This window comes from Muntiacus reevesi, chromosome 13 (genome assembly GCF_963930625.1).
Source record: "Muntiacus reevesi chromosome 13, mMunRee1.1, whole genome shotgun sequence".
NCBI classification, from domain to species: Eukaryota; Metazoa; Chordata; class Mammalia; order Artiodactyla; family Cervidae; genus Muntiacus; species Muntiacus reevesi.
In genome coordinates this window covers 59,877,692-60,021,870 of record NC_089261.1, presented here as the reverse complement: position 1 = coordinate 60,021,870, position 144,179 = coordinate 59,877,692, and the positions used below count along the sequence as shown (strand labels likewise).

The 144,179-nt window shown below is 40.1% G+C and overlaps 2 protein-coding genes and 1 pseudogene across 2 annotated transcripts; 1 reads left to right on the top strand and 2 right to left on the bottom strand.

Moving 5' to 3' along the window:
* The first annotated feature begins 36,329 nt into the window (after positions 1-36,329).
* Positions 36,330-68,242, top strand: PRMT9 (protein arginine methyltransferase 9). The gene is made up of 12 exons (XM_065904879.1): positions 36,330-36,691; positions 39,277-39,425; positions 41,408-41,644; positions 42,162-42,329; positions 45,055-45,157; positions 46,135-46,241; positions 51,862-52,054; positions 54,537-54,720; positions 57,205-57,922; positions 63,645-63,798; positions 66,682-66,804; positions 67,094-68,242. The coding sequence occupies exons 1-12, from the start codon at positions 36,503-36,505 to the stop codon at positions 67,307-67,309; spliced, it is 2,541 nt and encodes an 846-aa protein (XP_065760951.1). The 5' UTR covers positions 36,330-36,502; the 3' UTR covers positions 67,310-68,242.
* Positions 68,243-68,817: 575 nt separating this feature from the next.
* TMEM184C (transmembrane protein 184C) lies at positions 68,818-97,143 on the bottom strand. The gene is made up of 10 exons (XM_065904880.1): positions 96,449-97,143; positions 88,983-89,113; positions 88,815-88,851; positions 88,074-88,279; positions 76,318-76,392; positions 74,503-74,596; positions 71,822-71,934; positions 70,468-70,567; positions 69,790-69,961; positions 68,818-69,567 (listed from the first exon to the last, which is right to left on the bottom strand). The coding sequence occupies exons 1-10, from the start codon at positions 96,665-96,667 to the stop codon at positions 69,302-69,304; spliced, it is 1,413 nt and encodes a 470-aa protein (XP_065760952.1). The 5' UTR covers positions 96,668-97,143; the 3' UTR covers positions 68,818-69,301.
* Positions 97,144-114,236: 17,093 nt separating this feature from the next.
* On the bottom strand, positions 114,237-114,920 carry LOC136145724 (ubiquitin-conjugating enzyme E2 D3 pseudogene; annotated as a pseudogene).
* Positions 114,921-144,179: the final 29,259 nt, after the last annotated feature.

The window sequence follows — 144,179 nt, the reverse complement described above, 5'->3', positions numbered from 1 at the left end:
CTGCAAGCCACATGGAGTGGCCAAAAGGAAAAAAAAAAAAATCAGGTTGTATCTTTCCCCTGCTTAAAATTCTTCAGTAGGTCCCCTCCCATACAGAACACAATAACAACTTTTCAAAAACTATATATATATTCCTGCACATACATATTCATTTTTTAAAAAGCTGTAAAAATATGCATCAAATTGTTGCCAGTGGTTATCTTAGGGTGGTAATATTACATGTGATTACTTAAAACTATTTGCCTTTAAAAAAAAAAAAACTATTTGCCTTTTGACCCAACAATATTACTCTTAGTAATTTATCTATAGGAAATAATAGGATATGCCCAAAGATATATGTTCAAGAATGCTAGTCACAACAATATTTATACTAGGATTGGAAGTAGTTTAAGTGGTTAACAATAGGAAAGTACAGTTGACCTTGACTAGTTATGGGGTTAGGGTTGCTGACCCTCCTTGCAGTAGAAAATCTGAATAAAACTTAATGTTGACCCTCCTCTCACGTGGCTCCTCAACATCCACGGTTCCTCTGTATCCACAGTTCAGTATCCTCAGATTCAGCCAACAGCGGATCAGGTAGTACTGTGGTCGTTACTGGTTGAAAAATTCTGCATATAAGTGAACCTGCACCATTCAAATCTGTGTTAGTCAAGGCTCAAGTGTCGCCTAATCAATTACATTATAGCAAATGATGGACTAGCTGGCATGGTGGACCTTACTTTTAGATTTTTAGATTTATTTATTACTTATTTGGCTGTGTCAGGTCTCAGGAGAGGCACATGGGGTCTCTGCTGCGTCATGCGGGCTCTTTCACTGCAGGATCTTTCGCTGTGGCACGCAGGCTCAGTAGTCGAGGTGTGACCTCAGTTAGTTGCTCCACAGCATGTGGGATCTGAGCCGACCAGGGATCAAAGCTCCATCGCTTACATTTCAAGGTGGGCTTTTAACCTCAGGATCATCAGGAAATCTCTGACCATAATTTTTTTTTTTAATTAGTAACACACTATTAATGATAAAAGATTATGAACCAACAATACAGTTTGAGATTAACTTTGCAAATTAAAAAATGTATATGAAAAGAGAGAAAGAGACAGTAAGGATATGCACCAAAATATCAGAGGGAGTCATCCATAGGAAACAGACACAGGTGGTGGCTGTGATCTAGAGCTACACAGCCATGGAAGGCCTGCTACTTCTATTAACAAACCTGCTTCGAATTCACAAACTCAGAGCAAACGTGCAAATTCTAATCAGCACTTCCTGCAGATTCTACTGTATCAGCTTAAGCAACCGTCTCTTTTATAGCGTCTAGATGCATTCATAAAGTATATCACATAAATAAGAAGATATTTAAATCTGAATTTATGGTAACAAAAATGATTCTTATACTGCATAGTTAGCAAGTAGAAAAGATAAATTAGGAATAAAAGCAATAATAAAAAGGAATTTAGGCCTTTTAAGTCTTGCCAGATTAGAACAGGTTAAGCTTTTTTTATTTTGCAATGACTGATAAGAGTTTCCTAAGCTTCTTATCAGTTTTTAACCTGTTTGAAAAAAGTAGTTACAAGTGCAGGAAATAAGATGCTTGGCAGGCTCGGTGACTAATATCCAGTTTCTAATTTACAGTTTGATTTTTAAACGTTGAGCTTAAAAGTTAGCTCTTAGAATTTTACGTTTCATGTGTTTCTTGTTACTTATGGAATGAAGTGATCAAAGGAAAAGAAATTCTACATTCATAACTGCATTTCTTTTCTATTCAGCCTCAGAGATCTTTACCCAAGGACACATTGATACGATTCAGAAGTTTAAGAAGTCATCTCTCTTTCTTCTTTACATAACTGAAGCATAGGTACTATTCAAGTTACCAACTCATTTTCATTGAAAAGTAAAACAAACAAGTGAAAAGCAGAATACGAAGTTCCTAAGTAGTAGAAGAAACCACAAGGCGATCAGAAATGACCCGAAAGCCAAGCTTGCAATTTTTTTCATGAATTAAGTAATAAGGTCAACCACAAAAGGTGTCAGGTATGCAATAAAATAGGCTGACTTCAGCACATTCCTTTGTTTTATCACTTGGTTTTGACATTAAGGCAGGAGACTGCCCTTAAAAACCCACATGTTGAATACTGAGAACATGACATTTCACCAGACTTTGTTGCAAAACTAGAATTGTGTGAGAACATTGCCACTTTGTTCTTTTGGAACATGAAGCAGAATTTACCAAACAAAGGTCTGCATGAAAGGCAGGAAGATCTGATTATGTGCTTATGAGCTTAAGGTTTTCTTCTTCTTTTTTATTTTTTTCATCTGGCATTCTTTGAGAACAAACTAAAATTCTCTTGTTTTCTGGAGAGAAAGAGAGAGGTAGAAATTACCTAATGTAGAATGTGAGCTTCTACCAGTATCAGAACAAGGAAATCAACTCCATGCTTGGCTGGAGTGAATGGTGCAGTAGGCTAAGTGCCTGTTTTGTTCATCTGCAGAGGTGTGTTGAGTCTGTATACCACATCTGTGGTTTTTGCTGTTATTTAGTCACTCAGTCATGGCCGACTCTTTGCGACCCCATGGACCCACCAGGGTCCTCTGTCCATGGGATTTCCCAGGCAAGAGTGCTAGAGTGGGTTGCTATTGCCTTCTCCAGGGGATCTTCCCAACCCAGGGATTGAACCCACGTTTGCTGCATTGCTGGTGGATTCTTTAATGCTGAGCCATCAGGATGTATCTAGCAAATAAAAAAATCAAAATGGTAATGACATTAATAAAAAACCTCTCTAAGAGTGTGAACAAAGAGAAAACCATTTGCTTCTAGATATTTAGTCAAATCTAAGGTGGTATTTCTCTCCCTGAATTTACTATGGTTCTCAATTTGGAATTACAATGCTTTGGAGGGTGTTACAAGAAAACTATCCTAAAGTCTAAGTTGCTTGTTTTCTTCATGACAGTTAATTTTATTTATTTTTAAAATTTAAAGGGTATTTATTTATTTGATTTACCCGTGCCAAGTGTTTTGTTCTGACATTTGAACTCTTAGTTGTGGCATGTGGGTTCTAATTCCCTGACCAGGGATTGAACCTAGACACTGGAAGCTCAGAGTCTTAGCCACTGGACCACCAGGGAAGTCCCAACACTTAATTTTAAAATTAAGCTTTGCACAAAACACAGAATAAATATTTCACTGATTAAAAATGAACAAATTCCAGCTCAAGTATCTCATCCATTGATAATGGCAAAATTAAAAGATCTGCACCCTCTGTGTAGGTAGGGGCTACTTCAGTGATATTTACAATCACAGAGGAGTAAAAGGAGCACTTGTTTGCCAATATACAGTCATCAACGCCACACAAATAACTAACCCTAAACAGACTGAGTAACTCTTATTTGGCCCCTAGATGCATCCTGAAATTAAAAAGGCTTGCTATTGTCAAGTCCCTAAGTTGGGTCTGACTCATCCCATGGACTGCAGCACTAGGCTCCTCTGTCCTCCACTACCTCCTGGAATTTGCTCAAATTCATGTTCACTGGTGCATGGACTTGAATGGATAGAATCAATGATGCTCTCTAACCATCTCATCCTCTGCCACTCCCTTCTCCTTTTGCCCTCAGTCTTTCCCAGCATCCCCTTTTCCAATAAGTACGCTCATCGCATCAGGTGGCCAAAGTATTGGAGCTTCACCTGCAGCATCAGTCCTTTCAATGAACACCCAGGACTGATTTCCTTTAGGATGGACTGGTTTGTGCTCTGTGCAGTCCAAGGGACTCTCAAGAGTCTTCTCCAGCACCACAATTCTAAAGCATCAATTCTTCAGTGTTCAGCCTTCTTTATGATCCAACTCTCACATCTGTACAGGACTACTGGAAAAACCATAGCTTTGACTATATGGACCTTTGTCGGCAAAGTGATGTTTCTACCTTTAATACAATGTCTAGGTTTGTCATAGCTTTCCTTCCAAGGAGCACTATAGCAGCAGCATTTTTTAGGATTTTAAATAGCTCAGCTGGAATTCCATCACCTTCACTAGCTTTGATCATAGTAAATGATTCCTAATGCCAACTTGACTTCACACCCTAGGATGTCCGGCTCTAGGTAAGTGACCACATCATTGTGGTTATCCAGGTCATTAAGACATTTTTGTACAGTTCTTTGGTGTATTCTTCTCACCTCTTCTTAATCTTCTTTGCTTCTGTTAGGCCCTTGGCGTTTCTGTCCTTTACTGTGCCCATCTTTGCATGAAATGTTTCCTTGATATCTCCAGTTTTCTTGACGAGATCACTAGTTTTTCTCATTCTGTTGTTTTCCTCAGTATCTTTGCATTGTTCATTTAAGAAGGCCTTCTTATCTCTCCTTGCTAGTCTCTGGAATATTCATTAATGTATTGAAAATAAATTTCTTGCAGGGGGCGCGCTTCACGGGCATGTCAGTGGTTATGGCTCTGCACTTCCACTGCAAGCGGTATGGGTTCCATTCCTGGTTGGGGAATTAAGATCCCGCATGCTACACTGACAATGGTTTTGACTAAAGTGATATTTCTACTTTTAATACAATGTCTAGGTTTGTCATAGCTTTCCTTCCAAGGAGCAGAGAAAGAATTTCTTGGACTTTGTCCTTATTACTGAACTTAGTTGCTGAGTCCCCTTTCCACTTAAAAGCCTGAAACTTAACCTTTTGTGTGAACTTTGCAATTTACAGATTAAACTCAGTCAATCCAGGGCTTCTCCCCCTCTCCATTTTCCTTCTCTTTTCCAGGGATTTTACATGTTGTTCTGGCCTCAGAGGCCCCGGGCCAGGATCTGCTGAGCTGGGTGACTCCTGGTCTGGTTGCCAGCTCCCGTGCTCTGGTTGCCAGCTCCCGTGCTCTGCTGCCCCACGTCTCCATCCACCTCTGCCAAGTTTGCCCTGGCACACGGCCCCTTCCTTTCTGCCATCCCGCTCTCAACCACTCCTGGGTGCTTTGGGGAGCTCAGGAAACTGCTGGATGCTACTGTCCTGCAGGGTGTGGGGAAATGTCTTAGTCATCCACGGAGGCCTGCTAGAAGCAAGCTAAGAATCCTCTCTACCCTCAAGTCCTTCTGTATTCCTGCAGGGAATTTCTCGTCTGCTCAGTTGACTGAGCAGAGTGGACACAGGGTACAATCTTTCCTTAGGCCCCTAAGTATAAGTGTTAGTTGCTTCATGTTGTGCCCCCATGGACTGTAGCCCATCAGGCTCCTCTGTCCATGGGGATTCTTCAGGAAAGAATGCTGGGTTGACATTTCCTTCTCCAGGGGATCTTCCTGACCGAGGGACTGAACCTGGGACTCCTGCCTTGCAGGCAGATTCTTTACCATCTGGGCCACCAGGAAAGCCCCTTAGGCACCTATCAGCATCTAAATTCTAGTCACCTACCCTCAGAGTTTCTTCTTTTTGTTTCCTTTCCATAGCCAGCTTCATACTGCCTGTTTGGTTTTATGATGTAAACGTCCTGGGTCCTCCCAAGTGTTTATTCATTTAGAACTCAAAAAAAAAAAAAAAGTTTCCTCTTTCAAGAAACCTGCCCTATAAGAAAAGCCTACTATTTCAGCTTTGATGTGGAAATCCTATTCGGAATCTTAGTTGTTCTCTTCGTTCTGGGCTCTGCGCACTCATTCTAGAGTGATGACTGCTATTGATTAACTAAAGCGGGAAACGGTAATCAGGGGTGATAGGAGCCCCCTAGTGGGTATCTGGAAACGTGCAGGACATTTTTAGTGGTCACAGAGATTGAGGGATTTGGTGGGTGAGGGTAGGGATGGTAAATATCCTGCAATTGCAGGGCAATGCCATGCAAAATACTAATAGTTCCCTGCTGAAAAATGCCAAAAACATTCTTTGGGGGCTTTTCCAGTCTCTGGCCCCATCTCTCTTACTATACAGGACTGCTCCAGGGCCCTCTGCGAGAGCCTGGCTCCTTTCCTGCCCACAGTTCATGGACTAGCTTGAGTCCTCAGGTAGCCTTTGCATCTCTCCGACATGAGCTGTCTTGGGGAAGGGCAAGATGCTGGATCAGGAGGTGCATTTAGCTATTCCACCCTTTAATTTCCTGTTCCTCTTCCACCCATGTAGTGCTTTGAGTTTTTGCCACTGAACTTGCTTGACCAGTCTCCTACATGTAAAATTTACCAAAGTTCTTCTCTTGCTTCTCATCCCCACTCCTATTATTGCTATGTGCAAGAGAAAATGTGAAACAGCCTATATTTTTGTCTTGTCACTAACCATGATTTTGGGCCAGTCTTTTAACTCCATAGTCAGCTTAGTTTTCTCATTTGTAAAAATGAAAGCATGAGGCTAAATGATCTCTAGCGGCACGTCAGCTCTGTGCTTCTATGGGAAAAAAAAATAGCATTTGTTCTGCATTTCAGACACACTTTACATTTCTTTCTTGACAAAGGTCCTTTAGTTTCTTTCGTTCATAATTTAGAAATAAGTGGACTCTTCAGAGGAAATGGCAATAATGAAACTAGATTACCATATCATTTTGTGGCAAGTGTTGGTTAATTATTGAGCTATATATAGTAAAATATATACATATATTTTGTTATTCTGTTTTTCACAAAGGATCAATCTCTCATCTCTCCTTGCATACATTCAGAAAATATTTATAATCATTTATTGTGTGTCAGGCGTTATTCTAGATACAACAGTGTTGAAAACATAACAGTGAACAAAATAAACTCAATGTTCTCACAGAACTAACATTCTAGATCATCAGTTCTCAAAGTGTGGGGCCTGAAAAATATCTAAGAGTATCCAAAAGGTCAAAACATTTTATTAATAATACTAAAGCATTATTTGACTTTTTCAGTTTGTTCACATTTGCACTGATGGTACCAAAAAAATGGTGGGTTAAATTAAGTGCCTTAGCATGAATCAAGGTTGTGGTGCCAATTGCTAGAAGTTACTGTATTCTCCCCCACTGCACACTTAAAAGAAAAAAAAAAAAAAAAAAAGCCAGTTTCCTTTAAGCAGTCATTTACAGAGCAATACAAATTATTAACTTTTATATACAATGGTTGTCTTGAGGAAGTCACATGTGATTATTTGAATTGTATGCTAAACTAGTCAATTTTTTAAAATGAAATCTCATCTTTCCTTGAAAGAATAGCTGGAAGATGAACTATGACTTTCTAGACTTGAAAACAGGCAGACTTTTTTTTTGGAAATGAGCCAAGTAATTCTGATACTTTCAGGAAAATAACTTGCAGTATTTGTTGCCAATGATAAAATTTCAAACTTTCAAGCAAAAAATAGAATTTTGAAAAAATCTGTATCTACCACTGTTAGTTTCATAGCTTCCCAAAACACAAAAATTCTGATGAGATTGGTGGCAATATTAGCAAATGTGATTTTTCAATGTTGTGTTATGAAGTGTGCCAACATTTGGAAGATCTACATAGCTCAGTGAGCTATCTTCCAAATGACCAATGCATGATGCTACAAAATCATGCATATATTAAAGATCCATTAAAGTTGCGAGACAGACATGAAATTTTAATGTAACAGTATGAAAAGAACTTTTCAACATGTTTCAAATGTTCCAGCAACATGGTACTTCAGGCCTGGTTTTCTTTCAGAAAATAAATTTAGTAGTTCTCAGTCAAATAAGCAAACATATCTCCAATTCTCAGTTCAGTTCAGTTCAGTTCAGTCGCTCAGTCGTGTCTGACTCTTTGTGACCCCATGAATCACGGCACACCAGGCCTCCCTGTCCATCACCAACTCCCGTAGTTTACTCAAACTCATGTCCATCGAGTCGGTGATGCCATCCAGCCATCTCATCCTCTGTTGTCCCCTTCTCCTCCTGCCCCCAATCCCTCCCAGCATCAGGGTCTTTTCCAATGAGTCAACTCTTTACATGAGGTGGCCAAAGTACTGGAGTTTCAGCTTTAGCATCAGTGCTTCCAATGAACACCCAGGACTGATCTCCTTTAGGATGGACTGGTTGGATCTCCCTGTAGTCCAAGGAACTCTCAAGAGTCTTCACCAACACCACAGTTCAAAAGCATCAATTCTTCAACACTCAGCTTTCTTCACAGTCCAACTCTCATGTCCATACATGATCACTAGTAAAACCACAGCCTTGACTAGATGGACCTTTGTTGGCAAAGTAATGTCTCTGCTTTTTAATATGCTATCTAGGTTGGTCATAACTTTCCTTCCAAGGAGTAAGCATCTTTTAATTTCATGGCTGCAGTCACCATCTGCAGTGATTTTGGAGCCCAGAAAAATAAAGTCTGACACTGCTTCCACTGTTTTTCCCATCTATTTCCCATGAAGTGATGGGACCAGATGCCATGATCTTAGTTTCCTGAATGTTGAGCTTTAAGCCATTTTTTTCAATCTCCTCTTTCACTTTCATCAAGAGGCTTTTCAGTTCCTCTTCACTTTCTGCCATAAGGGTGGTGTCATCTGCATATCTGAGGTTATTGATATTTCTCCCGGCAATCTTGATTCCAGCTTGTGCTTCTTCAAGCCCAGCGTTTCTCATGATGTACTCTGCATATAAGTTAAATAAGCAGGGTGACAATATACAGCCTTGATATACTCCTTTTCCTATTTGGAACCAGTCTGGTGGTCCATGTCCAGTTCTAACTGTTGCTTCCTGACCTGCATATAGGTTTCTCAAGAGGTGGGTCAGGTACTCTGGTATTCCCATCTCTTTCAGAATTTCCCACAGTTTATTGTGATCCATATAGTCACAGGCTTTGGCATAGTCAATAAAGCAGAAATGGGCTGGAATCCCTTAGAAGAAATGGAGTAGCCATCATAGTCAACAGAAGAGTCCGAAATGCAATACTTGGATGCAATCTCAAAAATGACAGAATGATCTCTGTTGGTTTCCAAGGCAAACCATTCAATATCATGGTAATCCAAGCCTATGCCCCAACCAGTAATGCTGAAGAAGCTGAAGTTGAACAGTTCTATGAAGACCTATAAGACCTTTTTAGAACTAACACCCAAAAAAGATGTCCTTTTCATTATAGGGGACTGGAATGCAAAAGTAGGAAGTCAAGAAACACCTGGAGTAACAGGCAAATTTGGCCTTGGAGTACAGAATGAAGCAGGGCAAAGGCTAATAGAGTTTTGCCAAGAGAATGCACTGGTCATAGCAAATACCCTCTTCCAACAACACAAGAGAAGACTGTACACATGGACCTCACCAGACGGTTAACACCGAAATCAGATTGATTATAGTCTTTGCAGCCAAAGATGGAGAAGCTCTATACAGTCAGCAAAAACAAGACCGGGAGCTGACTGTGGCTCAGATAATGAACTCCTTATTGCCAAATTCAGACTGAAATTGAAGAAAGTAGGGAAAACCACTAGACCATTTAGGTATGACCTAAATCAAATCCCTTACAACTATACAGTGGAAGTGAGAAATAGATTTAAGGGATTAGATCTGATAGACAGAGAGCCTGATGAACTATGGATGGAGGTTCGTGACATTGTGCAGGAGACAGGGATCAAGACCATCCCCACGGAAAAGAAAAGCAAAAAGGTAAAATGGCTGTCTGAGGAGGCCTTCCAAATAGCTGTGAAAAGAAGAGAAGCGAAAAGCAAAGGAGAAAAGGAAAGATACTCTCATTTGAATGCAGAGTTCCACCGAATATCGAGGAGAGATAAGAAAGCCTTCCTCAGTGATCAGTGCAAAGAAATAGAGGAAAACAACAGAATGGGAAGGACTAGAGATCTCTTCAAGAAAATTAGAGATACCAAGGGAAAATTTCAGACAAAGATGGGCTCGATAAAGGACAGAAATGGTAGGGACCTAACAGAAGCAGAAGATATTAAGAAGAGGTGGCAAAAATACACAGAAGGACTGTACAAAAAAGATCTCCACAACCCAGAAAATCACGATGGTGTGATCACTCACCTAGAGCCAGACATCCTGGAATGTGAAGTCAGGTGGGCCTTAGAAAGCATCACTACGAACAAAGCTAGTGGAGGTGATGGAATTCCAGTTGAGCTATTTCAAATCCTGAAAGATGATGCTGTGAAAGTGCTGCACTCAATATGCCAGCAAATTTGGAAAGCTCAGTAGTGGCCACAGAACTGGAAAAAGTCAGTTTTCATTCCAATCCCAAAGAAAGGCAATGCCAAAGAATGCTCAAATTACCACACAATTGCACTCATCTCACACGCTAGTAAAGTAATGCTTAAAATTCTCCAAGCCAGGCTTCAGCAATACGTGAACCGTGAACTTCCAGATGTTCAAGCTGGTTTTAGAAAAGGCAGAGGAACCAGAGATCAAATTGCCAACATCCGCTGGATCATTGAAAAAGCAAGAGAGTTCCAGAAAAACATCCCCAATTGTAGTGGTTGGTAATTATAAAATTTTTAGTGAATATGAATACTAAGGTTTGTGTTGTGAGAAGTGAAGTGTTTCCTCTATTTTAAAATGTATTTGGTTAAGTGAAATTTAGTAAGCTTGTGCTCACCTGCATTTTTTTTGGAATGTAGAATATTAAGAAGCAATGTCCTAAGTGACATAGAGACTGGAGAGGAGTAAAGCATCAACTGCAGACTTTCTTCAAATACTTAGAAATGTAGTACTGGATGAAGCACAAGCTGGAATCAAGATTGCTGGCAGAAATATCAACAACCTCAAATATACAGATGATACCAACTTAATGGCAGTAAGTAAAGAGGAACTAAAGAGCCTCTTGGTGAAGGTTGAAAGAGGAGGGTGACAAAGCTGGCTTAAAACTCAACATTCAAAAACTAAGATCATGGCATTCAGTCCCATCACTTCAGAGCAAATAGAAGAGGAAAAAGTGGACATAGAGGCAGATTTTATTTTCTTGGACTCCAAAATCACTGTGAATTGTGACTGTAGCCATGAAATTATAAGACATTTGCTCCCTGGGAGGAAAGCTATGACAAATGTAGACAGTATATTAAAAAGTAGACATCACCTTGCAAACAAAGGTCAAAGCTATGATTTTTCCAGGCTTCCCTGGTGACTCAGATGGTAAAGAATCCACCTGCAGTACAGGAGACCAGGGTCGATCCCTGGTCAGGAAGATCCACCTGAAGGGAATGGCTACCCACTCCAGTATTCTTGCCTGGAGAATGCCATGGACAGAGGAGCCTGGTGGGCTACAGTCCATGGGATAGTAAAGAGTTGGACACAGCTGAGTGACTAACACTTTCACTTTCATGTATTATCCAGTAGTCATGTACAGATGTGAGTGTGGACCATAAAGAAGGTTGAACACTGAAGAATTAGATGCTTTTGAACTGTGGTGCTGGAGAAGACTCTTGAGAGTCTCTTGGACTGTAAGGAGATCAAATCAGTCAATCCTAAGGAAAATCAACCCTGAATATTCATTGGAAGGACTGATGCAAAGTGCCAACTCATTGGAAAAGACCCTGACGTTGATTGAGAGCAGGTGAGAAGGGGGCAACAGAGGGTGAGATGGCTGGACAACACCACCGACTCAATAGGAATGAACCTAAGCAAACTCCGGGAGGTAGTGAAGGACAGGGAAGCCTGGCGTGCTGCAGTCCAAAGAGTCAGACAGAGCTTAGCGATGGAACAGCAACAACTTGTATAACTGTGGTGAGCCAGTGAGAGCGGCCTGGCTGTCTGGAAACAAAAAAATCATTGCTCTTTTTACATTTGTTCACTGAACTTATCAAAAGCATTGAGCAGAAAACACAGACATAGGTGATTCATTCTTCCAGTGTTCCTTCTCAGTGCTCTTTTTATAATACAGATGTGGTCATGTTTGGTTTCTCATTGTCTGACACTGGACAGTCCAGAATGTTAATCATATGGAGAATTCCTGATGTACATAATATACCCATAGTCCTGGATACATAATATATATTATATATGTGTAAATTTTATTTTTGAATCTTCTAGAACAAAATAGTCAAAACTTTTCTCGGAATAAACAGTCAAAACATGAAAATTGTATTTTCAAGTATACAAATGGTGTGTTTATAATTGCTGAATTTTTGGAAATACTTTATAGAATACATACTTGTCTTTCTCGTCTCTTTAAGCTTTGACGTTTTTATCAAAGAGCCTGTCTGCGGGACCTCCTTGGTGTTCCAGTGATGAAGATTCTGTGTTCCCAGTGCAGGGGGCTCAGGTTCAATCCTGGTCAGGAAACTAGATCCCACATGTTAGTAACTAAGATCTGGCACAGTCAAATAAGTAAATAAATAAAAACACATATAAAAAAGCCTGTTTGTGGCTTACATTTGAGATTTTGAAAGCAGTTTTTAACCCTAAGACTTGGTTTCATGTGTTCCTTCTCAAACTAAGCACCAAAGTGTTAGCTGCTCATCATGGCAACCTACTCCCATATTCCTGCCTGGAGAATCCCATGGACAGAGGAGCCTAGCAGGCTAGAGTCCCTAGAGTCGCACAGAGTCGGACACGATGGAAGCCACGCACGTACATGCACATCCAGCTCTTTGTGACCCTGTGGACTGTAGTCCATCAGGCTCCTCTGTCCATGGGATTCTACAGGCAAGAATACCAGACTGGGTTGCCATTCCCTTCTCCAGCGGTTCCCGACCTAGGTATTGAACCCAGGTCTCCTGCATTGCTGGCAGATTCTTCATCATGTGAGCAACCACGGAAGACTAAAAAGGAAGGCAAAACTAGGCTTTCTTCATCAACTATACCAATAAAAAATGTTATGGGGAAGAAAATTTCTTTAGAGCTTTGCTTGGCAGAATTTTCCTTTCCTCCTGCATAGACCTTACTTAACTCTCTTGTGACATTTGTAAGTTTTTTGATACAGAAGAATTATTTGTGTAAGTTCTTGATGAATAAAATAAATGTGTATGATTATTGAGATGATGACTGTTGTTTCTGACAGATATTTATTATAGTAATCCAGATATAACTATTTCTAGTTACCTCAAATTACATAGGATGCTTATTTCTAAAGTGATAATGGTTCTAGCCAGATGATTTTTTTTTTTAAGTTCATTGATCTACTTTCAAACTTCATGCTGTAACTAGTCTTTAAGGAACTATTCCTTGTTGAATACTGTTTCAAAGAAAAATATCTTCAAATATACAAAAATGTTATTACTTTTCACTTTTATAGCAACATATTTATGTCAGACTGGGTTTTCTTTATAAAGCTCTACTAAAGCAACATATTGCATTCATAAAATAGGAAGATATGAGAACGTTTGATTAAGTTAGATGTTAATGAGACTTGAAAATGTGAAACAGGGGCTTCCTTGGCAGTCCAGTGGTTAAACTCTGCCCTTCTACCGTAGGGGGTGTGGGTTTGATCCTTGGTGGGGGAACTGAGATCCTGCATGCTTCACAGAAGCCAAAAGTTAGAAAAAAAAAGTAACACAATGCCACTTTTTGCAATTTTTTAAAAAAATACAATTATTTTTCATAAAAGTATGTTATATATGGTGATATTTAATGAATTTACCATTGTTATCTTAAATGCATTAATAAGTAACAGCATTCAATCCTGTATACATATATATATATGTGTATATATATATATGTATATATAATCTGATTTCTTTGGTTTCAACCACTTTACTAAAAATTTTATTATGGAATATAAATACTACTCTTTACACTTGAAAATATTTACTATTTTTTAGAAGCAAAATGGACATGATGGGTTATCAAACAAAGCTGTATACTTTCTTTTTTATTTTTACTTTTTAAAAAATTATTTTTTTAATTGGCGGATAATTGCTTTACAGTACTGTGTTGGTTTCTGCCACATACCAGTGTGAAACAGCCATTGGTATATGTCTGTCCCCTCCTCTTGAACCTCCCTCCCACTTTCCACCTCACCCCACCCCATAGGTTGTTTTTTTAACCATCTCTATCAGAGGGACAATTGTTATAGCTCTGTTTATATATATTTATATTGTTTTTAATGTTTTTCTAAATTATTATTTGTATACCATATTCATACTCAAAGGTAAATTGATAGTTCATACATTTGAACATCCAATAAAAATTTCAGATTCATATATACTAATATATTTATTATATGCCATTGGAGAAGGAAATGCCAACCCACTCTAGTGTTCTTGCCTGGGAAATTCATGGACAGAGGAGCCTGGAGGGCAGCAGTCCATGGGGTCACAAAAGAGTTGGACACGACTCAGGGACTAAACAACAAAAAACAAATATGCCATAGAGAAAGACAAACACTGGCTAATATATGGTTCTCCTTACTATATTTCCACTTGCTGGAAAGAACAGTTTGGAGTCTCTACTCCTCCATGCTGTCAGTGTCATCAAACATATGGCTTGAAACCAAACATTTTGGACTAAGAAGGAAACTTTTGAAACCAGATTTAGACCTAATTGATTGCTCTGTCTTTTTCTTCTCTTCTTCTTTTACCAAAAAGCTAGATAAACTATCCCATGAAGTTGTATCCCATCCCCTGGTCTTTCTCTCTATTCCTTGGGATAGCACTTAAGTGCTCTCATTATTTTTCACTGGGATAAAAACCACTCTAGAATGAGCTCACCCTACACCACTAAATCATACAACTAAAACAACTCAAAAGGGAAAAAAAACACTAAAATAACATAAAAAAATGATCACTTTCTATGTACAAGCTGCTTTATATATAGCATTGTTAACCTCACAGGAACACACAAGGCAGGATTTATTATATCATCCATTTGTCAGATGAGGAAAGTGTTAGTTGCTTGGTCATGTCTGACTCTTTGAGACCCCGCAGACTACAGCCCACCAGGCTCCTCTGTCCATGAAAATCTCCGGGCAAGAATACTGGAGTGGGTTGCCATTCCCTTCTCCAGGGAATCTGGAAACCAAGTTTCAAAATTCTGCTTGAGTTCAGATTACTAATACGTGGTAGACCTGGAATTCAAGCCTAGGACTTCTGTACCCTCAGAGGTAATAAATGTGAACAGGACTAGAAATCAAGTCCCCTGCTCTTTCCGTTACACTGTGTACTTCACAGGTGACTGACGTTACTGCAAGTAATAATAACAGTTACAATGTCAACAGAGTAAAGAGGCAACCACACAGTGGTTTGCAAATATCCACAAAGTAATTTACTAAGATCTTATTAGGATTGCATTGACTTTATAGATTAATGTTGAGTCTTTATAGATCAATGTTTGCAAAAGAAATATTGTGCAAGCCATATATCAGGTAAGGGATTAATACTCATAATATATAAAGAACTCCTAAAACTCATCAAAAAATCCCCCCAAACAATCTGATACAATAATCAGCAAAGGACTTGAATAGATATTTCTTCAAAGAAGATAAATAAATGACCAATAAGCACATTTTAAAAAGATCAACAACATTAATCATTAGGGAAATGCAAATTAAAACTAAAATGAGATACCATTTCCCACCCAATAGAACAGTTACTATCAAAAAACTAGAAAATAAAAAGTGTTGGGAAGGATTTGGAGAGATTGGAACTCTTGGGTGCTGTTGGTGACAAAGTAAAGTGGTACAGCTGCTGTGGAAAACGGTATGGTAGTTCCCCCCAAAATTAAAAATAGGATTACCATATGATCCAGCAATTCCATTTCTGGCTATGTACACAGAAGAATTGCAAGTAGGGTCTCAAAGAGATGTTTTGTATCCATTTTCATAGCAGCATTATTCAAAACAGCTAAAACATGAAAGAAACCCAAGTGTCCAGTAATGGATGAATACATTCTATGTGAAATATACATACAATAGAATATTATTCAGCCCTAACAGGGAAGAAAATTCTGACATATCTTACAACATGGATGAATCTGGATGACATTATGCTAAAGACACACACACACAAATACAAATACTGTATGATTCTACCTCCATGAGGTACTTAGAGCAGTCAAACTCAGAAGCAGAGAGAGAACAGTGGTTGCCAGCAGCTGAGGGGAGAGTGGAACTGGGAGATACAGGGTTTAAAGAAGAAATAGAACTTTTTTTGTTCACTGATGACATGATTGTTTATACAGAAGATCTGAAATAATTGCAAAAAACATCTTTCTGGGACTAATAAGCAATTGTAGTAAAGCCGCAGGACATAAGGTTAACAGACAGAAGTGTATATGTACCAATAATGAACAAGTGGAATTTAACATTTATAAAAATAGCACATACATTAGCATCCCTCTAAAATGAAATACTTAGGTATAAATCTAACAAAATATGTGCAACATCTAGTTAAAAAAGCTACAAATCTTTGATGAAAGAACTCAAAGACCTAAATACATGGAGAGATATTCTGTATACATGGACAGGAAGACTCAACATTGATCTATAGAGTCAATGCAATCCTCATCAGATCTCAGTAAGTTACTTTGTGGGCATCAACAATTGATTATAAATGCACACAGAGGCCATCCATGGTGGCCCGGTGGATGAGACTCCTCCTGCCAGTGCAGGGGATCTCTGCTGCAGGAAGATTCTACGTGCTGCAGGGCTGCTAAGACCTGTGGGCAGCACTCCGCCTGTGTGCCCAGAGCCTGTGCTCTGCAACAAGAGAAGCCACCGCAATGAGAAGCCGTGCACCACCGCTGCAGAGCAGCCCCTGCTCCCCAAAACTGGAGCAAGCCTGCCTGCAGCAACGAAGACCCAGTGCAGCCAAAATAAATAAATGAAATAAAATTTTAAAAATTTAAATAAGTAAATAAATGTACCCAGATAAAAGATCCAGAATAGTCAACACAATATTGAAGGAAAAGAAAAAAAATCAGAGGGCTGACACCACCTAAACTTAAAACTTACTATAAACTACAGTAATGAAGATAGCGTGGTGCTGGCAAAAGGACAGACGTGTAGACTGATGGAAGAGCCGACAGAGCTCAGAATTATATCTGTATAAATATAATCAACTGATCTTTGAAAAAGAAGCAAAGAGCATAATGGAGTAAAGATTAACTTTTCCACAGATGGTGTTGAAACAACTGGACATTGATATATAAAAAAATGAATCTAGACACAGATATTATACATTTTATGGAGATTAACTAAAGTATACATATCACAGACCTAACAGTAAAACACAAAACTGCAAAACTCCTAGAAGATAACACTAGAAAAAAAATCTATGTTACCTTAGGTATGGTAGGGACTTTTGAGATATAACACCAAAGGCAAAATCCATGATAAACTGGCCTTCATTAAAATTAAAAGCTTCTCCTCTGCAAAAGACACTGTAAAGAGAAGGAGACAAGCCACAGAGTGGAAAAAAATATTTGTAAAAGGCAACTCTGTTAAAGGTCTTTGATCCAAAATACATGAAGAACTCTTACAACCCAAAAATAAAACTTGATTATAAATGGGCCAAAGATATGAATAGATACCTTACTAAAGAAGATATACAGCTACCAAACAATCATATGAAAAGATGCTTAACGTAATATTTCATTGGGAACTTGAAAATTAAAATAAGATATCACTATACATCTATTAGAATAGTTAAAATTCAAAATACTGAGAACCACAAACCTTGTTGAGGATACGGAGCAACAAGAACTCTCATATATTGCTTGCATGTGTGCTAAGTCACTTCAATCGCGTCCAACTCTTTGCAACCCCATGAAACCCATCAGGATCCTCTATCCATAGGATTATCCTGACAAGAATATTGGAGTGGGCCGCCATTTCCTCCTCCAGGGGATATTCCTGACTCAGAGGTTGAACCCACGTCTCTTATGTCTCCAGCATTGGCAGATGGGTTCTTTATCACTAGTGCCACCTAGAAAGTACCACACAGTACTTGCATGAATGAAAAATAGTACAGCCACTCTAGAAACATTTGGTGGCTTCTTAAAAACTAAACATAATTTTACCACAAAATCTAGCAATCAAGCTTTCGATATTTAGCCAAAGGAGTTAAAAACTCATGTTAACACCAAACCTGCACATGGATGTTTATATCAACTTTATTCATAATTGCCAAAACTTGGGAGCATCCAATATGCCCTTTAGTTGGTGAACAAATAAATAAACTGGTACATCTAGAAAATGGAATATTATTTAGCACTGAAAAGAGTTATCAAACCAGGATAAGACAGAGAGGAAATTTTATCACATATTACTAAGTGAGAAAAGCTAACCTGGAATGGCTATATCTTATATGATTTCAACTATATGGCCTTCTAGAAAAGGCAAAACTATGGAGACAGTAAAGAGATGAGTGATTGCCTGAGGTTAGAGGGAGGAAAGGTTGGATAGGCAGAGTGCAGAGGAATTTTAGGGCCATTATGTACAATACCGTAATGTTAGATACATGCCATTATACATTAGTCAAAACTCATAGAATGTGCAGCACCAGGAATGAATCTTACTGTAAATTATAGATTTTGGATGATAATAATTGTATTAATTCTCCATTCCCTAGGATTTGTTGCTGTTGCTACTTATTGTAGTTGCTATTGGTTAGTGACTTTTCTAAACAGACTAATTCTATAGTCTGTTCTTTGCTTTATATGGCCCCTGGAGTCTCCATTATATTATCTTAGTGGTCAGCTAATGATTGGGCAGAGCTTCCTTGAATATATACACACCTTAGAGATATTGCAGCTTTGGTTCCAGATCACTGCAATAAAGCAGATATCTCAAAAGAACTAGTCACAGATGATTTTATTTCCAGTACATAGAAAAGTCATGTTTACACTACCCTGTAGTCTAGTAATTATGGAATAGCATTATGTCTAAAAAAACAAAAATGTACATACCTTAATTAAAAACCTTTATTGCTAAAAAATGCTAACCATCATCTGAGCCTTCAGCAAGTTGTAATATTTTTGCTGGTGGAGGGCCTTACCTCAATGTTGGTGGCTGCTAACCTTTCAGAGAGGTGGTTGCTGAAGGTTGAGGTGGCTGTGGCAGTCTTAAAATAGGACAACAGTGAAGTTTGCCACATTGACTGACTCTTCCTTTCATGAACAATTTCTCTGCAGCATGTAATGCTGTTTGATAGGACTTTACCCACAGCAGAACTTAAAAAATGAATTGAACTTCTCAAACCCTGCTATTGCCTTATCAACAAAGTTTATATAATATTCTAAAGCCTATTGTTCAACACACTTCATAGTTTGTTGTTCAAACAACATTTTCACTTGAAGTAGATTCCATCTCTAGAAAACACTTTCTTTGTACATCCTTAGGAAGCAACTCCTCATTCATTAAAGTTTTATTGTGAGTTTGCAGCATTTAGTCACATCTTCAGGCTCCACTTCTAATTCTAGTTCTCTTGATATTTCTACCACATCTGCAGTTACTTCCTCCACTGAAGTCTCGAATCCCTCAGAGTTACCCATGAGGATTGGAATCAACTTCTTTTATCTTACTGTTAAAGTTGGCATTAAGACCTCTTCCCATGAATCACAAATGTTCTTAATGGCATCTAGAACTGTGAATCCTTCCAAAAGTTTTTCAATTTATTTTGCCCAGATCAATCAAGGAATCAGCATCTAGGACAGCTATAGCCTTACAAAATGTATTTCTAAAATAAGACTTAAAAGTAAAAATTACTCCTTGATTCATGGACAGCAGAATAAATGTGTCAGTAAGCACAACATTTTTGAAATCAACATTAATCTTCCCTGGTGGTCCAGTGGCTAAGACTTTTTTCTCCTAATGCAGGGAGCCTGGGTTTGATCCCTGGTCAGGGAACTAGATCCCACATGGCACAACTAAAGATTCTAAGTGCCACAACTAAGAACCATCACAGCCAAATAAATAATGGGTGGTGGTGCTCAGTCATGTCCAACTCTTTGCGACCCCATGGACTGTAGTCCGAAAGCTCTTCTGTCCATGGGATTTCCCAGGCAAGTATGTTGGGGTGGGTTGCCATTTCCTTCTCTAGGGGACTTTCCCTACCCAGGGATCTATGTGAGTCTCTTGCATCTCCTGCAGATTCTTTACCACTGCACCACCTAGGAAGCTCATAAAAAAAATAATAAGAATAAATTTAAATAAATTATAAGAATATATAAATAATTTAAAGAATTTGTTGAAAAAGAAAGAAACTAACATTAATTTCATTGTAAATCCATGGAGAAGGCAATGACAACCCACTCCAGTACTCTTGCCTAGAAAATCCCATGGATGGAGGAGCCTGGTAGGCTGCAGTCCATGGGGTCACGAAGAGTCGGACTGAGCGACTTCACTTTCACTTTTCACTTTCATGCATTGGAGAAGGAAATGGCAACCCACTCCAGTGTTCTTGCCTGGAGAATCCCAGGGACGGGGAAGCCTGGTGGGCTGCTGTCTATGGGGTCGCACAGAGTCAGACACAACTGAAGCGACTTAGCAGTAGCATTGTAAATCCATACCAGAGACTCTTGGATGACCAGGTTCACTGTCAACGAATGGAGTATTTTCAAAGGAAACTCTTTTCTGAGCAGTAGCTCTTAACATTGGGCTTAAAATATTCAGTAAACCATGTTGTAAACAGATAGGCTGTCATCCCAGCTTTGTTGTTCCACTTACAGAGTACAGGCAGAGTAGATTTAACATGATTCTTAAAGGTCCTAGGAGTTTCAGAATAGTAAGTGATCATTGGCTTCAACTTAAAGTCACCAGTTGCACTGGCCCCAGCAAAAGAGTCAGCCTGTCCTTTGAAGTTTTGAAGGCAGACATTGACTTCTCTCTAGATATGATAGTCCTCAATGGCATCTTCCTCTAATATAAGGTTGTTTCATCTACATTGAAAACCTGTTGTTTACTGTAACCACCTTCATTAATTATCTTAGATCTTGATGACTTGCTATAGCTTCTAGAACAGTCCTTGCTACTTCACCTTGCACTTTTATGTCATAGAGATGGCTTCTTTTTTTAAATCTTATGAACCAACCTCGGCTAGCTTCAAATTTTTCTTCTGCAGCTTCCGTGCCTCTCTCAACCTTCATAGAGCTGAAGAGGTAGGGCTTTGCTCTGCATTAGGCTTTGGCTTAAGGGGATGCTGTGGATGGTTTGATTCACTAAAACTTTCTCCATATCAGCAATAAGGCTGTTTTGCTTTCTTATCATTCATGTATTCACTGGAGTAGCACTTTTAATTTCTTATAAGAACTTTTCCTTTGTATTCACAACTTGGACAACTGGTTCAAGAGGCCTAGCTTTCAGCCTGGCATGATTTCCTCACTAAACTTAATCATTTCTAATGTTTTATTTAAATTGAGAGAGATGTGAGGCTTCCTAGGTGGTGCAGTGGTAAAGAATCTACCTCCCAATGCAGGAGCTGCAGAAGACACGGATTCAGTTCCTGGGTTGGGAAGATCCCTTGAGGAAGGGAATGGCAACCCACTCCCATATTCTTGCCTGGGAAATCCCATGGTCAGAGAAGCCTGGTGGGCTATAGTCCATGGGGTTGCAAAGAGTCGGACATGACTTAGTGACAAAGCTTCCTTTCACTTGAAAACTTAGATGCAATGTAGGGTTATTAACTGTCCTAATTTAAAAACTTTTGTGTTTCAGGGAACAGGGAGGCCCTAGGAAAGGGAGAAAGATAGGGAACAGCTGGCTGATGGAACAGTAAAAACACACATAGCATTTATTGATTATGTTCTCTGTCTTATATGGGCATGGTTCGTGGAGCCCCAAAACAATTAAAATAGTAACATCAAAGATCACTGGTCACAGCTGACTATAAGAAGCATAATAGTAATGAGACATTTTGAAAAATGGTGAGACTACTAAAATGTGACATCAGGGTGCCTTGTGCTCAGTCATGCCCGACTCTTTGTGATCCCATGTACTGTTACCTGTCAGGCTCCTCTGTCCATGGGATTTCTCAGACAAGAATACTGGAGTGGGTTGCCATTCCCTTCTCCAGGGGATCTTCCCGACACACAGAGACATGAAATGAGCAAATGCTATTGGAAAAATGGTGCTGGTAGACTTGCTTGATGGAGGCTTGCCATAAACCTTTGATTTGTAAAGAATGCAATGTCTGCAAAGTGTAATAAAGTGAACATAATAAGGTATACCTGTACCTGCAACCAGAAAATCTTCCAGTCTTTGCAGAGGACCCATATGTGTTTATTGTGGCCTACTTTTAACACTAGCCTTAGAGCTGTAAAGTCAGTAGGAGGTGAGAGTTTCAGAGTTTTATTGGGGGTCTTCCTGAGCATTCATACAACCTTATGCATGCATTTGGCCTTTGACCTTCTCAAGACTTTGTCAAGCTTTGCAAGTCCTTACAGGACACTCATTTTCCTCACAAGCTTTTTGTTTGGTTTACTGTTTGCCCCAGTTACGAATGATCACCTTGGCAGCAGTAACCTAAGACAGTAGACTATAAGGATTTTCAACAAATGCCGCTGGGAAGGAGCTTTAGTACTAGGCTAGTTGCTGTTCTCGTTCAGTAACTAAGGTGTGTCTTACTCATTTGCAACCCCATGGACTGTACCCCACCAGGCTCCTCTGTCTGCGGGATTTCCCAGGCAAGAATACTAGTGTGGGTTGCCATTTTCTTTTCCAAGGGATCTTTCTGACCCAGGGATCGAACCTGTGTCTACTGCATTGGCAGGTGGATTCTTCACCACTGAGCCACCAGGGAAATTTGAGTCAGGCAAAATAGATATATCCCTTTGAGTCACCACTCTAGGGAGCCACCAGGCAGATCAGAACAAATAACTAATAACAATTCTTTACTCATTCCGGTACCAGAAATGCAGGCTGTTATTTTTCCAACTACCGCTGATATAAGGAGTGGGAGATGGTACTGGAATCCCATTAGTACGTACTAAGAACCAGCTATTTTCCTTGAAAAAACATTTTTGCCAGGTTGTTGCAGGCCTTTGGCTAATTTCCAGAGTTCAAAGAAAGTTGATTCTGATAGTCTTTTCCTAGTTTTCGTTGCTTTTATGGAGGGCTGGAATTTGGAGTTCATCACTTCACTATTTTAACTGATGTCACCTCAGCCCATTTTAAACCTTGATAATAGCTAATCTAGAGAGAAAAAGCACTGTAGGAAACTAATAATTTAAAAAAAAAACTTTGTTGCGATAGGACAGACTAGAGAGTTCAATTTTGTGACCAGGAGTCAATTGTTGATGGAACCTCTATCTTTGACATCTTGAGGAATCTTAGCTTATGGCAGCTGTGCAGCTAAGATTCTCTTTCTAAGCTGTGCCAGAAAGAGTTTGTATAAGTGTTCTAGGCAAAGCCAGTCCTTAAGAAGGTTTAGTCTAATATGACCCTCAACTTTTCAGATTCTTAAACTGGAAAGCATTACGTCCAATTCTCAGAAATGATTCACACTAACCAAACTCATCATAAACAATTTATAAATAATAATATCAATACATTATTTCATAATGTGAACTGTTTCTGGCAAAATAATCAACATCTGATCATTTTGGAGTCACTGTTTCCCAGTGTGTTTGTACCTTTGGAAGAGAGCAAGCTGAAAAAATGTTTGGCAAGCAGGGTAGATAGAGTAATGTTGTTGTTGTTGTTTAGTTGCTAAGTTGTGTCTGACTCTTTTCAACCCCATGGACTGAGGCACGCCAGGCTTCCCTGTCCTTCGCCATCTCCTGGAGTTTGCTCAAATTCTCATCCATTGAGTTGGTGATGGTATCCAACTGTCTCATTCTCTACTGCCCCTTCTCCTTTTGCCTTCATTCTTTCCCGAGCACAGGGTCTTTCCCAAAGTGTTGGCTCCACATCAGGTAAGCAAAGTATTGGAACTGCAGCTTCAGTTTCAGCATTAGTCCTTCCAATGGACATTCAGGACTGATTCCCTTTAGGATTGATTGGTTTCATTTCTCTGCAGTCCAAGGGGCTCTCAAGCATCTTCTCCAGCACCACAGTTCGAAAGCATCAATTCTTTGGCACTCAGCCTTCCCTGGTGGCTCAGATGGTAGAGAATCTGCCTGCAATGTGGGAGACCCGGGGTTGATCCCTGTGTCAGGAAGATCCCTTGGAGAAGGGAATGGCAGTCTAGTCCCGTTATTCTTGCCTAGAGAATTCTATGGACAGAGGAGCCTGCGGGCTACAGTCCAGGGGGCTGCAAAGAGTTGGACACAACTGAGTGACTACACTTTCCCTTTTTTTCAGCCTTCTTTATGGTCCAACTCTCACATCCATACATGACTACTGGAAAAATCATAGCTTTGACTATATGCACGTTTGTCAGCCAAGTGATGTTTCTGCTTTTTATTTATAATATGCTATCTAGGTTTGTCATAGCTTTCCTTTAAGGAGCAAGTGTCTTTTAATTTCATGGCTATAGTCACTGCCCACAGTGATTTTGGAGCCCAAGAAAAATATCTGTGACTGCTTCTACTTTTTCCTCTTCTAATTGCTTAAAGTTATGGGACTGCATGCCATGATCTTAGTTTATTGAATGTTGAGTTTCAAACCAGCATTTTCACTCTCCTCTTTTACCCTCATCAAAAGTCTCTTTAGTTCCTCTTCACTTTCTGGCATTAGAGTGATATCATCTGCATATCTGGGGTTGTTGATATTTCTCCCAGCAATCTTGATTCCAGCTTGTCATTCATCCAGCAATTCACATGATGTGCTTTGCATAGAAGTTAAATAAGTTGGGTGACAATATACACCCTTGTCATACTCCTTTCCTATTTTGGAACTAGTCAGTATTTCCACATCAGGTTCTAATTATTGCTTCTTGACTTGCATACAGATTTCCCAGGAGACAGGTAAGGTGTTCTGGTATTCCGATCTCTTTAGGAATTTTCCACAGTTTGCTATGACCCACACAGTCAAAAGTCTTTAGCATAGCCAATGAAACAGAAGTAGATATTTTCCTGGAATTTCCTTGCTTTCTCCATGATCCAGCAAATGTTGGCCACTTAATCTCTTGTTCCTCTGCCTTTTTCTAAACCCAGCTTGCATGTCTGGAAGTTGTTGGTTCATGCACTACTGAAGCCTAGCTTGAAGGATTTTGAGCATAATCTTACTATCATGTGAAGTAAGTGCAACTGCATGGAAGTCTGAACAATCTTTGGCATTGCCCCTCTTTGGAACTGGAATGAAAACTGACCTTTGCCAGTCCTGTGGCCACTGCTGAGTTGTCCAAATTTGTTGACATATTGAATGAAGCACTTTAACAGGATTGTCTTTTAGGATTTTAAATAGCTCAGCTGGAATTCCATCACCTCCCCTAACTTTATTCATAGTAATGCTTCCTGAGGCCCATTTGACTTCACACTCCAGAATGTCTGGCTCTAGGTGAGTGACCACACCATCGCGGTTATTCAGGTCAATAAGACCTCTTTTGTACAGTTCTTCTGTGTATTCTTGCCACCTGTTCTTATTCTTGTTCTCTTCTTCTGTTAGGTCCTTACCATTTCTGTCCTTTATTGTGCCCATCCTTGCATGAAATATTCCCTTGATATCTTCAATTTTCTTGAAGAGATCTCTAGTTATTCCTATTCTATTGTTGTCCTCTATTCCTTTCATCATTTTATTAAGAAGCCCTTCTTATCTCTCCTTGCTATTCTCTGGAACTTTATTCAGTTGGGTACATCTTTCCCTTTCTCCTTTGTCTTTCGCTTCTCTTATTTTCTCAGCTATTTATAAAGGCTCCTCAGACAACCACTTTACCTTCTTGCATTATTTTTGGTTTGGGATGGTTTTGGTCACTGCTTCCTGTACACTGTTATGAATCTCCGTTAATAGTTCTTGAGGCACTCTGTCTACCAAATCTAATCCCTTGAATCTATTTGTCACCTCTACTGTATAATCATGTAGGATTTGATTTAGGTCATACCTGAATGGCAGCCCATTCCAATATCCTTGCTGGAAAAATCCCATGGACCGAGGAGACTGACAGGTTATAGTCCATGGGGTCACAAAGAGTTGGACATGATTGAGTGTGCACGTTGTTGTTGAAGAATAGCCTAGTGGTTTCCCCTACTTTCTTCAACTTAAGCATGAATTTTACAATAAGGAGCTGATGGTCTGAGAATAATGTAGCTGGGTGTTATTGTAAAATATTTCTTCTAGATAGGGTACCAGGGAAAATGTCCATCTCTAACTCTGGGACTCATTTATAAAATGTCAATTGCGGTCACTGCTTAAAAGTATTGGTGTGAGGATTAAGTGGAATTACACATGTGCATGAATCATGATTTCATTTTAAGTGACAGAGACAAATTCAACTTTAGCTTAGACACAAAGGAAAACTTCATGATTCACAGAATCCAAGGAATGACTGAATGACTAACCCATAATACCTTCCTCTTTGTCCCTGTTCAGCTTTACTCTGTTAGCTCTGTCCCCTGCAACTTAGCCTAGTTTCCTCCATATGATGAGGAACATGGTCACTGATAACTGCCAGGTTTTACAACTTAGAAGTTGGCTACCAGAGAGTCTACTTTTTTCCCATTTCATTCTTACTTCCTGTTAGAAAATATTTGGGTTATACCCTCAAGCCTGAAGAAATCAACTGTGGCCAAAGGATTGGGAACTTGAAAGAACATGCAATTTTCCCACAGGATCTACAGGGCTTAAGACAATAGGAGAAAGTGAAAGTGAAAGTCGCTCAGTTGTGTCCGACTCTTTGCGACACGAATTCTCCAGGCCACAATACTGGAATGGGTAGCCTTTCCCTTCTCCAGAGGATCTGCCCAACCCAGGTCTCCTGCATTGCAGGCGGATTCTTTACCAGCTGAGCTACCAGTGAAGCAAGACAATAGAAGAGAAGTGTAGTAAATTGTATTGTTGCCGTTTAGTCACTAAGTTGTGTCCAAGTCTTTTGAAAACCCATGGACCACAGCCCACCAGGCTCCTCTGTCCATGGGATTCTCCAGGCAAGAATACTGGAATGGGTTGCCATGCCCTCCTCCAGGGGATCTTCTATACTGAGGAACTGAACCTGAGTCTCTTGCATCTCCAGGATTGGCAGGTGGATTCTTTACCACAGAGCCACCTGGGAAACCCAATAACCTGGTAAAAGATAACACAGGTCCCAGAAAAAGAGAGGGAAGATGCTGACTGGTGAAACATTAAATTATTTAAAACTGTCCCTACAATACAGAATGCATTCAATACAGACTCCCCTGGGAAACATCAATAAATCCTAACTTTATGAACTTCCCTGGTGGTCCAGTGGTTAAGAATCCACTTGCTAATGCAGGGGACATGGGTTCAATCCCTGGTCTGGGAAGATCCCACACACCATGGTCAGAAGCCCATGCGCCATGACTCCTGAGCTCAAGCTCTAGAACCTGTGCTCTGCAACAAGAGAAGCCATCACAATGAGAAGCCCTTACACCGCAAGGGAGAGTAGCTCACATTCACTGAAACTAGATAAAGTCCACATAGCAATAAAGACCCAGTGTGGCCAGGAAAAAAAATTCTAACTTTCCAACTCCCACTTTCAGTGAGTCACAAAAATTTCTCATTACAAAACTGAATTACAATATACTGAGAAAACTTAATTTATTCATATTCCTCAGATTTTATTTATTCTGTATGCTGCTACCCTGATTGGATTTAGGTGCGTCTCTGGTCCTGGTAACTTATTGGAAGTGCAGTCTTAGCCACTGGGCCACAAGGATAGCCCCCATCAGACATTTAATGACTTCATTAATTCTAGCTGTTACTCAGAATGCTGCAGAAAAAGAATGAATAAGGCATACTTCCTGAGTCCCAGGAACTCACTTTCTAGTCAAGAGGATAAACACATCACTTCATTTATACAATTGGGGCTTCCCTGGTGGCTCAGTGGTAAAGAATTCGGCTGCCAATGCAGGAGACGCAGGAGATTGGGAAGAGCCCTTGGAGAAGGGAATGACAACCCACTCCAGTATTCTTGCCTGGAAAATCCCATGGACAGAGGAGCCTGACAGGCTACAGTCCATGGGGTTGCCGAAGAATTGGACACGACTTCGCGACTAAAACCAAAACCAAACGTGCTAAAATGGAGTTATGGGTAGGTGACTATGAGAAATCAGAGAAAGAATACTTTGCCTAAATTAGCAATTTGGAGAAGTGGAGAATTTTGAACTAAGTAAAGACGATATGGAGTGAGCAGAGCATACTAGATAGAACACATTATGTAAAGGGAGGGAGAACAACCGTAGCCAAAATGTGAATGAAGACAGTGAAGCAGGAAATGTTGGAGACTGAGGCTAGAGGGGTTAAGTGGGAACCAAATCATGTAGCCTGGGCTTACTTGAGGAGCTTAGACTTAACCTCATAGGGGAGTGGCTTCACACTGGGCTCAACAAAGCACCTCAGGCTTCAGAGTGGGAGAGGGCGTGGAAGCCCGTCTGGGCGTCAGAGCTCTGGTTCTGACATCTGCTTCAGTGGGACCAGCTCAGTTAAGCTTTATCCCTCTGCTGCTCCGCTCAGTCGCTCAGTCGTGTCCGACTCTACGCCTCCTCTGTCCAGGCTCTCTGTCCATGGGACTCTCCAGGCAAGAATACTGGAGCGAATGGCCATTCCCTTCTCCAGGGAATCTTCCCGACCCAGGGCTGGAACTCTTGAGTCTTCTGCATTGGCAGGCAGAGTCTTTACCATTAGCACCATATGGGATGCCTCCTAACCATTATCCCATCATATGCAAAATAGTTCCCTGACCTAAAGGTGTTGGGTGTTGATCAAAATCTTACACGTAAGGGGGTTGGAGAGGGTATCTTTCACTTGGAAAGCATGAGTCCTGAATAGTTTAAGCCGACTGCTCTGAAGACAGATCACAAGATGAGTTACTATTTCCACAGGGCCTGTAATAATCTGGTTCACATCCAGTGAGCACCTTGCACAAGGACTAGGTCACAGGAAGCTTCCGTGAGCATTACTTTCCACCAAGGCCAAAAAACCTGTGGGTTTGTCACCACAGTTTAAGATCTATCCTTTATATTGCACCAAGAAAAACACTGTATTTGCTTCTTTTCCTTAACTCAATTGTGGGAGAAACCTGAATTAAGCACTTACAGCTCTCAAGACAGATGTCAGTTTATTTGGGAGGCAGTAGGAAGAGGAGGAAAAACTTCTTGTCTCCTTTCCCCTCTCCCCTCTCCCCCACCCCCGTTCTAGGTCTCCAGGTCCAAGTAAGACTCAGGTAACTGACAGGCGATACAGCCCCTCTTGGGCGGAAGCCTGGATCCTCTGAGAACCATGAGTTCCCCTCCAGGGAAGCTGGAATAAGAACAAATAATTCTTACTGAGGGCTTAACATGACCTGGGTACCATAACCATGGGCTTCCCTGGTGGCTCAGAGAGGAAAGAATCTGCCTGCGATGGGGAGACTCGGGCTCGACCCCTGAGTCGGGAAGATTCCCCTGGACAATGAAATGGCTATCCACTCCAGTATTCTTGCCTGGAGAATTCCATAGACAGAGGAGCCTGGTGGGCTACAGTCTGTGGGGTCACAAAGAGTCAGGCCTGACTTAGAGACTGACACTATTATTACTACTATTAACTTATTTAATCGTTACAACAAAGCTAAGAGATAGGTACCGTGTGATCCTCATTTTATGTACAAGGAAATTCAGGTATAGAAGTTAAGTAACTTAACTTGTTAAAGATGCCTCAGTGGTAAATGGCAGGGGGTTCAGATTCAGACAGTAGCCTCTGACAATCACTGAGCTAAAACATCTCCTTACAGAGAGCCCTTTGATGTAAAGGGTGTAAAGGGTCCCAGAAAGCCTAGCCTGGGACCTGGAGTTGGCCTTTTTTTGGGGGGGTTGCTCTGGGCCTTCTTGCGGCATGAGCTTTTCTCTACCTGCAGTGAGTGGAGGCTACTCTCTAGTTGCAGTGCACGGGCTTTTCATTGTGGTGCCTTCTCTCGTTCAGACACTAGTTGCAGCTCCTGGACTCTAGAAGTGAAGAGAAGTCGCTCAGTCGTGTCAACTCTTTGCGACCCCATGGACTGTAGCCTCCCAGGCGCTTCGGTCCATGGGATTCTCCAGGCAAGAATACTGGAGTGTGTTGCCATTTCCTTCTCCAAGGGTGCTAGAAAAAGAAGTCGAAACTGCTCTTATCAACTCATTAACTTCCATAGGTCTGAACTCTAATTGGGTCAACTATTTTATTTTGCCCAGGGAGGACACTATAAGTAGACATTCTTGGAGCTTTTAGCTACTAAGGAACCCCAGATCTTTAGTGCATTCTCAAATAGCACATTCTAAGTGTGGACTGTACAATTCACACTTGGTACAATCTAGAACAATCTCAGTGTGGAAAGTTACACATTCAACATGACTCTTGCCTTTCCTGTCCTGAGGGAAACCTTTGATTAGGATTTAGAATTATTCTCCACACAACTTATTTGTTTAAAAAGTTTATAACACACAGCTCTAGGTGCTGGGGAGCCAATGAATTTGCGAAATTTGCTTTTTAGATCATGTCAGCTGCAGCAATGAAGATGAAAGATGAATTTAAGAGGTGCATGACTGAAGCCTAGGGGATGAGAGGTCATTATACTAGACAAGGGGAAAGATTTAAAGATGAATGCAGGCAGTGGCAGCAAGTAATCAGAGGAGGGGGAAGGGTTTTTTTTTAATTTTGGAAATCAAGAGGTAACACTTGGTAATTTCACTGATTATTCTCCATTTGTGCTACAGAAGCATTTTCTACCTTTCTTTGTCCTGCTCTGTGCCCTGGAGGGTGACTGACTCTCTGGATTGTGTCATCTAAGATTCTATGCTGGCTGGCTTTGGATTGGGTTCTGCTAGTAGGAGGCATCACTAAGAGATTGGTAGGTAGGGGGAGAAAAAGGTCAGGGAATTCTCTCCTCTGCGGACGGCCATACTTCCAGTTAGGTGGCCTTACTTCCATACCTACAACTCTTTCCGGGTTCTGGTAAAGTAGGCCTCTCCTTCTGCTTCTTCAGGACAAAGGATGGTAATAGCTTCCAGGTGTTGCTGGTCTCTGGACACCTCGTGAGCTTTGCTGATTCCCTGAACCTCCCTGACCTCTGTCAACAGTCCTTTGATTAAACTCTCTTTAACTGATTAGCCCTCTGAGTTTTTTCCTGCTGGGACCTGGACTAGTCATGATTGATGGGGAATAGGGAGAGGAGCGCAAAGAGTTGAAGTGACTCCCAGGTTTAGATTTTTTCCTCTAATTGGATTTTTAGCATTTTTCTGAATGCTTTGTCAGGACATGCTCTATTCAGATTCCTTGGAATCCATCTCTGGCACCAACATTTTGGTTGGTATTTCCAGCAGGAGACTCTGGCAGGTTCTCCAGAGCCAAGCATGGTTGATACATGGATTTCTCTTTCATTGCCTCTGAACTCTGTTGTCACACTAGTATAAGCCCCAGTACACTCAGATTTTCAACTCAGCATTGGTTTTGCTGTTATTAGTTTTACACCTAACTTTGAGTTCTAGATTTTGAAATGTACAAGGAACAATTAGAAAGGGTTGCGTAAAACAACAGCAACAAGAATCCTAATTACAGTAAAAGCTTTTTTAAAAACGGAAGAAACTGGGAATATTTAGTGAGAATCCATTAATGCAAATATTAATAGCCAAGCAGTTGTACTATGGTTGTAGTGTTTTGTTGATTCAATTGTAAAATTTTCTCTCCAACAAATAATTCAATATGATGAACATTTTATTTTTCATCATACAACAATCACTTCAAAGAATTTAGTTGGCTCTTCACAATTCTTGTTAAGCCATAAACAAATTATATTCCCACTCCCCAAACTGCCTTAATGCCTATACTGCCTACTCTATGTACTTCAAATACACCAGCAACCCTACAGAAGCCTTCCCCAAGGAAGAGGAGAGTGAGATGAACTGGAAGAGTAAGACTGACATCTATACACTGCTCTGTGTAAAACAGAGAGCTTGCGGGAAGTTGGCGCACAGCACAAGCTCAGTTCGGTGCCCTGTCTCAGAGGTGTGGGATGGGGGTGGTTGGAGGTTCAAGAGGGAGCGGACATATGTGTATATATATAGCTGATTCCCTTCGGTGTATAGCAGAAACGAACACAACGCTGTAAAGCCATTATACTCCAATTAAAAAACAAAACAAAACAAAACAAAAACAAAAACAAAAACAAACCAACCTGCCCCTTACCCTGCATTCCTGGTATGCACGTTAGCCTCTCCAGGGAGCTCTTTTAGAAGACTCATTCCCAGACTCCACCGCAGGCCAATTAAATCAGCATCCTTGGAAATGAGGCCCAGGTGTGGATATTGTTTAAAAGCTGCCAAAATGACCCTAAAATGCGCAGAGCTGAGAACAAGACTCCAAACCATAGAACATACAAGATCGCGCGAAAAACATAGGGATCTCCTCAGAAGATATAAACCCAAGATACCTTGTGTCCAGTAAGCTGTTTAATCCCTTGTTAATGAACTTCCTGTGAGCTTTCTTCCTCCTCTTAACCTTCAACTTTTGCACACTGGGAAGCTGAGAGCCCTTCAGTTGGTTTTGCTTCCTTGTTTGGCGTATGTGGTTTGTTGACAAGCTGCCTAGAACACAGTGAAAGATAACCACAACTAAACCTGCTTCTGAGTCAGCAGTGGTTTTCCCCATCAGTGAGGTTTTTCTTAGAACTGTAAAAGAGGGTGAAAAAAAAAAAGCATATAAATGAAGGAATCAGACTCTTAAGAGTCGTTAAAGATTACAGTTTTGACTGGAAAGGAGGAATGATGCTTTCAATATTTTCAAAGAAACCTTTGACTAAGGACCAAGAAGTAAAATGTACATTGTGCATTTGCTTCGCATCATACTTCAGGGTTCTTTGTGATCAAACATAGTTCTTTCAAGCTATGAAAGAACTATGAAACATAGTTCTTTCAGTTCTTTCAAAAGAACTGAAAAGTAATTTCAATAAATATAGTTAGCCTTCAATAAACATATATAGTCTTGAGGAATTCTATGTCTCATGAATGAGGTAATAAAGGAAGAAAAAATAATACTTAAGATATGTTTTCTATCTCAGTTTCTTGCGGTGAGCAAATGTCCCATGCTATTTGTGTCAGTTCCATTTTTTTTCAAGTGACTTTCCCTAGTGTCTAAGAGAGTGTTAAAGATAAACCACAAAGAAATGCAAATAACCTGTGATTTCTGTATCTAGAATATTCAGTGTAAGTTAGTGAGACTTAGTATCTCACAAAGTTATCTGAAGTTTTTCAGAAGGGGCAGGGAGCATCCTGAGCATTTTTTTTTTTTTTTTAGCAGTAGTCACTGCCCACAGGTTGATGCTATAGGAGATGACAAAACAACTGAAGTTGGCTTCTTTTCTTTTCTGCCCTTTCTCTACTTCCTGTCAAGTTTTCTCTCCATCTCAGCCTATATTGACTTGGTAAGAATATGTCCACTTTGAGTTTCATGCAGTCTAAATGTTTTAAGTAGTTTGGTTATCTTAACAAACCAAACAGATTGAAAAAAACAAAACAAGGCAAAACAAGAGAAAAAAAACCTTGCCCTGTGGCACGGGAACGCATACCCTGGCATACGAGATCATCTGTAAAATGAAGTACTGCAGAATTCCGCAGAAGCAGGGACTCACGAAGGTGACAGAATGATGAAGTCTGAAGTGATTCCCCCAACCAAAATCTCTGGAGAGAACGATTAGGAAGCCTCCTTCTGCTTTCTGGGGAGAAAGTCCAGCCAATTACATTTGACTTTTTTTTTTTTTTTTCTGTGACACTTTCCTTAGTTTTAGCAATCATATTTAAGCTCCAAGGCCTCTTTTTTAAAATTAATGTTTTGGCTGCGCTGGGTCTTTGTCGCTGCAACTGGGCTTTCTCTAGTTGTGGTGAGTGGGGGTTACTCTCTAGTGGTGGTGCAAAGGCTTCTCATCGTGGTGGCTTCTCTTGTTGCGGAGCAAGGGCTTTAGAGCATGGTCTCAGCGGTCTATTCCAATGGTCTCTTAAAAGATATGAGCTGTATAGACTTCTGATCAAATGCTTAAAGGTGTCAGTGATCTAATTTTTAACAATCCAGCTATGTTTTAAATGAGTCTATATAACAGTAATAATGCATAGCATTAAATGTATATTATATACAAAATGCTGATACATATAGCATCTCATTTGATGGTCTGGTCCATCTTGTGTCCAAAGTAGGAGAAGCAGCTTTGTTAGGTCTTTTTTCAAATACTCTTGAGGAAAGGTTCTTGAATGGGCCAGGAAGGATCAAGCTTGGACTAGAATGCACCTTTTTTTTTCAGTTAAGTAGTCTTTTCATGTTCTACTACATCCTGCTGGACAAAAGAGCCCTTAGCATTTCAGCTGCGTGAGGTGATGCAGGAAGAAATGTTCACACACTAAGGTATGAGGAAGTCATTCTTGCTTATACACGATTTAACTTAAACTTTGTGCTAAGCAGAACAGCCTGCTTTGTAGCCTATTTAAACATACATTGTACATTCGCTTTAACCATTCAAGAAAACCACTGCTCAGAAGAAAAGTGTCCATTTTAAAGACAGAAGTGCCTCTCTCTTCCTGGAGCGTCAATGGTCAGGTCTGTAGCCTATGATGATAAGGCTCCCTTCCCCGAGCAGAAGGCCATACTTACTCACTGTGTATGTGCTGCTCTGTCTCTTTGAAACTTGAAAGAATGTAGCTCTGTCATGTTTGATACTCTTTGTTCTGACAATATATAAAACTGTGCTGAAACCATGTTTCCATGAAACAGTTCCTCAGAGCTATCCAACAGCCTGTTTGCCAGGCAGTTAATTCTCAGTTTGGTTCCAAAGAAAATCTCTTCTATTCTCACTATAGATCAGTTACTGATGATTCTCCCCATATACTGAAATAAATAGAGTTCAATCTTAAATTTACTACAGAGAGCAGCAATTGAGATTGAGAGAGAAATAAGGACCTTATATAGTTGGTAAAGGCTTAAGCTGCAAAACCGAGTGGGGTGATTGTAGTTTCCACTAAAATTTTTAAAAATCTAATTGCTTACTTTGAGCCAGACTCTGCCAGGTGCAGAGTTAAAAAATTATTAAAAATAATCCTGTCCTTGAGGAATTTCCTGGCTACCGCAGCAGGCCACAATCTAGTGATCTGGATTTTGAAGAACTGATTAGAATTTACCTGAATGCTGTAAGGAAGGGTGGTTCAGATAACCAGGTCAAAAGAGAAGGCATGTAAATGATGCATTTCTGAGCACTGGAGTCCCCAAAGTCTCTCAGTTTGACATGCAAAATGCTCCCCTTTTTTGTTCCTTAAGTAAACATTCACTATCTGGGTGTATGAAACTAGGGAAAAGAATGGCTTTTTTTCAGCTGTAATTCCTATGCATCACCCCCTCCGTTTAGGAAGGATATGGAAGTTGGACTATAAAGAAAGCTGAGCATGGAAGAATTGACGCTTTTGAACTGTGGTGTTGGAGAAGACTCTTGAGAGACCCTTGGACTACAAGGAGAGCAAACCAGTCAATCCTAAACAGGTCAGTTCTGAATATTCATTGAAAGGACTGATGCTGAAGCTTAAACTCCAATACTTTGGCCACCTGACGCAGAGAACTGACTCACTGAAGACCCTGATGCTGGGAAAGATTGAAGGCGGAGGGAGAAGGGGACGACAGAGGATGAGAAGGTCGGATGGCATCACCTACATGATAGAGATGAGTTTGAGTAGGCTTCGGGCCTTGGTGACGGACAGGGAGGCCTGGCGTGCTGCAGTCCATGGGGTCGCAAAGAGTCGGACACGCCTGAGCGACGGAACTGAAGTGAACTGACCCCCTCGGGTTTAAAAGCTCTGAATTTACCCCTTATGGTCCACACTTGAATGCAGAAAATTTTTTAAATGTAATAACGTAACCAGTATACAGTAGTTATAACCTCGAAGAGTTGAGATAAATCCTAAGTTCGTCTTCGAGAAAACGGAACAGGAAGTCAGGGACTCGAATTTGAACCGTGCCTGTATGTGATTTTCCTGGGCAAATACCATGTCAGGATATCCCTCTCAGTCTGTAAGATGAGCATGATCTGTGAGGATGATTTTTAAAACGTCGGTGAAAGCATTTCCTCGACCCCATTTGGTGTGCTTCTGCTATCCCCGAGTTCTTTCCACTTTCGCCACTTGGAGATCTAGTGATCACGACCCAAAGGGCTTACACATCACCACAAATGCCTGACCATCTCTCCTCATACATGTCACCTCCCTCGCGGGCGGGTGCAGCTTCGGCTTGGTTGGGGCGGCCGAGTTTAGGTGTCCCAGCTGAGGTCACAGATTCCTGAAGTCAGGAAAGAGGGAGAAAGCGATTATTGTTTCTTGTCAAACGCCCAAACAAGAAAGAAATCATTAAGGAAGGTCTCCTAAGCGCACGCGCGGTGGACGCCTTATCGCCTAAATGGGGGGCGGGGGGGGGTGGGGGCGGCGACGTGCTCACGTCGGGCGTGCCGACGTTCGCGCAGCGGGCGCCGCCAGCCAATGGAACCCGCCCCACCGGGAAGGGGCGGGGCTTCTGCCTGGCGAAGGTGGGCGAACTTGTGGTGGCCAGGGAATAGGTTACCTGTGCAGGTTCTGGCGCTCCGGTTAGTTTCGTGGAAGTGGTGTCACCGAGACTGTTTGCTCCTTCCGTTTGCCAGAGCATCTTCCCGTTGGTGATACTGGCGCAGATTTCTGCCGGTGACTCTGTCATGCCGAACTCGCGGCCCAGGCCCCGCCGGGGCGCCAGGAGTGGCGCCGGGGCAGCTGGGCGGGACGAGCTGGTGTCGCGGTCCTTGCAGAGCGCAGAGCATTGCCTGGGTTCCCAGGACTTCGGCACCGCCTATGCCCACTACCTCCTCGTGCTCAGCCTGGCGCCGGAGCTGAAAGACGATGTGAAGGTGAGGAGGGCCCTTCTCCCGCAGGTCGAGCCTCTGTTCTTGTATAAGTAAATTAATACTTAGGTAGTTGGAGGAGTGAGTGTGGACTATAAGTGCCTAGTGGTTGTTATTAATGTTTACTGTTCACCGTTGACTGTTTTATTCGCAACCGCAACCAGCCTGTTAGAAAATATTGTTTGCTGACCCTCGAAATGTACATCCAGAATCGTATTCCTTTTCACCACCTTCTTTTTTACTAGCCTGATTCAAGCCTTAATCATCCCCTGTTGACTTTTGCAGTTCGCTTTGGCTCGAGAAACTAGACTGTCTTCTGCAACACAGCCAACGTGAGCTTTTCATAACAAAAGCCGAATGGTGTCATTCGTCCATTTCAAAACTTGCACTTCATTCAAATTCCAAAGGTTATATTGCACATGAGGCCTTCAGTGATCTTCTGTCACGTCCTGTATCTAATTCTGGCAAGTTCCTGCCCCAGGGCATTTGCACTTGGCTCTCCTCTCTACTGTTGTGGAAACAGTGCTGAATTAAATTTGGAATTAGCCTGAAGTAATCATTTGGCGATGCATTCTTTAAGTTTCAGTTATTAGATTATTTGTGAGAGTTACTCTGTTGAAGTTCTGTAATTTTTTTTTTTCAGGTTACTTTAGAAGAATTTCAAAAAAATGATTTAGCTTAATTTTGCATTCAGTTTTCAACCTGAAGCTACTTTGCTTTATTTCATGGAAGGTTTCTCAACCCCAAGACTGTTGATATTTTGGATAGGATCCCAGAATCCCCGACTTCTTCCCGATAGATGTCAATTTTGTATAGACATTTATAGTTCACAAAAACTTAGTGTAAATTCCAGGACCAGCTAGCCTGAAGGAGGAGAAAGTGCTTGAGATTGAGTTTGCTCTTCTAGGTAGGCAGACATAGAATAATGGATCTGTCCAAGTGCTTTTCCCTCAGTTCTTTGCTCCTTAGTTTCCTCTTGTAAAACAGGGGCGGTGTGTATTAAAATAAATATAAAGTTTGTATTTCAATTCCTGATGTTCAGTAGGGTTAAGTAACTAGCTCTATTTCCTGCAAAACAAACTCCCATATTTCTTTTCATGGGCCTCTGTGAAAGACCTATTTCTTTAGTCTTATTTCCTTCTACTTCCCATCCTCACACTTCAGCCACACCAAGCTCCTTACCTATAAATTCCCCAATCCATTTAATGTAATCTGTGTTTTTTTCCCTCCCACACCCTAGAATCTTCATCCTATCCTCGTCTCTCTAGTGAATTCCATTAAAATTCTGTTTCAGGTTTAACTCTCCTGTAGAAAATATGGGAAGATGATATAAATGTTGTCCGTGATAAAGCTGGAATGACTGCAGGCTGCTCTGTCTACACTGGGTTGCAGTGTGGAGAATGTTGGGAGGGAGATGCGATGGGAGTGAGGATGACTGTGGGAAGGCGGTTGCTGTTGTCTGGCAAGTGGTCACTGGAGAAGGCAATGGCACCCCACTCCAGTACTCTTGCCTGGAAAATCCCATGGACGGAGGTGCCTGGTGGGCTGCAGTCCATGGGGTTGCTAAGAGTCAGACACGACTGAGCGACTTCCCTTTCACTTTTCACTTTCATGCATTGGAGAAGGCGATGGCAACCCACTGCAGTGTTCTTGCCTGGAGAATCCCAGGGACGGAGGAGCCTGGTGGGCTGCTATCTATGGGGTCGCACAGAGTCGGACACAACTGAAGCGACTTAGCAGCAGCAGCAGCAGCAGCAGCAAGTGGTCACAAGGCCCACATTGTATTGGGGGCAAAGAGGCATAAAGTATGAGTAAAAGGCCCCCACAACTCGGAGAGAGGAGGTGACAGATTTAACAATAATGAGAGAGAATTGGCTGGGTTTGAAATTAATTGTTTTGGAGTTAAGGTAGCATTATAAGGTGACTTCACAGTCTGAGGTTGGGTGGTACCTTAACCTTTGTGAGAAGACTGTTATGGGTTCAATTTAGAACATTTTGAATTTTTTTCAAAATTACATGTTGAATTTCTCTCTGTGAGGCCTCTGTCATGATAGGAACAGGATTGTTGTTCAGTGCTCTTCTCTGCTCACTGGTCAGGAAATGTTTGGGTTGAGCTGAGTTTGGGATTGGGTAAGGGTGCAGTCCCTGCTTGAGATGACTGCTAGGGAGCGGTATCTATGGGCCTGAGGTTCAGAAGAGAGGGTCTTGATTTGAGATGTAGATGTGGCATCCTTCAATATAGGTGATGCCTTGGGGATGAATGAGAAGAAAAGAGGGTCAAGGCCTTACTCCTGAACATAGGAATCTGCAGGAAAAGGGGGTCAGTGGAGAATGTGGTGAGGAGGCCACGTATGGAGAGAGTTTGGAGAGCGGTCAAACTGTCTTAATTTTGCCTTTTACTACCATGTAGGTGATAAAATTTACTCACTTATGCATTTGTTTATTCAGTAAACAGGCCTATTAAAGCCCAATAAGACTTAAGGTAATTTTCAATTGTCACTAAGTTTTATTTTCTGTGGACTCTTCAAGTCGTGTTGAGTATTCTTTCACCATTTATGTTATTGACTAATTTACTGTTCTCTTTTGTGAAGGAAACTTTTCAGTATACGCTCTTCAGATGGGCTGAAGAACTCGATGCTCTCAGTAGAACACAAGACCTACTTGGCTGCTATGAGCAAGCCTTGGAACTGTTTCCTGATGATGAAGTGATTTGCAACAGTATGGGGGAGCATCTCTTCAGGTGTGCGTTGGTTTCAGTATTATAAGTTCAGAATTATTCTGGATCTGTCTGAATTGGATAAATGTGTAGTACAGTAATTTGAGCAGGAAAAGTTTACTACAAAGAATTATTAACTTTAAAGGGATCAGACTAGAGAGTTGGCTAGTGAGAAGTAAAGAGAAATCAAAAGCATGTAGGAGTAGTAGATGCAATATAATAATTTTACATCATATACTGTGTAATAGCTGCTGCCCTTGAGGCTGAGATCAGGTATCCATGAAAGAGTTCCTTTCCCTGGACTGAGATATACAGACCTTGTTGGAGAGGTCATAGCCTGAGTGCCAGGGTGGCAGAGAAGTCACTGAGGTCCCTTGCTGGGGAACCTTCTTGTAAACCGTTCTCCAGAACTTCCTGGAAGCTTGGCATTTCCTTTCCTAAGAGTGCCATTCACTCTTTGGGTTCTACAATGTATTTTTTTTTTTTGCTTATACCATACCCAAAAGAAATAGTCTGATTCTGTTTCTTTAAAATTCGTGGGATGCTTAGAGCTGCTTGCAAAGGGGTATGAATATGGAAGGGTTCTGCCGGCTCAGTTCTCTTCATCATGTGGACCATACGCTGGTGTGGTGCATAAATCACCCGTCAGTAACAGAGAGGTATAGGAATAGAGATTGTGAGTGAACATTTAGAAACCTGAATAGCAGTTTGCGTAAATCCAAGCACGTGGTCAGGTAACTCACTTGTTGAGGAGAGCATGGGCCACTCTGATGGCTCTGAAATCTCATGTGGGAGCTTCACAGCAGCTAACCCTGTGCAGTACAAGTGTGTTGGCCTACAGGTGGGTAGCTATTTTACAAAGAGAGGGAGTTTTTAGATGGTTTAAGAAGCAAGGTGGTTTGAGAAGTTTTTTTCCTTCCGTCTTTTGTTATTGATTTGCTCATATATAATTCAGTAGTAATTTTTGGGTGACTCACCTTTGATTTTTTTTTCTTCGGACACAATGACTCTCTTTTTGCAGTCATATTCACTTGGTTTCTGTTATTTTTAATTAAAATATATAATTTTAGTAACAAGTACAACAAAATATATAATTTTTTTTTTTTTCATTTTTTTTTTTTAAATTTTATTTTTTATTTTTTATTTTTCAGTGGGTTTTGTCATACATTGGTATGAATCAGCCATAAAGATACACGTGTTCCCCATCCCGGTCCCCCATCCCACCTCCCTCTCCACCCGATTCCTCTGGGTCTTCCCAGCCCACCAGGCCCGAGCACTTGACTCATGCATCCCACCTGGGCTGGTGGTCTGTTTCACCACAGATAATATACATGCTGTTCTTTCGAAACATCCCACCCTCACCTTCTCCCACAGAGTTCAAAAGTCTGTTCTGTACATCTGCGTCTCTTCTTCTGCCCTGCATATAGGGCCATCGTTACCATCTTTCTAAATTCCGTATATATGTGTTAGTATACTGTAATGTTCTTTATCTTTCTGGCTTACTTCACTCTGTATAATGGGCTCCAGTTTCATCCATCTCATTAGAACTGAAAAATATATAATTTTAGTAACAAGTGTAAATTGGTCTGGCTGCAAATATGCTAACTCTTGATGACCATTCTGCTCGGTTGAAGGCACAGCAGAGAGACACCTGCTAGCCATAGGCATTAGTATCTTTTACAGGGAAGTGGTTTTTAGAAACCTGGTGTTCTAGAAAGTTGTTTAAATGGAAGATGACTAGGAGAGCTTCTACTATACATTAGTAAAGTAGTTATTTCATAGTCAGGTCCTTGTTAGTGTCCTGGAATGCATAAATATAATAGGGATTTAGAAAGGAAAGAAGTAAATGAGACTCGCAGTCCTCACTGAGGGCTTCCCACGGAGACGGCACTTGTGTTGGGTAGGATTTAGGGTGCTGGAGGGGGGTTCTCAGGCTTCATGAGTGACATGAACCAAGGCATTAACAGTTTATAGTTGAATGTTTCTTTTGTCATTTTTCATTGTAGAATGGGCTTTAGAGATGAAGCAGCTGGGTATTTTCATAAAGCAGTGAAGCTAAACCCTGATTTCAATGATGCAAAGGAGAATTTTTATCGTGTTGCAAACTGGTTGGTGGAACGCTGGCACTTTATCATGCTTAATGACACCAAAAGGAACACAATTTATAACGCAGCAATCCAAAAGGCGGTGTGTTCGGGCTCCAAAAGTGTTTTGGATATTGGAGCAGGAACTGGAATACTTAGGTTTGTTGGAATTGTGTTTTAATTACATATACATGTATACTAATGTAAATTAAAGATTTTATCAAATGTCGAAAATTTTGACAGTGAAATTTAAAAATAGAGATTAATTTATTTCTCATAATCTTGTTAAGATTATTCATGCAGCTATTATTATTGTCATTTTCACTATAACTTTTTCTTTATTAAGAACTTGACATAGCCATCAAGAAACATTTGGAATTAACACTGAAATTTTGCATAATGCTTTTTTGAGTAGATTTTACATTAACATTCTGGTTGAGTCTAGTTTTTAAAAGTCTATTAGCCTTCTGCATGACAGTTGTCTTAGTAAGGTGGATGTTACGATTTATTGTCTGATTTGTTTCTTGGCGAGAATATTAGTTCATTTTTTCAAATGCAGAGTAAATAATGGTTGTGGTAAAGAATAAAAGGAAAACCCCGTGTTTCATAATTTCACTGAAATTTGGAAAGAAAACAGTAGATTATTTTTTTGACGGAACACTTTTCCCCCCTGTAGCATGTTTGCTAGGAAAGCTGGAGCACCTTCTGTGTATGCCTGTGAGTTATCCAAGACCATGTATGAACTTGCCTGTGACGTAGTGGCAGCAAACAAGATGGAAGAAGGGATCAAACTCTTACACATGAAGTCGCTTGACATAAAAATTCCAAAACACATTCCTGAAAGGTATTACGCCATGAACTAATTTTACTGTTTATAGTCCACTATTTTACTTCTTAAAAATTAAGATACTCACATTTCTAGCTTCTAGTCCAAATAGAAATGCTGAAACCTTTATATTGTGAAGGTACAGATATAGGATAGTTCAGCATAAGATAAATTTTCATAATGTCATATTCTTGACAAAGAAGATTTGAACATCTTGAGAAAAATATGCAGCAAGGGATTTAATCAATAAACTTCAGCTTTAGCAAGTTACTTTATCTTTGTTCATTCTAGTATTCTGGTTGTGAAAATGGGTCATACCTCCTATGTGGTACATAGCTATTTAAAAATTGTAAACGTAATGCATGAGTAGATTAAGCTTGCTGGACTTAATCACATTCAGTGTTAATATTCTTGGCTAAAATGAAAGCTTTGGAAGCATCAGCTGTCAATGTATTTTGACTTCCCCTCTTCAGATGCTTTGACTATTATGTCATAAGTCTCAACTTTTTAGTGTTATTTCATTTTGGTCCATATCACAAGGGGATGGAATTTTAGAGCTAGAGGGGATTTAAAAATCGTCTGGTCCAACAAACTATCATTTTTAGATGCAGTTTTCTCTGTAGCACTTGTGTTACTACCTCCCCTGGGCAGTCTCTCTTTTCGTCTTACTTAAATTCAGTTCACATTGAAACAGGGCTTTTTTGTACTCTGTCATCCATGGGACTATGATTTTGAAAAGTCTTCCTCCATATATGTATGAGAATATTTAAATTTACGTGATAGTTATGCTTTTCAGTTGTCTCTAGGTTTGTTTTCATGAAAGAAGTCCTGTTAGGTTGTTGAGGCAGATATTAAATACATTTTATAGAAATAGTGTCCTCAACTGTCTTAGTCTGATCAGGCTGCCATTGACAAAATCCCACAGACTAGAGTGGCTGGAATTACAGACGTTTATCTTCTCACAGCTCTGGAGGCTGGAAGTCCATGATCATGGGTGCTGGCAAATTTGGATTCCGGCTGGAGCTCTATTGCTAGCTTTACAGATAGTCGTCCTATTGTGTCCTTACATGGCGTTTCCTCTGTGTCCGCGAGGAGAGAGAGATCAGTGCTTTTGATCACCTCCACTTTTATTAGGGCACAGGTCCCATCAGATTAGGACTTCACTCTTATGACCTCATTGAACCTGAATTAACGTCGTAAAGATCTATCTCCAAATACAGTCACACTGGGAGTTAGCGCTTCAGTGTGACTTTTGGTTGGTACCCAATTCAGTACATAGTGTGAGTCAAAGTTACATTACCTTAATCCACTTTTTTCTCACACATAGTTCTATAGAAAGGATGTATTGACTTTGAATGAAGAGATATGGTTTATAATAATAATAATCTGTTGTTGTCTAGTCACTAAGTCGTGTCCAACTCTTTGCGACCCTGTGGACTGTAGCCTGCCAAGGCCCCCTCTCCTTGGGATTTCTTAGGCAAGAATACTGGAGTGGGTTGCCATTTCCTTCTCCAGAGGCTCTGCTGACTCAGTGATCCAACTCATGCCTCCTGCATTGCAGGCAGATTCTTTACTGCTTGAGACAGCAGTGAATCCCAATAATAATAATTAATAATGATTTATTTTTACCTTGAGCAAATCTAGAGACTTGGAAGATGTCATATGATTTGAGATGCCTTTTGCATTCTAAATATATGCAATCATGAATACGGAAAATTTTGTGTATGTATAGAAAATACTGGTTTCAGGCACAGTGCCATACTGTGCTTCAGTCGTGTCCAACTGAAGTCGTGACCCCATGGACTGTAGCCTGCCAGACTCCTCTGTCCATGGGATTCTCCAGGCAAAAATACTGAAGGGGGTTGCCATTCCCTTCTCCAGGGGATCTTCCTGACCCAGGGATTGAACACGTATGTCTTACGTCTAACCTGCATTGGCAGGCGGGTTCTTAACCACTAGTGCCACCTGTGAAGCCCACAGGCGCAGTAGAGGATACTAAAGTTGTTTTCTGTTATCACGGAAGCTATAGTCAAGATAGGAAGATAAGGAATATTCTTGAAAATATCTTTTTCTTGTAACTACAGAAATGAATGATACTGGCAGTGAGTACTAAAGAAGTTCGATGAAGGGAGAAACTTTTTTTTGGTGTTTTTGGATGAGATTTTCTAGAAAGAATAGAGAGAGACCAGAACTCTGCGGGTTAGGCTTTGGTGAAAACTCCAGGTGTGGTAAAGCACGGGAGGCGACAGGAGGGGGACAGTCAACATATGAGAGATAAACATGGGTAATGGAAGTGGGGGAAGGGTTTGGAGGGGAGGTTCTCTCCTGCACTCCATGTTGTCTGTAGGGGAGTCACTGATGGTAGGAAGTATTTGTATAGAACATTGGGGATGGATGTCCAGTTACTCAGGGTTAAGGAGCGGGACTGGTAAAAGTAACGGATATGAACCAATCCTTAGGGTCTAGGCAATGAAAGAATAACCCAGGAGGCAGCAGGTCAAGTGAAGGTTGTCTGTGACCCCTACTGTCCCCGCCACGAAGCTGCCAGTGGAGAACAGAGGAGCCTTGGAGCAACATTAGAGTTCCTTAGGATTCAAGGGTGGATGTTAAACATGAAATGTACGAGAAAATTTTATATTTGTGCTGTGTCTATAATATATTCTTCCTTCTCTCAGCTTTGACATCTTTTACATAAATAGCATGATATTTTACTTACATATATCTTTAAAAAATCATTCTATAGAGTGTCCCTAGTTGTAACAGAAACTGTCGATGCAGGTTTATTTGGAGAAGGAATTGTGGAGAGTTTGATTCATGCATGGGAGCATTTACTTTTGCAGCCAAAGGTAAGCAGCATAAAAACACTTAAATTTGATTAAGAATTCATTATTCAGTAGATGGTTCATTGAGCCCCTAGCGTAGTTGCAAAGCAATAGGAAATGCATCTCACTATTGAGGTACAAACTATGTAGCTGGCAGGAAATCCATGTGCACAAAATACGTTTAATAACATAGTGCAGTGTATTCTTGTGTGCCCAAATAGGGTATACAGGCAGGAGTTCTTAGGAATTGACGTTGTGTGATGAAGGGATTGACTCTGGAATTCTTGAGTGAGGTTGAGAAATGGAAGTATTTTGAGCTTTACAGCTTCACTGCTCATATTGTATATTTGGCAAATTTACCAAAGGGGAATGTAGTGGGTAACTGGTGTGGTACGATTTTAAGGTACCACTTGGACCTAGGCTGGACAGAATTGGCTCTTATAATTGCCAAGTTGTATTTTACATTGAAATCCTCTAATGTGGCCCATAAACTGTAGCTTTCATGTATATATTGATATATGTATTATGAAAGAAAGGATTTTAACATGTAATAAGAATTGACTACTTACAGAAAATTACTTGCATTTAAAATAGCTAATGAAAGGTTGAAAGAAGAGCAGTTTGTTTTTCAAGTAGGTAATGGTGATTTTGGCCTCTTCATTAAAGTCATACCCGGAGATCTTTTCTCGTGTGCAAATTAGAGGCTTCTAGCTCCTGCCTCCCTCCCTCCCTTCCATCTTACTAGTACTTAAAAAAAAAATTTATACGTATACACACACACGCGTATATATGATATATGTATACTTACACATATATATTCATATATATATATAAATGGAAATAAACTTTTTAAAGGAAAAAAACTTAATCTGTTTATCATTAACTATTGTTTTTCTAAGCTTTTTATAAATTTTCATAGCTTGCCATCATACACACATATTTTGACAAAAATATTTTGACATCAATGTAACAGAATATAATTTTTACTGTTATATTTTTAGACCAAAGGTGAAAATGGTAATTGTGAAAAATATGGGAAAGTTATACCAGCAAGTGCTGTTATATTTGGGATGGCAGTAGAATGTGCAGAGATAAGAAGACATCATAGGTAAGTGATTATTTAAACAGTAAATATTAAAAAAAATATTTCAGTAATTTTGAGGAGTTGCCTGTACTTAAAACGTTATTTAGTGCACTTTCGGATGAGAATGTATCATCTTCTGACCTTTACATTCTTGATATTTGTTCCAGTCTTAATTTTATTTTTGCCCTTTTTTTTTTTTTTGCGTCTTTAAAACTTTCTTCAAAGATAAGAAACCCGACTCTTGGATTAACAATCAGGACATCCATCCCCAATGTTCTATACAAATACTTCCTACCATCAGTGACTCCCCTACAGACAACATGGAGTGCAGGAGAGAGCCTCCCCTCCAAACCCTTCCCCCACTTCCATTACCCATGTTTATCTCTCATATGTTGACTGTCCCCCTCCTGTCGCCTCCCGTGCTTTACCACACCTGGAGTTTTCACCAAAGCCTAACCCGCAGAGTTCTGGTCTCTCTCTATTCTTTCTAGAAAATCTCATCCAAAAACACCAAAAAAAAGTTTCTCCCTTCATCGAACTTCTTTAGTACTCACTGCCAGTATCATTCATTTCTGTAGTTACAAGAAAAAGATATTTTCAAGAATATTCCTTATCTTCCTATCTTGACTATAGCTTCCGTGATAACAGAAAACAACTTTAGTATCCTCTACTGCGCCTGTGGGCTTCACAGGTGGCACTAGTGGTTAAGAAACCCGACTCTTGGATTAACAATCAGCTTTCAGTTTTCCAGTGGAAAATTTTAATTTTGATACAACATAGTATCCTTTTGATGTGTGATAGATTCATGAGAAAAATACTAAGTTCAAACTAATTTTAGAGTGAAATAAAAATATCCATGTGAAAATAATTTTATTTCTCCCAGTTTTCTGTTCTTAATAATTGTTGATATTATAATGCTTTATTGGTACATGGGATGAAATTTTAGGATCTTTGTACCCTCGAGATTCTGAGATTTATGCAGTGTGATACAGGTGAAAATTTTTTTTAGTTATAAAAACTTCTTGGTACTTTTTTTTGAAAATTAATGAATTTTTTTATTTTGCTAAAGTGTTGATCCATAATGTTTCAGGACTTTTTAAGGAGGTCCTCCATCTGATAACTCAGTAGTAGTAAATGTAACACATAAATGTTTTAGGAAATACTGGTGATTCAAGGAAGAAAATAAAAATCATCCTGAGCGCCTCACTGGTAGATAACTACTGCTCATCTTCATAGTATATTCCTCCTTACCTCCTCAGTGTATGTTACAGGGTGATAAGTAAGGTAGTTAGCGATTGGTCAGGCACAGGCACTCACCAGAAAGTGGCCTTTGCCAGCAGGTTGGCTGGATTAGAGTGGGCTAGTTGGTGGTCAGCTCTGTGTAAGTAAATGTGTGTGTGTATAAATTTCATTTTGCTTCAGTAAAAATGATCAGTATCAGTAAATCTGTTAAAATATCAGTAAATATATTAGCTCTAGTGAGCCTCTTCATGTTAATAGATTTGCTTCATGATTTCTTAAGAGTTGTTTCCTAGTGTTGCAGTTCCCAGAGTTTAGAGGTTTTAGGTTTTAAGAAACTTGGTTTATTAGATATAAAAACTAGAAATAAAAAACAGTAATTTTTTCATGCAGAAATAGAAAAAATAGATCAGTGTAACACAATAAAGACTCTAGATACACCTTTGAATTTATAGAGATTTAGTGTGTGATAGAGATGAGGTATTTCATATGAGTGGAGGAAGGATAAACTGTTCAGTAAATGGAGATGAAGTGCTTCACTTGGGTAAAGTTGTTGTTCTTCAGGTGCTCAGTCATGTCTGACTCTGCAACTCCTTGGACTGCAGTACACCAGCCTCCCTGTCCTTCAAATGGTTAAAGTTAGATCTTTACTTTTGATTCCAAAATGAATTAAGTATCTTAAGTGTAAAAAAATCCATTAAGTGGTGAAGGCTTTCCAAAGCAAAACAGAGGGAGGATCTAGAAGCCATAAAAGATGGACGAATTTAACACATTAAAAGAGAGTTGAATGTCTGGTGAAAGATAGTATAAAGTTAAAAGGCAGATGACAAGCTGAGGTAAAATTTCCAACTTTTAGAATAAAGTTGGAGAAGACTCTTGAGAGTCCCTTGGACTGCAAGGAGATCAGCCAGTGCATCCTAAAGGAGATCAGTCCTGAGTGTTCATTGGAAGGACTGATGTTGAAGCTGAAACTCCAAGACTTTGGCCACCTGATGTGAAGAGCCGACTCATTTGTAAAGACCCTGATGCTGGGAAAGATTGAAGGCGGGAGGAGAAGGGGACGACAGAGGATGAGATGGTTGGATGGCATCACCAACTCGATGGACATGGGTTTGAGTGAACTCTGGGAGTTCGTGATGGACAGGGAGGCCTGGCGTGCTGCAGTCCATGGGGTTGCAAAGAGTCGGACAGGACTGAGCGACTGAACTGAACTGAAACATATTTGCAATTGTCTATTAATGAGAGAAATGGAAATTAAATCAATAGGATAACATTTGTAACTGTTTACATTCTGAAACATTAAGAATGATTGATAAGGGGAATTCCCTGGTGGCCCAGTGTTTGGGACGCCACATTTTCACTGCCGAGGCCCCAGGTTTGATCCCTGGTCGAGAAAGTGAGATCTTGCAAGCCACACAGTGGGGCCAACGAAAGAGATAATATCCTACTTTGTCATGTTGTTGTTTAGTCACTAAGTTGTGTCTGACTTTTTTGAGACTCCATGAACTGTAGCCCACCAGATTCCTTGTTCATGGGATTTCCCAGGCAAGAATACTGGAGTGGGTTAACATTCCCTTCTCCAGGGGATCTTCCTGGCCCAGGCATTGAACCTGGGTCTCCTGCATTGGCAGATGGATTCTTTACCACCGAGCCACTAGGGAAACCTATTTTCTCATAGATATGGGGAAAATGTATACCCTTTTGGTGCAACATTTTAGTAGCTCAATTTGGCGTTATCTAACAAAACTAAAGGTGTGTTTAGTCTGTTACGTAATGTTTCTACTTCTGATACTTTGTCCTAATAAACGTGTACAGGGATGCTTACACTGTAATTGGAAAAACTAAAACAAAAAACTATCTGCATACTTCTTGCATTCCTGTGAAGCATTCACCCAGTGCAGTACTTTAAAGGAAACAGTTAAGGTGCATATGTAGAGAGGGAAAGAAGTTAATGACGATTAGTGAAAAAGAAGCCATAATTCTAGGAGCAGTGAGCATACATGGCCCTCAAATCTTGGCTTTTGAATACCATTCCTCATCACGGGGAACTGTAACTCCTTGAAGAAATGGCTGCTTCCCAGACTGGGGCAGAAGAGACTGAAGATGACTGTGAAATACCTTGGGTCAGAAATTTAAGGAACTGCTGAAGAAAATGATGTGGGTGATTAAAGGTCACAGGAGCATGTTTGGAAGTGTCTCCCGCTGGCCAAATCTTGGACATTTTAAGTACCAAGATATATAAAGGCAGTTCCATTGAATAAAGTAAGAATCCATAAATCCCTACTTATAACAAATAGATTAATAAATGGAACTAAGATCCTGCAAGCAACATGGTATGACCAAAACAAAATAAAATTGTCCGCATCATGAGAAACAAAAATTGAAGAGATTTAAAGGATAGGACAGCTAAATTGAAACCATGATCCTGTATTGAGAGCAGGGGGGAAATTATACAAGACAGTTTTGATTTATTGATTCAGTTAACTAAATACAGAATATGAACTATATTCTAATATGAAGATGAAATAATACTGCATTTGATGTGTTATGACTAAGAAAATATCCTTTTGTTTATAATAAAGATACACTGAAGTATGTCTATGAAAGGATAAATGGGTATGATGAATGCAATTTTCTCTCAAATGGTTCAGAAGAAAGAGTATATGTGGAGAGAGAGAGAATATGGTACAAATAATGTGGTAGACTATTAAAAACTTGATGAATGTGGTTAAAGGATGTGAGAGTTCTTTAGACTACACTGGGAGCCTTTCTATAAATTTGAAATCATTTTCACAATAAAGAGTTAAGAGCAGAGGAAAATAAGTATAGTGGGTCTGAGCAACATACATACATATGATTATACAGGGAAAGAAAAAGGTGGGAGGGGATACACATCAAACTTCTCACAGGGAGGAAATGGATGCTGTGATGGTGGACTTTCACTTTTTACTACATTGTTTGAAGTTTTGACAGTAAGTTTATGTTCATGTACTAGGTAAGAAATTGAAAGGGAACTTGTCACATTCTTTTGTTTCTGTAACTTGTGATTTCTAATTTAGTTATGGTTAAACTCATTAATACTTCCATTTGATAGTCCATCTTTTTAGACTATAACAAAATAATTTCTAAAAGTAGACTGCATAAAGCCCTGTAAAGACAGAGAGGCTAATAAATGAGTGTGTATGAGAGGAGGTTGAAGTGTTTCCTGTTACAAGATGGTGTTTCTAAAATGCTCATCAAGTGGTTTTCCCAGTGTAAATTTTTATTGACATCAAACATTGTTATAGCAAGCACATAAACCATGCATTTATGATGGATTCAAGAAGTCGATACACTGTGTACCAGTGCTCAGATCATGGTCCAGAACCCCACCCCACCCCACCAGGCCCTTAGGAAGAAACCCCTTCCAGTTACCAGCGCCCCACACTCCCAAGAGTGTCTACTGTCTTGACTTCTGACACCATAGATTATTTTGCCTGTTTTGAATTTCACACAAATGGTATCATACAGTATGAAGTCTCATTCTTGCCTTCCTTATTTCAACACGTCTGTGTTCTTGTGTGTGGTTTGTTGATTCTCATTGCTGCAGAGTATGCCTGTCTTATGAATACACCACAATGCATTCCTCCATTTTGCTGTTGATGGATGTTTAGGTCATATCCAGTTTGGGGAGTATTGTGTTTATAGCACAGCTATAAGCATTCTTAAACATTCTTTTGGTGGTTGTGTGTATGAATTTCCCTTGGCCATGTTTCTGGAAGTGCAAATGTCAGACACCTTGAGGTTCCCATATTAAGAGTGAATCTAGAATAGTCATGTTCAGCCTGAATAGGAGCTATGAAACTCTTTCAAAGTGGTCTTTTTAATTTTATATTCCTACCAGTAGTATACAAGCCTGTATACTTTTCAATACTTAATATGGACTGTTTATTTTTCCCACTCTGTTGGTTGTGTAGCATGACTTTAACTTCATTTCCCTCACGACTGACTTTTCATATTGGCTATTTTTTCTTTTGTGAAGTGTCCGAGTCTTTTGCCCATTTTTGGATTTCTTTTATTGTGGGCTTTAAAAATATATTTTGGATATTTGTCCTTTGTTGAGTAGATGTATTACAAATGTCTTTTACTCAGTGGCTTGCCTTTAACATTCTTCCTGGATATGTTTTGATGAGGGGAGTTCTTAATTTTAGCGTACACCTATTATTTGTTTTCGTTTATAGTTAGTGATTGTGTATGTTAATGTGTATAAGAAATCTTTGTCTATGATGTTTTATTGCATTTTTGTGCTTAATTTTGCTGGATTCAATATTAGACAGTGTTACTTGATTCTTTACAAAAGAAAAAGAAAAAAAAAACCAACCAACCCATGTTTTTCCCTTTCCTCTCTCATTCCCCTTCTCACCAGGGTGGGTGTTAAGGACGTTGCTGGAATCTGTTTGCCAACTAATGTGAAATTTCAGAGCCCGGCTTATTCTTCTGTAGATGGAGAAGAAACAATTGAACCTTATACAACCGAGAAGATGAGTCGAGTTCCTGGAGGATATTTGGCTTTGACAGAGTGCTTTGAAATTATGACAGTAGATTTCAACAATCTTCAGGTAAAAATAAAAATTTAGTTACTGGTTTTAAGCGTTAAATTTCATGCATTGTTTAAAATAGTTAATACATAGGACAGTCTTATGAGTATGCATGGGATTCCACTTACTGTGTATAAGGAAAATGATTATTTGCTTTACTTTTATTTTTTTTTTAAGTTTTATAAACTTTTTGTTTTAAAACATTTATTTATTTATTTTTCATTTATTTTTATTAGTTGGAGGCTAGTTACTTTACTTTTAAATACAGAGGAAAAAATCCCAAAGGTTTTGGGACTGTGCAACGTACCTGGTGCTTTCACATGTGTTCTTAGGTGGCTCGCTTATTTATTTATTTTTGGTTGTACTGGGTCTTCGTTGCTGCGCCTGGACTTTTTCTAGTTGTGGCGAGTGAAGGCTCCTCTTTGTTGCAGAGCATGGGCTGCTCATCGCAGTGTCCTCTCTTGTTGCAGAGCACAGGCCCTAGGACTTGCGGGCTTCAGCAGTTGCCGCGTGAGAGCTTAGCTGTCCCGCGGCATGTGGGATCTTCCCAGACCAGGGATCAAACCCGTTTCCCCTGCATTGGCAGGCGGATTCTTATCCACTGTAACATCAAGGAAGTCCTGAGGTTGCTGTTAAAACAGCATTGCAATACAGTTATAATTATCCTTGTGCTGTTACGTTAATTCCTCCCCAACCCCCGATATGAATGCAAGGGCAGGAATTATAACCTAGATCTTCCAGCTTTTCTCTGTGTCTTTCATTTCAGATTAACAATTTTCCTTGACATGAAACATAACTCAGATCTTTAAGTTGTCTTGGTGTTAGGGTGACCAGCCGTCTTGGCTTGCGCAGGACTGAGAGGTTCCTGAGAAACAGTCTTGGGCAAACCAGGAAGCTGGCATCATCCTAATGTATCTCTGTGTGTGTGCGGGCCTGCACTGAGCAGAGAAAGAGCTCAAGGAGTTTGAGAAAGTTACATCGAGTCCTTCTCTGGTGATCTCTAAGTAAGGCTAAATGTTTAAGTATATTGACCTTAAGTACGTTAAGATTTTCAGATGAAACTTGCCAGGGGACAGAAGACTTTGTGAGTGTCATTTTCACCTAAGATCTTTATAATTTAATAAAAGCTTTCCCCTATTAATTGTTAATAGGTTTTTTGTTTTGTTTTGAGGTGATCTGGAACTAAATTAATACTTTGGCATTGCTGAGGCTGAGCTTTGCCAGCATTTGTTTTCTGATACAGCAGTGTCACAATTTTTTTTTGTTGTTCTTTTAAGTCCTCATCCCTGCATGACTACACACATCCCTTCCTACCCCTTCCCCCTCTCCTCCTCAGTCTCCAGACACAAACCCAGGTTAACATCTGTGCTTCAAAGTGAGTGAAAGTCACTCAGTCATGTCTGACTCTTTGCAACCCCATGGACTATACAGTCCATGGAATTCTCCATTGGAGTGGGTAACCGTCCCCTTTTCCAGGGGATCTTCCCAACCCAGGGATCGAACCCAGGTCTCCCGCATTGCAGGTGGATTCTTTACCAGTTGAGCCACAGGGAAGCCCAAGAATACTGGAGTGGGTAACCTGTCCCTTCTCCGGTGGATCTTCCTGACCGAGGAATTGACCTCTCCCCAACCGGCATCTCTTGCATTGCAGGTGGATTCTTTACTAAGTGATAATCCATGAATTGTTAAGTTCCAATGATCTGAGTTCTACTGACTTACTAGAGTGGCTCACAGAATCAGGGAAGCATGTTACTTATTAGGCTCGTAAGCATTACTTATTACCCTTTTTACTTATTAGGCTTATTAGACAGGGATGTAACTTGGGGACAGTCACATGGAAGAGGTGCATAGGGACAGGGGTGAGCGAAGGCGAGCAGGGCTCCTGTGCTGTCTCCAAGAGCACCCTGCTCCCCGAATCTCCACGCGTTCACCAACATTGTTCCAATATTTTAATGTTTCTTCTCCACAACAACCCCCCAAAAAACACCTTATTAAGACCTTAAATTTGAAAGTAATATCTGCCTGTTTAACATTTTCTAGTAGTACATTAAAAAGGAAGAAGAAAAAGTATATACCTTCCTTTTTAATATCTAGGTCCTTCTTTCCCCAGGTCACCAGCTTGAAATATGTCTTTTCAGACTTGCTTTTCTAATCTGCACACACACACACACACACACACGAGTGCGCACACACATTTTTTAGAATAGAATAATCCCTCTTGTTTCACCACTTGCTACCTTCATTCAACAGTATGTCATGGACTTTTTCTACATCAGTCATATGTATCTGCCTCATTGTAATAACTCATGGTATTCCCTACCATATACTGTGTATCACATCTTCCCATTCAGTATGCTTAGATGGTTATAGGTGTGCTGTGATTTTGATGCCCTAAGGGTTCTGGGCAGGGCTGAGAACTTATAGAAATGGGAAGTGATGTGATACTGGGGCATGCATGTATTAAATGTCTAAAATCCTCTTATTCCTTTTACCTTTTTATCAGGAATTAAAAAGCCTTGCAACTAAAAAGCTTGATAAGATTGGTATCCCCGTCACTAAGGAAGGCACACTTGATGCCGTCGTGGTTTGGTTTGTACTCCAGCTTGATGACGAGCACAGTTTATCCACAAGTCCTAGTGAGGAAACGTGCTGGGAACAGGCTGTCTACCCTGTTCATGATCTTGCAGGTATACCTTGTCTAACTTTTTGTTGTTTTTCTTTAAAAAAAAAAAATGTTGTCGTAATCCTCTAAGCATTTGAGTCAGAGTCAGAAAATTGAATGCGAAGTTTCCAGTCAAGGGAGACTGGTTAAATCTTTCAAAATTTGCTCTTCCTTTGTTTTTTAAAAGTAGTTTTAAGTGATATGTATGGTTAAGAGAGACTTAAATCAACGTGTACACACTGCTGCATTTAAACTAGATAACCAGCAAGGGTCCGCTGTAGTGCACAGGGAACGCTGCCGAACACTCTGTAATAACCTAAATGGGAAAAGAATTTGAAAAAGAATAGATACGTGTATATGTACAACTGCTCTACACCTGGAACTAACACAACATTGTTAATCAACTGTACTCCAATATTAAAAAAAAACAAGGTTAAAACACAAATCTGCTGCATACCATTCAAAAATATGTATCATTAAATCACTTCTTCGGCTCTGATTACTCTTGTTATGAGTAGATGATTGAAATGCTAGTCCATTTTTTGGGAACACAGTGGAGAAATATTACTTACAGAGCAAATATTTTTATTGCTCACAGAATCTGATGGCATCTGTGGAGCCGCAGGCCTTAAAAATATGCACACTCATATAAGTACAAAATCTTGCAGTTTAGAGTTCATGAATCCATGAACTTACCTAGGGAAGTCCTATATTAAAGATACTTTTTATTTACCTACTTTGTAAAAATATATTTATTTTTTTATCACGTGGGGTCTCTTAGTTGTGGCATTTGGGATCTAGTTCGCTGAACAGGGATCGAACCTTGGCCCCCTGCATTGGGAGCGTGGAGTCTTAGCCACTGGACCACCAGGGAAAGTCCCAAAGATAACTTTTATAAAGAAAGTTTTTACTAGTAATTTGATGTGGTTCAATATAGTTTACAGCAGTTGTATTACATAGAAAAATTCTACTGCTTTATAACTGGAAGGTAATGTTTACTTCTGTATAGTCTGTCCATCAAGGATCTAATTTGGCAAGGCCGTTAAGTCATGGAATCAGCATAGTATTGTGGCAGAGTATGGTTCTAGACTCAGTCAGATAAATTTGAAATCGGATCTTTGCTAACACTCCTTTGCTGGTCTTGCTGGTTATTTCTTAGAGCTTTTGTTATGTGATTTATAAAAATGGAAAGGTGCTGGGAATTCCCTGGTGGTCCAGGGGTTAGGACTCCCAGCTTCTGTCGTGGGGGCACCGGTTTCAATCCCTGGCCAGGGAACTAGGATCCTGTGAGCTGTGTTGCGGTTGTGCTAAGAAAGAAAAAGAAAAGTGAGGCGGTGACAATGCTGTCTACTTTGCAGGATTGTTGTAGGAGTTATTAGACATACTGAATGTAAAATGCCTACCATAGTGACTAGCACTGAATAAGTAACATTTTAAAATTTTGTTTGTTTGTTCTAATTCTCAGTAACTTAGTATTTTTTAAAAAATCCTTAGGGAAAGGATATTTTAAATGTGTAAACACAAGAATAGCAACTTGTATTTTCAACGGGCTTGATGGCTAAGAAAGTGCAATTATGTTTACACTTTATAAAGTTTTACCACGTGTGAAAGCTCATGGACAATACAGTCTTTTTATTATTGTTACTTTTATTTATTTATTTTTGGTTGCACTGGGTTCTCATTGCTGGTTGTGATGAGAGGGGCTCCTCTTTTTCTGCAATGTGCAGGCTTCTCTTTGAGTGGCTGCTTTTGTGGTGGAGTGCAGGCTCTAGACACACGGGCTTCAGTAGTGGTGGACTTTAGAGCCGGCGGCGTGTGGAATCTTCCCGGTTCAGGGATCGGACCTGTGTCCCCTGCATGGGAGGGCAGATTCCTAACCGCTGTACCACCGGGGAAGTCCACGATATAGTTTGTATTGTAGGAGTTAGTCCTTCCTTACCTTTTCAGATTTCTAAACATTTAAGAATATCTAAACACTTAGAGTTAAGAAATATTACTGATAAGGTGCTATTGAATGCTGCCTTGTTTTTTCAGAAATTTCTCTTAGAGAAAAGAATGTCCCTTTAAGCAAAAGTGAGGTTTGGTATTGATTTCTGAATTTCCTCTATCTTTGTTATTGCTGGCTTCGTTAACAAAGAAGATTGGAAGTCTCCTATAGTCCTTCCCCCACCCTCTATTATGGGGTCATTGATGATGCGTAGTGATTACAGTAAAAGCACTATAATGCTGTTAGTTAGGGTCGTATAATGAGCTGTTGAATCTACTATGCTGTAAGTTAATTGGCTCTTCAGACATCAATTTTTCCTTATGTAAAGCTGAAGGCATTTCCCTAGTTTTTTTTAAAGACAGATTAATTCACTTAATTGTAATTAAGTCCATAAATGTAGTCTTTCCTGTAGTTGTTTAAAACATGGGGGGAGGACCGAGGTGTTTGTGTGATCCTTGGGCTTATAAACACTCACATTCATCGATTACATATTTTTTTTCCCTTTTTTCCTGTTTTATAAAGACTACTGGATAAAGCCTGGGGACCAGGTGATGATGGAAGTGTCTTGTCAAGATTGTTACTTAAGAATCCAGAGTATCAATGTCTTCCACTCAGAACATGAGATGGAGGTCGGGAAAAGTTTTACCAGGAATAAAGACTTGCTGTCTTTCGGAAATGAGGCTGAACTCTGTAGTGCTCTGGCCAACCTTCAGACCAGTAAGCCAGATGTTGTGGAGCAGACGTGTGTATTGGAATCTACAGAAATTGCTTTGCTTAATAACATCCCATACCACGAAGGCTTTAAAATGGCAATGAAGAAAGTGTTGTCTTCATTGACTCCGGAGAAACTGGGTCAGGCCATGGATACTCAGTGTCAGAATAAGGAGATGAGCTGTGAAAGTGGGCCGAGTGATGCTGACCGGAGCATCCCTGAGCCTTTGTATGTGTTAGATGTGTCTGAGGGCTTCTCTGTTCTGCCTGTGATTGCTGGCACCCTCGGGCAGGTTAAACCTTACAGTTCTGTGGAGAAAGACCAGCATCGTGTCACTCTGGACCTCATATGTGAAGCCAATCACTTTCCTAAAGACACACTTGAGTTTTGGTTGAGACACGTGGAAGATGAGTCTGCTGTGTTGCAAAGGCCAAAATCAGACAAATTGTGGAGTATAATTATATTGGATGTCATTGAGCCATCTGGACTCATTCAGCAGGAAATAATGGAAAAGGCTGCAATATCCAGGTAAAACACAAAAATACAACCTTTGGATTATTTGAGCTCAGACTTCATGTAAAGTCTTTTATTTCCTTAATAGCATAACTGCACGAATGAGTCATGATCATTGTGTGTTCCTTAAGCTTTGCTTTTCAGGACCTGTGACTTCGTGTCTTTCTTTTTCTGTGCATGTTGTTATTGTTGTTGTTTTTTTTTCCCCCTAAAGGAATCCCCCCTGAATTTATATGTTTTAACTTTTGTGGTGTACACACAGTATAGGAGCACTGGTGAGAATGCCTACCAAATTGTGGCAGCAGAAGGCAGATTGTCAGGAAAAAAGCATTTGCTTATATAGTTAACTATATTTTAGGTTTCATATGCATTTTCTTTTGTTAACCGCATTAACCTTTTCATGTGAGGTAACCAGTAAAAATCACTATCATTTTGTATTGTTTAAAACAAACTTGTACATACCCTAGATTATAGGGATATAGAGGTCTGACATACATACATACATAGAAATATATAGTCATACTCTCTCTCTCTTAAAATTTTAAACAAGTGTACTTTAGATGGATTGTAGATCAAGGAGCTGAAAGGGTGTGAATCTAGTCTCAAATTTGTCCCTGAATTCCTAAAGAGTAACATTTTCTGTAAGCCATTTAATACTTGTTGTCTTCAGTTATGAAATGAGGGGTCCTGGACTAGATGCCTTTGAAGGCATTTCAGCTCTCTGAATTTGTCAGACAAATGAGGTTTGACTTATTTGGCAGAATCACTGTGGAAAGATGTACTGTTTACCTAATGGTTTATTTTTAGTTTTAATTCTTTTTCTGATTTTTTTTTATTGTGGTAAAATGAACATAACATGAAATTTTTCATCTTAGCCATCTCTAAGTTCAATGGTATTATTATAAATATTTTATTAATATTGTGCAGTCATTACTTCCAACCATTCTCATAACTCTTTTCATCTTGTATAACTGAAACTTTATAGCCATTAAACAGTAATTCTTCATCCCACCCTCCCCGCAGCTGCTTACAACCACCATTCTACTCTGCTTCTGAGTTCGACTACTCTGCATCATATGACTGGAATCACGCGGCTTTGCGTGTGTGTGTGAGACTGTCGTATGTCACTTAGCATCATGTTCTCCAGGTTCATCCATGTTGTAGTACATGTAAGAATTTCCTTTCTTGTTAAGGTGGAATAATGTTCCTTTGTATGTATTATGTTGTCACATTTTGCTTATCCACTCATTGATGGACTGATGAATTATTTTAGTGGGAAACAACTTATGTGCTGCCTACAGTTCCTTTTTGGTGTGTCTCTCAGTAGAGGGAGGGGTCCTACCAGTGCCTTGGGTGGGACGGTGTTTTGGGAGAGGTGGGACAGGGACAGTGTGTTGCAGGATGTGTGGCACCTCTGGCGACGGAACGCTAGTAGCAGGCTTCCCTGGTGGTTCAGTGGCCAGGAACCCGCCTGCCAGTGACGGAGACATGGGTCTAGTCCCTGGTCGGGGACGATCCCACATGCCGCAGGGCATCTGGGCCTGTGCACCACACCTGCCTAGCCTGTGCTCCGGAGCCCGCGAGCTCGTCCTCAGCAACAAGAGACGCTGCTGCAGTGAGAAGCCCGTTTGCTGCAACTGGAGAGCAGCCCCCCGCGCTCTGCAACTGGAGAGAAGCCTGTGCTGAAGACCCAGCACAGCCAGGAATAAATACATTAATTAAAAAAAAAAATGCTTGTAACCCTTTGACCAGCCTGTTAGCCAGGGTTCCCCCTCTCCCCTCGGGACGCCTCCTGAGTAACAGGAGAGAACCAGTGCTCCGTCCCTTCATAAGCTTGTGCACGGGCTCCTTGCCAGCTCCTCTGGGGGTGGACACGGCTTCCCTTGGTCCTGGGGCCAGTGGTGTGCAGACTCTCACCCAGGCCTTTCATTATCATCTTTAGTTACTGACAGCAGAGAGGCCTCAGGACCAGTCAAAGAGGATGAAGTTCAGGGTTGGGAGGCGAGATTGTTTTTAGGATAAGGATAAAAGGCATCTGTCACATCACTGAATACCAGCCCTCCCAAAGAAAGGTCAAATTAAAAACAACCCATTTCACAAACTATTAAGTTTCTTTGTTGTTACTGTTTTAAAATGTTCATTCTTAATTTTGTTTTCAGTCCCATTAGATTAAAATACAGGAGACAGTTTAAAAGCTTGGTGGACTTTTTTTGTTTTTTTAATTTAAACCTGTTTTAAAACACTTTTGTGTTGGATCACAAGGAAATAGTGAAGAGTTTCTTCAGAATTTTTGCCATTTATGGTTAGACTTTTGAGTTGGAACAATTTTTATTTTTTTCCTTGAAGGCACAGATGGTTCAGAAATATTATTGGCTTTGCAGAGGATTCCACTGAGGAGTCTGGCAGCTGCCTTGGTGTGACAACAAAACATTCCGTGTCAGGAAAGCCAAGCAGGGCTTCAGGGAGTTACTGTTTTATCTACACATAAGTAAGACACATTCCCGTTAGTAACACTTGGTTAAGGAGGATTTGTACAGGATTTTAGATTAAAATAGTGTGAACTGGTCTTTTAAAATAATCTGCATACTTGCTTTCGTGACGTGTTTATCTCTGGCATGGCTTTTAGTACATGATCCAACCTTTCTGACTTTTTAGGTATCCCCTGATGTACTTTTTACTTGTTTAGCCTGATTTTCTGGTTACTCCCTAAGTGATTTAACTGTATTACCCTCCCTCCTGTTCTGTCTCCTATAGATTTTATGACTAGAAGGCTGGCTGTTACTAACCTGCGTGCTTTTTTGATTTCATAGAACAGTACCCTCTTGTGGCTGTATGGGGTGGAGGGAATTAGTCAAGCATCATGCAGGGCTGTGGCTTAGTATCTCATGTAAGACTTTGTGATCTTAAGAAAAATTAGATCTGGTTTCATTTAAATGGATTACAATTAGCAGATAACTTCAGTTCAGAAAATTTAGTACCTCGAGTTGTCAGGATTCAGCTTGATCCATTTGAGGGAAATGGGTAAGTTTTTTCAATTCTTTAGGGAGATGTTAAAATTGTATATGATTTGGTAAAGGCATGGATTGGGATTTTTTTAAGAGCTGTGTGATTGTGAGCTGTGTGATTTTGTTGAGGTATGTGACTTTACTAATTGTGTGGAGATTCAGTTTCTACTAAACTTTAGCCAAAATGCTAAAAGAGTTGGTAGGACAGGAATAATGGAAATGAGTAAAGCATTGGGGTCCACTTTTAGGCTAATTTATGTAAGAACTTACCACAACTTAAATGATCATGTACTTGGTGCAGACAGATCTTCCTGACTTCTGATGAAGACTTGTCTCAGTCAGTCTGAGGCCATGACACTCAGGATTCATCTCTTTCTTTGCTGTTTCTTTGCTCATGAAATGACCTGGTTATGATTTGGCTCCCTGTCAGCTAGTCTTTAGGGCAAGCTGTTAACGAGAGCAGCCTGTTTAACTTTTGTAAACTTCCCTGTCAGCTTTTTACTTTGAAAAATGTCAAACTTAAGAAAAAAGCAAGAAAAGGAACAGCACACACAAGGCTGTTTTCTCTGCTGAACCATGATGGTTGTTGGCCTTCTGACCTTCCCCCTTCACTTTAACAGCTCTGCACGTGTCTCCTTAGAACAGGGGCTTTCCCCTGCATGTCGCAGTAAGATGATCACACTCAGGAAGCTTAACAGTGATCAAACACTATTATTTAACAGATAGTCTGTGTTAAAATTTCCCCTGCTTATCCCAGTAATACTCTTTGCTTTTTTTCCTCCCGAGTTGTAATCAAGCGGTCTGTATTATATTTAGTTGCCATGTCTTGTGCCTGTTATTCAGTTGATATTCTGGTTTTAGATCATTTTAAATGGTTGAGATAATCAGTTTAGTAAAAACAGAATTAATGTTAAAATAATTTGAAACTAAGAGCCGAAGTGCCAAAGTGGTTTTGAGGAATGTGATGTTTTATAGTTTGTCAAGATTTTAATGATCTTTTCAGGAAAATTGCATAGCACACAATTTTAGAAATGTATAGGAACTAATTTTTTAGGTATGCACAAATGTATGTATGGGTCAAAAACTTTGTCCTGTATTTTTATAAATAGATCCTTACTGACTAGAAATATTTAATAGTAAAAGCTTACTATGAAAGGTATATATGATAGTATGAAGTCCAGCTGTCTGTAGTAGCAGCCTGTCTAGAAGTTCAAGTGGAAACCGATTTGGAATGTTCAGTAAGGATGAGGGATTTAACGTTTGATTTCAAATGTGGCAAATGATTAAAGTACCTTAACGTATCCTCCACGCCTCTCTCACTGGATGGCAGCAGTGACCCTGCCCTCCGCCCCACACTGCTCACACCTCCCAGAGCTCAGGGGTGTGGAGACAAGACTGTATATGTGGGCGTGAGAGCTGCCTTGGCCTGAGCGCCTCATGTTTCAGATGGGAACTTCTCCCACAGGCATCGCTTCCAAGCTCTAGCAATAGGAACATGTGGCTACAAGTTACCCCACACTCCGGGAAGCCCAGAGGTGGTGTACCTTCCCAATGGGCATTTGTAGTTTATAGTTTTCCTAGTTCAGGTGCATGTACCCATTAAGAAACATTTAAAAACTTTTTTAAAAAATCATAAGCAGTGTTGTTGATAATTCAGCTGACATTCCACCTTTATAGAATTTCCAGGGAAATAGAAAGTGAATCCAAGATAATTGTAGGAAGAGGTGTTTTGTTAGCTCTTTATTCATACACTTTAGAGTATTTGGATTTTTAATCACTTTTTTTTTCTTTCAGTGTTTAACTTTTTATTCTGAAATAATTTCAAGCTTACAGAGAAGTTAGAGAATAGTACAAAAAACCACACATGAACCTTACATCCAGGTTCACAGATTGTTACTGTATTGCCCACATACGCTTTATTATCTCTCTGAACACTTAAAGTTTCAGATACCATATTCCTGTACCCCTAAATACTGCAGTGTGTATTTTGTAAAAAAAAGGACATTTTATATAATCATCACACACTTATCAAAATGAGGAAATCTATGTGGACATAGTACTGATATCTAAGGGAAACAAAGTCTTACTCGGATATTTCACCACTTGTGGCAGTAATGCCCTTCATAGGTCCAGAATTCAAACCAGGGCCACACATTGCATTTAGTTTTAGTCTCCTTTATTCTGCAACAGTTCCTCAGCCTTTCGTGACATTCACAGTTTCGAAAAGTGGAGGCCTTTTATTTTGTGGAACGTTCCCCATGTTTCTTACTAGAGTCAGAGTATTCATTTGAGAGAGGAATACCACACAAGTTTGGTCACATTAGGAGGCATATATGTTGCTTTATCCTAGATCTGTGGATCTGAATTTAGATGAGTTGGTTTAAGTTGTATCCATCAGGTTTTTCCACTCAACTTGCTCTTTTCCCTTTGTAATAAAGTCATTTATGGGGGTGAAACTTTGAGACTCTTAAATATCCTTGTCCTAATTAAACTTTCAGCCTCTAGTTTTCATAGCCACTGATGACTTTTCCCGAACCTGAAAACTTGCACTCATCCAGCTCACTGGTTACTTCTCAGGGGGTCTACCAGTCTGCCATGGTGAACTACCAGCCAGCTACCAGTCTAGAGATGGTTACACTGTACACTGTCTTAGATCCCCAGTGATTTAGTCACTGATGTTTATAAAATGTAGGGACTCAGGATGCTGTTTAAAGCGTCTGTCCTTCCTCCAGGTGCCTGCTCCAGTCTGGAGGCAGGATCTTTCCCCAGCACGTGCTGATGTTGGGGTTGCTCGTGGAGTCTCAGACGCTGATGGAGGAGAGTGCTGTCCAGGGGGCAGAGCGAACTCTTGGCTTCACTATAGCGCCCTTCATTAACCAGTTTCAGGTAAGTGTTTAGGAAAGAAGTTCAGCCGGGTGGCCGTCACCCAGTCTACCCTCTCTCTCTGTAGGTTTGTAGTCACTGTGTTTAGCTGGATTGCTCTGGTACTCAGTTTTCTAGAGCCAGGGAACTTACTAGTGGTAAAAATCAAACCTTACGTTTAGTATAGCCAAGAATTCTGTTGTTCCTGACAGAAGTCTATGACTCTTGTTCTGAACTGCTGTTGTAAATGAAAAATAGGGTACCGGGTTTAGTCTTATGAAAAATTATGATCCTTGTCTAAAAAAGCAGCCACCAGGAGACCTCTGTTCTCAACATGAGCTCTTAAATCACACTGGAGACTTGAGGCTGGCAGGGAAGGCGGGAGCAGCTCACGTCTGGGCGTTCAGACCGCAGGGAGCAGGAGTGAGTGTAGGAGCTCAAGGAAAAGGGGTTACTTACTGTTTGGAAAACAAGGATACAGTGCTGGCAAAAGTACCAGCAGCAAAGTAGAATCGGTCAGTTGTAATTGTGGAATGGATGGAATGTCTAGGGAAGAGGTTTGGGCTGGGAAAGAGGTGGAATCTGCTGAGTAAGCCAGAACAGCATTTTGGGAAGTGGGGTGTTGAGTACTAAATTAAAGGAGTGATACCTAAAGCCTATAGGTGGTAGTAGGCTCTTGAATATGCATTGTTAGATCTTCCATGAACAGTATTTGCGCAACAAATATAAATTTTTTGAGGAAATGATTTTTTCAGAGCAGGCTAAAGTTTTGGAGTTTATTTAATCTCAGTTTTTTTGAGAGTTTAATAAAGATAATGTACTTACCAGAAGACCTAAGTTTGTAGTCCAAAAATACCACCTTCTACTGTCTTTCTAGCTTCTCTTTGATCCTGACCATCAACAGTTCTTTGATTCCATCAGAATCTACAATATTTTAATCCTGCCATCTTTTCACCCTGCCTCCCACCTCATATCCTCCTTTCGTTAACAGCTTACATTCCATGGTCGATACAGGTTCATGCTGCCATTTTTCTGCTGGCCTGGGGGCAGTCCCACCTCGGTTAAACCCAACTTTCTGCCTTCTCTACACTGGTACCCCTGCAGCTGAATATGTTGACGGTGGCCTTACTTCAACGTATGACCAGTCATCCCAAGAGGCTCCATAAGCTCGCTGGGCGATTCTACGTGTCCTAATCCGCTGGCTCATTTCCTGAGCTGTTGTCTCGTCCCCTCCTCTGTGGTGTGCTTGGTCACTCAGGCTTTTCCCACTCTTTGTGACCCCAGGGACTATAGCCCATCAGACTCCTCTGTCCATGGGACTTTCCCGGCAAGAGTTCTGGGGTGGGGTGCCATTTCCTCCACCAGGGGATCTTCCCGACCCAAGGATCGAATCCGCATCTCCTGCATTGGCAGGTGGATTCTTCACCACTGAGCCACCTGGAAGGCCCCACTTACTGTATGAATGTGTTAGTCACTCAGTCGTGTCTGACTCTGCAATCCCCCGGACAGTAGTCCGCCAAGCTCCTGTGTCCGTGGAATTCTCCAGGCAAGAACTGGAGTGGGTTGCCATGCCCTTCTCCAGTCTAATGTGATGATTAGCTAACTACTACAATGACAACTGAGTGAACCAATGAAACAAAATGAGAGGTTGTAAAAAAAAGAAAACGTTATACAGAAAACAGCAGAAATTTATTCATTCAACAAATGTCTTCTCCATGTGCTCTTTTAGGTTTGGGGAATATAATCATGAAATTAAAGATTAGTATGATAGGTAATGAGAAGTGAGGTTAGAAGATAATGGAGTTGGAGGAAGGGATATTCTTCTCCAATGTGTGAAAGTGAAGCCGCTCAGTCTTGTCCGACTCTTAGCGACCCCATGGACTGCAGCCTACCAGGCTCCTCTGTCCATGGGATTTTCCAGGCAAGAGTCCTGGAGTGGGCTGCCATTGCCTTCTCCTCAATTTCAAATGAGAAGGCTAAACGTTAATGGGAAGGTTTCATTGTTACTAAGGGCTTTTCTGATAGCTCAGTTGGTAAAGAATCCGCCTGCAATGCAGGAGGCCCTGGTTCGATTCCTGGGTTGGGAAGATCCCATGGAAAAGGGAAAGGCTACCCACTTAGTATTCTGGCCTAGAGAATTCCATGGATTGTATACACGACTGAGCGAATTTCACTTTCTCAATTGTTACTAAAATTGGTGCAACAGATTTCATCATTGTGTCAGTTGCTCAGTCATGTCAGACTCTTTGTGACCCCATGGACTGTAGCCTGCCAGACTTCTCTGTCCACACAATTTTCTAGGCAAGAATACTGGAGTGGGTTGCCATTCCCTCCTCTAGGGGATCTTGACTCAGGGATAGAACCTGGGTCTCCTGCATTATGGGCAGATTCTTTACTGTCTGAGCCACTAAGGAAGTGATTTTTTTTTTTTTTTTAATCATAATTTGCAAAGTTGAGAACCACTGTCTTCCAGATAATAAACAGTTTTCAAAATGAAATCTATTAATTGTTCAGTGGAATTTAGCATATTTTCTTAAATAGTACAATAATTAATGCTGTGCTATTTGCTTATTAGTTCATCTTCACACATAAACACATCCTTGTTTAACAATTTTGGGAGCTGTTTAATCTGCTTTTATCCGAGCAAAGAATCTGCAGATAGTTGAAATCATAGAAAATTATTTAACAAACCTTGGTTTGTTAACAAACCTTGTTAACAAAACTTGGTTTGTTCATTCTTCCTGTAAAACTGGAGTCGTGGAAGTCTTTTTTTGCTTTAAGGTTGATGTGGCAATTAAATGAGGTAGTTGATATAAAAAGCACCGTATCATTGAGCTAAGTACAAAGCAAGAAACTTGGGTCACAAAAAGGACTGAATTAAAAGCAAAACTTTTATACTTTCTTTAGGTACCTATTCGTGTATTTTTGGACCTATCCTCATTGCCTTGTATACCTTTAAGCAAACCAGTGGAACTCTTAAGACTAGACTTAATGACGCCATATTTGAACACCTCTAACAGAGAAGTAAAGGTAAAATGATCATTCTTGTCATATTCAGAACTATCTTAGATTATGTAATACTTTACATACTTAAAATAGCTTTAGCCACTTTCTTTGAATTTAAATGTTACTTTCTAAACAGTATTCAGACCTGAGTTTGGGTAAATATCAGTGACTAGAATAGGTTGGTAATTAATCTGAATTGGGTTATTAAATGTATTTCTTTATAAAATTTGGATGTAAAACTGACTAAAAAGACAAAGACTTATCCAAGTCTACTCCATTTGATGGGATTCTTGCGATCTCTTAATGTTCATAGGTACGCATTTGTAAATCTGGACAAGTGACTGCCATTCCATTTTGGTATCATATGTACCTTGATGATGAGATTATGTTAGATACTTCGAGTGAAGCCTCTCACTGGAAACAGGCTGCAGTTGTTTTAGACAATCCCATCCAAGTGGAAATGGGAGACGAACTTGTACTCAACATCCAGCACCACAAAAGCAACGTCAGCATCACCATAAAGCAATGAAGAGCAGTTTTCTAATGAAAAAATGTGGAAGTAGAACAGCGGCTTTCCAGTTCTTCTATTCTGAATTAGTAGTGGGATTGTAATCATAAAATGGAGGTGTATTTAAGTCCTTGAAATGGTCAAATATTTTTAAAAAATTGACATTAATAAACTATTTAAAAGGCCCTAACTAAAGAGTAGCATTACAAAAATCTTGCTGCAGACTTCCTTTCTGGCAAAGGCTGTCATTAATTTTTCAAATTAGGGACTTTTTATTGCTTGGTTTTACTTATTATAACTAAATTTTGCCAAACTTGTTAGTCTGTACTCTAAAGCTGTAAAGATAAGGAATTTTGAGTCTCCTATTCATTTTTTAGACATGCTGGCTATTTTCCTTAAATCTGAACTTTTGGTGAGGTTACCTCAAAAAGTTGGTTTCCACTGAAGATTGAGGATGTTTATGTCTACCTGTAAATTCTAAGCTTGCTTCTTGTAAATGTTGAAATACTTCTGAACCACCTTCTCAGTTTTGGGTTTTGGGCATGCAAATCTGAGTAAGACTTTTAAGCTACAGACTAAATGTAATTTAGTAAAAGGGCAAAAAAAATCTTAGGAAGCAGCATTTTTCCTGGTCTACCTTAAGCAAAGAAAAATTTTAAAGCTGATAAATTCAGAAAGAGTTAAACCTAAACCAGTATTTTTCAAAGTTCTGATGTGAATACACAGTAAGAAAAAAAAAATAATTAGTCCAGATTTCACAGACCTGAAATAGGAAGATTAATAAAGATTATCATACATTGTATATACTGTGTGCTCTGTAGGTAAGCCATGCAGAAAATAAGATGTACCTTCTCTCCACACTGCCTATTCTCCTTGCCTTTAGTAGTATACTGCCCAACTTTACTTTCAGTAGAAATGTTTCATTTATAATGACAATAAAAACTTTGTACCTAATTACTGTGTACCTGTGTGTGTGTGTGCACTTAAATATATAAAGCACAGATTGAGAAATACTTACCCTTGCTATTTGCAACATACTACCTGGCACTTTCTATATTTATTTTCAGTGTAAAATGTTAGGCGCAATGGGTTGTGATTAAGAATTAGAGGAACTCTATCTAACCTAAGTAGTAAATTTCTCCCAGAGAGTATCTGCAAGTCTTGTGACTGGGGTCTGATAAACAGGACTACTCAGCCCAGATTTACGTTTGCTGACACTCTTAGTGGCCCTAAAGAGCAGACTCTTTCTATCACAAGTTTCTTATTCTTCCACTCTTTCGTCCAGTTCATTCTTTTCATCTCCAGGTCCTAGATAACCTATTAGTCTGTTCACCTTGGTGCAGATAAGGATATTTTAGACAGTAGTTGTTTTAAGATTAATAGATTAGGTCCTAGACGCTTCTCCTAGTAGGAATGTAAGACAGAGGCATCTCTCACTGTAGGTATGTGATTTTCAACCCTTTAATTTGGGGGGCTTAAGTTTTTCTGCTGTGCCTCTAATCAAAAGAGACATAAAAGGTTGCAGAAAATAAATGATAAATTCTCATTTATTGAAAGACATTCATTTGAGAAATAGAGAAATAATTGTTAGGTAAGCATATATGGCACATGATTATGATTGAGGTCCACTAATTCGCAGTTCTGAATTATACTTTCTGCTAGTTCCAGAGCATTATATTCATGCAGCAGTGGTAGGAAGCACTGATTTTTTAAAATGTCCTCCTCTTGACAGAGTACTGTAATGTCAGGAATGGTTAGTAGTCATTGTCTACCATTTGAGTATGTGATACTCTGTAGTGTTAAGAAGTCAAGTCTAAGTCTAGAATATTTAGACTGATTATTTGTGATATACAAAACGTAGTTGTATAGATCAGGTGGCTGTACCTGGTTTTTGCCGTTGTGTTGAAATCCTGCATCATTAATGGCTTGTCCTAAGCACAGAGTCCTGAGCAGCGGGACACCAGGTGATGAAGTAACACGGTGGACCTAGCGCAGTCTGCTTCTGCACACTGCTCAGGAGGCCGCGGACTTCTCTGACGGCTCTTTCCTCTCCCCTGCAGTATCGATACCTATGTCATCAGATACATTAGCTGTAGTCGGTGTAGTCTGGGGGGTCACAGTGTGTCCAAACCCTTGATAGTGACCCACGGGTGAGGGTGGCACTGAAGAGGCAACGGAAATTGCATCTTGTGATGATGATGATAACAAGCTTGTATGCTCATTTTGATCTTGATCCTCGGGAAAAAACTTTTTCCTAGGATGTCCCATGACTGTCCTTCCTTTAAAGTAAAATAAAATTTTCCGAGTTAGCCACAAGTTAGGTTATTTTTAAATCCACTATAATGTTGCCATGCTAAATGTTAAGCTCCTTCCCCCCCCCTCCCAATTTGGAGAGCCTTATTGTGGTCCTGTTTTACACAGTCTTTTCAAAAACCTCTTCTACAGACTGGGCAGGAGAACCACAATAGCCTATTAGAATGAATAAAATGGCTGGTACTTACCAACATGCCTTACTTGTTCAGAAATATCATCCCTAATATCTGAAACGTCCCACATAGCAAGAAAGGAATCAAAGCATGAGCCCTCTTCCGCTTCTTGGACATACGGTTTATATGAGAAAGTGTAGTGATGAGCGATAGCAGCAAGGAACATCTCAATACAGATAATAAAGTCCTACAACAACAACATCAACATCATCATCAGCCATATTGGATTTTAAATCTAGTTTTGCAGACAAAAAGCACTGTATCTCTTTTCAAAAATACTTGAGTATCAACAGCTGTTTTTTCCCTCACAAGACTACTCATATTTTCATTTTCCAAAATAATGATTTTTGACCTCTTCACAAAAACACAAAATGCCAGAAGTTTAACTCAATTTTGTACTACTTCAATCAAGTATTTCTTGGCCAAGTACAATGTATTCTCTTCCACTAGCCAAGGACTTACAGAAATGCAGAACAGACAAATTGAGTAGGAATAACGAAATCTAGGTTTTGTTACTAATTTGTAGAACCAGGAAGCATGGCCAGTTTTTGTGGGGTTCCCCGTTCCCTCACGCGTAAAGTGAGGGTAACAGTAGCCCCATAGCCTGCACATGTGCCTGCTGTCAGCTTCAGGAGATAATACGTAACAATGCTTAACAAACAGTAAAGTGTGCTGGGAGTCAGCACTGCTTACCTGGAGTCCTGTGGCCACAGCTTCTACCGTCTGCCATTCCCATGTATGCTTTTCAGAAATAACGCCAACTTTTACCAACAAAGCAATAACTACTGCTTGCCTAAATGTTAGGAAAAGGTAAACGCCAAATCTATATCAAGCATAAAACCAGCAGTTGTTTAAAAAATACGCCATTTAAAAAGTGAAACCCCAGCACAACCTGTGGACCACGCCCACCCTGCCTTTACAGCGTATTCCCAAAGACACTGTATAACTGTCTTAGATACGTTTGCTTTACACACTGACTTGTCTAGTGCAGTTTCATCATATGAATTTTGATTATATGTTCTTAGAACTTTGGTACTTGGTTTATAGTCTTTTTTTGTTTTGACAGTGTGCACAAGTCATTACATTTTAAGTTGGTCCTATACACAGACCATGCCTAACACCTTACATGACAGGAATTTAAAATGAAATAAAGGACAGATACTTAAATGTTAATTTATGCACATATTAATTGCTTATTTAGATTATTTTAAAGAACATTTTGGAACCAGTCTTTTTTTTTTTTGGAACCAGTCTTGTTAAACAGCTAAAATGAGATAAGGTTTCATATATCTATATGCAAGAATATTCACTTCCATATTACTTGTAATGGTAAAAAATAAATAAATAAATAAATTAGGAACAACCTAAATGTCAATAAGAAACTGATTAAAAAGTTGTATCCATACATTAGAATACTGTGTGTGGCAAAAGCAAAAAACCCAATAACAAAATTACATTCTCACTGTATTTACAAAGAACTATAACTACAGTATACTAAACATTGAGTTCTACAGGTTTTTATAGTATGATGCTCTTTCTGTGGTTTTATAAATGATGTGGGCCACAGTGTCATTCATTTTGGGTGGTGGGATTGCAAAGATTTTTCTTTCCCCCTCTTCGTATTATTTGTATATTGTTATATTTGGTATATTTGTTTCCAGGACCCTATCACACACCCCCCTTTACTAAACTGGGACCATGTATAGTTTTGTCGTCTGTTTTAAAATTTTTACTAATGAACATTTTCTCAAATTATTAAGTATTCTATATCATGTGTATCTTCCAAACTGTACTATATGAAAAAACCATGACTTATTTTAGTGATTTTCTTAGTGTTGGCATTTAGTGTCTTAAAGTATTTTCTTCTTATAAATGTTATGTGACCATCTGATTATTTATGAAAAACCAAGGATGGCTAAAAGAATGAACTTTTTAAAAGGTAAGTAGACATTTTAATTCCTTTTCCAAATTAAGACTTAACAAATTCTCCCTAAGCTTTATTGCCCCCTTTAGGAAATGGCAACATTTAAGAGAAAGGAACACTTACCAAAAAGAAACAAAAACCACCAGCTTTACACAAAGAAATTTGCCTACAGGCTGGATTGGACTCAGTTCTTCTTTCAGCACTTTATAAAATAGCAGGAGACAATACATGGCAAACTAGAAACAATTAAAGAATTAAACGTATTCAATAAGAATAAATAAATATGGTATTAGAAATACCAAAATCACAGACCAGACCTGGTACAGAGTAATTTTTCAAGCAAAATTTTCTAGGCTTTATTATGCTCCTTTTAGATTAACAAGAAGCTTTTAAATAGTTTACTATGGATGAAAATATACAATATGAAAATTTTCAGAAGAGATGTGTAACATCATCTCTGAAAATGATTTTAATTGTTCATTTACAGGGCCCACAAAAAACATAGTAACAAGTGACTACCGTGAATGGAAGAAAAGGCTATCATTCAACCAAAATAAAAACATCTGTCTGCTTATTAACAGCTTTTACATACAAGTTACCATTCAATTTATAAGGGCTCAGCTTACTACTAACTGTACATATATTATTTCTAAGTGAACACGTTAAATAAGTACTATTTCAATAAAACTATGCCCATGAAATCAGAAAGTAAGGAATCAGGGAGACCGTTTTTCTTGAGGGCGGTATGTTAATCCTGCTGAATTTACTTTTTAAAGGTAAATGCTCAAGATATTATTTTATAAATTAGTTGTAATTAGCATTGCATGGCAATAAACATTTTCCTAAAAGTTTATTTTCCCCACTATAAAATGTTCATTTGAAATATTTTAGAATATGAAAGCAGTAAAGTATAAAGTTGTCCATAGTCCAATCATCCAACCATTCTTTTCTACACATAAGATGGTTTTTAACAGGTATCATAAATATAAAATTTTGTTGCCTTAGGTTTTTCCACTTAAAGTACCCCTTTCCATATATTTGATTAAATAACTGCCTTTGGACTATTTCCAGGCTTTTGTAAGCAATAGGCCTTTTCTATACAAACATATTGAAAGCAAAAGTACTTCTGGCCATTTCTTGAGGAGGCATTCCCAAAAATGGAATTATTGGTTCCAGAAAATACAAACGTGGAAAAGCTCTGAATACACAAGCATTTAGTTTTTATTATAAATCTCTAATAAACTCGCATGCATGCCACTGTACCTAAACTATTATTTTGGAGAAAGCATTAAAGATTTTCAACACACCTCACACCAATCAGAATGGCCATCATCAAAAAAACTACAAACAATATATGCTGGAGAGGATGTGGAGAAATGGGAATCCTACTGCATTGTTAGAGGGAATGTAAATTGATACAGCCACTATGGAGAGCAGTATAGAGAATGCTTAACAAACTAGGAATAAAACTACCATATGACCCAGCAAATCCCACTCCTGGGCATACCCTGAGAAAACCACAATTCAAAAAGACACATGTATCCCAATGTTCACTGCAGCACTATTTACAATAGCCAGGACATGGAAGCGACTTAGATGTCCATTGACAGATGAATGGATAAAGATGTGGTACATATATACAATGGAATATAACTCAACCATAAAGAGGAAAGAATTTAAGTCAGTTGTAGTGAGCTGAATGGACTCAGAGTCAGTTATACAGAGTGAAACGAGTATATAGAGAAAAACGAGTATCGTATGTTAATGCATATATATGGAGTCTAGAAAATGTACTGATGAACCTATTTGTAGGGAAGGGATGGAGACTCAGATGTAGAGAACTGAGTTGTGGACACAGCGGGGGAAGGAGAGGGTAGGACGAACTGAGAAAGCAGCACTGACATATACACATAATCATGTGTAAAATAATCAGCAAGTGGGAAGCTGCCGCATAACCCAAGCAGCACAGTGCGGTGTCCTGTGACGACCCAGAGGGGTGGGATGGAGGGGGAGGGAGGCTCTGGGGGGGGAAGATGTGTATATATACACATAAAACTTATGGCTGATTCATGTTGTATGGTAGAAACCAACACAACATTGTAAAGCAATTACCTCCAATTTAAAAAATCTCAATATTTACATGAAAAGATTTTCAATAAAGTGCACATTAAGTTAAAAGGATTCATTTCATTTCAGTTTCTATAACATTTTAAAAAAACTTGGCATTCTCATTTTCAATTCCAAATATATGAGAGAATTTTACTCTCCCACTTTTATTAAAACCCTATACTGTCATATACCAGTAAGACATTTTTTTATTGAATATACCTAGGATTTTTATTTTAAGGAGAGGCATTATGCTTTTATTAATGACATATCCATGTAACTGTGCAATGAATACCAGAACCAATGAAAAAATACAATCAACAGTTCAGTGGAGTTTGGGGGAGAATGGATACATGCATATGTATGGCTGAGTCCCTTCAGAGCTCACCTGAAACTATCACAAGAGTGTTAACTGACTATACCCCAATGCAAAATATTTTTGGTGTTAAAAAAAAAAACAAAACACCGTGCCCCTGAGCCACATTACATAAACAATTCAATGTATAAGTCACAAGATAATTAACAAAGATATTATATCTTTACATATGTATAAAGATTTATAGTAAAGTTTCAAATTCTTCCTACAAATCAAGTTCAATATTAAAGTTACAATTAAGCCTTATTTCAGAAGAAACCTTCCCTAAAAAATTTTAGTTATAGATCTAAATTAAGTGCAGTTAAGATGAATATTTACTTACCAACTGAGACATATTGTTTATGATAACCAAGTAAGTCCAAGCATTTGAAAAGCTAAAGTTCCCTTCATCATATATACCAAGTAGCTCACAGACTCTAAAAAAAAAAATGGTAAAAATGAGACTTTATGAATAATTAAGTAAAAAATATATTTTAAAATACAACATTGACATTAATATTTAACTAACTGATTAATCTAGCTGTACCACATGGCATGTGGGATCTTAGTTTCCTGACCAGGGATTGAACCCATGCCCCTTGCAGTAGGAGTGCAGTCTTAACCACTGGCCCGCTTAGGGAAGCCCCATAACTTAAATTTAGAAGTAAGATTATTTCAAAGTTTCTGTAGATAATCACTTATTTTTGGCCACAGAGGTGATTCAAAAATTAAAAACATTTTTCTAGAAATGTTACCATATGATTATCCCTCCAATTTGAAATAAATCCAGAAGACAAAAACATTGAATTAGAAAGGGTAATTATTTAAAAAAAAATGATGCCTAATTTTAAAAACATGTAATGCACGTTTATAACTAAACTATCATTTTTTTCTCCCAAATTGTCTTGCAGGCAACTTTTATGATAACCCAGATGTAAGTATTTACTTGTATAAATAAAGCAGCCTTAAAAAAAGGTAAATTAATCTTAGTTCCAAGGCAAATGCTGCTGAAGAACTGCTAGCAAAAAAGCATAATAAAGAGCTGGATGCTTCTTTCACCTTTCTTCCCATTCTTGTGAACAGACACCATGCTTGCATGACAAGCAGATAAGACACACAATCTATTTGATGTTCTTTTTTTTTTTTTTTTCACTTATTTTTATTAGTTGGAGGCTAATTACTTCACAACATTGCAGTGGGTTTTGTCATACATTGACATGAATCAGCCATGGAGTTACACGTATTCCCCATCCCGATCCCCCCTCCCACCTCCCTCTCCACCCGATTCCTCTGGGCCCTCCCAGTGCACCAGGCCCAAGCACTTGTCTCATGCATCCCACCTGGGCTGGTGATCTGTTTCACCATAGAGAATATACATGCTGTTCTCTCGAAACATCCCACCCTCGCCTTCTCCCACAGAGTCCAAAAGTCTGTTCTGTACATCTTTGTCTCTTTTTCTGTTTTGCATATAGGGTTATCGTTACCATCTTTCTAAATTCCATATATATGTGTTAGTATGCTGTAATGTTCTTTATCTTTCTGGCTTACTTCACTCTGTATAATGGGCTCCAGTTTCATCCATCTCATTAGAACTGATTCAAATGAATTCTTTTTAACGGCTGAGTAATATTCCATGGTGTATATGTACCACAGCTTCCTTATCCACAATCTATTTGATGTTCTTAAATTTTTAGGGAATAGTTTTACCAGGCAGCTTAATGATGCCCCATTTTACCTCAAATGCTAAGACTTGACAGAATTTTTAAAAAGGAAAAATATGTTTTCTTCTTTAAAATACAGTACTCATTTAGAAAATAAAGCCATGTAATGAATCTCAAGTGGCATACTTCAACTTCATGTACTAGATGTTTCTGTAAAGCTGTGTGAATATTAACACTTGAAAAAGACTATTTTGAAAACACTTTTTAGAAATCTCTAGAGGGAATATTATTTAGAAGAATTCTATGTGATTCCTTGCCTATAAACGGTCACCTCATTTATTCTAACATAGTAGGGTTTATACATACTGTTTTTATAAAAGACGAGACGTGTTATAAACAAGTAACAAGTTTTACATGCTTTCTACTCAGGTGTTTCACTTAGGCACGAGCATGAGAATTAAAAAAAAAACAAAATAATGTAAGTTCTGTGTACTTACAAAGCAATGATGGTGGTGAATGGCCTGACGACTGTATATTGTAATACACCCAGTTTGCATCTAAACAGCAATACTCTGTCAAAGAAAAAGAATTTAGCATTTGAATTACTAATTTCATACTATCAGGTTTTCTCCAAAGCCCTCAAACTAAAATCACTTTGACAAATGATGCCATATTTAATTTTTAAAAATTATTTTTATTTACAATGTTGTGTTAAGTTTCAATTGTACAGCAAAGTGATTCAGTTATACATATACATACATCTTACTCCTTTTTAGAATAATTCTTTTAATTTAGTCATTCTAAACGGCTACTGGGGAAGAATGTGGGTGGAAGCAAACACATTATTTAAATACTGTTTTTTAAATTATGTAACAACGACATCTGAAAGATTTTCCTTTCTATGTCTAATTTCAAATTCCCGAGTAGTGCAGCACAGAACAGGAACAAAAAGAATGGAAGTGGGTCCCTGTGTGAAAAACCAAGTACCAAATAAATTACATGTAGGCTTGCATGTATGAAAGTGTACTGAGAAAATGATATTTACATTTAGGATTCAGTTTCCTTTCAAGCTTGGCCTTTGTATATACATCATTCCAGACAGTATCACTGACTAGATACTCTGAAAGAACAAAACAAAGATCCTGTATAAAACAGTTTTTAATCACTGAGCTCACTTAACATAGGGGAAAATTCACAAACAAAAACAAAACAAAACAAAAAAGTCCCCAAACAGCTACTACCAGAAAAAAAAAAAAAAAAAAAAAAGGCCTCTATCTGAGAGCCTTGTGGAACTTTCTTAAAGAGACCAAGACGCTCTGAGGGCAAATGTTTATTTAACACTCCTTTTTATCAGTTCTATGTATTACAAATCCCCTAGTTTAAGAATTACATCTGAACTGAGAAGAACGAGTCTGACACACAGATCTTGAGGCCCTGGGTTACCAGGACTGAAGGAAAAACTGATGGGGTTCTACGTGCTGAGAGCCTTCTCTGTGCCGAGGGAGTCCGCGCCCACTGACAACTGAGCGCCCCTGTGGAGGTGCGTCAGGGAGCTGCAGCTGGGGGTGTAGCAAGAACCCTTGATGAAAATGTCTGGACCACACATGCTGCGCTCCCTACAAAGCTAAACTAAGCAGGAGTTGGGTTAACCTGCAGTGCTCTGCGAACTGACTGTCAAATCAAACTTGAGACCCCTAGGATGACTAAGCAAACACATTAGTCAATTTGATACCTCTGAAAGCTGGGAAAATTAATGAACTGGAAGGTGTACCTGAAGAAATGGGCCAGAGTGCCACAATGCCGACACAAGGAACAGAACAGAACCAGAGGGTCTAACATATATTCAAAATTAGGGAGGAGCAGAGGAAGAGCGAACTCAGAAAAGATTATAGCTGAGAACTTTTCTGAACCGATCAAACACGCAAATCTACAGACTGAGGCGCACTGTAAATTAAACAGGACTAAAACCAAAAAAACCTAGATACTTTGTAGTGAAACAGTGAAACATCAAAGACAGGGTCTTAAAAATGCAGCTGAAGACTGCACCGATCAATATAATGGAAGGTCACCTACTAATATAATTGAATTACAGCTAGATTGAAAGTACAGGCTTAACAGTGACAATTGATGCCAGGATAGGGTGGAATAAAATCTCCACAATGTTTGTAGACAATTTTTGTCAACAGAGAATTACATCCAGGAAAATAATCTTTCAAGAATGAAGGCAAAATAAAGACACTTTTGGATAAGTGTATCTGAGAAAATTTGCCACTGCTATGCTGACACTGTAAGAAATTTTAAGAACCATACATTAGAAAGAAGGAAATGATCCAGACAGAAGCTCTGAGATGCAAGAAGGAGTAATGAACAAACTGTGACACTGTAGTTAAATCTATAAAAGCATTACAAAAACATTCCATACAAATTGATATCTATTTTTTAAGATTAAAGACTAGAAACAGAAAGCATAACTTCCAAACTAGTAATGAGGGGGAAAAAGGGGGGGGAGGGGAATAAGAAAAACATCAACAACACAGGTAAACAACTACCAGGCACATTTGGAGCAGTGCCTGTAACCCAGCGCTGATAGAGCTGCAGTGAAACATGTGTATTCCATAATGGTAAGACAGTCACGTTCAAATTACAAATACTCAATATAAAGTTTTAACATTAGATAAGCTATGAAAAAGCTTTGGTTTTTAAGGATATATATATATATATGTAATGTCCCAGGTGGTGTTAGTGGGAAAGAATCCACCTGTCAATGCAGGAGACAAAAGGTTGAGTTTCAGTCCCTGGGTGCGGAAGGTCCCCTGGAGGAGAGCATGGCAACCCACTCCAGGATTCTTGCCTGGAGAGTCCCGTGGACAGAGGAGCCTGGTGGGCCACAGTCCACAGGGTCACAAAGAGCTGGACACGACTGAAGTGACTTAGCATGCACGCACATATGCATATATACATATAAACAACTGGAAATAAGGAATCACGGATCTGTAATATATTTATTTTTGTTAAATGTGGGTGGTATAAAATAGACTTTATTTTACAACATAGTTATCCCACACATTTGAAAAACTTCAAAATTTGTAAAAATCTTTATTAAATAATTAGAAGGATCGTCTCAAACTTCTAAGGTACATTTTCAAAGTATTTAATGAAAATCTGTACTTTTAAAAAGAGGCTAAATGCAACCCAGATTCCTGGGGTGCATTCTGGAACAGAAAAAGGACATTAGTGGAAAAACATGAAGAGATCTGAATAGCTTGCAATTAATAATATTAATGGAGAAGGCAATGACAACCCACTCCAGTACTCTTGCCTGGAAAATCCCATGGATGGAGGAGCCTGGTAGGCTGCAGGCCATGGGGTTGCTAAGAGTCAGACACAACTGAGCGACTTCACTTTCACTTTTCACTCTCATGCATGGGAGAAGGAAATGGCAACCCACTCCAGTATTCTTGCTTGGAGAATCCCAGGGATGGGAGATCCTGGTGGGCTGCCATCTATGGGGTTGCACAGGGTTGGACACAAATGAAGCAACTTAGCAGCAGCAGCAATAGTATTATACCATTGTTACTTCTTTCTTTTGATGAATGTACCAGGATTACATAAGATGTTAATATTAGGGGAAGCTGGATGAAGAGTAACAGAAAATCTCTCTTTTGTCTTTGCAACTTTACTGTAAATTTAAAATTATTCCAAATTAAGTTTATTTTGAAAATGTAATCATTTAAAAAAAGGAAATTAGAAAAAGTGAGATAAATAAAAAATGGCAAAATTATAAATGAATACATAATCACAAAAATATAAATAGTATATCTTGTACAAGAGATGGATTGTCAGATTAGAATTAAAAAAAACACTAAATTAAAAAAAAAAAGTTCAGTCCTTCAGTCATGTCTGACTCCTTGCAACACCATGGACTGCAGCACACCAGGCCTCCCTGTCCATCACCAACTCCCAGAGCTTGCTCAAACTCATGTCCATGGAGTAGGTAATGCCATACAACCATCTCATCATCTGTCATCCTCTCCTCCTCCTGCTTTCAATCTTTCCCAGCATCAGGGTCTTTAACAATGAGTCAGTTCTTTGCATCAGGTGGCCAAAGTACTGGAGTTTCAGCTCAGCATCAGTCCTTCCAATAAACATCGAGGACTGATTTCCTTTAGGATGGGCTGTTGGATCTCCTTGCAGTCCAAGGGACTCTAAAGAGTCTTCTCCAACATCACAGTTCAAAAGCTTCAATTCTTCGGCACTCAGCTTTCTTTATAGTCCAACTCTCACATTCATACATGACTACTGGAAAAACCATAGCTTTGACTAGATGGACTTTTGTCAGCAAAGTTATGTCTCTGCTTTTTAATATGCTGTCTAGGTTGATCATAGCTTTTATTCCAAGGAGCAAGTGTCTTTTAATTTCATGGCTGAGGTCACCATCTGCAGTGATTTTAGAGCCCCCCAAAATAAAGTCTGTCACTGTTTCCATTGTTTCCCCATATATTTGCCATGAAGTGATGGGACCAGATGCCATGATCTTAGTTTTCTGAATGCTGAATTTTAAGTCAACTTTTTCACTCTCCTCTTTCACTTTCAACGAGAGGCTGTTTAGTTCTTCTTCGCTTTCTGCCATAAGGGTGGTGTCATCTGCATATCTGAGGTTATTGCTATTTTTCCTGGCAACCTTGATTCCAGCTTGTGCTTCTTCCAGCCCAGCATTTCTCATGATGTACTCTGCATATAAGTTAAACAAGCAGGGTGACAATATACAGCCTTGACACACTTCTTTCCTTATTTGGAACCAGTCTGTTGTTCCATGTCCAGGTCTAACTGCTGCTTCTTCACCTGCATAGAGATTTCTCAGGAGGCAGATAAGGTGGTCTGACATTCCCATCTCTTGAAGAATTTTCCACAGTTTGTTGTGATCCACACAAGTCAAAGGCTCTGGCCTAGTCAATAAAGCAGAAATAGATGTTTTTCTGGAACTCTTGCTTTTTTGATGATCCAACAGATGTTGGCAATTTGATCTCTGGTTCCTCTGCCTTAAATAGCTCAACTGGAATTCTATCACCTCCACTAGCTTTGTTCATAATGATGCTTCCTAAGGCCCACTTGACTTCGCATTCCAGGATGTCTGGCTCTAGGTGAGTGATCACACCATCATGGTTATCTGGGTCATGAAGATCTTTTTTGTATAGTTCTTCTGTGTATTCTTGCCACCTCTTCATAATATCTTCTGCTTCCGTTAGGTCCATACCATTTCTCTCCTTTATTGTACCCGTCTTTGCATGAAATGTTCCCTTAGTATCTCTAGTTTTCTTGAAAAGATCTCGTCTTTTCCATTCTATTGTTTTATTTCTTTGCATTGATCGCTAAGGAAGGCAGAGACCAAGTTCTCTCCTTGGAACTCTGCATTCAAATGTGTATATCTATCCTTTTCTCCTTTGCCTTTTGCATCTCTTCTTTTCTCAGCTATAAGGCCTCGTCAGACAACCATTTTGCCTTTTTGCATTTGTTTTTCTTGGGGATGGTCTTGATCACTGCCTCCTGGACAAAGTCACGAACCTCCATCCATAGTTCTTCAGGCACTCTATCAGATCTAATCCCTTGAATCTATTTGTACTTCCACTGTATAATTGTAAGGGAGTTGATTTAGGTCATACCTGAACGGTCTAGTGGTTTTCCTTACTTTCTTCAATTTAAGTCTGAATTTTGCAATAAGGAGTTCATGATCTGAGCCACAAACAGAACCTTGTGTGCAGCAGAACCCAGGAGAAAGGAGCAGTGGCCCCACAAAAGACTGACCCAGACTTGCCTGTGAGTGTCCAGGAGTCTCTGGCGGGCGTGGGTTGGTGGTGGCCTGCTGCAGGCACCAAATGCAGCAGTTTGGCAGTTGGTGCATGGGACCTTTTGAAGGAGGTGCCATCATCTTAATTACCTCCACCACAGTTTGGTCTCAGGTCAAACAGGGAGGGAAGGGAACACAGCCCCACCCATCAACAGAAAATTGGATTAAAGATTTACTGAGCATGGCCCCACCCATCAGAACAAGACCCAGTTTCCCTCACAGTCAGTCTCTACCATCAGGAAGCTTCCATAAGCCTCTTATACTTTCCTTCAGAGGGCAGATACAATGAAAAGGACAATCACAGAAACTAATCAGACTGATTGCTCAGTTGTGTCTGACTTTTTGCGACCCTCTGGACTGTAGCCCACCAGGCTCCTCTGTCCATGGGATTCTCCAGGCAAGAATACTGGAGTGGGTTGCCATTTCCTTCTCCAGGGGATCTTCCCGACCCAGTGATCAAACCTGGGTCTCCCGCATCACAGGCAGATGCTTTACCCTCTGAGCCACCAGGGAAGCCCAACATGGACCACAGCCTTGTCTAACTCAATGAAACTATGAGTAGTTTAGGACCACCCCAAAAAAAGTAATACACCTAAAACACTCAAATTTGTACAACTAACTTTATCTTTTCCAGAAAATAAAAGGAAGAGAAAGTTAGGCCAGGCAAATACTAAACAAAGGAAAGATAGGATATCTGTTAATATCAAAATAACTTTAAGACCAAAAAAAAAAAAAACGGTTCAGAACAGATAACTTGCATGCATGATCAGTCATGTCCAACTCTTTGCAGCCCCATGGACTGGAGCCTGTCAGGCTCCTCTGTCCATGGGATTCTCCAGGCAAGAACACTGGAGTTGGTTGCCGTTTCCTCCTCCAGGGGACCTTCCAACCCAGGGACTGAACCCACATCTCCTGTGTCTCCTGCATTGCAGGTGGATTCTTTACCACTGAGCCACTGTGCAAGCCCTCCTGAACAGAAACAGCATCTAAATATAAAGCAAAAGCTGACAAATGTACACAAAAAAACTGACAAACTATCAGTGACAGAGTTTCAACATCTCTTTCACTAACTGACAGAATAAGTAGGTAAAATCAACACAAATGCAGACAAACTGAATAATGCAAGACTGACCTCATGTGCATAAATGTAACAGAGCCTCTCATTAGTACAGCACATACACTCTCTTCAAGCATACAGAGACCCATCACAAAAACTGGTCATGTACTAGTGGGCATGAAATAAATCTTAACCACGTTTGAAGACTGTCTCATAGTACATTCTCTGACTACAATGCAAATATATAAAACGAAAAAAAATTTAAAAATCTTTATATTTGGAAGTTTTAAAATATACTTCAAGATAACTTGTGTAAAGAAATCCAAATGGAAATTTAAAAACCTTACTGGATGAAAGAAATGTTAAATATGAAAACCAATTCATGGGGCAATAAGATTTTAAATAGACTTCTTGTGGTTGTCATTTCATTTATGGTATATGTTGTTCAGTCGTCCAGTCGTGTACAACTCTCTGTGACCCCATGGACTGCAGCACGCCCGGCCTCTCTGTCCCTCAGCAACTCCCGAAGTGTGCCTAAGTTCATGTCCATTACACTGGTGATGCCATCCAGCCATCTCATCCTCTGACTCCCTCTTCTCCTTCTGCCCTCAATCTTTCCCAGCATCAGGATCTTTTCCAATGAGTCAGCTGTTTGCATCAGATGACCAAAATACTGGAGCTTTAGTTTCTGCATCAGTCCTTCCAACGAGTATTCAGGGTTGATTTAAGATTGACTGATCTTGTTGTCCAAGGGAATTTCAGGAGTCTTCTCCAGCACCACAGTTCAAAGGCATGAACTCTTTGGCATTCTGCCTTTTTTCCAGTCTAGCTCTTACAATTGTACATGACCACTGGGAAGACCATAGCCAAGACTATAAGGACCTTGGTCAGCAGAGTAATGTCTCTGCTTTTCAACACACTGTCTAGGTCTGTTAGCGTTTTCCTGCCAAGAAGCAATCATCTTCTGATTTCATGGCTGCAGTCACCACCTGCAGTGATTTCAGAGTCAAGAAGAGGAAACCTGTCACTACTTCGACCTTTTCCCCTTCTATTTGCCATGAAGTGATGGGACCGGATGCCATGATCTTAGTTATTTTAATTTTAAGCTGGCTCTTTCACTCTCCTCCCTCAACCTCATCAAGAGGCTCTTTAGTTCCTTTTTGCTTTCAGCCTTTAGAATGGTATCATCCACGTATCTGAGGTTGTTGATCTTGCTCCTGCCTATCTTGATGCCAGTTTGTAACTCATCCAACCCAGCATTTCTCATGATGTGCTCCGCATACAGGTTAAACAAACAGGGTGACAGCAGACAACCCTCCCGTACTCCCTTCTCAATCTTGAAACTATCAGTTGCTCCATACAGGGTCCTAACTGTTGCTTCTTGACCTACATACAGGTTTCTCAGGAGACAGGTAAGATGTTCTGTTATTCCCACCTCTTTTAAGGGTTTTCCACAGTTTATTATGATCCACACAGTCAAAGGGTTTAGCAGTTGATGAAACAGAGGTAGATGTTTTTCTGAAATTCCTTAGCTTTCTCTATGATCCAGTGAAGGCTGGCAATTTGACCTCTGGTCCCTCTTCCTTTTCTAAGCCCAGCTTGGACACCTGGAAGTTCTTGGTCTGCATAATGCCTAGCAGGCAAGATTTGAAGCACAACCTTACTAACATGGGCTGCTGCCGCTTAGTCGCTTCAGTCATGTCTGAGTCTGTGCAACCCTAGAGACTACAGTCCGCCAGGCTCCTCTGTCCATGGGATTCTCTAGGCAAGAGTACCACAGTGGGTTGCCATGCCCTCCTCCAGGGGATCTTCCCTACCCAAGGATCAAACCCAGGTCTCCTGCACTGGAGGCAGATTCTTTACTGCTGAGCCACCAGGGAAGCCCTGACTACCATGGGAAATGAGTTAAACTGTCTGATGTTTAGAACACTCTTTAGTACTACCCTTCCTAGGAATTTGGGGATGAGGATTGACCTTTTCTAGTCCTGTGACTACTGCTGGGTCTTCCAGAGTTGCTGACATATTGAATGCAACACCTTGATGGCATAATCCTTTAGGGGTTTGAATAGTTCTATTGGAATTCCACAGTATCCATTTGCTTTATTAAAAGCAGTGCTTCCTAAAGCACACTTGATTTCACTCTCCAGAATGTCTGGCTCTGGGTGACTGACCACACCATCTTATTAATCCAGTACACTAAGATTTTTTTGTACAGTTCTTAAGTGTATTCCTTCCAGTTCTTCTTGGTCTCTTCAGTACCTACTAAGCCTTCTCTACCATTTTTGCCCTTTATTGTGCTCAACTTTGGGCAAAATGTTCCCTTGACATCTCCAGTTTTCCTGACGAGATCTCTAGTCCTTCTCCTTCTGTTGTCTTCTTCTAGTTTTATGCCTTATTCATTGAAGGCCTTCTTGTCTCTCTATACTGTTCTTTGGCACTCTGCATTTAGTTGGATGTACCTTTCCCTTTCTCCCGTGCTGTTCGCTTTTCTCTTTAGCAATTTGTAAGGCATCCTCAAATAAGCACTTTGCCTTCTTGCTTGTCTTTTTCTTTGGGATGGTTTTGTTTGCTGCCTATGTACAATATTACAGACCTCCGACCATAGTTCTTCAGGCACACTGTTTACTAGATCTAATCTCTTGAATCTATTCATAACCTGTACTACATAGTCTTGGGGATTTAAGTCGTAACTGGTTGGCCTAGTGGTTTTCCCCACTTTCTTTAGTTTAAGTCTGAATTTTGCTATGAGAAGCTGATGATCTGAACTACAGTCAGCTCCAGGTCTTGTTTTTGCTGACTGTATACAGTTTCTCCATCTCTGGCTACAAAGAATGTCATCAATTTGATTGCGGTATTGACCATTTGGTGATGTCTTTGTGTAAATAGCTCTTGTGTTGTTGAAAAAGAGTGTTTGCTATAACCAGGACATTCTCTTGGCAGAATTCAGTTAGCCTTTGCCCTGCTTCATTTTGCTCTCCAAGGCCAAACTTGCCCGTTACTCCAGGTATCTCTTGACTTCCTACTTTTGCATTCCAATCCCCAACGATGAGTAGAACATCTATTTTTGGTGTGAGTTCTAGGAGGTCTTCTAGGTCTTCATTGAAGAAAACTCATTGTGCTCACTGCATATGTCACATAAATCATAGTCTAAAAAGCAGATGCAGTTTTACATCTAAAGACTGGAAACTTGCATCTTAAATTCAGTATGATGCTTAAAACCAAAGCATCATACTGAATTATTCTCAACAGCAACAGGCTGATTAACGATCAGACATATAACACCAGTTATCCAACAGAAGGAGACTGGTAACCTAAACTGTATTTATATACAAGAGAATGAGAAGTTTTATATTACTAAAACCATATCCCCAAACTGCATGGCTTTGGTCATGTTTAAAGTCTTCAAGGAAAGAATACCTGGTTTATAGTTGTGTAGTTAGGAACAAATAAATTGCACAAGCACTGAAAAGGGAAATTTTGGTCTATAGCATCACTTGAGAAAGGTTCTGGGTTTTAGCTGACCATCTACTAACTGAGATGAGCCAGCCTGAAGAGGCAGCTAGGACCACATCTCAGGTTCTGTATTAACAGAGGAGTCCTGATCAAAGCCAGGCTGCCATTGCCACCTCCACCATCGCCATCATATTTACTAGATCACTGCAATCTCTTGCATTTATGTCCACTTCCACTTCAGTACACATAGAGTACAGTAATCTCTGAAACTGAAACGTGGATATCAGCCCTCTGCTTAACATCCTATAATGGCTTCTCACTTGATAATCTCTCTCCTGGACCAAACTTTAGACAGGGTTCCTCTTAGCCTTCTTTTCAACTAGGCATCAGCTAGGCCCTGTTCTTGGCCTGGGAAATCAGTCTGAGCAAAAAATCCTGCTAAGACACCTATTACTACCGCCCCTCCATCATTTCACCCTATCCCTCAATATCTGATTACCCTTAATATTGAATCCAGCTCCTCATCCCTCACTCTTGATGTCTTCTTGGTCTGCCTTAAGTAACATTCTTTTTAGGGCAGTTTAGAGAGAATCCCCCTACCCTGACGTCTCCGTTTGGTAATTTTCCATCCAGTGACCACCCCAATCTCTTTGGCTATAAATCCCTGTTTGTTCTGATTATATTTGGAGTTGAGTACAATATCCTTCCACCCCCAACCGTTATTCTCACTATCCTCCTTCATAGGCTCCTGTTGTTTTTCCCTCACAGTGCTTCCTGAAGTGACTAACTATATATTTGTGTCTTCATTTAATTCCTAACCAAGCTGTAAGTTCCATGAGTTCTACATCTGTTATATGTATTATGATATATCTATATACTAGCACATACTAGGTGTTCAGTACACATTTGTCAAATAAACACCTTAGGAGTTTATTATTTCAAATAGCCAGGTGGCTCCCTGTCATTGGAAGGGTGTTAAGGAGACACTTACATTTGGTGCTGATGCTGTCGAAGTGGTTCTGTATTGCATGGAAAGCAATGTAGCTAACCCTAGGGCACATATCTACACTGATTACTCCAAGTCATCCCACCCACCTTGGCTTGCAAATTTCACCTACATACCCATCTATCTGCAATCAAGTCTTATTGATTCTCCGTTGGATTCTCTTATTATCTTTCCTTTCTATTTCAATTCCACACCCCTCTTTTTCAGCTTATCTCACAAACGAACTATTCTAATAACATAATTTATTTCCCCCTCTGGACTCCTCTCCTCCTAATGAGCCTTGTATAGTATTTTAAAATTAATCTTTCTAAAATGCTAGTCTTCAAATGTTTCCTGCTGAAAAACATCCAGTGGTTCATTCATACAGTAAATGAAATCTTATGTTCAACTTAACTTTGCAGGCTTTATTTCCTTTCTGTCCTACATGAATGAATAATAAGGTCAACTAACTTACTTATAACTAGAATAAACACTGCTATTTGTTGCTCTTATTTTATGTCCAATGCCATTTCCCCACCTAGACTATCTTCTCCTTGAGTCTTAGACCCAATATTTCCATTAACTTCCTGTGTGATTTGAGGAAGTTAATCTCTGCAGGCTCTGATTTCCAATCGTAAAAGAATGTTGATTAAATGATTTCTAAGGTTTCTTCCCCCCACAACTTTGTCAGTTTTCTATTTAGGGTAAATAATGTAAAAGAAACTAACTCGTATGTGTGGATTATAAAAATGTGTTTTTTAAGTCTTCAAACTTGACTATGAACTACATGAGGGTAGGGACTCTGTCTTATACTTTTTGTCCTGCATAGAGAACTTTACATACTGCAGAGAAATGACACTTATATCTGTTTAAGTAAAACCAAACTTAAAGAATTAAAACCAAACATACTTACTCTCCCATAGTCCATGGTGGACAGCAACACAAAGGAGGGAAATGTTTCTGCTGATCTTTGGCTTCAATGATTAATACCAGATTTGGATAGCGGTTAGTTAGATAATTGGTAAGGAATCCCATGAAGTTGTAAATGACATAAGCTTCGTAACATTCTCTGCAGGTGTCCACATATATTGCAATGCTGGGATATTTCAAAGCTATCCACTATGAAGAAGCATAGATGTTAAAAACAGTTGTGACTACAATAAAAGAAATTACCATGCAATTCATGGCACTCGCAATAGGCCTATTTTAAAAACTGAGCAGTCTTGTCACATACTTTATGTACTTGAGTTCTTCAATATTAATATAATCCAAAACTTCTTGACATGACCATAGAAAATGATGTTAAAGACATTTTCTTTATATTTAATCAAATTAAAGCAGTTATTTGTAACAATTACATATACTCGGATCCACTGGGGAAGATTTCTATTTTGGTCCAAGTAAATATTGTAATAAATAAAAAGGATAATAAGGTAATTTTAAGTATTACAATCTTTAGAGGACTAAGAACAACTCATTTGAAATTTTAAAACATCTGCCTTTTCTATGGTTATGCTTTATCTTCTTTATTAACATTAAAAACACTTATTAACCCAACTCCTTACTGCCAAATAACATTATTTTTATTACATTAATTATAGTTAGTATCATAAAACAAGTTTCTAGTTAATGAGTTAAAATGAAGCATACTTACACTATCCAAACTATATATGGGTACCATCCAAAGAATCCTATTCAGAAAGCAAAAAACATAAATTTAAAACATTTTACATGATAAAAAATTTTTTACATTTTACATAACATTTACATTTTATGAGATAAGCCAACACAACACTAGTAGAATCAACATATAAGGACTTACCTTATTATAGGTTTCTGTAGTTCAGGCTGTGTATAATGCACTAAATGTTGTAGTATCACCCAAAGCGAGATAGGTATAGTCAACAGCAAAAAGATCCCAGCAATAAACCAAGCCTTGGTGTGTATTCCAACCTTAAGAAGCAAAGAACATAACAGTATAATCCTCTGATAGTAAAACTAAACAGGTAAATATGATTTTTGTATTTTTAAAAATTTTACTTATTACTGAGGCTCAGTATTTTCCAAATAACTAGTGGCTATTTTTATTTCTTCTTCAGTAACAGCCTATTTGTGCTTTTATGGAAGGATGGGGTGGATTTTTCCTCATATGGTCTTTAGTTACAGCACTGCATACATTAGGAATATTAATCCCATGTCATCTCCCTCAGATTGTTATTGACCTTTTATATTTGATTTTTGTGATTAAGGATGTACAGCAATTTTAGAATTTTCTATAAGTCAAATCTAAAAATCTTCTGGTTTATTCCTCTGCTTTTATGTTGGGATAAAATTTACCAAAGTTTTCTGCAAATTTTGCTGTTACACAAAGTATGAATAGAACACTTACTGAGTACTGTTTGCCTGATAACTTTGCTAAGTTCTTTACATGCATCATGTCTTTTCATCCTCCCATTGGCTAATATGCACCACCAGTGTTCAAGGGACCTGTCCAGAGGACCCATGCTGATACAGACTGCCCTGTCAGAGTACACAGGGCTTTCCAGGTGGCTCAGTGGTGAAGAATCTGCCTGCCAATACAGGAGATGCATGACATGCAGGTTTGATGCCTGGATAGGGAGAACCCCCGGGAGGAGGAAATGGCAACCTACTCCAGTATTCTTGCTTGGAAAATTCCAGGGACAGAGGAGCCTGGCAGGCTACAGTCCATGGGGTCGCAGAGTTGGACACGACTGAGCACACACGCATGTCTCTTATACACAATATTATCAACTCAGGACAAGACATTTTCAAAAGATCTAATTTCTTTTTAAGGTCAATATCCGATCAATATTTTTCCTTTAAAAGCTCAGTTTCTAAAAATATAATTTGAACTGCTTCATCCTAAGGCAGAGCTAAAGTAATCCACTCATTTTCTGGTTTAAAAAAAAAAATTATTTGAACCTCTATCTGAGGAGCCCTCTGGAATAAATTTTATTCCTTGTACTCCTGAATGTGAATCCTTTTAATTAAAAAAAAGCAAATGTTAGCTTTTTAAAGCAAAAAAGTTGGGAATTTATTTTTAGTATTTGAGGAGTTTGAGCAGTTAGTGGAAATAGAACTGAAGTCCACAACTTCTATCTTTTTGCTGTTTTGAACAAGATTTGTTTTTCATCAAGAGTCAAAGATTACAGAAGTAGAAAACAAAAGTATAGAGAACGAATGTATTTTTATAACAATGAATTTCTACATTCAACTGTATGGAAAACTTCAAAAGCCAGATTAAAAAGTCTTGCTGAATGCTGGAAATAAAATGAACATGCAGAGGTGAAGATTCTAAAAAGACTGTCTCAGCAATAATTTTCCAGAGATTTCTGCTTGACTCAATTTTATTTAAAATTCAGTACTGGGCTTCCCTGGTGGCTTAGTGGTAAAGAATCCACCTGCCAATGCAGAAGACTCATGTTTGATCCCTGAGTCAAGAAGACACCCTGGAGAAGGAAATGGCAACTCACTCCAGTATTCTTGCCTGAGAAATCCCATGGACAGAGGAGACTGGAGAGCTGCAGTCCATGGGGTCACAAAAGAGCTGGATATGACTTAGCAATTAAACAACACCTCATTTTAATGATGGCAATAATAGTAACATACCCTAGATCTTCTTTATTATAAGGTGATCATTAAGAACAGTATTGCCAAGTACTTTTAATGCCTACATTTGTTTTTATGACTGCTTTAGTGCTAAAAGGTAGAACTTGGTGGCAGACTTCAGAGAAAATGGTTGTGCTCATGACTAAAGAAAGTCAAGCATCCTTAGTATGCTGTAACGAAGTTCTTTTTCAAATGATCATAAAACAAGTGACTGGAGAATGGACTCATTTCAGTATAGTGATTCCAAATTTTAGAAATCTTGCATAGGAGAGTTAGTACTAGTTTTACATTGCAAGTGGTGATTCCGGTTTAGAAAAGCATCATCCGTCCACATTAATGCTACTAATTTGAATCACTGGTCTTATAACTGTTTTGGTTTTTGAGCTATTTGAAAAGCTGTATGCCTAAGAAATTGAACCTATCGTATGTGTGTAAATGTGTATGCAACGTTATAATAAAATATAATAAAATTATATATGTTCTACTAAAGTAATATTATAAAATAAGATCTTACTCTAGGTACCTGCACAAATTATTAATATGATTATTACATTTATTTTAATTTACATTTCTAAATAAATTACTCACACTTGAGACACACTGACAGAAGGATGTGATTAATATTAAACTTATCAGCCACTTTTGGGCTCAGAAAAAAGGAGACAAGTAGTGTAGATTTTTTTCCTAAGGTAATTTGAAGAAAGCAGAGAGGAAAGAAAAAACCATTACAGACCAGCATCCAGAACTGAGTCAGCTATCCCTCAGCCAACGGCCTTCAGAGCAGAGAGCAGAGAGAAGCAGGAGGGCTTTCTGAGCTCACTTCTCCTGAGGCAAAAGCAGGAAGCACTTTCAGAGAGCGGCCTCTTGGGACACAGGGCTAGCAGGGCAGTGCGGCATCAGGGGTGCAGGTCACTTACGTGACCTCTATACATGTAAACACATGCTCAGCCCAGTAAGAGTGAGACAGATGGTGGCACAGATGGTCGCCTGGCCGCTCCAGTCCCGAGTATATTCCTCATGGGCCTGGAATGGGCTAGCCGAACCTCCAGTTTGCTTCCTCAGTTCCCACTGACTTCTCACAGCGTGAGCATTGTGACTGTGGTGTTTAAAAGATTAAGTATTTTTTTTCACACAATACCAGCTCTAAACATGTCAACTACTTTTTCCAGTGCTTAATCAGATGCATATAACTTTGCTTTACATTACAGTTGTGAACCTAATCCCAGTGAAAATGTGATCCAAAAATGCTATCACACTGGTGCCCCACTATAACAATAACAACAGCAAATAAATAGCAATAACAACAGTGCTATTTTAAAAACAAAACAGTGGTAATTAGGGGCTTACTGAGCACCTACTATGTGCTGGGGACAGCACTAAGCATTTTAAAGACATAAACTCACCCAGTAAATAATGAGAATGATTGATTACTAAGTACTTAGCACAATGTCACTTTAGCCACTTCCTAGTCTCAGTTTCCACATCTGTAAAATGCGGATAATTCCTGTTTCAGGACTTTAAAGCATAAAGAAAATTACACCTTATCTTAGGGAAATGCTGTAGTAGTGTCTCTAACATCTTAACAACAAAACACAATGGCGGGAGGCCCTCACTTAATCCACACTCCTTTCTATCTACTGTGCCATTCATTTTCCTGAGTTAAAAAAAAATACTCAAAACAAACAAAATGAACAAAAACCTGTCTTCATATACTGATACCACTTCTTCACTCCACATTTACTTTTAGCTTTTGCCTGGATGCCTCTGGGGTTTCCCTCATAGCTCAGTCGGTAAAGAATCTGCCTGCAATGGGAGCGGTCGGGCAGATCCTCTGGAGTGGCAACCCACTCCAGTATTCTTGCCTGGAACAGCCCCATGGACAGAGGGGGCTGGCAGGCTGCAGCCCGTGGGGTTGCAGAGAGTCAGACACGACTGAAACAACTTAGCACACGCATATCTGGCGAGCCCGTGTGAATGTCTCTCACAGACCTTGAACTATGCGTCCCAAGCAGAACTCAAGTGTTCTCAAACCTGAATCCATTGAGTTTCCACCTTGGGACCTGGCATCACCACTTACCTTGTTGTTCAAGACGGCCCCCTTTCTCTCACTGCCTCTCTTCCTCAATCATATCCCCTGTCAAGCTCTGTTTCTTCAATTTCCATGATGCTTAAAGTTCACTTTTCCATCTCTATTTCTGCTATCCTGACTTGGGCCATAAGTCGTCATAGCCTGTGCACCCACTACCTCTGAACCACCTTGAAGAGCTTTCTAACTTCTTTCCACTTCCACTTAATTTTCCACAGGCTGGTAGAGTTGTTTTTGGAAGATGTGTACCAATGCTGCCCTGCTCTTCACTTGTTAGATTTGTTTCATTTCCTCACCGCATTTTACATCAGTTACTGATCTGTTTTCGTTGGTTGTGCTTGTCTGTATCGCTGAGTGCCATGAGAGCAGGTGCCATGTTTCTCTCTCTAACCATATGGAATACAATATCACTGGGACTCAAACAATCATTTGTTAAGTATCAGACATTTGGGCAAAAGGAGAAAACAAGTAAAATATAAATCGTGTTCGATGCTGGTGAGTCCTAAGAAAGATAAAGAAGGGAAGAGGATATGAAGAGTTGAGGAAAAGCCTGTAATTTTTAAACAGGGGAGCTGGGTGACACTGAAGGAAAAACCTGAAGGACACAAACAATGAAAATACCATCTAGGGAAAAGCATATAGCGACGTGCAAAGGCCCCAAGGAGGGAGCGTGCCCTACATGTTTGAGCAAAGCCAGTGTGCAGGAGGTTCAGGAACTAAGGAGAGAAAGTCAGAGTGAGACAGGGAGGGGTAGGTTCAGATCATGCTGGGGCTTGATGCCACAGTCAGGGATATACTGGCTTTTAATCCGGGACTGGCAGTGACTGGAAAACTTTATGAGGACACGCATAACATGACTTATGTTTTCACTGGATACTTTGGCTGGTGTGTTCAGAATAGTCCAGGCAATACATGATGAGAATTTGGCTCAGGGTGTTAGCAGAAGGGATGGTATATTAAAACATTCATTCAAAGCTGGTACAAAAAAAGTAGAGCTGACACCAATGATGAAATAAAAATTTACATTTTAAAGCAAAACAAGGAAAATTTTCACACAGAACTTTGTCTCTGACTTTTGGCGTCCTCCCACCCCTCTGGGGTGCATTGTGCATCTGCAACTGTGTAAGCCAGACCTCGCCAATGGCAGAAGTACTTGCTCAAACAGAAAGATCACTTTCTCTCCTTAGAAGACAGCATTCCTCTCTTGATTCTGAGAGGGGTCATGATGACCCACCACTTGACCTGTAAGTGCAGTCATCTCTGGTGAGCTTTTCTCTAGTTGTTCAGTCGCCGAGTCGTCTGACTCTTCGAGACCCCATGGACTGCAGCACACCAGGCCTCCCTGTCCCTCACCATCTCCTGAAGCTTGCCCAAGTTCATGTCCACTGCTAAGCTTTATGTGCAATGCCAAAGTTATCACTCTCCTTAAAGATGGTGACTGGAGCTGAAGAGTGGTCAGACCTGGGGAGATGCTGGGCTGTAACGAAGTTCAAACTTAAAATACTTACTTATAACCTTAGTAATGTTACTAACTAAATTACTTGCATTCATGCCTGTTTATGGTTATTGGTTCTGGCACTACCAAATGTGTGTCTGAATTTCCAATAAAACTAATGATTAGGCCACTTGAAATGATTGACCCAATACACAGTTATATAAGATCCACGACTGTAACAGTGTAACTTTTTCTTCCTGGGAACAAGCAACAAGAGGGAACCATTTCCTGGACAGTAACGTAAGACAGAGGCCCACCAGCCTTTGGTCACTGCTGACAGGGCTTAGTTCAGTAATAGTACATTAAATGGCATAACTTGAGAATCCTTATTTGACCTGAGAACAAGCATTCCCAGTCCCATAGGACAAACTGGTCACAAAATGCCTCCCAAACTTTGGTTTAAATTAAGAGTGAAAGTGAAAGAACTGTAAAATAACAAATACTGCCCACCCAGTTCTTTGAGAATCAAGTCACTAGCCACTGTGGGTGCTGACCTACAATACACCCTGGAAGGAATCCAGGGTGTGTGGGGTGGGGGTGCAGACTCTGGGAAAATTGGCAAAACTGGCCTTCACAGACAGTCAGATATTTTCAGGAGAAATTTTTTTATGAACCTGGATTCTTGCATCTTTCCATACTTAGTGAAAGTGAAGTTGCTCAGTCGTGTCTGACTCTGCAACCCCATGGATTGTAGCCTATCAGGCTCCTCTGTCCATGGGATTTTCCAGGCAAGAGTACCGGAGTGGGTTGTCATTTCCTTCTCCAGGGGATCTTCCCGACCCAGGAATTGAACCAGGGTCTCCCGCATTGTAGGCAGAGGCTTTTACCGTCTGAGCCACCTTAGAAACTCACTAAATTCAAGCCTGTTCCTTGTGACTAGTGATCTTCTACCTAGTACTTGATTGCATCTGCCTCCTTAGCCAGAATCACATATATACAGGCTTCCCCTGCACCTCTTCAGAACAGGGCTCAGAGCTCTCTGAGAGGTTGTCTCCCAGGCTATAATTCTGTTTGTCTTAAATAAAATTTTCCATTTCTTTCTTAGATTGACTACTATTTGTCACTGACACCAACAACTAAGAGAAATCTTAAACTAGATTATGATACATATGATTAATCTTTAAAATAGTTCCTATATTTCAGAGTCTAGAGAAATACTAAAAGTAAGAAATCTCTATTCGTATTAAGATGTCTATACATGAAGTTTGGTAAACAAATTATGGAAACAACCTAAATTTCTAACGAATGAGAAATACTTAATGTAGTGTAATAGTCTACTAACATTAAAAAAAAACTACATGGACTATGCTAGTATGGGAAAGTGAACAAAAAAATTGAGTGAACATATGGAAAACAAACATATATTAATGCAATTTGTTTAATTATATAAAAATATTTCCACACAAAAGGCCCCAATTTGCCATGGTCTTGTCATAACTCTTGTGAAACAGCTGTTTCTAAGTAAAAGTAGTCCCTTGGGTTTTATTAACTTCAAACTTAAAAGTTCATTTCAACTTTTTTTTTTACAAAGTGCTTAGTTAAGTATTTACCTTGGTGTCTTTCAGCTTATAGTACTTTACTGATGTCATAATAAGAATATGACATCAAAAAACATACAAGGCATTTTTCCCTAAAAACTTTGTTGGCTAAGAGTTCAATTTTAAAGTAAAAACAAAGAACAAAGTCGAACCAACTCAACCCTTTAATTAAGGAAGCTAGTTAAATGCTAATAATATTCTATACCTGGTCCTTAAGGTAGATCTAAGTTCAGTATTTGAACAGATCAGATTTCAGGAATAAAGTTATCTTACTTTCAGGAAATGGATGACTGCCTGCAAAACAGTGGTCTCCGAAGCTGCTATAGTAATATATTCTATTTTCTCAGTTCTACCTCCAACAGTAGCATGCTCTGAAAACCGTGAACAACCAGAAGCCAGACATCGGTTCTGCTAGGGTTCATTACATGACATGTTTTTCAGGATATTAAAGCCTGAAGCATCCGGGTAAAAACAGGCTACCTCAGATGGACAGGACGGTAGAAGAGAGAGTAGCGGCTGATGATGCGGGACCCTCTTACCTCCAGTTTCTGTAATTCCCACACGCAGAGTGGAACCGCAACCACTATGGACAACAGGTAGAGAACCACCGCTAAAGGTCGAATCCACTGTCTCCAGTTCCTCCAGGTACAAGTGCAAGGCATGTTTCTGCATAAATCAGCTCCGCGTAGGAAGGAAAAAAAGCTCGAAGTAGATGGTAACGCGGAGCCCTGTTTTTGGGCTGTTTTCTCGTCTCGCATATTACGGAAAAAGAGCCGACGAGCGACTCTACCAGCAGCCTGAACCGACTCCTTGGGCCACGCCGTGCTTACTGTTGCTGCTGCTGCTGCCACAAACGCGGCCGCTCTCGGGGCTACCGGGGAGCAGTGAGGGCAACATTCTTTCTTCTCCACAAAGCATCGACTCAGTTCTTCCGCGGTGGAATCCCCGGCAGAGCCGCTGCCCTCACCTGGGGATTGCCCAGAGCTCCGCCGGCACCATGGCCTCGAGGGGAGCGGCGCCGAACGGGACCAGCCTGTAAAGACCCTGCACTCAGTTCGTTTCTGCCCCGCGGCTGCAGGCCTGCTCGCTCTTTCCTTGGGTGGTGGCGTTCCCTCCCTGCCGCGGCTGCAGGCGTCACTGACGGCTCCGCGGAGAGATAACAAAAGAGAACGCCAACCCACCAGCCTCAGGATTTCTTCACTTGTTCTTACGGGACATTCCCCCAAGGCGGAACCCAAGGCCAAACCAGGGCTTCCGTTTCCGCCCTCGCTGTCTGAAGTTGGTGATTCGAGGACTGCGCAAGATAGGCCCGCCCCATCCGGCTCACTTCTCGCTCTCTGATTGGTCGTTTTTTGGGGCGGGGATTCTGGGCGCGTAGCTACCGGCGTGGAAGAAGCTGAGATGTGCGGAAGTTGTGGAGTTGCTCCCGGCTGGCTCAGTGGCCCAGGAAGATTCTGCAAGCTGTACAAGTCTTTTGAGAACATTTTAGCAACTCCTACTACACTGTTCTGCTGACTGTGTTCCAGCTTTAAGAAAGGCTGTGTAAGAAGCTATTACCTTAGAGCTGAACCTTTCTCTAACCCAAAGATCTGCGATTCTCCCTGGGAGTGGATAGAGGAGTCCACTGGAATAAGAGAGTGGGAAACGTCCGCCTAGTTTTGTGTCAGTTGCTAAAATCTAGGGGTGGAGCCACTTAGCTATTTAGGGATCCTCTGAAAGAACATTCTAGGGCTAGCTTAATTTTAGAAGCAGTACTGAATATCTTTTCCGCATTTGGAACTTGGTAATAACTGGCATATATTTAAGTTTTAAAATGTTTACATTACTACTGGCAAGTTTTACGTGCTTAAAGCTTTGAGGCAAACAATGGTGGGATCTTAAAACCTTTCTAAACGAATAGTGAAGTGAAAATGAAGTCGCTAAGTCGTGTCCGACTCTTTGCGGGCTCCTCCATCCATGAGATTCTCCAGTCAAGAATACTAGAGTGAGCAAACAAATTATCTACTTCTTAATTGATACACAAATATGTCTTGTATCTGTTATTCTGAGGGTCAGGCACTGTTCTGAGTGCTTTTCTTACATTGTATCAGTTGATCTGTACAAAATTCCTAAAAGGTAGACTGTTTTCCATGTCACAGATAAGAAAACAGATTCAAGTATTGAAGGATAAAGTTTGAGGAACTTGTTGAACTAGTTAGTGGTAGAGCCAGGATTCTAACCTGGTGTCTGACTCGAGCATTGGCTCTGTCCATACCTACCACCTGAGAATTTCTGATAATGACCATCTATGGACAAGAAGGCCTACAGTATTGAATATACCGAGCCTAGGATTCTGACAGAGGCACTGGCAGAATGTCGTCTTCCCTAGTGTCATCTGTCCTAGCTAGAGCCTGCAGCTTGATAGCATCTCCTTTTTACAACCTGGCCTCTTTTAATACAGACTGCTTTTTTTAAGGGGAAATGGGCCTTTTGTTTGTTCTTCCTAAGCTAACCTATAAAATTGATATCATTATTTTAAAATTTTCTGATCATTAAATTACTACATGCTCCATTGTTAAATTTTGGAAAATAGAAAAATAAAGAAAAGTAACATTTACTCTACAACCAAGTATAATCACTACTTACTTTTTTGGTACACCGTATGGTTGCCTTGGATACATAGATTGCCCCTGTGCCTTTTAGCTACAGTCATTGGCATCCATAATAATCTTCCCCATTCCTTCTCTTGGACAAATCTTTTTCACATAATTTGTGGAAATTTCCTTGATTCCCCCTTGCTCCCCATATGCTTACAGCACTTGTGTGTTATAATCATTTCCTTATTTGTCTTTTAGATTGAACTTCTAGGAGCAAGCTGAAGTTCTAGAACTATTAGAATAAAGCAAGAATGGAACAGAACAGAAAGCCCACAGATAAATCCACAAACCTATGGACACCTTATCTTTGACAAAGGAGGCACGGATATACAATGGAAGAAAGACAACCTCTTTAACAAGTGGTGCTGGGAAAACTGGTCAACCGCTTGTAAAAGAATGAAACTAGAACACCTTTTAACACCATACACAAAAATAAACTCAAAATGGATTAAAGATCTAAATGTAAGACCAGAAACTATAAAACTTCTAGAGGAGAACATAGGCAAAACACTCTCCAACATAAATCACAGCAGGATCCTCTATGACCCACCTCCCAGAATATTGGAAATAAAAGCAAAAATAAACAAATGGGACCTAGTGAAACTTAAAAGCTTTTGCACAACAAAGGAAACTATAAGCAAGGCGAAAAAGACAGCCCTCAGAATGGGAGAAAATAATAGCAAATGAAGCAACAGACAAAGGATTAATCTCAAAAATATACAAGCAACTCCTGAAGCTCAATTCCAGAAAAATAAATGACCCAATCAAAAAATGGGCCAAAGAACTAAACAGACATTTCTCCAAAGAAGACATATAGATGGCTAACAAACACATGAAAAGATGCTCAACATCACTCATTATCAGAGAAATGCAAGTCAAAACCATAACGAGGAACCATTACACACCAGTCAGAATGGCTGCTTTCCAAAAGTCTACAAGCAGTAAATGCTAGAGAGGGTGTGGAGAAAAGGGAACCCTCTTACACTGCTGGTGGGAATGCAAATTAGTACAGCCACTATAGAGAACAGTGTGGAGATTCCTTAAAAAACTGGAAATAGAACTGCCATATGACCCAGCAATCCCACTCCTGGGCATACACACTGAGGAAACCAGATCTGAAGGAGACATGTGCACCCCAATGTTCATCGCAGCACTGTTTATAATAGCTAGGACATGGAAGCAACCTAGATGCCCATCAGCAGACGAATGGATAAGGAAGCTGTGGTACATATACACTATGGAATATTACTCAACCATTAGAAAGAGTTCATTTGAATCAGTTCTAATGAGATGGATGAAACTGGAGCCCATTATACAGAGTGAAGTAAGCCAGAAAGATAAAGACCGATACAGTAGACTAATGCATAAGTATGGAATTTAAAAAGATGGTAATGATAACCCTATATGCAAAACAGAAATAGAGACACATGTACAGAACAGACTTTTAGACTCTGTGGGAGAAGGCGAGGGTGGGATGTTCTGAGAGAACAGCATTGAAACAAGTATACTATCTAGGGTGAAACAGATCACCAGCCCAGGTTGGATGCATGAGACAAGTGTTCAGGGCTGGTGCACTGGGAAGACCCAGAGGGATGGGATGGGGAGGGAGACGGGAGGGGTGATGGGGATGGGGAACACATGTAAATCCATGACTGATTCATGTCAATGTATGACAAAAACCACTACAATATTGTAAAGTAGTTAGCCTCCAACTAATAAAAATAAATGGAAAAAAAAGAGAATAAAGCAAGGAAGGGAAGGGACTGGAATGTCAAATATACAGGTGGTTTCCCACCCCAGTATGTGAACTTCATCCACAATGAAGTTTCTGCAGGTCAACAGAGAAATGAGAAAAAAAAATTATGTAGTTTCTTATTTAGTCTAATCTAATCTAATCTTTCTAAATGATTATGCTTTATTTTGAAATTGTTCTATTTTCCTTTCATGTGAGGATAATAGAATAGTTGCTTTCTAAATATTTTTACTTTGGAAAATAAGAAAGTAACTTTATTTGCTCCCATTTAGTTTACTTCTGAAATTATTCTTGGTCCATGATATCCTAAAGCCTAGTAATCACTGAGACAGGGAACGGCCTCTGATTTCAGCAACCATAGTGTTGGCCTTATCCTCATCTCCTTGCTTTACTTGCTATGTTTAGTTGCTCAGTCATGTCCGACTCTTTGCAACCCCATGTACTGTAGCCTGCCAGGTTCCTCTGTCAGAGGGATTTTCCAGGCAAGAATGCTGGAGTGGGCTGGCATTTTCTTCTCCTGACTTGCTATAGGTATTCTCTGTATTCTTTCTGGATATGACTTAGCCTAAGTTTGAGCGTGGATCTGAACTTGATCGTGTTTGAGAAATAAATGATTATGACTAGCAGGTGGTTCTAGGGTCAAAAGCAAGCTGTTAGTCATTTTTGATGCAATGTACATAGAGAAAATGAATTTCTGCTGATGTTACTGTGTCCTTTGAAAATAAGTAGGTGAAAGGTTGCCATCCATGGAGGGTATGTTTGGATTAGTCTGACTTAAAATAATAGGTTAGCACAATTTGCTTTGAGGGATTCTGAGAGGTGCACATTGTTAAGCCCTTGGCCTGTATCCTCCCATTTCTCTATGTAAATATGTCTGTGATGGTTTTAAAATGTGGCTTCAATTTCTTTACGTGTCCCATACAGATAGAGACTCTGTATCCCCTCCCTTAAATATAGGTGGGGCATGGCTGATTGGACCACTAGAGTATAGTGAAAGGTGATCATAGTTACCATGTGACTTCAGAGGCTAGGCCACTCTACCTTGTCTGTTGGAATACTTGCTTTCTGAACTCTCAGCCATCATGTAAGAAGTCTGCCAGAGGCTGATGTGCTGTGAAGAGCCAAATATATATCAGAAGCTCCTATGAAGATATGCTGAGTGACAGTGACAGCTGAGCCCAGCCCTCCAGGTAGCCAGCCCAGGTACCTACCACGTGAGAGGAGAAGCTGATTCTAGCTCCCAGAACTGGAGTCACCCATCAGCATTTTGAGTCTTTCAAGCTGAGGTGCTAAACTTGTGGACCAGAGGAAGCCATTCCAGCTCTGCCTTACCCTGATTCCTGGCCTGAAGAATCCATGAGCTCAAGAGAACTAGGAGAAAGGCACAGGCTGGGAGAAAAATTTGGAAAAGGCACATCTGTTAAAGGACTGTGATCCAAAAATGTACAAAGAGCTCTTAAAATGCAGTAGTAAGGAAACAAAAGCTTAATTAAAACATGGGCCAACCTTCTTTGCAGAACTTACCCAAGAAGATATCCAGATGTCAAATAATATCAGATGTCAAAGATACCAGATACAGTGGAAAGATGCTCCACATCATATGTAATCTGAGAAATGCAAGTTAAAACAACAACATGCCACCACATCCCTATTAAAATGGCCAGAATCTGGAACTGACAACACCAAATGCTGGTGAGGATTTCACCAGTGTGTGAACTCTCACGCACTGCTAGTGGGAGTGAGAAATGGTACAGCTACTTTGGAAGACAGTTTGGTGGTTTCTCACAAAATGAAATACACTCTTAGTATACAATCCACCAATTACACTCCTTATTGGTTATCCAAAGATAGTTGAAACCTTATGTCCACAAAAAAAAAAAAATCACCTGCACATGGATGTTTATAGCACCTTTGTTCATAATTGTCCAAACTTGGAAGCAACCAAAATGTCTTTTGGTAGATAAACAGGTTAATAAACAGTGATGCATTCAGACAATGGAGTATTATTCAGCACTAAAAAGAACTGAGCTATCAAACAATGAAAAGACATGGAGGAATCTTAAATTAGTATTACCAAGTGAAAGAAGCCAATCTGAAAAGCCTACATACTATATGATTCCAAGTGTATGACATTCTGGAAAAGACAAAACTATGGAAACAGTAAAAAGATGAATAATTGTCAGATGGGATCAGTAATTGCCAGATGAATAGGCAGAACCCAGCGGGTTTTTAGGGTAGTGAAAATATTCTATATGATATGATAATGATGAATATATGTCATTATAATTTTGTCCTAACCCAGAATGTACAAAAACCAAGAGTGAACCCTAAGGTAAACTGTGGACTCTAGATGGTTAACTATGATCTTTGGGTGATTATGATGGATCAGTTTAGATTCATCCTTGATGAAAAATGTACCATTCAGGTGAATCATGCTGATGATGGGGGGAGGCCATGCATGTGTGGGAGTGGAGGGGATGTGGGAATTCTCTCTGTACATTTCTTTCCATTTTATTGTAAACCTAAAACTGCTTTAAAAAAATGAAGTTAAAAAAAGTCCATGAGTAAAATGAAATGGTTTTCCCTCACTGAGTTTAGGGTTCTTTGTTGGATTTGTTCCAGTGAATCGATAACTGAAACAGTATCTTTTGTCGATGTATGTATATACTGTCTACCTAGTCTGAAACTGATTATTGATTTTTTTTTTTTTTTTTTTTTTTTTTTTTTGCTTTGAGCTGATTTGAAGACTGGAGAAGTTGCCTCAGGTTTTTCTCCTTTAGGAATATGTTGCTTTCAGAGTCTGAGATTGTGCCAACCAATCAAAGAATTAGGTGAGTTTTAGGTTTAAATGTTGCAAGAATGCAGGGGGGAGCTCAGGGCAAATCTCTGGCAGTATGCATAATTTTGTAATGTGTCAGTCCCCTCCCCACCTCCGCCCCGGCCAGATGGAAGGAAAATGGTTTACTATGCACCAGGTGAGTGGGGAAGAAGGTAAAAGTGGTATAGGCTGTAATACCAGACTTTGAAATCTGAACTTTGAAACTGGGTATTTTCACTCCTTGTTTCAGCTTTACCCACCACATCTTTCAGGCTAAGTTTTATGCTTTGTTGCAGACACCATGATTAATTCATCTCTACCTCTCCTGTATCTCCCTACCTCTCCAACAGGTAAAGCTGTGGATACTTATGTGTATCACCCTGTCTTTACATCCTGTCTTTACATACATTCAACCTCATCTTAAAGAGACTCCAGTATTTTTTGATCCATAAATACTGTAGTTGTGTTTATAAATTTTGGTAAGTGCAATAAGTATATTAAATATGACATTGTAATATGTTCACATTGAAATAAAAATGAATTATAATTTTAAAAATTATTTTATGTCATTTTGTTCATTTCATTTAGTGGTTTCATTTCATTCAATGACTTAAAGCAATCTATAGAATGCAACCCAGTTGTGGTCACTAGTCTGCTTCTGTATGACTCTGACCTAGAACAGTTTTTACATTTTTTTTTAAATTGTGGTAAAATACACATAACATAAAGTTTACCATTTTGCCTCTTTTTAAGAGGTTACAATTCAGTGGTGATAAGTTCATTCACACTGCTGTGCCACTGTCATCACTGCCCACCTCTGGGCCTTTTTCATCGTGCAGCTGAAGTTCTGTGCTCATTAAACACTAAGTCTCCATTCTGCTTTGCCCCAGACCTTGTTCTACCAATAGTGACCACTTTTCTACTTTCTGCCTCTTTTTGAATTTGACTCCTCTAGGTATTGATACTGTATAGAAGTGGAGGCATGGAATATTTGTCCTTTGGTGTCTGATTTATTTCAGTTAGCATAATGTTCTCAGGGTTTATCTGTGTTATAGCACCTATCAGGATTTCCATCTTTTTTAAGGCTAAATGATAATCCATTCCCCAGTGTTCATAGAAGCATTATTCACAACAAGCAGAAAGTGGAAGCCAACATTCACAGGGACATTATTCAAAATCGGCAAAAAATGGAAAGAACCCAGCTGTCCGTCAGCAGATGAATGGATAAAGTGTGGTTAATACATACAATGGAATATTGGTTTTGTTCTCAAAGAGTTGGACATGGCTGAGCAGCTGGGCACAGGCAGTATTGCACTGTAGGTATAAACCGCATCTTGTATATCCATTCGTTTGTCAATGGACAATGGGGTTCTCTCCAGTTTTTGCCCATTTGGAATAATGCTGCTGTGAACACTGGTGTGTGTACCTGGAGAAGGAGGTATGGATATGATCCTTCTCTGCCGCTTTTGACCTTGATCAGAGAATCCTCCTTCCGATCCACTAACAGTGCCCAATACTGCGATATACATTGGTGTACAGGGGAAATGGGGGATTGTTAGTTCAATGGGGACAGAATTTCAGTTTTGCTAGATGTAAAGCGATCTGGAGATTGGCTGGATGATGTGAATATACTCACTTCTTTTTGACTTTTACATTTTTTAAGTTGTTAAAAAAAAAAGAAAATATTTAGAAATATTTACTATCTGGTCTTTTATAGTACTAGTCTTCCAACTCCTAATTTGGAATAAATTTCGAAAAGTTTATAATGGGCTGTTATGAAGTTGCTGAATGAATCTCAACATAAAGTTCCGTGAAGAAATACATTCTTCACGAGGAATGTATTTAAATTTCAGCAGACTTTCTCACACTTAATATTTAGGGAACTCTATAGTTGTTCTGTCCCCAAATCAACATTGAAAAATCATGTGTTTTTTGTTGTTGTTATTATTAGGATTTGTTTTTGTGTTTAAGTAAATCCAGGACACAGTTTTTGTTTTTTTTTTCCATACTATGTGGCTTGTGAGATCTTAAGCCACAAGATCTCACAAGTAGTTGTGGCTGTGAGTTCCCCAACCAGGGATAGAATCTGGGCCCCTGCAGTGAAAGTGGAAATCCTAACCCTGGACTTCCAGGAAGTCCCAAAGGTCCTTTTCTTTAGAGTCAGACCACGTGAAAGAAAAGGCCCCACCATGTGTAATTATGTAGAAACTAGCCCTGACACTAAGCCTGAGACTGCATGTTGGATACTTCTGTAATTCTACTCTGAGCAGGCTCTCAATGTCCTTTAAACCTCAGTTTGTCCCTAAATCTTCTTGTTTCATTGCACCCTTCAGTTCAATTCAGTTCAGTCGCTCAGTCATGTCCGACTCTTTGCGACCCCATGAACCACCACATGCCAGGCCTCCCTGTCCATCACCAACTCCCGGAGTCCACCCAAACCCATGTCCATTGAGTCAGTGATTCCATCCAACCATCTCATCCTCTGTTGTCCCCTTCTCCTCCTGCCCTCAATCTTTCCCAGCATCAGGGTCTTTTCAAATAAGTCAGTTCTTCACATCAGGTGGCCAAAGTGTTGGGGTTTCAGCTTCAACATCAGTCCTTACAATGAACACCCAGGACTGATCTCTTTTAGGATGGACTGGTTGTATCTCCTTGCAGTCCAAGGGACTCTCAAGAGTCTTCTCCAACACCACAGTTCAAAAGCATCAATTCTTCGGCACTCAGCTTTCTTCACAGTCCAACTCTCACATTCATACATGACCACTGGAAAAACCATAGCCTTGACTAGACAGACCTTTGTTGACAAACTAATGTCTCTGCTTTTTAATATGCTGTCTAGGTTGGTCATAACTTTCCTTCCCTTAGAACTTAGTAATTTTTTCATGATGTTCTTGCTGCTGCTGCTGAGTCACTTCAGTCGTGTCCGACTCTGTGCAACCCCATAGACGGCAGTCCACCAGGCTTCCCCATCCCTGGGATTGTCCAGGCAAGAACACTGGAGTGGGTTGCCATTTCATTTTCTAGGGCATGAAAGGAAAAGTGAAAGTGAAGTCGCTCAGCTGTGTCCGACTCTTAGCGACCCCATGGACTGCAGCCTACCAGGCTCCTCCGTCCATGGGCTTTTCCAGGCAAGAGTACTGGAGTGGGGTGCCATTGCCTTCTCCATATGGTGTTCTTAGGCCAGTGAAATTTCTAATAGCTCCATTTATTAAGGAATTAAAGTTCAAACAACCTAATTGTAGACATTCATATAGTGTCTGACCAGATGTCTCTCCCAACTTTTTATTTTTAAATTTGTTGTTGTTGTTTGTTTTGCTTTATGGTCACCCAGCATTTGTGATCTAAATTCCCTGATCAGGGCTCAAACCTGTGCTCCTGCTTAGCAGGTGTGGAGTCTTAACCACCAGACTCCCAGGGAAGTCCCTAATTTTCATATTCCTGATTTAGGTTTATTCTATCAGTACATTAACTTTTATATTGGCTTTTCTTTATAAAGGCTCTTTATTTAAACTACTGAAATATTTAAATAGCACATTTGCTGTCTTCTTCAAAAGCATGTTACTGGAATTACTGGATTAGTGACTGTCAGGATCTCCAATTACCTCACAAGAAAGGTGATAAAGTATCTTAAGCCACCTGATAATCCTTAGTGTGGTATATGTTGTTGTTTGTTACTCAAGCGAAGAGGACGCTGTAAATGGTGCAACTTGCTTGGTAAATAATATATTACCTTGTCTATAAATTATTACTCATGAGATGAACTTTCCAGTAGCTCTATCTGATGGGGGAGTTTTCTTTTTTAATTGATTTTTTATTTTCAGACTGGTTTAAGTGACATTTGAATATCAAGTTACAGGCTAAAAGCAATGTAAAAAGTTTTAATAATTTTGAGATTCACAGCTAGATAATTTAGGAGGAGAAAAGGTGTGTTTGGTTAGGAAGAAGATTCTGTGCATTATCTGTTGAGAAAACAAACATTTTTTATGGAGGCACATTCCTTTAGGATTTAAGCAAAAATCCCCGTATCATTTACTATACTTTAGATGCTCGACTGTGGTGATCGCCACAGAAAGAAGACTTTCTTCGTGAGGTAAGAATTCATGGGAGGATTTTGCCCTAGGGTGGGAGAAGTTTCCTTTTTCACAGGTGAGCCAAGCTCTCTGTGGAGCTTTAGTTTTACCTCTTACTTTTTTCATGTATTTCAGACTATATTGGTTGCCCTGTGTAAACTCATGAGTACAAGTTCTACATGATTTTATGTGGGTTGAATATAGGGATGGGGTGAGAACTGATTCCTCTCCTGCCCTGTAGAGTGATTCTCTGTGCATATATATTAGTTACTCAGTCAAGTCTGACTCTTTGTGACCCCAGACTTCTCTGTCCTTGGAGTGCTCCAGGCATGGGTAGTCATTCCCTTCTCCAGAGGATCTTCCCGACCCAGAATTGAACCTGGGTGTCCCACGTTGCAGGCCAATTCTTTACCATCTGAGCCACCAGGGAAGCCCTTATTCTGTGCATGCATAGCTCTGAGTGGACTTCACCAGGCTAGGGCCTGTGTAATTGGTTCTCCTATTGATATGTTTGTATCATCTTTACTTTGTGGATGTCAAACGAGACTTTTTTTCTTTTATTCCTAGAGTGTAAACCTTATGATATGCACTTTTCAATTTTCTCACTTGAAGAGGAGAGGAAAACAGGGGAGCCGTGTCTGTTTTCTCCCTTCTTCCTTGACACTCTTCCTAGGATCCTTGCTAAGTCAGGATATAAGAATCAGGCAAGTGTCCCGGAACTCAGCTTTTCAGTTTTCCTTATTCTCAGGAACCCCGGGTCTGTGGTCAGTGCCCCCAGGAAGGAAGACTTAGTACAAAAATACCTTGCCTGACATATTTTCTGTTGCTGCCATAACAAATGAGCACAAAATTAGTGACTGATGTAGAAACACATGGCTTCAGGATGCTGGGTCATCGGGTTAGGAGTCCTTGGATTGTTAATAACTGTGAAGGGGCTGAGATTTGTACCCCAGCAAGTGAACAGGTCTGCCTGCTAGTTTCATAGATGCTGAAAAAACCTGAGACATCTGGACCAGAGACAAAGGACCTTCTATGAACAGCACAGCAGGCAGTAAGAGCTTTAGGTTTCAATGGTTCCTCTTGCCTCCCAAGTCACCCAGAGGTATGCTGCACTGGAAGGAGTTTGCAGCTGAGGAACTCGGAGCTTAGTAAACCCCCATCTCTTATAATGACCTGAAAGCAAAACGTATCAACCTTTGCCCTGGAGAAAGACATTGTCTTTATCCTCCTAGTCGGGAAACAAATGTGTTCTTTGCGCTAAAAGGGAATGCTATCTCTACTTGTCAAGGTTTTTCAAAGTAGAAGTGTTAATTGCTCAGTCATGTATGACTCTTTGCAACCCCATGGACTTACAGGAGACTGTAGCCCGCCAGTCTCCTCTGTCCATGAGATTCTCCAGGCAAGAAGACTGGAGTGGGTTGTCATTCCCTTCTCCAGGGGATCATCCCATCCCAGAGACCAAACCTGGGTCTCCAGCATTGCAAATAGATTCTTTACCATTTGAACCACCAGGGAAGAAAAAAAAAGTGTGTGTGTGTATATATATATATATACACATACATATATATATATGTATGTGTATATATATATATATATTTCACTGGGACCCGAAATATGGTGAAATATCTTTGGACAGGGATAAGCCAGAGGAAACTCTGGTGGAGGTCCAAAGTATTCCTAATGTACAATCCTGTTTGCTATATGAATATCCTTGGAAAGATATTCCAGAACAAAAGCATATAGAAATGCCATGGAGAATTGTCCCCCAATAAAGATTAAACTGGATGACCAGGTGATTCGTATCACCAAAATTACACATTTGGTGAATGAAAGCCTGATTTGAGTAGACCTGATGGAATTACTTGCTTTCCTTCTCCAAGGCACTTTTTAGACCTAGAACCATTTTAATAAAAGTAAGGCCATATACCCCTGAGGAAGGTCTGAGATAATATTGAAGATACATTCCATGAATTTTATCTCAGATTTATCAGTGGAAGTATATACATGGTGGAGGGAAACAGCTACACTTTTTATTATTTTTAAACACTTGTTCTGAATTAACACCAGTTGGCAAATAATTCTAAATAATGATTACAGTTGTGCAATTCAGTCATGGTTGGTCAAACTAGGTGATTTGAAGAGTGTTCAATGGAGGGACTTTAAAAAAATAATTTTATTGGAGTATAGTTGATTTTTATGGACTTCCCTGGTGGCGCAGATGGTAAAGTGTCTGCCTATAATGTGGGAGACCTGGGTTCGATCCCTGGGTTGGGAAGATCCTCTGAGAAGGAAATGGCAACCCACTTGAGTACTCTTGCTTGGAAAATCCCATGGACGGAGGAGCGTGTTAGGTTTCAGTCCATGGGAGCGCAAAGAACTGGACACGACTGAGCGACTTCACTTTCACTTTATTGTTGATTTACAATGTTGTGTTAGTTTCAGGAGTACGGCAAAGTGAATCAGCTATACATATTATATATTCACTCTTTTTTAGATTCTCTTCCCATGTAAGTCATTAGAGAGTACTGAGTTCCTTGTGCTGTACAGTGGGTCCATATTAGTTATCTGTTACATATGTAGCACGTGTATATGACAGTCCCAATCTCCCGTTGTATCCCTCCCCTTCTCTTACACTTTGGTAACCAGAAGTTTGCTTTCTACCTTTGTTACTCCATTTCTGTTTTGTAGGTAAAGTCATTCGAGCCTGTTTTTTAGATTCCACATCTAAGCGATATCATGTGATACTTGTCTTTCTCTGTCCCACTTGCTTCACTCAGTGTGACAATCACTAGGTCCATGTTGCTGCATGTGGCATTATTTCATTCTTTTTTATAGCCCTAGTGTGTGCTCAATCATGTCTGACTCTGCAGCCCCATGGACTGTAGCCCATCAAGCTCTTCTGTCTATGGGATTTTCCAGGCAAGAATACTGGAGTGGGTTGCCGTTTCCTCCTCCAGGGGATCTTCCTGACCCAGGGATCGAATTCGCATCTCCTGTGTCTCCTGTGCTGCAGACAGATTCTTTACCACTTGAGCCATTGGGGAAGCCAGGCCAGAATATTAGAGTCAGTTGCCATTCCCTTCTCCAGGGGATCTTTCCAACCCAGGAATCGAACCCAGGTCTCCCATATTGGAGGTGGATTCTTTACCAGCTGAGACGCCAGGGAAGCTCAAGAATACTAGAGTGGCTAGCCTATCCCTTCTCCAGCAGATCTTCCTGACCCAGGAATCAAACCAGGGTCTCCTGCATTGCAGGCAGATTCTTTACCAACTGAGCTATCAGGGAAGCCCTTCTTTATAGCAGAGTATTATTCCACTGTATACATGTTCCACATCTTTTTTATCCATTCCCACTCCAGGGACTATTTACAAAGATTTGTTCAAGGAGCATAGAAACCACTTAAGATGGTGCAGTAATAGCAAAGTGGAGGATCCAGTTATGGGAACACAAAGGTGGGGAGGCTGTGCGGAAGGAATGGGTCATCTAAAAAGAGTTATGAGATGTGTATGATATATGTGTAGCATATGTATAAGATACATATGTATATCTAACTGAACGACTCTGCTGTACATCTGAAACTGGCACAACATTGTAAATCAACTATAAATCACTTAAAAAAAAGATTGACCAAAAAAGATATGACAGTAATGATGTGAATCAGCTGTGGCTCTCATAATATCACTTATGGAGTGTAAAATAATTCAATTACTTTGAAAAGCTAGTTGTTCTTTCTAACATTACTTACAGTGTTTTACTTCCTTATAAAACTATAACCCAGCAAGTATTAGGATTTTATCCAAGAACAAAGAAGACATTCACAAAGAAACACAAACATATGTTGGCAGATAGATAGATAAATGATTGTGATATACTAGGAATACTAGGTAGAATAAAAAAAGAGCAAATTACGAATCCAACTTAAATGAATCTCAAAAATGCTGTCCTAGTGAGACTGGAAGGGGGCAGTGCACAACCTTTAAAAGAATGACATAGCCCCAGGACAAGACATAAACTGATTAGAACCAATTAGGTCCAAGATGGTGAACTCAACTTCTGCTTGACCTTGAGCCTCCGTATACACTCACTGTAACACACCCCAGGTGCCATGATGGTTCTTGTTGTTCAGTTGCTAAGTCACATGGAACTCTTGGCAACCCTGTGGACTGCTTCACGCCAGGCTCCTCTGTCCTCTTCTATCTCCTGGAGTTTGCTTAAATTTGTGTCCTTTAGTCAGTGATTCTGTCTAACCATCTCGTCCTCTCCCACCCCCTTCTCCTTTTGCCTTCAATCTTTCCCAGCCTCAGAGTCTTTTCTGATGAGTCAGCTCTTCACATCAGGGAGCCAGAGTACTGGAGCTTCAGCATCAGTCATTCTAAAGAGTATTCAGGGTTGATTTCCTTTAGGATTGACTGGTTTGGTCTTCTTACAGTCTAAGGGACTCTCAAGAGTCTCCTGTAGCACTACAATTTGAAAGCATCAATTCTTCGGTGCTCAGCTTTCTTTATGGACCAACTCTCACATCTGTATATGACTACTGGAAAAACCATAGCTTTGACTATACGGACGATGACCACAAAGGATCATAAAGTGATCCCATGGTAGGTGGCCCAGTTCCTGAAAATCCCCACCCCATCCCCCAAATAGCTAGAATACTCTTCCCTCTCATTAGCCTAAGTAATTACCCATGTCCATAAAATCCGACAACTGCATATCCTGGGGCCTCTTTCCTTCCAAGATGGCTCACACTCTGTCTATGGAGTGTGTTTCCTTCCTGAATTAACCTTCTTTCTCTTTACTATGGCTTGCTATTGAATTCTTCCCTGTGCGAAGCCAAAAACCCATACTTGGGGGCTGTCCCAGGGACTTGGACATTACCTGGGATCTGACCATCCTCTTGCATCTCACTCTTTTTCCTACAACATCAGAAGGAGGTTAACATCTGAATGATAAGAGTTATGGCTATCCCAAACCTGCTCCTCCATAAAAGTGATAAACACACTGGCCAACACTTGCCAAAATTACCTTTTCAGAATTCTGGATATTAATTAAAGGCTTGCAACAATCCTAGGAGTGTTTATTCAAGTAAAAATGTCAGAATCTTGCTAAGAATTAAAAAAAAGAAAAAGAGTTATGACTGTCTGTGGAGGGATGGTCCCTCCAAGGGGAGCAGAAACCATTAGTGCTGGACCCCACCCTCCTGCCTTCCTTGATCTCACATTCATGTCCCTTATTGACCCAACCCAACTGAGAACCAGAGGACAAAGGAGCCTGTTGATGTAGTCCAAGCACATGAACCTCCCAGGGCACAGAATGCAGCAAAGAAGGTTAGAGGATAGATTTGGAGTGACACAGCCAACCCAGTGTAACATAATCTGGGGTCTCCAACTTCCGGGATCTAAAGACTGATGATCTGAGGTGGAGCTGATGTAATAATAATAGAAAGAGAGTGCACAATAAGGGCAATACCCTCGAATCATCCTGAAACCATCGCCTCTCTTCCCTGGTCCACTGAAAAGTTGTCTTCCATGAAATCAGTCACTGGTGCCAAAAATGTTGGGGACTGCAGCACAGAAGGTATGTGAAATAATAGCTTAAAATATCCTGACTCCCCAACGCTTCCATTACTTGACTAATTTTTTATGAGAGGGAATGAACTGGAAATCAGATGTTGGTACATGAGTCTGCCTACCTTTCTTTGATAATAGACAGTGTTGTTTATTTTTATTCTACTCCTACATAAGTGCATCATTTACATCATTTTACGTGCTAGTGTCCTTCCGAAATGGGCTGATACTTCACTAGCATGACTCCTTTTTTACCTGCAGAGAGTGATTTGTTATAATTTTTGAATATGCCCTCAATTTTATGTGACCACTGAATTGGCATGCTGCAGATTTGACCCAATTATTTCAGCCATCTTCACGCTTGATTCTCATCACTACAGGTTGAATGAACCGTGTGGCCATCTTTATTGATAACGAAGGGACTTGCATGCAAATGACAGGATCAGCAGTGCCATAGCCTGGTCGTGCTGCATGGAAACAGTCTTCTCAAGAATCAGTTTTAAAAAATCAGCAGAAGGAAAGATGCTGACCCTTTCCAATTCTTTTCCATTTGAATTTTCAGCTACACTGTCACCAGCATTTTTTTTAAAGCTAATACAGTAGGACAGATGTCCTGAAATAAGTGCCCTGTCTTTGGAAAGAGCAAATGGGTGACAATATCTAGATCTGAAGTTTACAGCAACACTGAACTGACCATACTGGTTATCCTCAGGGAGCCCAGAACTACATGACATATATTTTCTGAAAAGAGGTTGAAATCAAGCAGAGTGAGAGCAAAATTTGCAACTGAAGACTAGTTAAAATTTTATGCAAAAATATATAATACCAAAATGAGGCGTGGTGGTTTAGTTTTTTTTCCAATTATAATTAACCCTTAAAATCTCTAATAAAGAATTATCATGGTATATTACAACAGCTGTATCTTTGTCATCCTCACTAATGGCCTTATAAAAAATTTCAGGGGAGCTGAATTTAAGGGGGGAGCTATAGTTTCTTAATCAGATTATTTTGATCTTAGGAGATTTGTGTGTGTGTGTGTGTGTGTGTGTGTGTGTGTACAGTTACAAATTGTTAGATAGAGTAGGATTTTATTTTTGTTTTTTCCCTAAAGGTGGTTTGTAAAGCTAGACACTGTCTTATGGAAGCCTACTGATATGAACTGATATTTCTAACATTTATTTATTTATTTATTACAAATATGTTATATATTGTTGTTGTTTAGTTTCAAAGTCATGTCCAGCTCTTTTGAGACCCCACGGACTATAGCCTGCCAGGCTCTTCTTTGTCCATGGAGCTCTTTGGACAAGAACACTGGAGTGGGTTGCCATTTCCTTCTCCAGGGGATGTTCCTGAGCCAGCAATCAAACCTGCATCTCTTGTATTGGCAGGTGATTCTTTACCACTGAACCACCTGGGAAGTCCTCATATTATGTATTACATATAAGCAATATAGAGTAATATTTATCGAGGAGGCCTCATCATCCAGTTTATTTATTTATTAACAGTAATTTAAAGTTTATACCAGCTATAATGCAGGTTATTCTGACTTTAAGGTAGCATCACATGGCATACTTATGAGTCCATTCCCGAGTTATTCTGTTGTACTTATCTCTGTCTGTTTTATATATCCGTGCAATCTCTGGCACCAGGGGGTCATCTGGGTTTGGATCACATAGCCGTGAACAAATGGATAAAAGAACTTTAGAAATAGTTAAAGCAGGAGACCACTGTGATCTTAGAATATTGAGATAAATGCTGCCATTACTGTTAATATTTGGATGATAAATTCTTGTTGTAAATGCAACCTTAGGTGGTTTGAAGGGGTAGTCTGTAGGAAAATGAATTGTCAAAAAGAACACACCGCCTTGATATGGGCTGTCGTTAGGTCCCATAACTGTGGCTTGCCAATGAAACATATCATCCCCAACTGGACCTGCAGAACATTGTGCTGGAGGGTCACGGGCCAAAGCACTAAGTTCCTTATTAATACGTTTCAGCGACATAGTATGTGCCTTTCGTCTGGCTCCTCACTCTCTCGGTGCGTGCTCGAAGGTCCGGCCAAAGCTCTTTGATTATCCCGGCGGCTGGGAAGGATTGTCGCTTCGTCTCACACCAGCTCTGCCAGACACAGGCGCAGAGGGGCCGGGGCCTCCCTCACGCTGCAGCCGGAGCCTCCCCGGCCCTGCGGGGCCCACGCGCACCACACGGCCGCAAGATCACATCATCCACTTTAGTGCCGACTGAAAGAAAAGGATTTTTCTTTAGTCTTAACTGGCAACACTTTCAGGAAAAGAGTTAGCAGTGTTACAACTTATTCCCTCTCAGCTGCTTTTCTCATAACTTTTTAAAAAAACTTTTGCTCAAGGGGAACCTCTAAGCAGATAGAGACTCCCTGGGCGGTCAGGGGGAGGAGGACCAGACAACGTTTTCTTAACAGAAGAGAAGCTATTTTAGGCCGAAGTCATTTTGGGATCTAAGACAATTCTTGCCCTTGTAGAAGAGTAGACCTTAGGAATTAAAGATTTTAAGGGAACAAAAGAAAGTAAAAACAAACAGTTATAACGAGGCCAGGGAGACAAACTGTACCGGGAGACAATGTATCAGTTGTCAAGACTCCCAGTTCTGTTCCCAAAGTAGAGATTGGCATGAAGCACTTTCTTGAGCTGTTTCTCAGAATTCAAACCACTCAACCACCAGATTAACTGGAACCTAAGGAATGATGCTGCTGACCTTTCTGACCCTCGTGGCTGCAGGGAACCCAAGCCTGGACTCTGTCAACCTGTTGCTCTAGTTCTATGCCGAATTCTCCTCTGCTTAAGCCCCTTGATGAATATGCATCCATCACCCATGCCCCCTCATGAATATTCACATATCCTTAGCTTAAAACCTTCTAAATCATGGTAAGAGACCATGATGACCCATAACCTACTGCTCACTAGACTGTATAAACTGTGAATAATACGTCTTCTTAAATATTTATGTATTTATTAATTGAAGGATAATTGCTTTACAGAATTTTGTTGTTTTTTGATGAACATCAGCATGAATCAGTCACAGGTATATATATATTCCCTCCTTTTTGAGCCTCCCTCCCATCTCCCTCCCCATCCCACCCTTCTAGGTTGATAGAGAGCACTTCTTTGAGTTTCCTGAGGAAACTTTTAAAACTTTTCAGATGAGCACATCTTTTAATGTACAGCGCTCTGCCTCAGAAACTTGTATAACTGCTTTGACCTCTGATGGACAGAGGCTGTTCCCAGGTTATAATCTTCAAGTTGGTTCGAATAAAATTTTCCATTTCTTTCTTTGATCAACTGATTAGTTTTTGTTGACAAGTGGATTGATAGCTTTCATGATTCTCTGTACACTATCCAGTCTGTACACAGTTGCTATTTACTCTTATTGAAGTAGAGTTGATTTACAGTGTTGTGTTAGTTTCACGTATATAACAAAGTGATTCAGATATATGTAGTACCTTTACTTTTTTTGGTATGTAGTTCCCTGACCAGGGACTGAACCTGTACCCTCTGCATTGGAAGTGTGGAGTCCTAACCACTGGACCACCAGGGAAGTCCCTATAGTATCTTTCCTGACTGTTTGGGCCTCACTGATTATTCTTTATTCGTTATCTTTCATTTAGTAGTTAGAATACGCTATCATAAAGGATTGGTTATATTCTATGTTTGTATTCTAAGCACTCGATCAAATTTTAAAAGACTAGGACTGTGTTTTATACCCCACTTTTTTCTATTATGCCTGGTAGAGTGCCTTAAAATAGCATGCTCAACAGATATTAGTTGTTGTTGAAATTCTGGAAGGAAAAGAAACAATAAACTTCCAAGTCAGTTCTACTTTGCTTTGACCTTTGTTTCTAGTTGAAGGTTCTTAAGTCTGAAACAGTATCAATAGCAATTTACATGATTTTATCAAGTGTGGGTGTTTGTTTTGATTTGTTGTTGTTTTTAGTCGCTAAGTCATGTTCAACTCTTTTGGCGACCCAATGGATGGTAGCCTGTTAGGCTCCTCTGTCCATGGGATTTCCCAGGCAAAAATACTGGAGTGGGTTGCCCTTTCCTTCTCCGGTGGATCTTCCCAATCCAGGGATTGAACCCACATCTCCTGCACTGCAGGCAAATTCTTTATCACTTGCTAAACTAAGTGTACTTGAGAGTGAACACAGACTTTTCTCTTGCTACATGTAAGAAATTAGAAGGAGCTTTGATCATGTTTGCTGCAGTGGATGATCAAGGGCTGGTATTGAACAGGGAGGAGAGCTCTGCACCAGGAGTCAGGGTGGGCTCTTCTCCAGATGTGTAGACTGGGTCATCACTTTGTGTATTTTCTAAGGCCTAGTCATTTAGGACATGCCAAGGCATCCCTCTTAAGGTGAAAGGCAAGTTGTTGCATCTACTGTGTATCTGTTTTCTATTGCTAGGTAACAAATTACCAGACACTTAGTGGCTTACAACAATCCAAATTGATTATCTCATGGTCGAGGTCAAAATGCAGCCACTGTGCACCACCGCTGAAATGAATCCAGAAGCTTTGGTGAAGTAGAAAAGAACAGGTGTGTTGCTTTGCCAGACAAGGGGGAGCACAGTGGGCTAATGCCCTCAAATAAATACATGTGTCCCACCATGGAGGTGGGTGGGTGGGGGGGCTTGGTGAGGAGTTTCATAGATATGGTTTGGGGGGGGGTTGCTGATAAGGATCATGGTGTGTGCAGGGCCAGCAGCCTTTAATCTGGCCTCAGACGGTCTCCTGATGAGCTTCTGTGATTCTCAAGGTTATCAAACTGTGACCTTGTGTCTGGAATGAAGAATGCTTCATCATGTTAACGTCTTCCATTTGTTGAAGGTTTTAGTTCTGAAGAAGAGCTCAAAGACACTGTTCTGTGTATCCCTTGCAGGGAGACCAGGGCCCTGCCCCAAGCCTGCTCTATCTTTTCTTGGCTGCTCCTCCCTTGTCTCTGCATCTCCTCCCTTCCCTGATGAGCAACTGTTTGAACTTGCCCTTTGGAACTCAGGGAAGGTCGTGGAGGCCAAAGCCTATTTATTTCCCACACACAGGAAATGGCCAGGTGTGGATGGTGGAGACATAGAAAGGCTTCAGTGCACAGGAGCCCCACAGGGTCCTGCTGGGTTTCATGATTTCAGTAGGTCAGGGGGCAGTTTCTCTGCTGAGCATTCACTGGGCTGAAATCAAGGTCTGGCTCGGACTTCACTTGTCATCCGGACCTGGTTATTGCTGCTCTCCTCTTTTTGGAGGTCCTCCTTTGTTAGTGGCCGCATAAGGGAGGGTGCGCTCCTAGGGCCAATTTTAAATTTTTTTAAAGTAAATCAAATAAACTGGATGTGGGAGGCAGAGAGAGGGGAGGACTGGGTGGCCAAGTGTCAGGAGACTGTGTAATTTCCTTGGTTCTGTCTTGTGGCAGCAAAGATTTGAAATGGCATACCAGTGTTACAGTTCAGTTACAGCTCAGAGTTTTATTTGGCAAAGGATAGTACACCCTCGAGGCGTGAGGGTGGACCAACCCCAAAAGAGGCCTCAATCTGTCTTGGCCTCCTCATTTTATACCTTTTGTCTCCTCCCCATTGATCCTGCCCGATGCAAATTGGGCTAGCCAAGAAGGGGGCATGTTTGTCTCACCTGAGGTTCTCACACTGGTCTGTGGATTTTCTTTTGTTCCATTTTTGCAGGCTTTCCCCTTTCTTTGTCTTTTAACCACCGCCATTTTTGACTCCTTTTTCCTACTCTAACTACCGAACACAAGGAAGGTAAAATGATTTTTAACATTGTGTGGGCTATTGGTGCAGACAGGACACATTTTAATAAAAAGCTAATAAAATTCAGTTCAGTTCAGTCACTCAGTCGTGTCCGACTCTTTGCGACCCCATGGACTGCCGCATGCCAGGCTTCCCTGTCCTTCACCGACTCCCAGGGCTTGTTCAAACTCATGTCCACCCAACCATCTCATCCTCTGTCGTCCCTGTCTCCTCCTGCCTTCAATATTTCCCATCATCAGGGTCTTTTCTGATGAGTCAGTTCTTCGCATCAGGTGCCCGAAATATTGGAGTTTCAACTTCAGCATCAGTCCTTCTAATGACTATTCAGGATTGATTTCCTCTAGGATGGACTGGTCGGATCTCCTTGCAGTCCAAGGGACTCTCAAGAGTCTTCTCCAGCACCACAGTTCAAAACCATTAATTCTTTGGTGCTCAACTTTCTTTATAGTTGAACTCTCACATCCATACATGACTACTGAAAAAACTATAACTTTTACTATACAGACCTTTGTTGGGCAAAGTAATGTCTCTGCTTTTTAATATGCTGTCTAGGTTGGTCATAGCTTTGCTTCCAAGGAGCAAGCATCTTTAATTTCATGGCTGCAGTCACCATCTGCAGTGATTCGGAGCCCAAGAAAATAAAGTCTGTCAGTGTTTCCATTGTTTCCCGAACTATTTGCCATGAAGGGATGGGACTGGATGCCATGATCCTAGTTTTCTGAATGTTGAGTTTTGAGCCAGCCTTTTCACTCTCCTCTTGCACTTTCATCAAGAGACTTTTTAGCTCTTCACTTTCTGCCATAAGGGTGGTGTCACCTGCATATCTGAGGTTCTTGGTATTCCTCCTGGTGATCCTGATTCCAGCTTGTGCTTCATCCAGCCCAGTATTTCTCATGATGTACTCTGCATATAAGTTGAATAAGCAGGATGACAATATGCAGCTTTGATGCCCTCCTTTCCCAGTTTGGAACCAGGTGTTACACATGCTTATTTTTGGAGTTTCTTGTTCTTCGGTTGCTGAGTCATGTCTGACTCTGTAACCTCATGGACTGCAGCACGGCAGGCTTCCCTGTTCTCCACTCTCCAGAATTTGCTCAACTTCATGTCTGCTGAGTCAGTGATGCTATCTAACCAGAGCCTTGCCTCACATTGGATCATTCATATTGAAGTGAATATTTCATGTGTGAACCAATGGATTTTATGTGTATGATATATATATTTGCTGTGGGCATTTTTGAATTAAATTCTTTTTTATAATTTAGTTTTTGAAAAGATTTATCTATAAGTAATTTACTTCAATTGATTTTTTAATTTAAGAGGGTGAGGGGGCCATGAACTTTGATGAGAAGAAATTTTTATTTTCATTAATTTCTTAGTGACCAAAATTTTGTATTTTCATTACTTATGGATATAAGTCAGTTATTAATATTAACTGTATCTCTGTTAACAATAGAAATCAAAGATACATTGGAATCACATTATAAGGGTTACAGGTATCTCAAAATATCATTCATACTCATTGTTCCTTTAAGAATAGTTATTAAATCTACTGCTACATCTCATTTAATGCATTAATAAATGAGCACATAAGTTGCAAATTAGTTTATTTTTTAATATTTTGAAAACTTTAATTTCAAAAAGTTGACTTCCTTGTAACATATTTTAAAAGATTTTTTTGTATTGGGTTCTAGAAACTTCACCAGATATCCAAAGGGATCTATGGCATAAAAGTTGTAAAGATGCCCTGAGAGTGCCTTATCAGTGGTGCAGCCTCGGCTGGAGGCACAGGTGACTCCTGCCTGATTTTGCTTCTTTGTTTTTTTACGGAAACTAAGGGACACTTAGCAGGCTCAGAAGAGTATAAGTGCATGCAGAAGCAAGAGAAAGTCAAAGTATGTCTAAACCTTAATGGAAAAATTACTGGGTGTAGAGTCTAAGGACTTCGGATCCAGTCCAAACTTACCTTTCCTATCCTTGCAACAAGTGCATTTTTCACTGTCAACAATGATTTACTGAGGGCTGACCATGCACATCAAACTCAGCATGGGCTTTGGAGAAGGGTCCAGCCCCTCTGTCACTCACAAGCTGAGTGACTTTGAATAAGTTATTTCATAGCCCTATGCCTCAGTTTTTTTTTTTCCCATTTATTTTTATTAGTTGGAGGCTAATCACTTTACAATATTGTAGTGGGTTTTGCCATACATTGACACATGAATCAGCCATGGATTTACATGTGTTCCCCATCCCGATCCTCCCTCCAGCCTCCCTCCCCATCCCATCCCTCTGGGTCTTCCCAGTGCACCAGCCCTGAACACTTGTCTCATGCATCCAACCTGGGCTGGTGATCTGTTTCACCCCTGATAGTATACTTGTTTCAATGCTGTTCTCTCTGAACATCCCACCCTCGCCTTCTCCCACAGAGTCCAAAAGTCTGTTCTGTACATCTGTGTCTCTTTTTCTGTTTTGCATATAGGGTTATCGTAACCATCTTTTTAAATTCCATATATATGCGTTAGTATACGGTATTGGTCTTTATCTTTCTGGCTTACTTCACTCTGTATAATGGGCTCCAGTTTCATCCATCTCATTAGAACTGATTCAAATGAATTCTTTTTAATGGCTGAGTAATATTCCATAGTGTATATGTAACCATAGCTTCCTTATCCATTCATTTGCTGATGGACATCTAGGTTGCTTCCATGTCCTGGCTATTATAAACACTGCTGTGATGAACATTGGGGTGCATGTGTCTCTTTCAGATCTGGATTCCTCAGTGTGTATGCCCAGAAGTGGGATTGCTGGGTCATACGGCAGTTCTATTTCCAGTTTTTTAAGGAATCTCCACACTGTTCTCCATAGTGGCTGTACTAGTTTGCATTCCCACCAACAGTGTAAGAGGGTTCCCTTTTCTCCACACCCTCTCCAGCATTTATTGCTTGTAGACTTTTGGATAGCAGCCATCCTGACTGGTGTGTAATGGTACTCATTGTGGTTTTGATTTGCATTTCTCTGATAATGAGTGATGTTGAGCATCTTTTCATGTGTTTAATAGCCATCTGTATGTCTTCTTTGGAGAAATGTCTGTTTAGATCTTTGGCCCATTTTTTGATTTGGTCATTTATTTTTCTGGAATTGAGCTTCAGGAGTTGCTTGTATATTTTTGAGATTAATCCTTTGTCTGTTGCTTCATTTGCTATTATTTTCTCCCATTCTGAAGGCTTTCTTTTCACTTTGCTTATAGTTTCCTTTGTTGTGCAAAAGCCTTTAAGTTTAATTAGGTCCCATTTGTTTATTTTTGCTTTTATTTCCAATATTCTGGGAGGTGGGTCATAGAGGATCTTGCTGTGACTTATGTCGGAGAGTGTTTTGCCTGTGTTCTCCTCTAGGAGTTTTATAGTTTCTGGTCTTACATTTAGATCTTTAATCCATTTTGAGTTTATTTTTGTGTATGGTGTTAGAAAGTGTTCTAGTTTCATTCTTTTACAAGTGGTTGACCAGTTTTCCCAGCACCACTTGTTAAAGAGGTTGTCTTTTTTCCATTGTGTATCCTTGCCTCCTTTGTCGAAGATAAGGTGTCCGTAGTTACGTGGATTTATCTCTGGGCTTTCTATTTTGTTCCATTGATCTATATTTCTGTCTTTGTGCCAGCACCATACTGTCTTCATGATTGTGGCTTTGTAGTAGAGCCTGAAGTCAGGCAGGTTGATTCCTCCAGTTCCACTTTTCTTTCTCAAGACTACTTTGGCTATTCGAGGTTTTTTGCATTTCCATACAAATTGTGAAATTATTTGTTCTAGTTCTGTGAAGAATACCATTGGTAGCTTGATAGGGATTGCATTGAATCTATAGATTGCTTTGGGTAGTATAGTTGTTTTCACAATATTGATTCTTCCAATCCTTGAACACGATATATTTCTCCATCTATTTGTGTCCTCTTTGATTTCTTTCATCAGTGTTTTATAGTTTCTATGTATAGGTCTTTTGTTTCTTTAGAGAGATATACTCCTAAGTATTTTATTCTTTTTGTTGCAATGGTAAATGGTATTGTTTCCTTAATTTCTCTTTCTGTTTTCTCATTGTTAGTGTATAGGAATGCAAGGGATTTCTCTGTGTTAATTTTATATCCTGCAACTTTACTATATTCATTGATTAGCTCTAGTAATTTTCTGGTAGAGTCTTTAGGGTTTTCTATGTAGAGGATCATGTCATCTGCTAACAGTGAGAGTTTCACTTCTATTCCTGTCTGGATTCCTTTTATTTCTTTTTCTGTTCTGGTTGCTGTGGGCAACATTTTCAAAACTATGTTGAATAGTAGTGGTGAGAGTAGGCACCCTTGTCTTGTTCCTGATTTTAGGGGAAATGCTTTCAATTTTTCACCATTGAGGATAATGTTTGCTGTGGGTTTGTCATATATAGTTTTTATTATGTTGAGGCATGTTCCTTCTCTTCCTGCTTTCTGGAGAGTTTTAATCGTAAATGGATGTTGAATTTTTTCAAAGGCTTTTTCTGCATCTATTGAGATAATCATATGATTTTTATCTTTCAGTTTGTTAATGTGGTGTATCACACTGATTGATTTGCGGATATTAAAGAACCCTTGCATTCCTGGGATAAAGCCCACTTGGTCATGATGTATGACTTTTTCAATATGCTGTTGGATTCTGTTTGCTAGAATTTTGTTAAGGATATTTGCATCTATGTTCATCAGTGATATTGGCCTGTAGTTTTCTTTTTTTGTGGCATCTTTGTCTGGCTTTGGAATTAGGGTGATGGTGGCCTCATATAATGAGTTTGGAAATTTACCTTCTTCTGCAATTTTCTGGAAGAGTTTGAGTAAGATAGGTGTTAGCTCTTCTCTAAATTTTTGATAGAATTCAGCTGTGAAGCCATCTGGTCCTGGGCTTTTGTTTGCTGGAAGATTTCTGATTACAGTTTTGATTTCTGTGCTAGTGATGGGTCTGTTAAGATCTTCTATTTCTTCCTGGTTCAGTTTTGGAGTTATACTTTTCTAGGAATTTGTCCATTTCTTCCAAGTTGTCCATTTTCTTGGCATATAGCTGCTGGTAGTAGTCTCTTATGATCCTTTGTATTTCAGTGTTGTCTTTTGTGATCTCTCCATTTTCATTTCTAATTTTGATGATTTGGTTCTTCTCCCTTTGTTTCTTAATGAGTCTTGCTAACGGTTTGTCAATTTTGTTTATCTTTTCAAAAAACCAGCTTTTAGCTTTGTTGATTTTTGCCATGGTCTCTTTTGTTTCTTTTGCATTTATTTCTGCCCTAATTTTAAAGATTTCTTTCCTTCTACTAACCCTGGGGTTCTTAATTTCTTCCTTCTCTAGTTGCTCTAAGTGTAGAGCTAGGTTTTATTTATTTGACTTTTTTCTTGTTTCTTGAGGTAAGCCTGTAAGGCTATGAACCTTCCCCTTAGCACTGCTTTTATAGTGTCACATAGGTTTTGGGTTGTTGTGTGTTCATTTTCATTCATTTCTATGCATATTTTGATTTCTTTTTTGGTTTCTTCTATGATTTGTTGGTTATTCAGAAGCGTGCTATTTAGCCTCCATATGTTTGAAGTTTTAATAGTTTTTCCCTTTAATTGAGATCTAATCTTACTGCATTGTGGTCAGAAAAGATGACTGGAATGATTTCAATTTTTTTGAATTTACCAAGGCTAGATTTATGGCCCAGGATGTGATCTATTCTGGAGACGGTTCCGTGTGCACTTGAGAAAAAGGTGAAATTGATTGTTTTGGGGTGAAATGTCCTGTAGATATCAATTATGTCTAGCTGGTCCATTGTGTCATTTAAAGTTTGTGTTTCCTTGTTAATTTTCTGTTTAGTTGATCTATCCATAAGTGAGATTGGGGTATTAAAATCTCCCACTATTATTGTGTTATTGTTAATTTCCCCTTTCATACTTGTTAGCATTTACCTTACATACTGCCGTGCTCCTATGTTGGGTGCATATATATTTATAATTGCTATATTGGATTGATCCTTTGATCATTATGTAGTGTCCTTCTTTGTCTCTTTTCACAGCTTTTATTTTAAAGTCTATTTTATCTGATATGAGTATTGTGGCTCCTGCTTTCTTTTGGTTTCTGTTTGCATGAAATATTTTTTTCCAGCCCTTCACTTTCAGTCTGTATGTGTCCCTTGTTTTGAGGTGGATCTCTTGTAGATAGCATATATAGGGGTCTTGTTTTTGTATCCATTCAGCCAGTCTTTGTCTTTTGGTTGAGGCATTCAACCCATTTACATTTAAGGTAATTATTGATAGGTATGTCCCCATTGCCATTTACTATGTTGTTTTGGGTTCGCATTTATACAACCTTTCTGTGTTTCCTGTCTAGAGAAGATCCTTCAGTATTTGTTGAAGAGCTGGTTTGGTGGTGCTGAATTCTCTCAACTTTTGCTTGTCTGTGAAGCTTTTGAATTCTCCTTCATATCTGAATGAGATCCTTGCTGGGTATAGTAATCTGGGTTGTATGTTATTCTCTTTGATTACTTTAAGTATGTCCTGCCATTCCCTTCTGGCCTGAAGAGTTTCTATTGATAGATCAGCTGTTATCCTTATGGGAATCCCTTTGTGTATTATTTGTTGTTTCTCCCTTGCTCTTTTAATGTTTGTTCTTTGTGTTTGATTTTTGTTAATTTGATTAATATGTGTCTTGGGGTGTTTCACCTTGGGTTTATCCTGTTTGGGACTCTCTGGGCTTCTTGGACTTGTGTGACTATTTCCTTCCCCATTTTAGGGAAGTTTTCAGCTATTATCTCCTTGAGTATTTTCTCATGGCCTTTCTTTTTGTCCTCTTCTGGGACTCCTATGATTCAAATGTTGGGGTGTTTCACATTGTCCCAGAGGTCCCTGAGGTTGTCCTCATTTCTTTTGATTCTTTTTTCTTTTTTCCTCTCTGCTTCATTTATTTCCACCATTTTATCTTCTACCTCACTTATCCTATCTTCTGTCTCCGTTATTCTACTGTTGGTTCCCTCCAGAGTGTTTTTGATCTCATTTGTTGCATTATTCATTTTTAATTGACTCTTTTTTATTTCTTCTAGGTCCTTGTTAAACATTTCTTGCATCTTCTCAATCCATGTCTCCAGGCTATTTATCTGTAACTCCATTTTGTTTTCAAGATTTTGGATCATTTTTATTATCTTTATTCTAAATTGTTTTTCAGGTAGATTCCCTAACTCCTCCTCTTTTGTTTGGCTTGGTGGGCATTTTTCATGTTCCTTTACCTGCTGGGTATTTCTCTGCCTTTTCCTCTTGTTTAGATTGCTGTGTTTGGGGTGGCCTTTCTGTATTCTGGTGGTCTGTGGTTCCTTTTTATTGTGGAGGTTTCACCCAGTGGGTGGGGTTGGAAGATTGACTTGTCGAGGTTTGCTGATTAGGGAAGGTTGGGTCGGTGTTCTGGTGGGTGGAGCTGGGTTTCTTCTCTCTGGAGTGCAATGGAGTGTCCAGTAGTGAGTTTTGAGATTGGTCTATGTGTTTGGTGTGACTTTGGGCAGCCTGTATGTTGATGCTCAGGGCTATGTTCCTGCGTTGCTGGAGAATTTGTGTGGTATGTCTTGGTCTGGAACTTATTGGCTCTTGGGTGGTGGTTGGTTTCATTGTAGGTATGGAGGCTTTTGGATGATCTCTTATTACTTAATGTTCCCTGTAGTCAGGAGTTCTCTGGTGTTCTCAGGTTTGGGGCTTACGCCTCCTGCCTCTGGATTTCAGTCTTATTCTTCCAGTAGCCTCAAGGCTTCTCCATCCAGACAGCACTGATGACAAAACTTCTAGGTTAAGGTGAAAGGATCTCCACAGTGAGGGACACCCAGAGAGGTTCACAGAGTTACATGAAGAAGAGGAGAGGGAGGAAGGATTTAGAGGTGATCAGGAGGAGAAAAGGGGGACTCAAGAGGAGAGAGACAGATCTAGGCAGTACTCTGTTCCCTAAGTGTTCTCCACAGCCCAGAACACCCACAGAGATGCACAGAATTGGATTGAGAAGAGAACGGGGAGGGAGGAAATAGAGGTGATCTGGGGGAGAAAAAGGAGAGTCAAAAGGGGGAGAGAGTAATCATCACACTCCTGAGTAAAAATGGGTACTGAATATTGAATGCTTAAGTGTCCAAAATTGATATCAAATACTGAAAAACAAAGATTAAAAATCTAGAGTAGAGGTTAGACTCTTAAAAATGCAATATTAAAAACAAAAACACAAAAAATTTAAGAAATATATATGAAGTTCACTTTAAAAATAAGGTTTTTTTTTTGCAAGGTTATAGTGAAATGAAAATGAAAATTAAGGAGTAATAGAGGAGTTTAAAAGAAAATGAGAGAAAAAAGGAAAAAAAAGAAAAAATAATTTTAATTTAAAAAAATAGTAAAAATATATGAAAATGAAAATTAAGGAGTAATAGAGGAGTAATAGAGGACTTTAAAAGAAAATAAAAGAAAATGAAAATTAAGAAGTAATAGAGAAATAATAGGGAATTTTAAAAGAAAATAAAAGAGAAAAAAACTGAAAAAAAGAAAAAATTTTTTAATTAAAAAAGAATAGTAAAATTATATCTATGAATTTCTCTGGAGCTGTTGCGGGCAGTGTGGGTTCAATTTCAGATAACTCCTTGTTCCAGCTTACACTTCCCGATGTCTATAGGCCCATTCCGGTGTAGTCGGTGTTACCTACAGGGACTTTAATCTGTTGCAGTGGTCTCTTCTGAAGTGGTTCCCTTTGTTTATTTGACTTCTGTTTGCCGGTCTCTTCAGTGTCTAATTTCCGCCCTGACACAGGCGGGCGGAGGTGGTCTCTTGTTTAGGTTCGCTGGTTCAGTCGTGCTGCGGGGAGGGAGGGGCGCTGCAGACAGATGTCACTGGCGTGTGTGGGGAGCGCTCGTAGTGTTCCGGCCACACTGGGCTTGCCCCCGCTCACGGGTGTGCGCTCTCCCCGTCTACGCTGCTCAGGCTCCTGGCTGCTCTCCAGGGAGCGGGTCCTGCGTGGAGTGCGGTTCCAGTTTTCAGGTTCTCCACAAAAGCGTGGACTCGGTTGCGCCTGCGTTTTGTGCCTTCCCCTCTGAGCAGCTCAGCAGCCAGGGGCTTGACGGGCGCCCTCTCCCCGGGTGCAGCACGCCTTCTCCCCTCCGCGGCCCCAGCCTCAGTTTCCGCGCGAGCCAGTCCGGTGCGTGCGCCTCGTGTCTGTTCTCAGGAGCTGGCCTCTAGCCGCGACCCTCCCGGCGGATGTCGACCAGCCAAACTCTCAGGAAGTCTTTGGTTAGAAACTGGGAGCCTGTTTGCAGTGTGGTAAGGGTGCCGTCTCTGGGGCCGAGTTTGCCCCTTTCCCCTCCGCCCGGCCTCCTGCCTCCCTCTGGCGGGGGATGGGCCGGCCCGCCACTGGCAAGCTCTTCTCTGGAATTGCTCAGTCCTTCCTTTGTTCCTAAGCAATGCCGCCCGCTCCTCTCCATTCCGCCCCCGCTTGCTGGTGGCGGATGTGGGTGTCTGGGGTACTTTTCTGCTGGGACTTGCTTTTAGGCATGTAATCTGTGGGTTTTATTTATTTTCCCTCCCAGTTAGGTTGCCCTCCGAGATTTGAAAACTTCCTCCAGACCTGCCAGTGAGAGGGTTTCCTGGTGTTTGGAAACTTCCTCTATTACGACTCCCTTCCCGGGAGGGGTCTCCATCCCTAACTCTTTTGTCCCTCTTTTTATCTTTTATATTTTGTCCTACCTCCTTTCGAAGACAATGGGCTGCTTTTTTGGGCCCCTGATGTCCTCTGCTAGCGACCAGAAGTTGTTTTGTGCAGTTTGCTCAGTGTTCAAATGTTCTTTCAATGAATTTTAGGGGAGAAAGTGGTCTCCCCATCCTATTCCTCCACCCTATGCCTCAGGTTTCTAATCTGTAAAATGGGCACACCGATCCTTAATTTATAGGATTGTTGACATGATTAGATAGGAGGATGAGAATATAGTACCATTAACACAAAAAAGACGACAGATACTGAGTCACCATTTCGTGTATCAGGTCCTACCTCAGTGGTGTTGCTAGATGTGAAAGAGAAGTGAGGAAAACTGTCTTCTCTTTTAGGGAAATATCATAAAAAAAAATACATGTTCTTTTTAAGAATGGAGATGAACTTAATGAACTAAATTTTTTGTTAGTTGAAATTTCAAGGCTGGGGGAAAACTCTTATGACAAATGTATCTTTTTCTTCTTCTAAAGGTGCTTATTGTATCCAAGGCACAAAGGGGAAAAAAGAATCCTCAAAAGGCTGATAAAGTATTTAATTTCCTTTCCTTTATCACTCATTGAAGATATTTAGCCTCTTAAATGCCTTTGAAATGTTGTCCATATAATTTCAAAAATGATGAGGATTATTGTGAACATAATAAGAATGCTAAATTTTGGGTCACTCATTCGCAACCTTATAAACTATACTTAAAAGGTATACTATATTAAAAGAAAAATGAAAAGCTCTACTCATGATTTAAGAGAGCCGTTCCACTGTTCTTTTTCTTGGTAGTTTATTTTCTAAAAGCCTAGACATAAGATATTTTTAAATTTCTGTTCATAATTTTGGCCATTCATAGATGTAAACCATGGTAATAACGATGATCACCACCAGGTTGCGCTGTGGTTCCACAATGGACGCAGTCTGTGGTCTGTGAGGCATTCTCGAGTTGTTCGTTAAACCGTATTATTTCTGTTTTTTGAAGCACAGAAGGGTAGAGATAAATACTTAAAATGAAAAAGAAAATATTTTGATGAAAATAAAGAATTCCAAATTCACTCTGATTGAAAACTGTGGTATTCAACAACAACAACAAAAAAGAAAGTTCTGAAGACATTGTTATAACCCTTTCTAGAAAAGATTGCATTCAACTCAGTTTTATTAGTTAAAACTATCTTCCTGATGGCAAGCAAAGCAAAGCAAAACAAAACAACTCTGTCGAAAGTCTTGTTTTCCATTTTCTCTAGTTGGTGATAGATTAGACTATTTGTTAACATGCCAAGATAAGGTATATTTAATTTAAAATCATAGTGATATCTTTGATATAAATCAGGCTTTGGAAAATATATGAACATTCCAACTTGAAACAACTTAAAAAAAAAAAGCACCTCTTCCTCCTCCTTTTCTTCTTTTCTGCTCTTGTTTTTCCCAAATGTCAATATTTATGAGTCAGGGGTTATGGGAACGCTACCTAGAGCTGCAAGGGGCCAGAGTTTGCCCTCTTATTTCCCGGGGGAGCTGAGTATGAGTGCCAGAGGGCAACGTTTGGCTGGAAGGACCCAATCTTTTCTTTCTTTGCACCCCGTGGTATGTCCTTTGAAGTGACGGAAAATTCTGCACTCAGCTGTGCTTCGTAAGATGTCAGCTCAAGCTGAGCAATGCATACAGGTTTCTGTAGAGACTTTTGGTGTAAAACAGATGCAGACTTACTGAAAGCAAAAAAGCCAGAATTATGCAAGCAGTTTTGAGATTTTTGCGAACTCCTCAGATAACATATTTACAAGTCTAAATTTCTGAATATTGCTTGTCAAATTTATTCAGTTAAAAAAAATTTTTTTTTTTCTGGATAAGACTTTTTTTGCCATGTCACTGTCAAAACATCAGTCACTTTAGGTTTAACTCCTTTTAGGATTTGGGTGGCGTTAGTTTTAGACAGACGGCAATGACAATGAAATCCTCACAGAAATAAGAATCTCAGAAAACATTAGGAAACTGGAGCTTATATTTATTTTAAAGTTGAGTTGCCGTCCATCAAGATGATGAAAACAATTCGTTATTTAGTCCAATGCCTTCTTTTAGTTTGTTTCCTTACAAATTGTCAGTCTTTAGGGGCTGAATAAGAAAATAAAGCTGAAAATCAACAAGCTTTACTAGGCAGTATAAACTGGGGAATAAGTTGGAAATTAGGGTCATTAACAAATGAAAAAAAAAATCAGAAACATTTTAAAAACAAAAAAGTCACCAGTAAAATATGTCTCTAAGGTCAGTTGAAATGCCCTGACATTGATTTTCAACTTCTTCTTTGTTTTATTTGAAGGGTCATCTCTTTATTTTTTTTCTAATTTAAATCTTTAACCTGTTACTTCCATAGGTGGTTAATTCTCTTAATATCTTTTAACTAGGGTTCATTTTTCCCCCCCTTAATCTATTTATTTCAACAGTTCTTTATTTAGCTTGCTTTATTTTTCTATGTCCCACCCAAACACTTAACTGGTTCAAGCACTTAACTGGTATCCAAAGACTCCTGTGTAAATAACAAGATAAAAATTCACAGAATGCTTCACTTTCCCAGATTGGGAGATAATTGCACTTTCATTTTGGGGAAAATTATGGCCAAAAGAATATTGAGATTAATGAAAAAAAAATCATTAGGGGATATGCTAGCATCAGTTTTTTTCAGGAAAAAAAATGTTTCTCTGTGGGAAGATAATTGCATTTCATTTTACAAAAGTCTTTGGCTTTTTTCTCAGTGGTTAGGTAATTCTGAATGCATCGCCCCCACCTGCCAGTGGGGTGCCAATGTCCTGTTTTTTAAATTTCCCATATCTCAGTTTCTTCATCTATAAACGGGGATGAGCTGTTTAGCTCAGAGATGTTGAGAGGATTAAATCAATACGGTGTTCAGTTTTTCATGCACAGTGGGAGCCCAGTGTGGGATGACTTCCCTTTGCCTTTCATCATCAACAGGAACACAAAGAGCAGAACATGTTTATCCACATATTGAACATCTCTAAGGGGGTCAAATACAAAACTTATTTAGACTAATCTTCATGGTACCTGACATTGAAGGATGTGCTGTTCTGCAATCCAGTCATAGACATGTTTAATTAGCTTTAGAAATAGGACTTTGAAACCAAAAGTATGAATTCTGGTAGGTAGATTTAGTATTTTAACATTTTGTTAATATTTATATGTACATATAGCATATGTTTATCTGTTGTGCATAGTATTCGTGTTACTGAACTTAGGTGTGGCTGCTCGCTGGTCAAAAGCCAGTACTAGAGAGATAAGTACTTGTAGGAATGGAAAGATTGCTTTGTTCAGGAGGCTGGCAACCTCAGTGTGAGGAGAAAGGCAGGTCCTAACTGGAGTCCCAATGCTATTTCAAGTGATAGCAAAGTCCTTGGAACGTTTCTACCTATTTGAGGGGAAAGCATTTATTTGTATGCATAAATTCTGGAGTGTTTGTTAAAATCCAATGGACTTGTCTTGTAATCAAGTCTTTTGAATGTAAATATCTATGGACTCAAACAGGGATCATTCTGGGTTAATGGACCTTCTATAGACAAATGCTATTATTTAAAAAGGAATCATTGTGTATTTTTAACCAGAGTCCGTGTTCAGTTTTAGACTTCAGAGACTTCTGAAAAGGAGAGTAATATAAAGTCTTTTGTGCCCAGTCCAGCGTATGGTCTTGGTCTTCCTTTTACCCTCATGTGGATTTGTTTATCGAGTTGCTGAAGCTCTGTGTATATGATTAAATCTAAGCTGGTCACCAGGGAATAAGATGATGAAGATGTGTGGTCCATATTTTGAAACAGAAGCCGAAAAACAACTTGAACTCATTTCAGGATGACTCTAGACTTCAGTCTTAGCAAAAATATTAATAGTAACAGGAGAGAAAGACTAAAAATATTTACAATCTCTTTGTGTTTGTTTATTAATAAAAATGCGGGATTGGTAAAAAAAAACAAAAAAGGAAGAGCTGAGAAGGAAAAGTGAAGCCTCAGTGTAAGTACCTAGGAATGTCAGATCATATAAACCTGGAGAGTCTACAGCACATAAAATGTGTACCTTGGGCTGAAGTCCTTGAGTGGGACATCCAGTGTTTGGAAGTTTTTTTTTTTTAATATTTATGTTAAAATTTTGCCAGCACCTTGCAGCCCTATCAGGGATTGAACCTGGGCCCCTAGGAGTGGAAGCTTGGAGTTCTAACCACTGGACAGTCGGGGAATTCTCAGGTCTAGACATTTGGAACCGCCTTGCCTAGTGGCCCAGTGGTTGAGACTGCGCTTCCACTGCAGGGGGCGTGGGTTCAGCCCTTGGCCGCATGCTGCACTGTCTGGCCAAAACAAAGAAAAGTAACAGGGGACACAGATGTTTTGGAGTGGTCCCTTGTGCCCTCTGGCTGTCATTTTCAGACCCTTTAGACTGAAGCCTGCCAAGTTGCTCCTTTCCCACAAGCAGGCTCGCAGCCTGGACTGGCTATCCGAGCAGGACAGTCCCTGTAAAGCTGTCTTTTCTCAGTTACGCACACGGTAGAAACCAGCATCTCGGCAAACCTGGGGTCCTTCCACAGCCCCGTAGTTATGCTGTGTGCTCTGGGGATGGAGAAAACCCATAAACAATATACCTTTCTGCCAGACACATGCTTGTTTTTATTGTCCTCAAGTCCTACAGTGCCGGGAGATGAACATTTTTGTGCCCGCCAGGGATGAGTGACCTTCTGACCCCATGGTCCTGCCAGGTCACTTCCAGGCAAGGCATAGGCTGATGGGCTGGGGTTGGGGTTCAGGAGTGGGCCCCCTGACGTGTCCTCACGTTTGCCACCCTGTCCCGATGCCTCCAACCCCCATGGAAGGAAAGAGTGAATAACATGAAGCAGAATGTCTAGGGCAGAGGCATCACAGATGCTTCCCAAATCTTAGTAAAACAACTAAACAGAGTTAAAGTGATTTTGAAGATCCTTCAAAGTGTTAACATCACAAAAGATATTCTACTTTCCCTTTTTTCCCACCTTCACTTAGCTAAGGCGGGAAGCCAGACACAACAGGCCACATCGTGTGTGCCTCCATTTATATGAACTCTCAGGAAAGGCAGGTCCACAGACAGAAAGCAGTTTGGAGGTTGCCCGGGCCTGGGGTAGGGGGAGGGGGAGGGGGAGGGACTGACTGCTCGAGGGGTGTGGGCTTTCCTCTCCGCCTGTTGGAAAAGTTCTAGCACAAGATGGTGGTAACAGTTGTGTAACATTGCAGAGGTGCTGAATCCCACTGAACTCCACATTTTAAAATGGTTAAAATGGCAAATTTTGTGCTCTACCCATCTTATCACGAAAAATTTTTTTTCTTCCTTAATTAAAGTACAGGTCAAAGGCACCAGTGAGGATAATTGCTAAGTCATTGGCACTCACCAATATCTTTGTAGTAATTTTTAAAGCAATCAAGCAGTTGTCTTAGAAAGATTCTGATTATCAGACAAAATCAGAAAATTGTGATCAACAGCTGAGCTGAGCTGAGGGTTAAACATGTGAGCAAAAAACAAGAAAGTGGGTTAAGGGAGATTCACCTGGTATAATGGTCAATTTGATGTGTCAAAGGGACCAGACTGTGAGGTACCCAGATATTTGGTTAAATATTATTTTGGGGCATGTCTGTGAGGGTGTTTCTGAAGCAGATTAACATTTGAATCAGTAGATTGGGTAAAGCAGATTGTTCTCCCCTGCCCACCCTCATGTGAATGGCTTCATCAGTCCACTGAAGTCCTGAATAGAATAAGACTGAGTATCTCGGCCTGACTATCTTTAGCTGGGACTTGGGTCTTCTCCTGCCTTTGAACTTGGACTCCATTGACTTTCCTGGGTCTACAACTTGCTGATTATAGATCTTGAGACTTGTCAGCCTTCATAAAAAAGCCTTATTATATGTATATATACACATAAGATATATATATATATATATATATATATATATATATATCCTATTCTGTTTCTCTGGAGAACTCAGACTAAGTGAGATTTTGGTACCAGTACTGAGAAGTGGGTGCTGTTGTAAGAAAAACCTAGAAATGTGATGGGCAGAGGCTGTAAGTCTGGAGTGCACGCTGGAAATATGGACATTAAGGGCAATCCTGGTGACATCTCAGATGGAAATGAAGAACATATTATTAGGAACTGGAGGGAAGGTGATCTTGGTTATAAAGTGACAAAGAACTTGACTGAACAGTGTTCTAGTGTTTTGCGGAAGGTAGAATTTGTGAGTGATGAAACTGGGTGTTTAGCTGAGATGTCTGAGCAAAGTGTTGAAGGAGTGTCTTGATTCCTTCTGACTGAGGAAGAGAGAAGAGAGAGAGGAACTGAAGAAGAAATTGTTGAGTAAAAAGGGTCCTGAGCTTGAAGACTTGGAAAAGTCTCATCCGGCCCATATTGAAAAAAGGGAGAAAGCTTGTCCTGCAGAGAACGCCAAGGGTGTGGTTGCCCTACCACCCGATGGATGAAAGTCTATGGGATTACAGGAGCAGGGACGCTGCCAGTCTGAACTGAAGGGGACGGGGATGGGACAAAATGAAGGAAGGCTGTCGGGCTTCTTGGGTTCCACAGGACAGGACCATGGATCTCTATGGCTGTGAGCTTGTGCTCTTCCTAAAGGAAAGGGAAGGATGATACCAAATGGGCTTCTGAGTTCTTGAGGATAGTGCTCCCACTCCTGGGGGCAAGGCTGTTTCTTCCTCAGTTACCAAGGGTAGGACCACCTCTCCTGTTTCTGTGGGTCAGGAAGGTCTCACCCAGCGTCTTAGGAGTTGAGTTGCCTGGTGGAAACTTAGGGGCCAAGTTTCCTAGAGCCTTGAGGGTATAACTCCTGTCTGTCAAGGCATTGGAGTTGGAAACCCAGCAGGTCTCGAAGGCAGAGCATCAAACCACAGAGGATGTTTCTCAAGCTTTAATATCTGACGGAGTCTGCCTTGCTGGGCTTTGGACTTGCTTAGGACCTGCTGCCTTTTCCTTTTTTTCTGTCTCTCCCTCCCAGAGGGCTTCCCTCATAGCTCAGTTGGTAAAGAGTCTGACTGCCATGCAGGAGACCTGGGTTTGATCCCTGGGTTGGGAAGATCCCCTGGAGAAGGAAACGGCAAACCATTCCAGTATTCTTGCCTGGAGTATCCCATAGACAGAGGAGCATAGCAGACTATAGTCTATGGGGTTGCAAGAATTGGATACGACTCAGTGACTAAGCACACCCTCCCAGAATGGGATTTCTGGCTTCCGTTTGTCCTACTATTGTATCTTGTTAGCACATGGTTTTTCTGTTTCTGTAGGTTCATAGCTGAAGAGGAATTTGCCTCAGGACAAATCATCTCTCAAGCTTTATCTGTATCTGATTTAGATGATGTTTAAAGGAGCCTTTGACTTTTAGATTTAATATTGGAATGAGTTAGGACTGACAGGATTTTTTGGATAGAATGAAAGTATTTTGCATGTGAAAAGGACATGAATTAGTGGGAAGTGGCCGGGGGCAGAATGTTATAGTCTAAATGTTTGTCGCACATTCATATGTTAAAGCCTTAACCTTCAGTGTGATGGTATTTGGAGATGGGGTGGTTGGGAGGCAGTTAAGATTAGATAAAGTCATGAGGGTGGGGCCTTGATGATGGGATTAGTGCCCTTATAAAGAGAAAGGGAGAGGAGAGAGAAAGAGAGAACAGTGAATCTCTGTCTGCAAGAGAGGAAAGGCCATATGAAGATGCAGCAGAGGCAGCTGTCTGCAACCCATGGAGAGAGAACTGTCCCCAGACAATGACCCTGCTGGCACCTTGATCCTGGCTTTCCAGCCTCCAGAACTGTGAGAAAGCTAAGCCATTGACTCTTATTTGGTTACAGCAGCCTGGCCTGCCTAAGACACTCAGTGAGTCTCAGTGGAAAAGAAAAAGGCCAAAAATAAGGAGGGAGCATGCTGAAGGCAGACCTGCTCTGTTGTGTTTGTTCCAGGCTGGTCGCACCTTGGAGCAGGAGATCTCAGATTCAGGCAACTGGGTGAGTTTTTCAAAACAGCAGTCCTTGCCAGCCTTGTCCTCATCATACATTCACCAGACTTGGAGAGGCATGCCCCAGCAGAGAGCTCAGTGCAGGCTGTTAAACAAGGTGCCTGAAGTCCTACCTGTCCATATGTCCTTCAGGAGACCAAAATCAAAGTGAACATGTATTTGAAATTCTTTGACGGAGAACGGTCATGCTCTTTGACCCAAATTTCCAAGTCATGAACACTCCATAAAGTATTTGGAGTTACTGCAACTATGCATGTTTACTTCTACTGATGATTGCTCAATGACTTCTTGATGCTGGAGGGAGGGTGGGGCGTAGGGAGGGAAAGATCATCACCTCCATATGTTTGCATGGAGAAAACCAAAACTCTCAACTACACCTCATGTTTCATAGTTGTACTTTTCAGCAAACATGAGGGTTCAATGACTTCTTGGTATTGTGTATGGGGAAGTGCTTTTGGTTTGAATAAGCACCTGAAAGAGTAAGCTTCCAAAGTCACGTCTCCATGTTTTGTTGGGTTATAAAGAAGCTGATCTGAGGGAGGTCTCCTTTTGTGAGCTCCCTGGCAGTGTGGAGGCAGTTTGGCCCTTGCAGTCTGGTTCTCACTTATCTTTGAAGATTTACTTTCTCATAGGCTCAGTGGTAAAGAATCTGCCTGCAATGCAGGAGACGCAGGTTTGATCTCTGGGTCAGGAAGGTCATCTGGAGAAGGAAATGGCAACCCATTCTAGTATTCTTGCCTGGGAGATCCCATGGACAGAGGAGCCTGATGGGCTACAGTCATGGGGTAGTAAAGAATCGGATATGCTTGAGCAACTGAACAACAACAACAACAAATCTCCCTTTCTTTCTCCCCTACCCCATACTGCTGCTTGCTGCAGCCACACTGAACCGCTTACTTGCGTGCCCAGAGCACTGGGAACGTCAAAGAGTCCATGCTTTGCATATGCGTATCCTTGGCCTAGACGTTCCTCTTGCCTTCTTTGTTTGACGCAAATCCTTCAACCTTCACACACCCCATGATATTTTATGAGCTATGAGAAACCTTAGATATCACATCACACTGGCCTGCAATTAAATGTTAGAAGCAACGCTTGGGAGAATCCAATCTGGCTTTCCTCTTGTGTCTTTTGTTTTAGATATAAAGGATACCATCTGAATTCTTAACTGAACTCGGTAGAAAAACCTACATGAAAGCATTTTGTAAGAGCAGATTCCCTGAGGGTGGTTGACCTTGAGGACTCTTGGTCTGTTGTGTGACATGCAGGATAAGAATCGAGAACTCCTGAGTCTTTGCCATATGGGGCCTGAGTCAGCTACAAAGAGATCCTCAGGGTGAGCTTTCTCCTGACCCAGCTGGGAAAGGGAAATGGTGGAGAAGAAAAAAATTAATTGTGGGTGCTATTATTCATCTACCTCTGGGTTAAACTGAACAGTGAGATCAAAATGGTTTGTTTGTTCAATTTGTTTTTTAGTGAAGTACTTGTTTGTTTTGTTTTGGGGTAGTTTCTTTGGGGGGATTTACAGCAAAGCAGAGTGGAAATGGCTTGTTTCTTCCATGTAATCCTGTAATAACTACAAGTTTGTTATAGTCTTTTGGTTCCCACAAAGAGATCTGTATTCTGCGTGTGTGTGTGTGTGTGTGTGTGTGTGTGTGTGTGTGTTGGGAGTGGGGAGACAGGAAGTGAAGACAGGGGAACCGAGCCTTGAGAAAGTGAGAGAAGGAAAACAAGGCATGCTCTGGTGGAAAGTGAAATAAAGAGAAATAAATATAGCAGAACCTGGGAAAGGGATGAGAAACTCACAAAGAACAGTGGGAAGAAAGCATAAAGGTATGTAATACAGTCAATCAGAAGGAGTTAGAGCTGAGCTGAATCTTCAAAAATATTGAATCCATCCTCTTTATTTCAAAGATGTGGGAACTTAAGTCCAGGGAGGCTGTGTGAATTAGTGAATTACTAAGGTCAAAGCTAAAACCAGTACCTTGGTCTCCTGCCCTATGAAGTACATGGCTATGTGCAGTGAGTGGAAATCAGGGGGTGGGGGAGAGTTCTGAGCTAAGACAGGACAGTGATATGATTTTCCTGTTCACTATTGTTAGAGAATAGTATTTTTAAGTGGCAAAATCATGCCTCTGATACAAATATAAGATGAATATGCATCACTGATTTTAACTCATTAATTGTTGAGGGAACCAGTAGAATGTTATAGGTTGAAAGAATTCAAAGTAACACATATATACATATGTATAACACACATACACAGACAAGGAATCCTGAAATGAATTAAATAAATGCAACATGACACAGATTTTATTGAACTCATTAATTATTAAGGGAACTTGATAAGAAGTTACAACTGGTTGAAAGGAGAATTCAAAGAACCACACACTTACACAGGGACATAAGGAATGCTGAAATGAATTTTAACATTAAAAGCACATGCAATATGTATCTATCCATAGGCAATAATCAATTGCTTCTATCTGACACAACTAATTTGCATTTGTATGGACAAGAATAATTTGCATTGTTTTCAGCTGTCTACAAATTATAGCATTGTAAAATAGATCAGAAACAATAAAGGGCAGATATGATCAGGAAGGGTGTGCTGAAGAAGATACACAATAATCTTATTTATTTTCTAGTCTAAAAAGTCTTGCATAATTTCTCCCAATGGAAGTGCATAATTGGAGCTGAAAAAGACGCTCCTTCATCTCTTTTGGCTCACGAAAGGGATGAAACACAGCTGATGAAATGGGAGGAGTCAGTGGTACAGTGAAGGGCCTGCTTGCAGGCACCTTCGGCCAGGGTGCTGCTGCCCTGACAAACACGTGTCCCCAGCATTGCTATATGTCCCATATTGGGTTACCCCCTCACTACTCAAAGTCTAGGGCAGGGGCATCAAGTTGACCCCAAGTCCCATGCTCTCAGTCCAGCTGTCTTGGGCTAGGAAAAAGGACTACTGGTCATTTGGTTTTACTCTGGCAAGCCAAGACTCACACACTGGGGCTCCAAATAGGAAGGATATGTGATATGTTGAATAGTAAAAAAGGCAAATATTTACTGCAGTTGCTTTACTAGGGATACACAAAACAACTGAAGAGGCTCTAAGCTTTTACTGGAGAAAGATAACACAATGAAGTGGCAAGAGTAAGGGCATTAGACCCAGATGTCCCTTCAGTCTATGCTGAGCTCCACCATTTACTAGCTAAGTTATTGTGAAAAAGTTACAAGCCACTCTGAATTCCAGTTATTTCATTTACATTACTGTTACTATCTATCTCACAGATATTCAGGACTCTGCAGGATCTGGTCCATTGTTTCTATGACCTTATCTGCTACTGCTCTTCCCTTATGCACTCTGTTATGCCCCCCTCCCCTGCTTCTTGTTCTTTGAGTATACACTGTCCTGCCTCAGGTCCTTTGCACATGTTGATTTAATATGTCTTATTAAAGACACTTATTTCTTATAAAAGACCCTCATCATTTCTTTCCTCACCTCTTCATTCATCATTATTCTCAAATGTCACCGTGGCTTTGGTCATGTTTTCTCTGACAACCCTATTGAAAATTATAATTCCTTCCGCCTGGTACTACCTCTCCCTTCTTCCTGCTTCCTTTTTCTCCATAACATTCATTACTTGTCTGTCTCCCTTCTCTAAACTGTAAGATCCGCAAGAGCAGGAAGACAAGCCTGTGTTTACACAGCCCTATCCCCAGCACCTGGAGCAATGTCCGGCATATAAAAACACGCTCAGTGTAGTTCCCTGGAGGTCCAGTGGCTAACAGTTCACCTACCAGTGCAGGGGACACGGGTTCAATCCCTGCTGGAAGATTCCACGTGCTGCAGAGCAAGTAAACCTGCCAGCCAAAACTTCTGGGCCCATGCACCTAGATCCTGTGCTTTACAAGGAAAGGAGCTGCGACAGTGAGAAGCCTGAGCACCCACCTTGCCTCAACCAGAGAAAGCCCACAAGGCAAAGAAGACCCAGAGCAGCCAAAAATAAAGAAGTTAAAAAAACATTAAAAAGTTATTTAAAAAGTGCACAATAATATCTGTTGGATGTATGAATGATTGCAAAGCACATGACATATAGTACGCACTAAATAAATGCTAGTTATCGCTAGTTTTTAGTCAGGCTTTTCTTTTCTCTTTCCCTGGCCAGCTACCCACAAGCTGACCTGCTTTCCCAGAGGACTTCTGATCTAATAATAGCATTTTTACCAGTCCAGAAACTTAACCTCCAAATTTCCCAGCTAATCAACAGTCAAAATATTATAGTACTCACTTTAGGAGTGATATTTGGAAGTTCATATTTATTCTGATTCTTTGTCCATTAGTGTATCTCAACTATGGTGTGGTGGTACCGAACGGTTTCTATGGAAGCGGGGCAAAAGCTTGCAGAATTACCTAGAAAGCAGGTTTTGAGGCACTAGAGAAACACAACATCTGAATATTAGGAAGGCTCCCTTTTTAGGATTCTCCAGAGAAACAAGATTATTTATGTGTTTATTATAAGGAATCGGTTCACATGTTTATGGAGACTGATGAGTCCCTAGATCTGCAGGCCGAGTTGACAATGGGGAGGCCCAGGAGAGCCAATGGTATAGTTTTCTAGTCTGAGGGCTGGCAGGCTAGAGACCCAGACAGGCTGATGTTTCAGTTGAAGTCTACAGGCAGGAAAAAAGACGGTGTCCCCGCTAAAAGGCTCCAGACAGGGATTCTTTTCTTACTTGGGGGATGGTCGGCCTTTTTGGTCTATTCTGGCCTTCAACTGATTGGGGAAGACCCAACCACACCAGGGACACCCACAAGAGGGAGGCCCATGTATTCTATTTGGCCTACTGGTCTAAATGTTCATCTCATCCGCAACACTCCCACAGAAGCCCCCAGAATAATGTTTGACCAAATATCAGGGCACCCTAGAGTCCAAGCAGGTTGACATAAAATTAGCCATCAGAGTCACCCTTTTATATCCACCATTAATTCTTTTCTGTTGTAAAGAAAATAGTGGGCAACAATATCTTGAGTAAAAACAGATATAGGTCAGCTACTTTAGAAAAAAGAAAAACAGTCACTCAGTCATGTCCAACTCTCTGCGGCCCCAAGGGTTGTAACCTATCGGGCTCTTCTGTCCATGGGATTCTCCAGACAAGAATACTGGAGTGGGTAGCCATTCCCTTCTCCAAGGGATCTTCCCAACCTAGGGATCAAACTCAAGTCTCCTGCATTGCAGGCAGATTCTTTACGGTCTGAGCCACCAGGGAAGCCCATTTTACATCAGTAAATCCTATTTAGTGTATGTCTAAAGGCTCAGCACTGAAATTAGCAAGAGAGACTATAAGCAAAATAAAATCAAGACTGTGAAACTGCATTCTAGTTACTAATTAGAGATTTGGTCTTTAGCAATTTATTTTATCTTTTGAGAATTTGCTGTTTTCTTTTGAAAGCTAGATAGTTTTTATTTTTTTAAATCCCCATCTTATCAATTTATTTTTTATTTAAAACTATTTTGTTTTTAAAAAAAATTTTATTGAATTATAGTTGATTTACAATATTGTGTAATTTTCAGGTGTATAGTACAGTGATTCAGTTATATATATGTATATATATTCATATATATTCTTTTTCCTTTATAGATTATTACATAATATTGAGTAGAGGTCCTTGTGCTATACAGTAGGTCCTTGTTGGCTATCCACACATAGCAGTGAGTATGTGTTAATCCCATCCTCCTAACTTATCCCTCCCTCCAAGCCTATGGGCTTCCGTGGAGGTACAGTGGTAAAGAATCCACCTGCCAATGCAGGAGGTGCAGGAAATGTGGGCTGGATCTCTGGATCCAAGGGAAGATCTCTTGGAGAAGGAAATGGCAACCTACTCTAGTCCTCTTGCCTGGGAAATCCCATGGACAGAGAAGCCTGGCAAGCTACAGTCCATGATGTTACAAAAGAGTCGGACACGACTTAGCGACTAAACGACAATAACCCAAGCCCCTCGATAATTTTAAAAAATCACTGGCAGCCCCAGAATCTTGGGTTCTTGATGAATGAATAAACCGCGAGGGAAGTCCTGTGTGCCGGCCGACAGTGTCACATACACACCCTCAAAGCTGTGTGTGTGGTATTGCCCATGTTTGCAACCCAATGACAAAAATAAGTCCGCCTGACCTTTATTTGCTCCCAGTCAGTGGAAAGTAAACAGAGTTTATTTTAGGAAATATCACGTCTTCTTCATGAGTGTCCTCACGCCAACTCTCTTCCTGCCCAGGTTAATCTGCCCTCATCCGAAATGGCTTCACACCTCACCTGATTAGCTTTGATTAAAGCGAATTATGTCACAGTATTACCTCAGCCAGACTATGGGAATTTAATCTTGTCATTTCCTTTTCTGAAGGCTCAGCCCTGGTCTTTAAAAGAAATGCCAGTATTAGCAAACTGGTGAGAAAATGTGGAACACTGGAGTCCCCAGAATTCACATTTTATTTAAATCAATGCATCAAGAAGACCCAAATACCAGTTTTACATTGCAGAATGAGAATAAGGAAGGTCAGAAGGAAAGGGGCATAGCTTTCCCCCTGCTTTCCACAGTCCCACAGTGAGGTTGGGATCGGGTGGGTGAGCAACCAGGTCCAGACTGCTGGTGCGAACGCCAGAGCGCCACCTGCAGGCTTCAGGGAGCCACGCCCCCGGGAGCCACGCCCCCGGGAACCACGCCCCCTGGGAACCACGCCCCCTGGGAACCACGCCCCCGGGGCAAGTGAACCTCCTCTTTTAACCAACTCTATCCTCCCCTGCCTCTCCCCAAGGTCCTCAGATACGCTTTGTGTTTTCTGATACAACAACATTCCTTTAGTTTGAATTTTAGATGCAAAGTTAACTTAAAAAAATAAATCCATGGCTCTCCTATATTGTTAAACCACTGCACAGTTGGGTTATTGGAACGAATTCCCTTTGTTAGGAAAGATGTTTATGCCCATATATAGAAAGTTAGTGCTGCTAAATCTGCTAAAGGAAGCCTGATTGCCAAAAGGAGTCAGAGTTCAGAAAAGAATATTGAATTTATTGAAAAGTTTAAAAATGGACCGAAAAGTTTACATAGTGTGTTAGTAATGGTTGTCTTTGGTTTCTTAAATTTTCATCTACATTTATCCGCCCCTCCCGCAATAATGAGCAAGTGTTATTTTTGTAAACAGGAAAAAACAATATTAAAACATTTTTTACAAAACAAACCATTTTATTTTAAGCAAATGCACATCAGTGAACACCAGCACAGTGAAATCTTCTGGGAAACAAAATCAAAGCAAGTTTCAACTGAGAAGATATTGAGTCTGTTTTCACAGAACTTCAGCCCAAGAATTGCAGAAAATTCTGCCTCGTTAGGTAAAGCTTACATCTCACTCCATTGTTGAATAAGAGATTTCCTTATCACAGAATGTTATTAATTTTATTACTTTGTTTTGCTTTCCATAATTTCTTAGAAGTTAAATATTGTATTAAGTGTGATTTGGTTTGCAAATTATTTTCCTTATTAGAAAAGACCCAATTTCCTTGAATGGTAAAGTGATTATCAGGAAAAAGCAGCATATATTATTTCCCTCATTACTGTGACATAATCTTCCTTGCCTTGGTCCATCTATTGCAGAATTGTCTAGGTGCCCAGGATTTCTAGTAAGCTCAGTTTTACTGTATACCAAATTTATGAAGATGATAATGATAATACTAACATCAGTGACATGTGATTACAACAGCAGTAGATGTGCTGAGTGTTTTACAGTTTACAGAGCACTTGTGTACATATTCTCAGATGATCCACAAGAGCATTATGTCCAGATAAGGAAACGGATTCTGAATGGTCAAGAGGTCAGTCCAGAGTCAGCAACACATGAT

Coding starts and splice junctions, on each gene's coding strand:
- PRMT9 (XM_065904879.1), top strand. CDS start 36,503: ATGCCGAACTCGCGGCCCAGGCCCCGCCGGGGCGCCAGGAGTGGCGCC. Junction 42,330..45,054: donor CCAAAACACATTCCTGAAAG/GTATTACGCCAT, acceptor ATCATTCTATAG/AGTGTCCCTAGTTGTAACAG. Junction 63,799..66,681: donor CCTTCATTAACCAGTTTCAG/GTAAGTGTTTAG, acceptor TACTTTCTTTAG/GTACCTATTCGTGTATTTTT.
- TMEM184C (XM_065904880.1), bottom strand. CDS start 96,667: ATGCGAGACGAGAAAACAGCCCAAAAACAGGGCTCCGCGTTACCATCT. Junction 88,280..88,814: donor CCATATATAGTTTGGATAGT/GTAAGTATGCTT, acceptor GCTTCTTCATAG/TGGATAGCTTTGAAATATCC. Junction 69,568..69,789: donor TGAACAAGTAAGGCATGTTG/GTAAGTACCAGC, acceptor TTTACTTTAAAG/GAAGGACAGTCATGGGACAT.